Source organism: Rousettus aegyptiacus, unplaced genomic scaffold (genome assembly GCF_014176215.1).
Source record: "Rousettus aegyptiacus isolate mRouAeg1 unplaced genomic scaffold, mRouAeg1.p scaffold_m13_p_3, whole genome shotgun sequence".
Lineage (NCBI taxonomy): Eukaryota > Metazoa > Chordata > Mammalia > Chiroptera > Pteropodidae > Rousettus > Rousettus aegyptiacus.
This window is the reverse complement of record NW_023416306.1, coordinates 162,339,858-162,461,753: the sequence shown is the minus strand read 5'-3', so window position 1 is coordinate 162,461,753 and position 121,896 is coordinate 162,339,858. Positions and strand designations below refer to the sequence as shown.

At 39.7% G+C, this 121,896-nt stretch overlaps 2 protein-coding genes across 3 annotated transcripts; one reads left to right on the top strand and one right to left on the bottom strand.

The window, feature by feature from the left end:
* Positions 1–11,331: 11,331 nt before the first annotated feature.
* Positions 11,332–20,253, bottom strand: GPR65 (G protein-coupled receptor 65). Its single transcript, XM_016123822.2, has 2 exons — positions 20,179–20,253; positions 11,332–17,267 (listed from the first exon to the last, which is right to left on the bottom strand). The coding sequence occupies exon 2, from the start codon at positions 16,815–16,817 to the stop codon at positions 15,807–15,809; it is 1,011 nt and encodes a 336-aa protein (XP_015979308.2). The 5' UTR covers positions 16,818–17,267; positions 20,179–20,253; the 3' UTR covers positions 11,332–15,806.
* A 2,025-nt stretch (positions 20,254–22,278) lies between these two features.
* Positions 22,279–72,439, top strand: GALC (galactosylceramidase). 2 transcript variants are annotated; one of them, XM_016123819.2, is made up of 17 exons: positions 22,279–22,527; positions 36,257–36,325; positions 36,578–36,641; positions 38,161–38,274; positions 40,150–40,289; positions 42,178–42,216; positions 44,909–45,039; positions 48,215–48,370; positions 51,045–51,169; positions 52,252–52,379; positions 55,709–55,798; positions 56,519–56,605; positions 57,391–57,541; positions 59,520–59,700; positions 63,569–63,732; positions 65,140–65,216; positions 70,497–72,439. In XM_016123819.2, the coding sequence occupies exons 4-17, from the start codon at positions 38,181–38,183 to the stop codon at positions 70,641–70,643; spliced, it is 1,710 nt and encodes a 569-aa protein (XP_015979305.2). In that variant the 5' UTR covers positions 22,279–22,527; positions 36,257–36,325; positions 36,578–36,641; positions 38,161–38,180; the 3' UTR covers positions 70,644–72,439. The 2 variants fall into 2 exon arrangements, with proteins under 2 accessions (XP_015979305.2, XP_015979304.2); XM_016123818.2 differs by lacking the exon at positions 22,279–22,527 and adding an exon at positions 26,653–26,859.
* The last annotated feature ends 49,457 nt before the right edge of the window (positions 72,440–121,896 follow it).

Here is a 121,896-nt window from a genome sequence, read left to right as displayed (position 1 = left end):
ATGACACCCACTTTTAGGTACCGATTTCCATTTTGATTAGGGAAGCTTATAAATGAATATACCCCTAAAATTCAGCAGCTTAGATAACAATGTATTCCTCTCTCATGGAGGAAATTTAGATCAGTGACGTGGTTTCTTAGGGAGTCGGGTGTGATGATGAGTCTGCCATTTTCCACACATGGCTGCCATGGTTTCCTTATGGTCACCTGCTCGGTTGGTTAGAAAGAGGAAAACGCATGGAGGGGCGTCAGTGGGAGGCTGTAATGCGCTAGGCCTGGAGAGGAACATACTCTTTCTGTTCATATTCCATTGATGAGAGCTTGGTCACAAGAAATAGGGAAATCCCTTCCAGCCATAGGTTCTGGAAGGAGGAAAGAAAAGATTTGGGTGGTCAGCTTGTGGTCTCTATTACATACAATAATAAAGGATGAGAATTAATAAAGGGCACTAACTCTTCCCATAGGATGGCTTGATATCTTTGAAGTGTTATTACACCGGAAGAATGAGAGGTCACAAGATTCACAGAAGGAGCCGAGGACTAAATGAAGGCATTTGGGGGGATCAGTGACCAGAATTAGTTATAACAAGGGCCTAATAAAGATACGACAATCCAATTTATCCAGTTTGCATGATGGAGACAGATGTGGAGAACTTTTTCTTTAGCAGTTTGTAAGATTTTCCAGTTCTGGAAGTTGGGATTTCCTTTATTTTGAGAAAACCCCAAGATAGAATTTGAGAAAAATCACAATAGCACAGCTATTTTAAAGGAGAAAACAGTGCACCATGCGTCTCAATTTATATTTCAGAATAAAATATCAACACTTCGCTTATGACATGAATTTAGGTTAGCTTTCACATGACTGTGTTCTTAAAGAGCTCCCCGTATGGTGTGATTTATGTTGAATACCCCAGACTTTGGGAAATATACTAACAGTTATTACGATTCCTTCACTGCCCTGAGGTCAAATTACACCCTGTGATTGGAGATGAGAGCTTTTCTGAAAGAAACTGTGTGTTTCCATGGCCAGTTATTCTAGGGCAGGGACATTTTTCTAGAATAATGTAACCTCCAATGGAGTGAGGGAAAGAGCCTGAATGGCTGAAGCTTTCTCACACTAAGCATCCTGCTAGCTGCATCCCTAGCCCACTGAGAATCATGGCTGTAAAAATTCTGAAGCCTTTTTCTAAAGAAGGTATTTTCCTAATGGCCCTTTTTGCAGGTTTTCTCTGGTAAGTTTGGAATAGCTTCCATTTATTATCATGCAGTTATCTAGGCACACCTAGATTCAATCTGAAAGAGACCTACAGGATCATCTAAACCTAACTTTACAGAAGTGACAGCTGAGCATCTGATCAAGGTCACATAGCAAGAGTATGCTGTCGCTGGGACTAGAATTCAGATCTCCTGACTCGTACTCCCTAACTATGTCCATCACACACTTTCCACTTCAATAAAGGTAACTTGATCTGGAAGCACAGTCTATTTCTAACCTCTCGCTATGAAATGTTAACTGTTTCTCAGTTTGCATTCAACTTATGGAGTCACATCATGAATACACAACAGGAGAAATTCATCAGGATGAATTCTTTATTTTTGAGCTTCCTACTGTTCTCATATCTATTACCCTAACTCTCAAAAGGGAATTTGAGTTTCAAGGAATCAGTGAAATAAATCCTGTAGAGCTATTACGTCGCGAACAACCGCCGGGGGACGACGTCTACAGGATCTGCGACGTCTCTGACAAGCTATCAGCTTCTTTTGAAAGGGGCTTGTTTCTAGAAAAAGATATTGAGAGGGAAAACAATTTGCTTTTATTTGTTTTCGATTGAAAAAAAAAGCAAATTTAAAATGTATTAGTGTGTGTCCTTATATATTTGTGTCTCTGGTCATTTCTTGGTCATGTGTCACCCGTCATTTATACATACGTCTATAGTATAGCAGTTGCTTCTTATCCTAGGGGGATAAATTCCAAGACCCCCAGTGAATGCCTGGAACTTCCTAAAACACAAATTTGATAAAATCATTAACTTGCTTAAATCTTTCAAATGGCTACTTATTGACCTTAGTATAAAGATCCAAATTATTTATCTTAATTAAGAGACTCCGAGATTTAACTTTTGCTGCTTTCTATCTTTTATCTTTTGCCACTTCCTCTCTTACTCATCACCTTCAATGACACTGAACTACTTTCAGTTCCTTAGAACATAGCTGGGCCTTTGCACGTGCTGACTCTCAACTCGAAACACCCTCCCTGCTTGATTAATGCCTGCTCAGCCTTTGGATCACAGAGGAGACAGCAATTGTTCCTGGATATTTTCCTGGACCTTCCAAGACTGAGCAAGTAGTGACCACGCCTCCACCCTTCCTGACGCTTAGTGCAGCACTTCACTATATTACATCACTTGTCCTTGGATCCCCTGGTAGACTATCAGCTTCCCCACACTCCTAGCACCTAGCAAAATTAGGCGCTTAACAAAACTTCATTGAATTAATAAGCAAATCAAGTATTTGTCTTGTCTTTCTATCAAATTGCTTAGTATCCTTTATAATATCATTTGAAAAGATGAGTATACATTTTCTTTTTTCTCATATACTTCTCCAATGTAGTTAAGAAGTAAACTTAAATGGAATATGAATGGCATGAAATTGATTGGGAACTTTACCGGGGTAAAGTTTTTTTGTTTTGTTTTTGTTTTTATCATTGAGCTTTATCTCTTGTAGTCATCGTTTGGGAAAAACTGATTAAATCCTACATATAGAGTCTCAATTATTTAGCATTATCCTACATTTCTGTATTTTAAAAATCCTGTGCTATATTTTTATCACAACAACACATTGCAAAGCTGAACACACTACCTCTTGACCATTTATCTCACCAAAGGCCATGAGTTGACAACTTATTAATTAGAATTTAGACTTCACAGTTACTGACAGACAACAGCAATTCGAGACTGCTGTTACCATCTCAGCTGTTGATACTGTCCTCAGGGGACAGTGGCAGTTCCTTTCCCAGGAAAGCATGTACAATATATCTGTAGTGTGTACACAGGTATCCCCCGAAATAGGAGGGGCAAAACTCCCTCTGCATCTCAATCCAAGTAAGACCCATTCCCCAGTGGCGATCAATCAGACGTTGCTGTAAGAGAGAAAGAAAGAGAAAAAGCCTGCTAGAACAACATGGAAACAGATAACCTCTCTAGTATGGTGGTTGGGGGTCACAGGCTTTTAACTCAGACATTTGCGTTCAAGTTCTTGCTCTGATTTTAGCCTCTCTAAGCTTCAGTCCTTCTATGTACCCTGGAGATAACCACATCTACTTCACAAGATCGTTAGGGAAATTAAGTAAAACATCGGATGTAGGGTTCTCAACACATAGCACACTCTCAACATGTGGCAGCTACCACTGATGAGTTCCTAAGAAAACTGGGACAGTAAGGGAATCTGATCAAAAGAGTGTTAATTAAGAACCAGAATATTCAGAGAAGGCTGGGGGTGAGGAGAAAGGGAGAGGTACGATAGTGCGAGGGGAGTGTCCTCGTTTTCTGGAAAGTAGTTTTTATCAAATCGCAGCTTCTAATCTGGGGTTTGGAAATCTAGGCACTCATTGTAGGAGGCAGCAGCGCAGAAATAAGTTGTGACAAGCCTAGTTATATTATGGAAAACCTTCTCAGCAAACTACAAGGGAGAGAGAGCAGGGCGATTCACGGCTAATGCACTGCGTTTAAAGGATTTTCATAACTCGCTGGGACACACGGGGATGTTTTGTACTTTTGTCTACTCATAAACAGATAATAAGCACAGTGACTCACTTGCCAGGAAGAAAACTTGATTATTTTTTTCAGCAATAAGCGGAATCACAGAAAATCATTTCCTTAAAAAACAAATAAACTTAATAAACTGGAGTAAACTAGAGGTTAATTTATTATTAATTAATTTCAACTTTGACGTAGCAAAAAATACTACCACATATCGAACGAGTCTAATAGCCTTTAGAACTTTTTCTGATGTAAGAATGACAAAAATTAATACCCGTAAATCAAACATATCAATATATTTCTTATGCTCACATATTACAGTTGAAATGATCAATATAAAATTAGTACTTTATCATTCCCCAAACACTTTTATGTCCAGTATTTCATTTGTACTGAATAAGAAATAGCATTGAAAGGACAGGGGAAATATCTTCATATTAAAGATGAAGAAACTCAGTCTCTGAGAGGTTATCTGATTTGTTCAAGGTCACATAGCCAGTAAACAAAGTAACAAAGACTGGAACTAATCCTATGACCCCATGCCAAGGAGCCCCAGTAAAACCCACGGACGATGCTGTCATGTACCCTCACAATCCCATGTGTTTCAAGGGATTTCTATTGCAAATACTTAGCAGGCAATGTTACAGTGCAGGTATTTAGACAAGGGCATATGTTCAGACATCTCATGGATATTTCCCTGATTTGTTCCGTGAATAGAGTGTAAATATAACTTAGAAATTGTGTACGTGTCTGCTCCTCCTCCGGACACACTCTTCATCCTGCTCCATCCAGCACTGTGCCCCGAGAGGCTGACCTTATGAACTACGACAACGAGATTCTTCGCCTCTGGCTTCCTGGTGTTTCATCCAATAGGGAGTCCCTGCAGAAAACAGGTGGGAGGGAGGGGAGCAAGTTTTGAGAATTTATTTCTTTCCCCAGCTCCTATTTTGAGGCTATATCTCTAGGTCACCGGTTCGGGCCAGCTGCCCCCTCCAGACAATCCTCTGTGCCTCCAGGTTTGGGAACCACTCCCTCCTCTTGCCCCTTTAGGCCAAGGGGTGTCAGGACACCCAGATGTTCCTATCCTCAGGTACTGCACCATCCCTGGGGTGCCCCTACATGCTGCCCTTACCTTTGAAAATATTTCTTTATTAAGCATTCCTCAGAGTGAGCCTTCTGCTGCTTGCCACGATTCTTCTTCACCTCACTTTCCCAAATGAGCATTGTGAAAGGTGTCTCTTCTCTATGCAAAGAAGTCTAATTTCTCCACTTTTACGAAATTAAATAACTAACATCCCTTTCAATGAAGAATAATACAAGGTATGTGCCCGGTGTCACAGGTGTGGCTGGAAGGAAGTAGCCATTGAAACACACTCTTTTCCCTCCTTCCTCAGTAGCAGCATTCTGGTTTTTCTTTGAAAAGCCACCCTCTTATCTCAGTCTCCATGGTTTAGGGTGTGACTATCTCACACACCAAGAGCAGGAGTAGTCTCTGAGAGACCTGAGAAACACACACCTCTAATGATAGCAACTGATTTAAAGTGGGGAACAAGGGCAGGGGAACCCGAATTATGACGTTTGCCAAAAGCATCAAAAAAGAGAGTCTCACTTCCCATTGTATCTTCTAAGCTGTGGAACCCAAGCCTGGAGATGTCGGTGGCCATCTTTGACATGATAGCAAAGCCAAAACAGCAAAAGGTGGACATGGAAGATGGTAAAAATACCTTCCTGGTAACATGAGTTGAGTATTTAAATTCAACCATACCTGAAATTGCCCCTGGGCTTTTCCTCTCAGGGCCAATAATCATTTTTTCCCTTTTGACAGTTTGATTAATCACTTGCATTCAGAAGTGTCTGCAGCAAAGGAAAAAATCCTGATCTGGGAGACTTGAAACTTGTTTTTGTCATTGACATTTAGAATTTGTGCATCCTTTGGCAAATTATTTTACCTTTCTCACTCACATTCTTTATCTATAACAGAAGGATTTTGTACTAGATGTTCTTCAAATGCCTTTCTAGAGCTAAATAAGAAGGAGAAACAGCGGCCAATATTCCAACTCAGCTAGAATCAAGAGGAAAATAAGCTTATTCTTTGTTCCCAGATCACTTAGAATGGCAGACAGATGCCCTGCCTTCCATATGATAAAGCTTCTACTGCCAGGAAAGACCATACTCAGCCCTTGTTCACCTCGCTGATATTCCTAGATCTCATCTTGTCTTCTCCATTTCAATTCGAACAACCAACCATATAATGATCTCTCTCCTCTGGTCCTTATCAACACATCAAATGACTAAATAAACATTCAATGCCTACTATAAGTAAGATGTGGGTGGTGCTAGGGATTATGACTATTAGCATTCTGTATCTTCCTTGGAAGGGACTGAATTCATTTTTATCAAATGAATGTAAGAGAAGCAAATGAGTTTTGAAGTAAAGAAAGAGGACAATTTTGAAGAGTACTTAATCCTCCTTATTATCTGCCCACCTGTTAGTTTAGCATCCAGTGACCAAGATGCTGTTTCTGGGCTGTTCACAGTAGCTTCATTTTCTATGATTGTTTTCCAGTAGATAAAACTTTCAATAAGCTAGGCTTATGTAAAATACACGTAATGACATAATCCTGCACAATTTACCAAACATTTGTTGAATTGTTAGGTCACATTTTTACATACCGTATTTGGATGTAGAAAAGAAACTGTTATTACCTTGCCCTAAAAACCCCACTCCCACTGATAGTGGGTAAAAAAAACCCCTTAAATTTGCACAGGGAGGGTATTTCAGCCTCTGCTGACTTAAACAGTCTTTTAAAGACTTGTTTAGTATCTATTGGATACTCAGTCAAATTCAAGATTCATATTTTCTCTTAGGACTCTTCTTGGATATCCACAAGATGGCTCCTGGGTGGAAAGCAAACTAACCTATTCTCTTTGTGAGGAAAGGGATGATGTCTACATGTCACTTCTGGTGCTGTCCTCTGATAGGACGTCTTCCTGCTGGAGCTTGTTTCTCTGTGGAGTTGGGGGGCAAATGTGTTTGCCAACCCAGGAGCTCTCCAAACCCTACACTTTTGGAATTTTATGAAGGCTTCCTCATGTAGGCATGATCACTTCTTAACTCCATTTCCTACCCCTCTCCTCTCTTTGGAGAAAGGTGGGTGGGACTGAAAATTCTAAGCTTCAAATCATGGCTTTCCAGCCCTCATTCAGAAGCCATCCAGGAACCCGCCCAGTCACCTGATTGAAACAAAAGACACTTCGATCGCCCAGAAAATGACAATGATTTCAGGAGTCCTGTGTTAGCGATGGGGTCAATGACCAAATATAAGAACTAAAGATGCTCCTATTAGGCAGTTATAAGAGTTTTAGGAGGTCTGTGTCAGAAATGGAGATGAAGACTAAATATACAGTTATGATGATAAGTCACAATTTCACAGGGACCCAGCACTCCATTTTAATGATTCTGCTGCATGCGAAAGTCTGAGAATCACTGCTCTAGATTCTAAAGCTGTGCAGTTCAACCCCTGGACCCTGGGCCTGGCAGTATTGGCATTGCCTAAGCATTTGTTAGAAATTCAGTATCTTGGTGTCTGCCTCAGATTTGTTGAATAAGAATCTCTTAAACTACGATTCCCAGGTGATTCTTATAAACATTAAAGTTTGAGAACCATTGTACTAGTGATTGGACCTATAGTCAACCTAGCTTATAGGTTGCCTGTAGACAGGATTATTTTAAAGCAAGGACTCTTTCCTTCTCTCTGTGTTCCAGCCAGCCACCTCCAGTCAAAGCTTGGACATCTGAGAGACACTGATCACAGTATGACTTAATTGTGCACACAAAAGTGTAGCTTCATTTTCTGTTACTGGTCTATTCTTCCTCCTGAGTCACCAATCTGCTGGGTAACAGGGTGCAAAAAAATTATTTCACTCATGAATTAAAGATTATCTTCCTTTCTTCCTGCCTAAACTGTTTAATTGACTTAACTCAGCTGCTTTGGGGTAAATGCTCAGCCTTTCAGATATACTCCGCCTATCCCTGTTCCTCTCGTGATGGCTCTGGGGTGGGAGACGCTTACGTGACCTTGTGGTGCCAGGAGTAAGGATGAGTTAAGCTGCTCACATAAACTTCTGTGCGAATTAGAAAATGATGTATCTTCCTTAAGACACTTTCCTTTCAGTGTTGGAAAACTGCTGATTTTGTGAAAACACTTTGCTGCCATGTGCTCTAAAACTGTCCTAATCAATGTACAAATCTACGCTATCTGTGAAAAGAATGATGCCCTGTAGACATGGATTTCTTGTGCAGGGCTCAACCTGCACAACTGAATGCTAATCTCTATTTTTGTACCATATTGCTGTCCATCAGGATTACTATAGAGCTTACCCCAGAAACTTGCAGCTGCCTGAAGGAAAAGAAAATTACTAGCATTGACTGTTCTCTCCGCTTACTCTGGAGGTTTCTGCTTCTCTGCAGGTCATGAGGTTCGACATGGTCTTGACATTTTTGTCCTAAATTTTCCTGCCTCCTCCCCACCATCGCTAGGGTCAGGAGGTCAGACTTTTCCATTTTTTTTTTTTTTTTTTTTTGCATAACAGGAACTTCATTTATATCATAACTGCATCCTCATTTCCCTTGATTTAATAAAAACTCAAAATGTAAGTCATCCAGGCCTGGTTCTTGATATGAATTGGGAACCTATGGGATTAAAAAAAAATTCTTTTCTTTCTCCATAATGTCTGGATTTTGAGACTCAGCTCACTAGTGATTCACAAATAATGTCGACTTCCTTTTTCTAGCTAAAACACATTCTTTTTCTAAAGCATGAAAACATTGCTTCTGTGATGAGCCTCTTGGGGCAGCATTAGTTTCTAGATTTGAAGATATATCACAAAAACTCTCACAAAAGAATTGTATTAATTTATCTTATCTTACATTTTTTCTAACAATTTGCTGATACAAGAGATATTTTATGAATCCCGGGATGAAGTCAGAAACAGTTCAAGCAATAATTTTGCTACTATTTACTAACGAGTCCTACTAATGCTCAATCTTTCAAACTAGAGAAGTCTTCATTGCCTCTCCGTCATATCGCTTCAGTCTATTCAACAATCTAGAGTCTGCAACTTATATCGCTCTCACTTCCATGTTCTACCTTCTATTAGGACGCTTTGGGGTTCAAGAAAGGAAAAAACCTGACTCCAATTGATTCAAAGAACACAGAGGTTTATTTGGTTCATGTATCTGCCATGTGTGGAGACTGATCACATCATAGGATCCAGCTCCAGTGCTCTTTAATTCCCTGAGTTCTCCTTTCTTCTACGTGTTGGCTATTTCATAGTCACAAAATGGCCACAGAGATTCCAGGTATCTCATCTGCGTAGAACATCAGTCTGAGCAAAAGAAAGAGCCTTTGCTCCAGCATTCTAAGCAGGTTAGTGCACATGCCCACCATTGAACCAATCAGGGGATTGGACTGCTTTGGTTGGCTTAACTGAGATACCTGCTCCACTCTTGAAACCAAGAACTATGTGGATTTCAAAGGGAATGTCTACCTGATGCACAGGAGTCTGAGTCATTAGCTGGCTTCTATTCAGTTTTATCAATGAGCCTTGTGTCTCCAAGATAGTCAAGGAGGCAGTCAAGAAACAGTGAAGTTCAAAGGACCACTGAAAGCTTAAATAATGTTACTGGTGATCATTAGAGACTGGCTATCGAAGGCCCCTCCTCCATTTTCTTAGCATTGTGTAAACCTCCCTGATTCTGGTGTGAACCTGAAAGAGGAGAACAGCCCAGTAATGACTGGGATGTAATTTCCTATAGTGTGGTGGAACGTGGGCTGCTAGTTACAATTAAATCGACTTAAAGAAAAAAAAGCAAGAAACACACACACACACACACACACATTTGGATATTCAATCAAATATCCAAGAATGATCGATCTATCTATCTATCTATCTATCTATCTATCTATCTATCTATCTATCATCTATCTATCTATCATCTATCATCCATCCATCCATCCATCCATCCATCTGTTTTTTTTTTTTTTTTGTAGCACTGAATCAGTGAACAGAGATTCATGCCATTGTGTGGTATGCAACAAAATTAAGTCAATTTGTGAACATCTTACTAAAAATTTAGGGAAAGATCATCCATAAAAATATTCCCATGAGTAAAGAATGAATGGTAGATAAAAATCAGTGTGACTCTGTTTTTACCAATTTAAGATGAGTAAAATGCCATTGGTAATATATGTTTATGTTTTAGTTTGACAAATGTAAATTTTATTAACAAAGCTTTCTTAAAAGAGTGCTCTTTCTTGTTAACCTTATTTTCCCAGATAATCTTAAAGTTTTCAACTGAAAAGACAAAGAGTTTCAGTTTTCAGTCATTAGCTGAAACTGAACCCTGGGGTTAGGACAAAGTATAAAATTGTATCATTCTTAGTTCATTCCATTAATTAACTTATTATTTATTTACTCAGCAAACAATTCTGATTACTGGTGAGAACAAACATAACAAGAATTCTTTTTAGGGGTCAGTCAGCACAAGATTTCTAAAGCGAGAAGGAGAGAATCTCTGCGTATTCCAGATCCTGCTTTGCCTTGGCAATCCTTTCATCCAAGGAGGACTAGACAAGTGCTGAAATGCTTTGGGTCTGTCCCATAGTTCTCCTGAACATAGGGCGTCACACTCTCCCTTCTTGGGTGAACTGCCAGAGAAACGCTGCATGCATTTCCCTGAAGAGTCAAGACAGCTTTCCTTAGCACCAGCAAGTATCATTTTCAGAAGTGGGTGAATAGCATGAGAGAGAATATTTATTTTTAAAAAACCAATAAAGCCTACTAGAGTCAGCAGTCATTATGTGCATACTTCCAGAGATTCACGGAACATCTCTCTGTGGCATTTCATGGAAGCATTTTATGGTCTACAACTGCAATCCTTCTGTTTGATCCGTTTAACTTTCAAAAGAATCAAGGTCTCCCGGTGACCCCATTTGTTAGTAAATGTCAATAGTCTTGGAGCCAAGACGAGAAATTAAACCGTGAATTTGAATAGGATTCTTTTAGAAGGATGTTTACAAGTTCAACCAATTATCCAAGAATGATCCATGAATGCTGAGAACTGGAGTTAGTCTATTTTTCAAGAATTGTCAAGTCAAGTTATTGTAGGGCAAGATTTCTTGATTGTATTTGATTTGAAATTAATTGAACATACATTTACTAGGTAACAAAATTTATATTTTTATTCTAGAGCTCGCACTGAGCAATGATGTAGAGACTTTCATAGCTCATTCCTTTGTATGGCTTGCTTTTTGAACACCTAATTGTGACATTATTTGAGGGATCATAATCCACTTTCTAAATGTGTAAAAAATTCACTGGTGCTTAGTAAAGAGCTTAAGAAAATTACAGGCAGAAGAAAAGTAGATTATGGGCCATTATATGTTTAATAATATGCAAATGATATTAAATTAGAACATGATTGTATTGCTGTTCTTTGGAGAAGAACAGATTTAAACAATTCAAAATACCAGATGTAATTTTTTAGTGCTAAGAACTAACAAAAATAAATTAGAAAGTAAAAATACATAGAATGAGTTATATCTTGACTTTTATAGATAGTAATTTCATCATAGTAGACAAAAAAGTTACACATGGTTTATAGCTCAAAAGTTTTATGTTTCTATTTGTGTAAAAGATGGCCAGCATTTTCTTATATGTGTAAGATAACTAAATAAAGGGGAATTCACCAGTCTTACAACCATAATCTTTCAGAAATTACACAGCTAAAATAAACAGCTTTAAAAAAAAAAAAAGAAATACTGGGATGACATATAGAGTTTAAACAAGTGAAATTATCTGATGATTGCTGAGGTTTCCAGAGATAGAGAAGCAAATGACGCAAACTGAATTTCACCATTTCCTCCATTCGTTTCCAACTCATAGGGGCTATTTCTTGCTTCTTGGAAAGGAAAATGTCACCGCAAGCTACTCCTTGCTCTTGGGGAGCGGCAGTGGGCCATGAACCTCAAAATTCCAAGAAGAACGTGATCGACATCTAGTGGCCACAGACAAGTTTCTGTGTGATTTTTCTTGGCCAGCAACAAATGATGTAGTGAGATAAAGACCTTTGGAGGAATCTTAACTCCTACATTACTTCCCTCTCACCCAACTTTGACCTGATTTTGGCATTGTCAGCTTATTCCTGTAAACAAAAGGCATTCGACTAATGCAACTAATAACACAAACTTAAATGTGTTGTGCTCCATCTTTAAGTTGTATGAAATACCAAAGAATAAACAAATATAGTGGTCGAAAAAATATTTTTTTAATTAGAATCAAATCAGATGTTTATACTATGAACAAAGAATAAAACAAGACATTCCTGCTTCCTTTTAAATTAGCCTGCTATTATTTTCCCCCAAAGGTATCTGCCTAGGAGTTGTAAATAAAATACCTCAGTTAGAACTGGATTTTTCCAGAATAGCAGGGAAATGAAAAAAAAAAATGCAGAGAGATGTTTTGTCACCATAGCTCTCTTGGCAATCACTTCTGGCTGTGGGGGAAAGAAATGAGGAGGGATGGGGGGGAGAATCTTAACAATGTCCCTCTGGCTGCTGATTTAGTAAACAAGAAAATGAAAACACCCACATGGCACATTATTTCTGAAGTTAAGGAGGTAGTTGGTATCAGACAGCTTACAAAACAGTACAGGCATGTGCTAAAACAGTGCAGGAATTTTTTGTTTGTTTTTGTGAGATAGGGCAGGTCGTTCGTGTGTGTCTATGAATATGTATGTGTGTGTGGTTGTGTCTGTTGGAGGAACAGCTTCCTAATTCATGGCAGAGTCACCTGATGGACCTAAACAAAGAAGTCTATTATCACAAAGGTCTTCCTGGGTCAGGGTGTTATAGTAGCTGTTGTGTTTCCATAGCAACCTGTGGATGAGCTTAGCCAGAAAAGAACAGGAGCCCTATGCATAAATGACAGAATGATGAAAGTGATGACTGGCAAAAAAAGAAAAAGAAAAAATCCCAAGGCAAGATAAAACTATTGTAAAAAGAAATGCCTATATGCTATGAATCACGAATTCTATTTTAAAATTGGTATGTCTGTTTAAAAATAAATAAATCACGTTTACAAAGCCAAGAGAGGTGATTGGTGAGTAATTGTTTATTTGATCATGACATTAAGCAATAGAAATATCATGTCTTGGGGAGAGCTTTTGGCTTAAATCAAAGAGAAAAAGGGCTCAGGATACTCCTGTGGAGGTGACAGTATATAACTTGAACAAAATGAGGTGGCTGTTTTGGATTTCTTTCAAGTTCTTCCTCACCCATGAAGCTTCCCCAGACCAGGTGGGGAAAAACGGAGGCTTTAAAACCCTGTATTCCGTCCCTTCACTGGTCTATTCAAGATGCCTAATTGAGTTCGTTAAGTTAAAAAATAACATTCTGAAAATGCTAATAAATAAATAAATAAAAGTCAATAAAAAGTCAAACATTCAAACAAATTAAAAATGGCTATCTACCTGCATGTTTATGACGTCTCCTCAGAACTGTAAACTCCTAGGAGCAGACATACTGAGAGTGTCTCACAGAACCAGGAAGTGATGAAGGCCCTCAGGTTACCTTAGTAGATGTATTTAACCACCTGGAGGAAGGAACCACAGCAGCCGTGCTACAGCCAGCGCCTTCCAGCTCTCATTGCTACATTCTCGGCCCTAGTGTCCCTCCGATGACTTTTCTATCTCCTGGGCAGCTGCCCATTAATACTGATAGAGATGAGACTAAATGATAATAATGAATGTTTAGAAATTTCTTCACAGTTTACAAGTGTTTTCATGTTTACTTGTTAAAAGCAAGAGTTACTACTGTCCCTACAGTTTATAGAAACCGAGCTTCAAGCTGAGACCAAATTTTTTGAGGTCAAACAACTCACAGTGGATCCGTGGTGTTCCATTCTAGGTCTTCCGACAACAAAGTCCCAGGTGATAATACTTATTCCTTCCAAAAGTACTTGTAGTTTAATGGGGGCACTTTAATCAAGAGCCTACAAAGCCTTTCAAAACTAAAGGATTAACTTTCCAATGTTGGGGCTGCAGATAGTTTCGGATCATATCTACAGTGCTTTGTGCATACTCATCTGAGCTTCCTCCCAACATGGATTCTCCATGCTCTAACAGAAAGGAAAGGCTACTTGAAGGTTTTGGCAGCATGGTTCATTCTGAAACTTCTCTCACAACATCCTAAATCGATGGTTTTTCTGTTAATCAGTAGGTACGACCTTCTTGTTAAAGATGCCACATATGTGTATTTTCTACATCTCTTCACATAGCCAACTGAGGTAGTCTCAGTTGGTTCTGCTACGGATAGGTTTAGTAACTGTTAACATGATTTCTATCTCCAGAGGTATTAGTTCATGAAACAACTCTCCTTTTTCCCCCCCTTTTCCTGACTGACATTCAATGACTATCCTGAACAACTCATCATGCATGTCTTTAGCATGCCTAAACAATGAAATGGTAGAAATGTTGAAAAAACTAATAAACAAACAAAAGGAGAAAAGCAACTCTGGAGGGAAGTTTAAATTCTTGGGAGGTCTCGTGATCTTGGCTAAGATACTTCATTTACATCTTATTTTCGGATGTGGGAAAAATTGTTTCTGGAACTTTAACTTTTCAAGTATTCAACTGACAGGTCGTCAATAATTTATCAATAATTAATCACATAGCCCGAACTATTTTACTCTTCATTTTGATGTATATTTTTAGTCTTTCTGCATATGTTTCTTAAGAGTGCCCAGACACAATCGACTGATTCTCTAAAAGCTATGATCAGAAAAATGCAAAGAACAGAGAATGCACATATGACCTAAAAGCAAGGTGGTTTTCTCTTATGCACACACCATCAGGGAAAACCTTCCTGGAAAATGTAGTTAATTTGTATACTCATTTTTCAGTGTGTGTCCAAAAATTCATTATTAAAAAGATATTAATCTTTCTTGTCAGGATTTTTGTTTTCCAATGGGAAGGCATCAAATGTCATAAAAATCTTTACTATCTGATCTTTATTTTTTTTTTGGAGGGGGGCTGTAGAAGAAATAGATAGGAAAGAAGGAAGAAAAAAGGAAGAGTAAGATAAAAATTCTTTAAAAATAACTTGGTTAGGAAAAATGTTGACCTAATGCCCACTTAAAAGTAGGCAAAGAAATTTCCATAACTTGAATTCAAAAGAACATATTATATCAAGATTCTCTAAATAATCTAAGCCCTAAAAGTAGTCTCCAAATGCAGATTTAATGTGTTTTGTATAATAAGTGTCTTTTTAAAATCTATAATGTTTTCTTGTCTTGACATCAAGCTTCTGATAATTTTGACTATGTTGTACTTAACTATAAGTTCAAAAAAATAAAAATAAAATAAAATTATAATTTTAAAGAAAGGAAAGAAGGTCTTTATGGAAAAAGCTTTCAGATAGTCACTCTGAGCCCATTTATTTTACTTTATATGGAAGGACTAGGTTTCTCAACTGATATGAGCTTTACAAGGCTTTATGAGACCATTTGTTTGCAACACCCGTACTAAATATGAAATTTAGTACATAGAATAGGCTCAATAAATATTTAGTAATGAGTGATGAGAAGCAGTATTTAGTAGTTGGGGTTGCCAACATAGGTACATACTGGGAGAAGTTACAGCTGACAGCCTGAAATCTATAGAAAAAGGGAGAAAAATCATAAACACTAGACACAAAGTTCCCTGAATTAAAGACACACAGTCCCGTGAGGGATTATAGCAAAGACACAAAAACAACTGTTATCAACAATAATAATTTTGAGTCATTAAGAAAATACTAAATTCTGTTTAACACTCATTTAATAATAGTCAGGGAGCAATATTGTACACTTTAAAAATATTTCCATTGGAGAGGATAATAAAATATTTACTCATTTGGAACACTTAGTTTCTGTATGAGCTAAATTTCCTGTTCAAAATGTAATCTTGATGGTATAATGTTGTATACCTTAAACAATATAGTTCCTTGGTTCTATTCCAGGATATCTAACTCCATAGTATCTTTTGTAGACACAGAAAGTATGTGTTTTCTTTGTCTTTGAGATTTATCGAGCTTCCCAGTACAGAATTTTAATATATTCCACATATCAGACCTTCCTGTTTCAGTTACAAAACAGTACAGAATTGGATCAGCAACACAATTTAAACTTGTTAATGCAACTGTGATTCTATATATTTTATAACTCTGCTTCCCAGACTTGGAGTCAAATACATGCCCATCACGCTCTAAAATGCTGCGAATCAGCAACATCACATGAAAGGGAGTAAAGCACAAGACAAAAGTCAATGTGATACTAACAAGTAGTTTTATGATTCTTTTCTTTTCATTTCTTTCTGTGGCTTGATTATACTGCACAGCTTGGTAGACTTTCTTGTTGCAAATCATCATGATGACCAAAGGTAATGCATAACATACGCACGTCCTAAACAAGTTGAACCTAATTTGCCACTTCTCCAAAGGGTACTTGTCATAGCATAGAGTAAAATTAGACTTTTTGGCTTTACAATATTCTGTAACTGTCTCATCTTCCCACAAAATGATGCCATTGATTATGGTTTCCAAGAACCAGATGAAGAGGCTGACCATGAATGCAAATCTTCTTGTCTTTAGGAAGAAAAACTTCAAAGGGTAGACAACTGCCAAGTACCTATCAATAGCAATGCAGGCGAGGAATGCTGTGCTGCTGTAAAAGTTCATGTACATGAAGAAAGCACTCCCTTTGCACAAGGCGGGAGAGAAAGCCCAGTGGTCGTTATTCCAGGTATAATTGATCCACAAAGGGAGAGTGAGTGTATACAGCAGATCTGACAGTGATAAACTGAACAGGTAAATTCCTAATTCATTTTCCTTCTTTGCTTGCAGGAAAGACACACAGAGAGATCCAATATTGGCTGGAACACCGACTATTATCACAAAGATGTAAATAACTGGAAACAAATAGTGTTCCAGGTCATGCTGTTCATCAATACATGTGCTATTCATTTTTTTTTTCCTTTCTAAAGTGGCAATTACATTAGTTCTTAGAAGGTAAATAGCAAGGTAAGTCTTGCCTCGTATTTTCTTTTCAACATCTAATTCGCCTTTTCTTCAATTTTTCTTTCCTTCCCAAAGTTCTGATTAAGTCATCAATGCTTTTAAAGAATGGATGATCACTTTTGACACGTGTCAATGGTGCAAAGTCAGAATCTGGACTCCTGGTAGTTAGCTGAAGTGGCCAGTTGATTTTAACGAATAGACGTGTGATATAATATGCTTATTATCACAAAAGGCTGATGAAGAACTCTTGAGGATCACTGGGTTATCGCTCAGTTTTCAAACAGTCTTGTCCCCAATTTGTCTTCCTTCATGAAACTCAGGAGATTGGTACAAACATGAATACATAAAGCTTTGTTTTTATAAGGATAGACATCTCTTTTTAAAATGCCTTTGCTTCTGTAATAAAAGATGAACCAGAATAGTTTAAATGTTTAAAAGATACATCATGATTTTGAAACAATCTTTTATTTCATTTACTGAAGATACCAAAAATTCATTAAATTATAACGAAGGTGGGTATAAAGCAAAATGATCCGACTTCAGTAAATGATATCAAGCTGAGATATCTTACTTACTTCAGATAAGAATTATCCAAAGGATGCTAGATTGGAGGGAATTATATTTCTCATGGACATGATAAAGAAACATAAAACTAAAGTTGAAAGGTCATTTTAAGAGCTAATAAAAAAGATGGCAAATTCTTGATTTGTTTATAATCAGTAAATGCTGTTGAGTGTATGATAAACCATATGGTTATACGATTTAAAAATTTTAATTTCACATGAAATCTAGGTATAAGGCACTTTCAAAATCTGCTTATTAGCTGAGAAAATAGTCACAAGAAATTTGATAAAGTTTTTGAAATATTGCTGCTTGCTGAATCTTCATAAAGAAGTAGACAACACTACCTTTTCTGTTTTCTTTTGCTTCCTTTGTGGGCTGACTCATTTTAACTTTCTCATACTCTTGTGAAAAAGGGGGCAGAATGTTCTCAGTTCTGGGTAAAATCTTGTGATCATCAGTTTCTACCTTTATACTTGATTATTTATTAGGGTTGTTTCTTTTTAGAGGTTCATATAGGAATCAAAAATCCATCCTTCTCTCTCCAACATCCAGATGAGTAGAGGCAACCCACACTGTAGTAAAGAAATATTTCTGTTTATATATATTTTTGCTTTAGATGATTTATCTGATGGAGATGTTCATTGAAAACTTTGTAGACTCACTATGGGGGGGGCGGGGAGGAAATTTTACCTACTTCCTGTGTGCTGTAGAGCCTGGATGATGTCAAAACCACCCCCTTATAAGCGTCGATGAACCCTATGCACAAAAGAGACTTGCCACCACAAGGCACAAAGATTCTGATAGTGGAGTAACCTATATCCAGAGAACATATTATAAACATATCACTCTTGAAATAAAATAGAGAACTGAAATCCTCTAGTTTTACCACACCTAAAAATAGGAACAGAATGTGAGAAACAGCCCTTTAAATCAAATAGTGAATCTTCCAGAGAGAAAAAAAAAGGAAGTGGGAGCTGAGATCAGGGAGGTAAGTGAGCAGTGAAGCTCTGGATATCCCGGAGGTGTATGAGGATCTGGAGGAAGTAGGGCCTCCGAACGCAGGAAAACTAGGGATGGAACGTGAGCCCACACAAGTGGGAAGTGGTCCTGGGCCATCCCACATGTGTTAGAATCCAGCAGCTTCTGCCCTCAAGTAAAGAGTGAACCAGATCAAATCACAAACTTTACAGATACTTGCAGACAGTTGGGCAAGTTGGCACATTTCCTGCCTCAGCTTTGTTTCTGCAATGAGCTATGATAAAAAATCCTTGAGTATTCATCGCCTCTGGCTGGTAATCCTTGAGCACGGGGTCTGAGTCTACACTATTATTTTGGTCCCATAAACATCAGGCCAACAATGAATGAATACTGGATCTTTATTAGTCATCAGGGAAATACAAGCTAAAATCACAATGAAATACAACTTACACACTAACCAGAATTAAAAAATGAAAAAGACAGAAAGTGCCACATGTCAGTGAAGATGGAAGCACCTGGAACTATTATGTACCGTTGGTTGGTAAACCGCCTGGCACTTGTGCATACTGTGTGGTTCTGAAGCCTTGTGGGTTATATGTGGGGACTGTCGTAAAGGCTCTCAACAGCCTGTGGGGACTTCAGATCCTGTGTGTTCCTTCACCTCTCTAAGTTTCAGTTTTCACAGGTATAAGAAGGCACCCACTTCATAGAGTTGTTCTGAGAATTAAATGACATGACGCACGAAGCAAAGTACCTAGCATGTGGTAAGCTTTCACTATAAATTAGCTAATAGTATTGTTTTAATGGCATTAGCAGTAGTCTATAGATGTCCTTTATGCTGAACCCTACGTTTCCTAAAAGGAGGTCATCTTTGGCTGTCTACTCAGAGTGCAGCAGAGAAGCCAGAAGCACTCAGAATGTAATTTGTACAGTGATACTTCACATGATACCAGCTCTGAAGATAATGTTGTTAAATTAATTTTTGTGAAACTGAGATTTAAATCAAATATATAATTCTTATTATTCTTTTTCCCATATATTTTGACTACTTTAATCAAACCTTGAGAAAAATTGTCTTTAGAACCAGTTCTGAGAATTCGGATGTTTTTGATTTTTATCTTCATTTTTACTTAATGCCAAAAGAAAATAATCTACAGGATATTAAAACATATTTATTCTTAACCAGCTCTTAAAATAGTACAAATCATTGACAACAATAATCAAAAGATTGAAAGATAAAAAGATAGGAAACATTTGCTTTCACTTATCATTTTAATAGCTACTCATTAAGACTCTACTATGTCAGACACTGTGATAGTTACTTATTAAGAATTATTAACTGATACTTATTAATAATGGGAATATTATTTCTAAATTTCACACTATTTCTGATGGTATAAAAATACCATTAGACCATTGTGCCGATGAGGAAACGGTGCCAGATAGCTCTCTGGCCAGGAGCTTTCTTGGCTGTAGAGCTATCTTCCTAACCACTTAATTCGGTTTGCCAATGGACTGCTTCCTGAAGAGGAAAGAGATTATAAACATCTCTCTTTTGTATATGAATAGTTTACCTATTTCTAAATGCAAATTTTGACATCATTTTACCACTGCTTAAAGTAGAGGAAACTTGGTTCTCTCTCTCTTGTAGTGCTGTCTGCATTACCATATCTATACAACCTAAACTAGATAAAATGTTGCAAACATTACTGACAAATATTACTGTTATTTACTTAAAAATCTTATTCAATTTTTTTATACTTACCCATGTTCCTCGGGAAAATGATTTTGTCAACTGAGGAGCCAGATAAGTCCACTTGCATCAAGAAGAGAAACCAATACTGCTGAGGGGACAGGAAATTGCACTCATATTTCGTCACAAACCAATGAGGAAGCAGCATCTTAACAAGAAGGATGTACATTATCCAAGCTTGAAAAATATTTCCTAAGTACTTTAAAATATGTTTTCATTTATTATTTACTATAGTATAATTTTTAGAACTCACTCTTCTCTTTGCAGCTTAATTACAATTGTATACTAATATTATCTGTGCTTTAATAAAATATGTACTAGAATTTATTTATTCATTGATTCACTCACTCATTCATTTATTCTGTCAACACATATATCTGTCATACTCTTAGGGCAATGTGATGGGAGATATTTAGGACCTGGCTAGAGGCCATAAGGAGTTTATCATCTAGTGAAGGAGAAAGACACATTCAATATAATCACGATACAATGGCAAAAATAAGTAAGCCCTCCAAGAGAGGTACAATAAAGAAGGATAAGTCATTGAATGTGTGAGATAGGAGAGAATGTTATAGATGAATTCAGGGTGATCAACTTACCTGGGAGAAAAATAGCAGAGAAAGATGGGGGCTTGATGGTAGTGACAGTGGGGCTAAGGTAGCCCATTGTGTGAACTCTTTTTTGTAAAGGGACCAGTAGAATTATTTTATTGTAGAACCATTTTCTCCTTTGATTCTCCTCTTCAAACAGAAAGCAGAGATTTCTCAAATTATGCTAATACTAGTTTAAACCTTGCCACCATAAACTTTTATTACAAATGATGAGAATTACTTTATAAGGACAAAATTAATTTGAGATGAAAAAATTTAACTTAAAAAGCTGTAATCAAAACTATTTGAATATATTTTGGTAAAAAGAACTTTTTGTTAGCAGGTTTTTTTTTTTCCCTCCCCAGACGTAGAAAAGATGTTTGGTGATATAGCGACGACTTTTAATCTTGAGGTTATTCAGGATATACCTGAAATGTAAAAGTTTTCTGTATTTCCTTTGTAGGTCTTTCATTTTTAGAACAATGAAAGCTAATAACTTACAGTTATAAAGTACATGAGAGTTTCCAAAGTAATTTAGCATACAATAATGTGAAAATTCAGCATACTTAATGAAAATTTTAAGTATAATTTGGAAAATAATAAAACCCTTATGCCTTTATAAAAATGAAAGTAATGATTTCAGTTTACTTGTGACTCAAATTCAGAATTCCCATTTTTGCTTGGTTTTACACATCCGCTTATCTGTGGTATCTACGCATGAGTATTTCATGACTCTAAATACCTCCTATTTTACCTAAATAGACTACACTTCTGCTTTTAGGAAATAGGAATTTTTCATATAAATATTTATGCATTTTGTTTTTCAAAGAAAAGGATGTAGTTAAAATACAAGAAACAAACTTTCACTTTTGATTACATAGGAGAAAAACTGTGGCTGACCTATGCTAAAACATCGCCAATTCTATACAGTAAGACGTTTACTAACTTTTAATAAATTTACTTTTTATTTATTCCAGAATATTTGGCAATATTGTATTTTCAACCTCAAGGCTATTTAATGAAGAGTTGGAAATTTGAGAGCTGTTGAGTCTCTGGGATAATTTTAAACTCCAAGGTGAGCAAAAGCCAATTAGCAGTTATTCAAAATACTTCCTTTAGGGGGTTTAGATTCCTGATGTGCCAGTTATCTGGTCTTTTGAGTGCATAAAATGGACACCCAGCATTTGCCAGAGGCCGGGGACTTGGGCCAGCCATGTGGGAAAGGGGAAGAGAACACGGTTCTGCCCAGTTGTAACTTCTCCGATGGAGCTGACAGTGCAAGAGTCTAATCTGCTGATGAAGGGTCTTTTGCGAGACCACATTGTCTGGTTGGTGCAATTTCACTAGTTAGAGTAGCAACTAACCATGGGAGGGTATGTTCTGAAATACTGGTATAGTTCCCCAGCCGTTTCCTTTTACTCCATCCTTACCTCTATATACTCAGTCAGTCATTTTGTATTTATTGCCTCTTTGAAGGAATGCTTGGTAGTAAAGTAGGAAGTTGTAGGAAGAAGATATTCCTAGGTTTTGAGTTTCAGAAGATTCGGACAACTCAGGAGAAATAGGACAGTATGCTTGTGAGAATACCTGTTGAGATAAAGCAAAAACTTCCTGACCCCAAGAACAGAAAAAAGTTTTTTCTGCCTGGTGGAGATGGGGCTTCAGATTGTGAGAGAGGCAGCCATGAGCTCACGTGTGATGGTCTGAGGCGAGGACCCTGCATTCTGACTGCTTGCACCCCCTCCCCAGCAAGCCCTGAGGTGGAAGTGAGGTGAGTCACCCCAGATGAGCTGCATGGTTTGGGGAGGAGAGTGGACCCATGTCTCACATCCAGGGTGAAGTCCAGATAGGTGGTGAGACTCAAGAGTATGTGTGAGAGGCCTGAGATGGCCTCACCAAGTTCACTGTGCCCAGCACAGCACAGGTGGAACAGAATGAGTTCTAGAAGGCCGTGACGGGCACATGGATGTGATGAAAAGCCTCAGCCCATCTCATGGGGCTTCCAGTGGCCCAATGTGTCATAGAAGCAGCCTTGAAGCCATCGATGAGGGACAAGTCGGGTGAGTCCTGCATGGACTAACTAATGAAGACCGAGGCAAGGCACCTCGGAGGCCAGCACTGATCGAGGGCAGCCTTGGGAAACAAGGGCTGAGCTACTGCCCTCTAGCCTTGGCAACATGTGAACTCCCTGGATCTTAGGTGGCATTATGGGCTGAATTTTGTACCCCATACCCTCTGCCAAAATCCATATGTTGAAGTATTAACCTTCAGTATATCATAATATATTTGGAGACAGGGCATTTAAAGTGGTGGTTAAAATAAAGCTATTAGCATGGGCCCTAATCCCATCCGACTGAAGACTAGGAAATTTGGACAAAGAGACACAGGGATTCACATAGCACATAAGGACACAGCAAGGAGGCAGCCACCCGCCACCCAAGGAGAGAGGTTGAATCTGCTGACACCTTGATCTTGAGCTTCCCAGCCTCCAGACTGTGAGAAAGTTGATTTCTGTTGTTTAAACCACCTAGTTTGTGGTATTTTATTCTGACAGTCCTAGCACACTCATAATACAAGTGAAACGCAGAGGAAGGAGAGGTTGGGTCCTGAATTAACTTTGATTAAGTTTCTACTACCTTGGCAGAATGGGGGATTGGAACAGAATTTTAGTTGGTTATGGCCTGAGATTAGAACCCAGTGTTAAGATCACACATCTGATCCCAGGTATACAATTCAACAAACATTTGTTAAGCTTTTGTATAAGACTACCTACTGAACAAAAACATTTTCCTTATTCCTTGTCAAGGGCCTAAAATGTAACTATTAGAAAACCTTTTTTGGGAGGTGTTGAAAATTTTGCCTTCAGGCTTTTATAAAGATGCAAATATTCCTGGGAGGGGTAAAATACTAAGTTGTTAAATAAAATCTTAGTTGGCTGCTACATTATGGCAAAACTTCCAGGATCCACTTACATGAGTTCTCCAGGTGTGGTTCTTGGAGTCACAGCACTGTCACCTGGGAACGTGTGAGATCAATTCAGCCTCACCCCAGACCCAGGGAGTCAGGAGCTCTGGGGTTGGAGCCCAGCCGATATGTGTTACAACAAGCCCTCCAAGTGATTCTGATGCGCCAGAGTTTGAGAACGACTTGTGTACAGGATGGGAGCCTGGGTGAGAGACTGTGAGGGGTGGGGAGAAGGGAACCTTCGGAAAGGAGGAGCGTGGAAACACTTGGTTCAAATTCTTATGTGTTTGGGAACTTTAACCCTATCCTGCCTTCACCGATAATTAAATTCCCACATGCATCATCAAACCATTAGTTCATTTGGCTCCGCCCTTTTTTTTTTTTTAATGAGCTAATACAGTCTCTCATTTCAGACTTGTAAATGTTTTTGACTTCAAGGTTAAATCAGGCATGCTTAAGTACAGTAAAGGTTAAAATGGAGATGTTATCAAACTAAAGACTAGTCTTTAATATCCTACTTTTCTGCAGATATATATTTCTTGATGTCTGTAAATTATATGAGTAACTTGATACCTTTCTTATGCTCACTTATTGAAATAACTTAACCAGATGTTAAGAAACTATTAACACCAAATAGTTTCCTCTGACGTATTGTGGGTGTGCAGATTGCTAACTAGCTTAATTTTCGAAGTCAGGATGATAAGTTCTGTCATTTCTGCTTCTGGTGGGGATAGCCAGCTGACGGTTTAAGATTTAAGATCCCAAAAGTGTTTCACGAATTCAGGTTTTACAAAGGCATGCATTAATATTTAAGAAGGTTCAATCCAAGGTTAGGGTCGAGAAGAAGTACAGAAGCTTGGCAAAAAAACCGAAGTCAGCTGGGGCAGAGGGACTAGGGACAGACAGGAGAGAAGATCTGAAGCCAGCTTGATGGGTGCGGGTTCTGTGGCATCAGGACTGTGGAGGGTTCTGTTATCCAAAGCTGTAAATAACACCCAGATCCATGGAATGGGCGGAGCAGAGATTATCGTGAAAATCCAAGTGATAGGAATACCTGCAATTTTGTAAAAAAATAATGGTAGTCTTTATTCTCTTTAGTGCTTTTTTTAGAGGATGCTTAATATCTTTGCAAATGTGCAGTTAATTGAGGAAATTTCCTTATAGCATTTTATAATACCCATTTCTATCAATAAGTTAACCAAATACCAGTTACTGCTATATTTAATACTACATCATATGAGTGGTTTGCTAAAATTCATCGTGGGTATGTGCGATTTTAAAAAACGTTCACAAATTCTTTTGAAAGATGAAGCCTTCATTTTCCTCACGTTGAATGTGGGCTAGACTTAATGCCTCACTCCTAGTGAACAGAATAAAGCAGAAGTGATGATGTGCTATGCTGAAGACAGGTCAGAAAAATCCCAGTGACTTCCTCTTCTCTCTCTTTGATCACTTGGTCCCAGGGAAGCCAGCTGCCTGCCATCTCGTGAGAAAAGGCTTACATGCGATGTGAGAAAGGATTTACATGTATGATTAACTGCCAATGCCGTTTACCTCAAATCTTGAGCAAATTTGAATACTGTGCTCAACAGTCCAAGGATTTCTCTGTTTATATTTCTTGCTTTTTACTAGAAACTTTCTTGTTTGATGGTTTCCTGAACATAGAATAGAAATCTGAAACTAGGTATTTTCTCTGGTAATTGTCTTGGTATACCAACTAAGAGAAACTAAGTGGTATGTCTTGGAGGTGAGGCTACTTTTTCTGTTAAATAGTTTCCTCTTCTGATTTCACACATAACACGTAAGAAAGGCGCCATGATGTGCTACAGGATGACTAAAGCTCAGTATGGTTTCCATTTCCTAATTTCATGTGTATGGTATTTTCTTCTATCACCACCTGAAATTTCCCTTTTAGTTACATTATTACGCATACTTATATCCATTTCAGACATTAAATTCCAGAGTTGGAAGGAAGCTTAGCATTACTTATCATCCTAGGCTTGCATCTACTGGTGCTCTAGCTCATATTGTCTTAGAACAAATGGATCAGAGTGGGTTCTGGGAAGGTAAAACTATGGGACTATATAACTTATCATGCAAACCAAAACGCTTCAGGGTGAAAGGGGCATTATTTATAATTATGTTGGACATAGTGGGACTGTCTTTGGGAAAGCAGTAATTAAAGAGTAAGTATAACTGCTATCTCTGCAGCCTCTCAGAGTCTCTTCGGTTTGCTCTAATATGAAGGAAATCAGAAATCTCAGACCAATGCTAGATGTGGCAGAAATTCCAGGACAATTCACAACTTTCTTACCAGTTTTGGGTTATCTGCTCGGAACGAAACATTTCGGCTGGCAGCAGAAAGTAATTTATGAAGCTAAAAGCTAAATATAGTTACCAGAAAGAACCTATTTTACCCAGTGCCTATTACCTTTCTTGTATTTCATTTAATCATGTTTCCATGCCGTTGCTCTTCCTGTTTCATCTTACATGCGAGGTAACTCAAGCCCAGAAAGTCAAGTGCCTCGACCAAGGTGACAGCTGAACTAGGGCTTGGTTATGGGCTGCAAGCCCGGCCTCTTTCTTGTCCTGCCGCCGAAGGGCACGTGGTAGAAGTGCCCTAAGAGGCTGGGGGAGGTGCATGGTAGGCCGCTCACTACCCAGTTCCCTTGGCGGGCCTTGGACATACATCTCCCTGTCACTAAGGTGCTCCAGTAGGTGAGGATGGAGATGCAGCGAAGTGAGCACACGTGAAAGCCTGAGCCCCAGCCTGACGAGGGAGCGACCTGAACAGACTCGCTCTGCCTTCACTACGGCAGGTGCATCGACTACCTGTGGCCCGCACTCAAGATGGCGGCGGCGACTTCAGTCACCTCCTGCCCTTCTCCATCATGGCGGCGACCCGACCCGCCTCCCTGGGCGCCAGAGTCACGTGACTCACACAATGGCTGTGAGCCTACTCCAGGCTTCCCGGCAACGCCGAGTAAAAGCCATGACGGCCGCCGCGGGCTCGGCAGGCCGAGCCGCAGTGCCTCTGCTGCTGTGCGCACTGCTGGCGCCCGGCGGCGCGTATGTGCTCGACGACTCCGACGGGCTGGGCCGGGAGTTCGACGGCATCGGGGCGGTCAGCGGTGGCGGAGTGAGTGGCGGACTGTGGGGCGCGCGAGGGCGCCGAGGGTCCCGCCCCACAAGCCCCCGCGGCGCGGCCCCGCTCCCGGCGGGCGCTCGTCGGAGGGCGCTCGCTTCGGGTCCGCTCCAGGCCTGGGACCGGCGCTTGTTAGTTTAGGATGAACCAGTAAGGCTGGTGGATTTATTAGATGAGGATTCCGCGGTCTACCGACTAAGTGACAGGTCAAGATAGTGGCGAAGCTGGGGCCCAAACCCTCACCCTTGGCGACGGGGCCTGGGCTCTGTCCGCTGCAGAGGGCGCTCCGGAGGGTCCCTCCAGGAGGGCCAGGGAACTGGGGAGCCTTTGTTTGGCGAAGAGGGTGTCCCAGTGGGATGCTTTGGCTGTGCTTCCCTTTTTTAGGGAGGTGTTTAAGGGAGTCAGAAGCCCTGGGCCGGGAGTGCAGGTGCGGTTGGTCTCATTCAGCGAATGCCGAATAGGTTTTTGTTTGGAGGCATGACAGATGCTTCAAGACCTCTTTGGGAAGATAAGAGACCTGAAACTACCTGGAACTTTCTTTTTCTTTCTTTCTTTTTTTAAATAGCAGGCTGCGTTAATATCAACTGATAGTCTAGGGTTATTTACTGTTTGCCTGCGGATGGGCAGGGCCCAAGGGAGTGGGTTGCCCACTGGGTCAGTGCCTCCGTGCCTCACTGGTGGCACTTTGCGTGTGAGGAGGGGGAAAACATTGGGTCAACAGCCAAGACAATGGCTAGCCACTGTTAGAATGCACAAGAATCACCTGGTGTGCTTGTTAAAATACAATTTTGGCCTCTCACTTCCTTCTGACTCATTCTGGAGAGGTACCTGAGAATTTGCATTTTAACAAACACATCAGTTGATTCTCATGCTGAGTATTGAGAGACGTTTTTCCTCATTCAAGGATCTCTGGAGCGAGGGATGAATTTTTTTAAAAATAAAGTTTTAATGTTAGAATAGTTTTAAATATGCAGAAGAGTTTTGCCTAGACAAAGTTCTCATATACGCAGAAGTAGTTTCTCCTGTTATTAGGATCCCATATTAGTATGGTACATTTGTCACATCCAGTATTAATAATATTAATGAAGGTCCAAATTTCCCTTCTGCTGTTTTTCTGTTCCAGGATACCATCCAGGATACCAATTATATTTAGTTGGCCTGTCTCTTTTGTCCTCTTTTGGCTGTGACCATTGGGATGAGTTGTCATCTGGGTGTTCCTTAAGGTTTTTGTGAAGAGAGAGATGAAGGCCACTCCAGTTTTGTGCAGAATTGTGTGGGCACAGTTGATAATTTCCTTAGGTCCCTGGCCATGCTGTTAGGTAGCCTTCAGACGTGGGAGCTTGCTTCAGTAGAATGATTGTTCTTGGCTCCAAACCAAATTTATTTGCTCCTATTCCACATTCTTCATAACCTTTGCCTTGTTTTGTTTCATTCCCTTCTCTTTGAAAACTTTGAGTCCATAGGATTTATGGTGGATGACCTTTGGGTGAGAGGGATTTTCTTTTTTGTACCACAGACCACAGCTAAAGCTAATTTTATTTCAAAATGTTAAGGCTGAACTCTTGAATGGCTTGTTTGTTGAGTTGAGTCAGATGGAACTTGTATCCTCAAATGCAATTCAAAAGTAGCTCTGAATGCTTGCTTGGTGGGTGGATATTATGTGCTGGTCTCAGCCTATCGATAACCAGTGTTGTGGCTGCATTGGTTCTTATGATTGTAATGCCCTCAACAATAACCATCAGGAAACTTGGAAAAAAGGTTTATTTCAAGTCCTGGAAAGATCATAGTAGATTGCTTCATATCTCATTGAACACCTGGGAACACACAGCAAGTTTGTAGGTAGAGGAAGCGGGTGTGTGGGCCTAGGGGTCTAATTTTATTTGGGTCCAGGGTGAGATCCTAGTGTTGTGCAGACTCAATCTGTTGGTGAATTTAAAATTTAAAAGCGGGAACTTAAAATGCAGGAAGAGAAAAAAATAAGTGGCTCAAATGGTTAGTTATTGGAATTAACCCATTAACCTAAGCTATCACCGCCCCTACAACCCACAAACCTGGCTCTATATCAGTTGTGTGGCTGTCAGCGTGTTTATTTGAGATAGCCATCCCATCTATGAAGTGGATGCCTCGGCAGTCAAAGCTTAAATCAAACACTTGCTTTACCAAGAAACAAAACAAAACAAAAACAGCTCCAACTCTCAGGGCTTACTATATGATTCACCCCTGAAACTGAGTCTTCAGAGTCAGTGATGAGGACATTAACTGCCTGGGTGGCTGATATGCTAAAAGTTAGGGGTAGGGCATCTTGTAACCTAGAAAGTACACACCTAAAGAGCATCATAGTAGCACTCCTATAATGTACAATTTATACACTGAGTTCCAGTCCATAGCCATTGTCCCAAGCTTGAAAGTTCCTACCATGAAACTAGGTAAGTGATCTAGGGTCCCTAGGAATCTATTCAATGATTTTGGTAGTATCAAAAAATATTTTAACATCTGGGTCCTTCTGGTGTAAGTAGGTTTGAACCTTTCCTGATTTTGGAGATTGTACCATATCTTATCAAACCAGTCTCTTAGTCCTGGGAATAGATCCGTTCAGTTTAAGGGTTGTATCTCATTTCAGGAGGTGGGCTTCCAAAGTTAGGAGTACATGGTTCAAGGATTAGCATCAGGTTATGTAACGAGGCGTTTAAATGGGAAAAACAACAAAATACAATGGTTAATGGTTGGCGTAAACTGTAAACCCAGTCTGAGTCCTGAGTGGCCAGTTGAGAAGATTTCTAGACATCAGGCTCGAAGCATCTTCAAATGGAGTGAGGGCAGTCAGTGGCAGTCGGACAGATTTCCTAGTTTGTAGTTTGAATGTCTCTGATGATTGCGTTTAATGGCCTGCCCAATAACAGGCACAGAGATCATCCATATGTAGAGCTGTTGTGATTTCTCTGAAGTTTATTTTAAGTTGTCCCATTTTCGCTTGCATGACTTCAGGAAAAGTTCAGTTTTCATCCTCAGTCATTCCAAGTCAGATGGGTGGGAGAAAAATTGGAAACTAATTTGAAGAGTTGTAGGCAGATGTTGGAGGAAGTGGGAAGAATTCAGTAACCAGTCTAGTTTACGAGTAGAAAACCTCAGACTAGAATCTGATCTTCACACGAGTGTCCTACAGTTTCCCTTTGAAACATAATTTTTCTGTCTATAGCGACCCCTCACTTCTATCAGAGATAATCAAAGTAGAACGAATTTGTTAGTGAAATAAGCCTATTTTTGTTAAACTTGGCCTGATTATTTACGTAAGTGCAGCAACAATAGTGATTTACCAAAAAGGCTCTTTTGAATATGCTTTGCTAGACCTTTACACAAAGAGTCTTAGATTTGACTCAAAATCTTTCAAGGCTAGGAAGCCAAGTCAAGGACTTGTCATCAGACTTTTCCTGCAATAGCTATAGATTTGGGTGAATTCCTCCCTCTTTGAGGTCTGCAAAATATCATGAGGTTCTTGGCCTGTAGAAAGTGACCTTCTTTACTCACCTGGTAAGGCTTCTGGGAATGTAGTAAGCAAGGTACCAGGCTATTTTTTCAAAGGGGCCTTTTTGACTCCTTAAGATCAGCCTTAGTTTCTTAAATTTGTCTGGTTATATCTGACTCTTTGTACATCTCTCTCAAATATGACATTCCACAGCCTTGGTGATAAAACCAATGTTTCTAATCGTGTTCTGTTATAAGGAGGACAGAGTTTTATGATGTACACAAATAACTATATTGCCAAGAAAATAAGATTCTGTTTCCGACTTCTGGAGTGATCTGATGAGGGGAAATTGTTTTCATCATTGTTCATAAGGGTATATTTTACTAAATTGCTCTAAGTTGCACATAAAGAAAAAAGGTTCCCTTAAATCTAGAGAACACCAAAATTAAAGAATCAATAATGTTTCAAATAAAAATTATTATCATTCTCATTAGTTCATTTGGTCCTATGTAATTCCTGCTGATTTTTTGTTAGCAGTTCTGCGAATCCGTTTTACCTTAAAGTTGTGTAAATTCGTACCCAGTTCAGTGGTGGCATCTGGATGTTAGCCAGAACTCTATCTGTTAGAGCCCTTTCCAGCAGTCTCTGTGAAGAAGCACTTCTGCAGAAACACATTTATTTGCAGAAGTATCAAAGTAAAACAATAAATATCTATAAATGCCAAAAAGACTTAAAAATGACCATGTTAAAGATCTGATGAGAGTTCATTATAATGAAGTTGACAAGGAAACTTGATTATTCCTGTGCCATAAACCATTTTAGGATAACTAGACTCACAAGTGATAAATTTATACCAGACATAGATGTCTAGGAATTTCATATCTGGAACATGTATTAATTAGATATTTTGTACAAATGCAATTTAAAGAAGATTTTGCATTACTTATTTGATAAATCTTCCTATGTAGTTTTACATATCACATAATCCTAATTAATTTAATGGCTTTATTTATAAGGAGAGAACAATCCTTTAAGATGTTCCAGGGCTCCTCTGGGAAATCCTGGTTAATTTGGGGTCAAAAAGACTTCATTTAGAATTTTATTTTTGGAAGTTTTGCAAAAATATCAAATGATTTTAAAACATTTGATTAAATCAAATCATAGGTTACTGTGAAACAATACTTATCCATGAGACCAAACTGACACTTTGCAGCCAAATATTGAAAGTTACAGTTGTAAAAAAGAAAAAAAAACTAGCTCTTTTAATAGATTCAGTTTTCTTAAGTAATCAAAGATTTGGTAAAGACAGCATGAAGCACATTAAATTATTTTGATAAAACACTTTGTTTCCTATGTAGATTACTTGAAAGGTAAAGGAAAAACCTTTTACAGACTTATCCAGAGTAGACCAGTAGTCCAAGAAAACTGTCCTTTTAGCATCTGAAAGAAAATTAAGTTTAATTTTATTAAAGTACACTATTTATTAAAGCTTCTTAAAAAATCCTTATAAATTAATTTTTTTAGCGAGCTTGACTACACAAGGTGAAATTCTCATCCTCCCTCTCTTTCCCCAACTTTTAATTTCTATTTAGTTTTTCTACTCTAGGACAATATAACTTTTGTTTTCCTCAACAAAAATGCATCTCCATACTTTTTCTTATCTAAAATACATCATACTTTCCTTGCATAGAGATGTGTTCCTTATTATTTCTAGTAGTTTTAATTATATTTGGCAATTGGAATTCTTAACTTTAAAACCTTAATTTCTAGTGAAAATGAGGAAGTAAGCAATTGCAAAGTGTCTGTTATACCAGCATCTGTAGATTGGCAAATTTATGAATCTATTTCGTAATTCCTAGAAGCATATGACTTTTTTTATAGTACAGGTTATCAGTGTAACACAGAAGATATTTCCTATCAGACCTAAATATCTTCAGTTCTTCTGTAATAAGAAACTAAAAGTAGATAAACTTATTTTCTATAATTAATGTTTTAGTATTTTATATTATTTAACAGTGATGTAAATTCAATCAATTTTTATAGTTTAACTGAGCAAAACTCTAAGATTTCAAGTTACCTACAAGATTTGGCTTACTAATTTTTAAGCAGACATACCATAAAACGTAATATTGTTGAAAAGTGGGTGCCTTGGCAATCAAAGCTTAAGCCAGGCACTTGCATGACAAAAGGACAAAGCCAGGTGTCAGGGACAACAGAAGTAGATGACCTGGTCTGTAGGCCGATCATAGCTCCAACCCTCTGCTGTGGAAAAAGTGTTTTTCCCTAACCCAATTGATTCTTCTTGATTTTTACATTTTATTTACTAATGTTGTGACCTCACTCATAGCAACTGTCGGGTATTTCAGGGTAACCTGTGGACCAATGGGCTAATGTATTTACTCTTTACTATTATTCTCCTTTTTATTGTTGTGGTTTAAACCTGGAATAGCTAATATTTCGTACAACGAGGACCCCTCTGTCCTAATATCTTTGCTTGTGAGATTAAATCCATTCTTTAAACTTGCCGAAAAATGGAAGTCTTTGGTTATATTTATTAATTCAGTGTAAAATTATTGAAATGAGAATTGTTTCCTAAATCTGAGTAGGTGGATCTTATATATTATGATAGTGTCTCTGTGTGTAGTGCATTACTCATCTTAGATGCTCAAATACTGATTAAATGAAAATGGTTGTAACACTATATTTGCATACCATTTGAAACTTCTTTGTGTTGTCCCTGGTACCTAGTACAGTTTGTGGCAGTGTTTGGAATGTTTTCATTTAATCTTCATATCCAAAAAGGAAGGCATTATGGCACATTAGTTAAGAATATGGACTTAAGAGCATCTTGCCAGGGGTCCATTCTGAGTCTTGCTACTCACTGAACAGGCTTGGGAGGGTTACCTAACCTCTCTGTGTCTCAGTTTCTTTTCTGGGGACACAGTGATACCTGCCTGGTAGTGGTTTTGCATGAATAGATGTACCTAGAATGGCATCTGATACATGACTAATTTTGGTTAATATTATCCTATTTCATAGATTAGGGAGGAAAAAGTTATCCCAAGGGCTTTAAATGAAAAACTGTGTTTCAATTTGCGTATATAATGCGTGCCATTTATTGAGAGCTTACTGTGTAGCAGCAACTATACTGAGACTTCTTCCTGAGATGGTTGTAAATAGTCCCAGGCATTATTCAGGGAGTGTGATTAGTAATTTGGTAATTTGTTATTGCTCGATGGTACATTTCAGCATTTGATTATACTACTCCTGACTATGGCCACTGACTAATGCTTTTGCATTGGGTGTGACTATGGGCTTGTGATAGCATCGTGATGTGGTATTTACTTAAAGTTGGCACTTTTGGTGTTAATGCATGCAAAAAGGGCAAAATGACTCTCCCAAATAGTAAAACATGATTCTAATGGCATAATGCAGGGCAGGAAGCATTGTTTACATTGAGTTGAGGATAGATTAGTATGCATATATAGTGTTCATTATAAATACTTTAAAAATTATAATTATCCAAGCAAGGACAATTCAGGGTTGAAAGAGAAAACCCACTGTCTTCAGCAAAAATTTGAATATAAAAAACATAGACCAAGGAAACAGTTTATGGCCTAATGCACTAGTTCCATGATAAACACACATATATTTATTGTATGTTGTCATTAAGTGAAACTTTATCACCTTTTCACAATTTAGAGAGGAAAGGCAGCTTTTACTATGGTTAAGCCATGTGTCATCAGTACCATGAAGTTAGCCTGTCCCTTGTAATAGGTTCTATAAAATATCACAGTGAGATTGCAATAAGCCTAAAAAATTGAGCTGCTTTAATATTTGGGTCTCGGCTAGTCTGTGAGTTCTTTGAAAACAGTGATTATATTATTAAAAACAATTCGTGTATACAATGCCCGTCATTTATTGAGAGCTTTGTGCGAGCTACGGTGCTTAGTCCTTTACAAACATTTTATTTTAGTTTTAGAACAGCTGAATGAATCAGATAACCCACTTTACACTAATTAGCCCCTGGTCACACAGCTTGTAAATGATGGAATCAGGATGTGAGATCCATCTGACTCAAAACTTCTGTATTATGTTGCCTGTACCAGTGCAACAACTGGTAACATGAAAGGTATTAAATAAATGTTTATCAAATAAGAGAATAAATGGGGATAGACTAGATCCCTGGCCTCAGGGAACTTAGAAGTGAGACAGAAGAGTCAAGCAGTAATTAGGGCTTAGGGTTAAAAGACTTATGGTCCAGATGTGGGCCTGGTGCCAGGGGAGTCCACAGGAGAGGTACCTACATCGAACCAATGGGAGGAGCAGGAGGTATCCTCCTGTGATAGGTGGAGTTTGAGCCAAAAGCCAAAGGGTGAATTGGAATTGGCCAAAGGAGTATGTGGAATGTGTTCCAGATAGAAGAAAGAGAAAATAGTAGATATATTTAGATAGAAGGTGTGAGAGTGATAAAGGGTGAAGTGTCAGAGTTAGGACCCAAATAATTTGGGTATAAAACTGAGCAATTTGAACATCCCGAAAGCTCTTGGCAGACAGGAGGTCTTGGCGGGTTTAGGTTCATGATTAGTTTTATATTTTGATGGTTACTTTGGCAAGTAGTGTAGGGGATGGCATATAGGGAGGCAGATGAGAGACTCTGAGACCATTAGGCTATTCTGTAATTGGGGAGGGCCTAGATGAAGGCAGTGGGGTTGAAGAGGACTTTTTACATATTAAAGAGGCCTTGATGACTGAAGATGAATGGCAAGTTTGGTGAAAGGATAACTCTAAGTGTATGGTTTAGATGGATTGTTATTCCTTACTAAGAGAGCAAATGCAGGAGAAGGAAAAGATTTAGGAAAAAATGTTATGTTTGGCTGGGGATGTGTCGAGCTTGAAGTGCTAAGGAGTAGCTCCATGAGTCCGAGGCTCAGTGGCAAAGTGGCAAAGACTAGGGAGGTTCTGGGTGTGAGGGAGATAGATATGGGCATAAACAGAATGTCAGAGGTAGCATATGTGAGAGTATGAAACAGAACATTGAACCCCATGAAAGTAAAGTATCGTGCCCTTGTCATTCACACCTGGTAAGGTGCCAATGGCTTGAACTTAGGGCCTGTCTGGCTTCGAAGCCTAGCGATATGCCAGTTTCATGATAAAACTTGTCTCCTTCCTTCCCTTTGTTTATATTGCTCCCCAAAGGATATGTTGTTGCTCAATTACTGGTTTTGTCATTTCTCTGTTCAAGCGGTCATCAGCCATGTTTTAGGTGTATCAGATGTTGGTCCCTGCACCTTCCAGTTCTTTCTTTCTATGCATTCTGATGCTGGTCTTGTATGAGGTTTCCTTAGTACAGCTTGGCCTCGTGATCATTATGTGGCATCCTTAATAGTAACAGATAGCACTTATAAATCTCTAATAAGGAAGAGGAGGGTGGTGGTTCCTTTCAGCATTGTTGCATATAATAAATATTTTCCTATAAGATGTTGAGGGGAAAATTACCTGAGATTCATCCTTCCCATCCTGGCCCCCCAGATGTTGTAGTTGACAAGTGGTCTTAAGACAGAGAACTAGTTTCATTTCTTCTAATAAACACCCTGTGAGTCAAGGTCCTCAGGATAAATTTGTAATCAAAAGATTCATCCATACTTATCAAGCTTACCTCCCAGCCAGCCCTCATCTCAGTAAGAGAGAAACTTGTTTGTGGCTTGGAATCTGTATTTTAGCTATTGGGCAAACAATATCCCTGTTTGCCCAATGGTGGGCAAAACAGATGTAGGCAAAAAAATAATCTGGGATATGACTTTCTATAGCTCAGCTTTGCCCAAGAGCTGGCTAAATATGGATGTCCTAGGGGGAGCGCATAAAGCACCAAGAAAAAGTATTCATGATTTTTTTTTTTATTCATACTTTCGAACACTTTTTTTTTAGGCAACCTCCCGACTTCTAGTGAATTACCCAGAGCCCTATCGTTCTCAAATATTGGATTATCTCTTTAAGGTAATGGAAAAATAATTATTTAATGGGACCTACGATAGTATGGGGAATATCACCTGTAGAATTTGTCACCTTCAAAATTCTAGTTTTTTTTTTTTTAATGACAAGTTACTTTGGGGATAAGTTGCTATTTATTTCAAGTTTTGTTTTGGTTTTCTCATCTATAAGATCAAAAGCAGCAATTAGTAATTGTCTTGAAGAGTTTTGTCTTTCATAACAGTGACTTGGTATTAATACTGTTACTTCTTTCTCCAGCCAAACTTCGGTGCCTCTTTGCATATTCTAAAAGTCGAAATAGGTGGTGACGGGCAGACAACAGGTAGGAGTATTTGGGAAATGGGTTCCCCCACAACATTTGAAACTATACCTAAACTTGTGGACTATGACTTTGGAATATAAATGATACCAACATTTTCTTGATATTGATTATTGCTTAGTAGATTGTTCCTTATTCCTTTTTTATTATAATTTTAAAAATTGTATCAAAATATGCATTTCTTTCCCATCAAAAATAATATTTGGACTTTATAGTGTATGTTTAGTTGAAGTAATCAGTAGTAAATAAATCCACTGTTTTCTATAAACTATATTCATTAGACAGAGCACAGGGACAGTTTAAAATGCATTGAAAAGTTAGAAAAAGAAAGCTTTTAATAGTGTATAAAACAAGTAAGGTGTTATTGGTTTGAAATAAAATAGGTGGAAAAAATATAAGCAATCATTTCAGATACATAGCTCTTTTCTAAAAAAATTATTTTTAACTCTAAACCTTCAGTCTTCATTGTCGCCATTTTGATTGGCTTTGTGTAGTACATATAGTTAATTAAAAGTTTATAGGCCTCTGGTTTCCAGGAAGAAGAACAAGGAATTTAATATAGCTTGTCATTTATAGGTCAGATTCCATTATAGTGAACTCTAGAGTATTGTCTGTATATTCGTGTTCCTGCTAGCGATTTGGGAATAATTTTTGTTAAACAGATATATCTGTGGGAGTGGTATTAGTCTTTAACTTATGTTGAAAGAGAAACACAAAATTAAAACAAAAGAAAACCCTTCATAAGAGGACCTGTATTTTATTGTCAGATCCTTTTATGCAGAATTAATAATTTGACATTTGCTGTAGCTAAATTAGAGATAGAAATACAGAAGCAGGCAGTTCTTGTGAATTCTGATGTTTACCTTTAAGAAGGAATAAGCAAGGGTTTCTCTCCTTGTGAGACCCTTAACAAGGGCAGGTGTTTGTGAGGCATGGTTACACCTGGAGATTCATTTCATTACCTACCTTGACACGCCATAGAGGTTAGTATAGAAATTTTTTATAATGGCAACGTGTACTTATTCCTTTTTTCACTCAAAACTCTGTTGTCTTGGTACAGCAAGGCCTGGTATAGGGTGAAAGAATGCAGTATGAGAATTGGGGCTTAGGTGCCCAGGATTCACATCCGGGTGTGCGAAGCTGCAGGTAGAGGTGACGTGAACTTAAAGTTGACATGGGAATTTAAAAAGCGCAGAGAGACCAAATGCCCAGCAGAATGTAGCCCTAGGAATTTTCAATTATTTGAGGCGAAAACACTTCTCTTATCACTGCATATACTATGAGGTTGTGCTTTTATTATTGAAGATATTTACAGTGCTTAGGATAATGGCATAAGATGAAATAATATGCTTTGATCTTCCATCTTCAAGTTATATGAGATTATTCTTATTTGCCCCATTTCAGGATGGGAACCGGCATACTACTTCTGTGAAATTTGTGTATGTGCATCAGTCAGGGAGAGTGGCCCTCTCAAGCGCCATTAATGGATAGTTTCCTTTCTCTTTTGCTTTCTCTCATTCAGATGGCACTGAGCCCTCCCACATGCACTATGCATTAGAAGAGAATTATTTTCGAGGATATGAGTGGTGGTTAATGAAGGAAGCTAAGAAGCGGAACCCTAATATTATACTCATGGGTAAGATGTGAAGTTTGCCATGCCTTTGGCAATCTGTTTTAACTTTAAAATTCTGAATCATGTATGTGGAGTCTTTACGAACACTAAAGTACTATTAGTGTTGTGAATACTACCATATGCTACCAGCAGCAAGACATGTGCCAGGCACAATTCTTCTTTACTCTTATATACTATGTGTGATCTTTATAATACTTCTGGAGGAAGGCATTACTCTTCGCATTGTACAGAAGGAGCAGTACGGGCTTAGAGAGTTTATGCCACTAACTGAAGGTCAGATAATTAATAAATGGCAAAATCAGATTTAGAACCTATTCCATTCTAGTAGGTTTTTTTTTTTTTTTTGATGCTAAACTTAAAATTTCTCATCAAAATTTGTGAGATGGCAATGCTTTTTATAAAATTGTACATTATACACAGTAGTATATTCCAACTATTTGCAAAATCGTGTATCATATGTAGTAGTAAGCTTCATTTCTAGAAGCAGTATGTACAAAAGTTTCTTTATTTGTTTTGAACCTCAGGGATGCGGCAGTCCCTGTTCTAGGCACTGGGGAGACCGAACTATCCAGCCCCCTATTCCTGCCCTTGTGAAGCTTAGGTTCTAGTGGCTGGATAATTAGATGATTTCTCAGATGGAACTATATTTATTTCAGAGTTCTTCTGTAGCAATGTACACATACTTGTAAAATAAACATGTACAGTGATGGCATATTTCATCATTTGAAATGAGATTGAATTTTTGAAACTGGCTTGTACATTCAGACTAAGTTCAGTGAGATTAATGAGATCTATTTTGTAGACTTGCTTTCAAGTGACTGTAAAAGTCATTTTCAACAATCCAAGGACGAGCATATAATTTTCTAAATTAAAAAAATGAGGAATCAGTGTGTTCTTAGTAAATGGGCTTTTATAAGAGATTCCAGAAATGTTTTGAGCAGTAAAAAGCATTATTGACTTCACATACTGGCCCATTGGGCTGCTTTCAAGGTCAGTTCTCATTTAAATATAGACAGTCTGGCATGCTGAACCTAATCCTAACAAAGACTTACACATGGTTAGCCTTCAGAATGTATTTGCTATTTCATTGTTTTAAAATGCTCCATTATTTTAATGTTATATTTCTTAGGCATTCCTCATGATTTTAGAAAAATAAGCATTTGGTCATTTTGATTTTGATTTTTTTCAGTAGTGAACTAGACTGGTAATATATGAACAGTTAAGGAGCTTAACCATTGAGCTTATTTTAATATATTAGTAACAGAATTAGGATTTATAATTGTAATTAGTGCTTCTCTACTCCTTATTTTTTTACTTAAAAATAATAATTAAGGCATTAGAAAAATGCGGAATATTAAATCTATATCATTTAACAAAGGTATCTTTCCCTATTGAGTCATTGGTATTTGTGTTGATAAATTCGATTGCCTAATTTATATTTTAAGTAGCCTTAGTAATGAATGAGGAATTCATATTATACTTACCTCAGAGAGTAGTTACGCATAAGCCTTTCTGAACTTTTTGATTTGACCTCAGAGAATAGAAATTGGACATTGAAATGTCTCCTATAGCAGATTTCGGAGATGTTAAGTTAAACTGTATATTTCTTTGAGAGAGGCATTTGATATTTGTTTTTATTTCTTTTTCGTGAACGAGCATTTGGAATTGTTGAATCTGACTCTGAGGATCAATAAGGAATTACAGTGTCATAAACTGGAAGAGATTTTAAAAATGTGTGCATGGTACATAATCTTTCCTTTAGTCCTATCTGTATTGGCTTTTTGCTTTGCCTGTGTTCTTTTCGGTATCTTTTGCTTTGTTTTTAATAGTGCCAGCACTGTTATACCCACTCTACCTTTGCCTCTTCCTTTCCTGCAGGGTTGCCATGGTCATTCCCTGGATGGCTGGGGAAAGGTTTCAACTGGCCTTATGTAAATCTTCAGTTGACTGCCTACTACGTTGTGACCTGGATTGCGGGTGCCAAGTATTATCATGATTTGGACATTGATTACATTGGGGTTAGTAATATATTTAAAACATGCTTAATTTTTGGACATTTATTTGTAATTTTTTTTAAAGTAATTTAATTCTGAGGCACTTTGTTGACTAACCATTTTGTGTTGTGAGACTAATTTGTTCTCTCGGTGTGTGATAATAACATAAATTAACTACATATAGCCTTTTATTCTTGCTCTTTGCTTATCCAAATTCTTCCCACTTTTGAAAATCATACTGTTTACCTTCTTTGAATCTTTTTTAAAATGTCTGTTTTTGGTACCACCCTAGCTCAAATCTTTGAAGCTTACTCGAGTTTTTCTAGTTCTTCCAATAATACTATGTTTATAATTACAGTTTAAAGATTAATCTTATTTTGCTCTATGAGTCTTCCATTGCTCTAAACCAGGGGAGGCAGACTTTTCCTTAAAGGACCAGAAAGGAAATTTTTTAGGTTTTGTGGTTCAAGAGGTGTTCTTATGGATATTATGTAGCTAATTATATAACCATTTGAACTGTAACCGTTTAAAACTGTAAAACCATTCTTAGCTCTCAGGCAATAAAAATAGGAGTGGCATGCCAGATTTGTCAGGCTGGTGGAAATCTGCGCACCCTTATCCTAAACCGTTATTTAATGATTTAAAAAATGTCAAACATGATATTTTGTCTTTGTAGCTGGTAGCTGGTCTGTTGTCAGGCCAGAGGCATGCCTCAGATTTCATTGTACCCTACAGAGCCCTAAGCACACATATAGTGGTGCTTCATACTTTTGTTTATTAATATGCCATCTGTCAAAACTGATTTATAAAGCTTTCATGCAATTGGCAAGCAATTATTGAGCTCCTGCAATGCGGCAGGAACAATGACTGTTATGTTCTAGGAACACCAGGATTAATAAGCTCTTGAGGAGTTCAGTGAGAGAACCAGACACTGGAACAGATAAACTGTGGTGCCATGGATGATATAGGACATGAGGATGAGCCACGGGCTGCAACCCAGAAGCAAGAGTACACTTGGTGTTATTATTCCTCTCCAAATTATAACTGCAAATTAGTTTGTATTTGAGAAATTTCTTACGCGTTAGGATATTTTAACCCATAGTGAGACTAACTATAGGTTTGGGTCTAATAGCATTTTATTTTGGTAAAGTCACACTTAGAAACTGTTTCTTGTAAATAATGGGTGAGTCACATCTTTTTTAGACTCTTGATGACTTGGTAATCACATGCTGTGGCGAGGAGCTTCTTTGATAAGAGCCCTTTCCTGTATCACTGGCGTAAAAAGAGTTCCAGCGCCGGGACTCTGGGCTCATCTCTGTTGTTAACAGTTTTCTCAGCCGCAAGATGAACATCACGGAAATTCTCTGTCAACTCTAAATCCCCATGCTTCGTGATTCTGAACCTAAGAGATCTGCGAATGTTCCCTTTGTGACATAGCATGCCATTGTGATTCTCTTTGTGTGTGAAAAAGAGTCACTCCTACACGATGTGTGTGTGTGTTCCTGCTTTCAGGTGTGGTGAAGTATTACAGCCATCCCCGGCCAGGTCTGTCGGTCTCTAGAGCCTCGTGTCATTCCCGGCACACGTTGCATTGTTGGTATTTGTCGAACGAATGAATGAATATTCCATTTTTAGCGTCTCTGAAATAAATGATTTTAAAATAATACCCATCCAGTATTTTAAGCGTTTTAAAAATAGTATTTTTAATTTTAAAAAGTTAATTTTAAAATAAAGATTTATTGCTTTATAAATATCTTTAAATTCTATAACCAGGACATTCCATAAAGTAAGAAAAATACCTTTCCAGGTGATAGGAAAGATGATGAAAGGAGCGGCAGCTTAATGATAATGTTTACTTTATGACACTTTAACATTTTTAATTCAGACTTTTTGACTTTTTTTTTTTTTGCAGATTTGGAATGAGAGGTCATTCGACATCAATTATATCAAGGTCTGTACAACTTTAAAATGTTTTAATCTTTAAGTTACTAGTGAATAATTCCTTTATGTTTCCATGGAAATTAGTAGTACTGTTACTTGTTTTGTGAGTTGTGACATAAAATTCAAACAAAATCTTAATGTTAACATTCCTGATAAAGCATATGTAATTCCCTTCAAACCCCAAATTACCTTCGCCTGAAGAGTTGTGTTGAATTTTCCGATTTTAAAATTCATTATTAGTGGAATTATAATAATCACTATAAAAACAGTTGTGTTATTTTAGACTTTTAGGCCTTAAAGAAGTGTAGTTTTTTTTTATTGTCTCATATCAAAATTTCTAGTACATGGGCTCCTTGTCTTCTTTGGAATGCCAATATATTGGAGTGTATTATATTTTTCTATTTGGAATTAGAACATAGGTAGTAACAAACATTTATAAAGTGTGTGATTTTTGAGCCATTTTCCTAAATATTTATCTTCATTTAATTCTCACTACTTCCCTTATGAGATAAATACTATTATTGCTATTTTTCAGGAAGGGGAATCTGAGAATAACCCCTTCTGTCCTTGGAAAACAAAAGTAGTTTAACTTCTAGGTGGAGATATTCTCTAGTTTACCTTTCAGTTCCATTTGTTTTATTTTATGTGTCTTTTCTCTAAAAAATATAATTTTGTGGTTATATTTTGTTTCAGTTTTTAAAACATTTTCTTCCAACTGAGTGACTTATGTTTCAAGCACTAAATTTCTTTTGTTTACTCATTCAGTTGATCAGCTAGCATTTACTCAACACCTAGTTTGTCAGGCATTGTGCACATGCTTGGAATACAAGGATAAAAATGACTGTTTCTTCCCTAAGGAGTTCATGTTTGGGTGATCTGGAGTTCCATGTGGACAATTAAAATACCAGTCATTATTTCCCTAACAGAATAATATGTATACAGGGCTCTCGGGAGGTACAGAGAGGAGATGACATTTCTGCCCGGGTGGACAAGGGAGGTCTGTTAGAGGAGGTGACACACACTTGCAGTCTTCAAGATGGGATGCAGAGGAGCTCCCCAAGTGGCTACAGTAGGGGTATGCCACTGCAAATAAACTCTTCTCTGAGAATGCTGCTATTTATACTGATTTTGATATGGAAACTTATTTAAAAGTGCAGCTTATAGGCTTGTATATTTTGGCGTGTTATTTGAATGTACTGTATAACATGTAAGCAACTTTGGAGGTGATGGTCTAGGAATAGCACTAGACAAACTAGATAGATTCATAGTGAAAAATGCAAGTTTGAGTCACTTGCTCTCTCTTTTCTCTGTAAGAATAAGAAAGAATTTCCTGGTGATGAAGCTCAAGATTGGTCTCCCAATAGAGGGATAGGGATTCTCAATTCTGAATCTTGAGAATTGGTTTCCATTTACTATTAAGGATCTGTTCACATTGCTTCCAGAGTGCCCTAGAAACCTCATGTGAAAGATGAACTTAGATTGCTACTCTAATTTGGACCTTGTTTTAAAATTCTATAGTACATCAGTTTTGAGAAATCATCCATTTAAAGTAACAACGTGGAATCGACTAGAGCTTTAATTATTTGCTTCCTAAAAGAGCACATTAAATGGAAAATTCCTGATGTAGAAAAGTTATAATGTGAAAAGAGAGGTTGTGAAAATCTTTGTTCTTTCTTATCTTAATTAATTAGATCAATATTTACTGAGCACCTACTACTATGAGCTGGACTGTTCCAAGTTGTTGGTATTACAGCAGTGGGCTTATTCATATCCATTCATCAAGAACCATTTCTGTTTTGAAATCTAATTTTTCTATTCCCGGGTTAAATGATATCTCCTCTTCTCTGCTCTTTAGCAAGTTGGCAATCCATACATTTTGGTATATACGTCTTTGCCGATTTTCTAGTACACCTGTTAGTTTTAGTGTCCTGGTGAGGGTGTTTGTTGCCTAAGGACGAGGACCCCATCTTGTGTTTCTTTTAGAGTCCCCATGGGGCCCAAGTACAGTACTAAATACTGGAGTAGGCACTCTGTGCTTTGTCAATTTATTTCCTATGAGAATTTAGCTTGTTACTTTCAATTTTCAAGAGTAAATTGTCCTGAGGGTAGATTTTATTGCCTATCCTGTCAAAGCCTGTGAAAGATTTAAGGGGAACAATGGAATGTTTCTTATTTCTATTTATACTATGGTACAAAATATTAAGAACTGAAATGTTTTTGGTAATGGCACAATATTTGAAGACATTGGAAAAAGTGAAAAAAATTATAGATTAAAGCATTTCATTAAATGGTATGGTTAGTATGATCTCAATTTTATTATTGTATCTTCATAGGAAAATTACTGAAAGAATGTATACCAAAATAATAGTGGTTATTTCTGGTAGTAGTATTATGAGTTTGTTTTTTTTTTAATTAACTTTCTATCCTCCCACCCAAATTTTCTATGGTTAAACATTTTCGAGTCAGAGGTAAACATTTTTACCTCTTGAGTTTGTTCATTTTCTTTTCACATTCCCATGAAGTAGGTGATCTTAATGATAATGCCTTTATTTTATACAGGAGGCATGCTTCTACGGGCAAATAATATTGACACTATCATCCAGAATGCTGATTTTTGAAGATACTTTAGTTATCCTGGTTGTGATTCAACAGGTGAGAGCTCATTTGTAACCTATCCTATACTCTGTTTCTCTCTCTGAAAGGTTTTAAGAAGAATGCTGAACTATCAAGGTCTCCAGCATGTGAAAATCATAGCGAGTGATAATCTCTGGGAGCCCATTTCTGCTTCTATGCTGCTTGACCCCGAGCTCATGAAAGCGATTGATGTTATAGGGTAAGTGTTTTACTTTGAAATCTGAATTTCTCGTTGACCGTGCCTTTGTCATTGCCCTTTCCTCCCCATTTGATTACACGTTCAGAAAGTAGCTCTCTTGTATTTATTTAACCAGAGCCTGTACAACTGATATTTCATTTCTTTGTCTTTGAAACATATATATTTTGGGGTCTTTCTATGACAATGAAACGTTTTGGTAACTTTTAAAAATCGTGTCAACATTTTCAGTAATAAAACATGGCTTTGTTTAGATTAAGAGGCAGTGAAGTATTTAAATTTTAGAAATTATAAAAGACAATGTCATGAAATCAGTTTGTAACCCTCAGACTTCCTGTGGTTGGGAATTCTGTCATGAATGCGTGTTGGCCTGGTGTGGTGCTCTGATTATGACTTCTGTATGTCTCCTTAGCGGTATGACTTTGACCCTGCTCCCGTAGTCCAATCTGCCTTTCAGCCCTCTGCATCTTGACCTCACTGGGCCCCAGCAATATTTTTTATTCTGTGTCTTATTTATCCATCTATCCATCCAACCGTCTATCTACAAACTATCTACTTTCAGTTTTATTGAGAAATAATTTGCTATACCTCACTGTACAGGTTTAAGGTATACAGCATGATGGTTTGATTTACATATATTGTAAGATAATTACCACAATAGGTTCAGTTGACATCTATGACCTCATATAGATAGAATAAGAAGAAAAAGAAATTCTTCTTGTGATGAGAGTTCTTAGGATCTACTCTCTAGCAGCCTGCCTGTACACCGTACAGCGGTGTTTGCTGCAGCCGTCACGTGCTCGTTTCAGCCCCGGTGTTTGTTTTTCTTATACCTGGCATATTGTAGCGTTCGACCACCTTCCTCCAATTCCCCTTTTCCTACCCTGCCCAGCAGTACTTTTTCGAAGCAAGTTTTAATTGTATCTGTTATGACAATGTATATAAACATTTGAAATAGAATACATGTATATGTGGAATTTGTTCTTTATTCAGTGCAAAGACTCTTCTTGATCTAATGTACTTTTTATGAAGAATTTCGAACATGCACAAAAGTTGGCAGAATAACATAATAAATATCCATGTTCCCATCACTCAGCCTCCATAAGCATGAGCTCATGGCTGCACATACTGTGAAATGATGAAGATGTTTTGCCTAATTATATACATTTAAAAAATTATATTCTTAACCTTTACATTTTGTTGAAGTAGCAATGGATGTTGGAAGAGACCCAGATTTTGGTATTTGTTCTATCCTTCTTTGTTGAGATCATCTAATAAATTATTTAGGTTTTAAACATAATATAACAGTTCCATTGTTTTCTGAATGAGAGATGTAACATCTATTTCTATAATTTTTAGGAGTTTCTTTTAAATTTTAAAAATAATGTATGCTCATTATAGAAAATTTGGAAATTGTAGAAAACTATAGGGTTAGAATTTAGTCATAATCCTAACATCTTGAAATCATTGGTAACATATTAGCATATTACTTTCCAGGCCTTATTTTTTTATATGAGTATTTTTTTAATGAGAGATACACTAAACATGCATTTGGCTGAGTGACGACAAGAGGAATCTTAAAACTATTTGGCTAAAGCATCAAAGATGAATATTATGATGTTAGGATGAAGTTCTGTGATATAAGAATAATTCTAAAATGTAAGAAATTATTAAAATTATGTTTACAAAGATTACTAGCTATATTTTCCAAGTCGGGCATTATGATGCCAGAACAATAATTTCTTAACCCTGTTAGGTGCTACCTTGATTTTGGGTCTCTGTAATATATAGTTACAACACTGAGTAGATGCCTGTTTTCAGCTGGATTCAATGACTCAATAGACTCTTGGTGGAACCTCATTTTTATCAAATACTTCTCTTTGTATTTTTATTACTTTTTATATATTCTTTTCTTCCTCATGAAATCCTGAAACGCCAAATTGATGTACCCTAATTGATCTTTACTAGGTATACTGAATTCCCAGAAAGGACTTTCTCGTAGAAGATTCATGAACTAAATGAAATTAACTAACTAAAAACTAAAACAGGTCTTCAAAATCATTCTTTTAATGTTATGAGCCCTACTACACCAAACTATAAAGATTAGAATTATGATATAATCTATTCTCCATTGTCTGCTTATATTATTATAAATTTTTTGGAAATAATCGTTGGCCTAAAAAGTATATACTCATGTTCCTAAAGTTTTTTAGTTAACATGCTCTCTTATGTTTATATTAACTGTCAGTCTGCTTTCTGTTGTACATTTGAAATTTCTTAACTGTTTTTATTCAATGATGAATAGTTATGGCAATGTTCTACTTTTGGAAGAATAAATATATATTTATACTTCACCTGACTGACTCCTCTCAAATGTTAGAATGAGGGAGGGATTTATCACTTTGGGGCAGGGTTTCTCAACCTCTGCACTTTTGATATTTTCGCTGGACAATTCTTTGTTGTGGGGACCTATTCTGTGCATTTTAGGATGTTTAGCAGTGTTTCTGGCCTTTACTCGATGCCAGTAGCAAATCCTGCCCTGCCTTCTCCAGGCAGAATCACTCAGAGCAGCCACCACTGCTCTGGGATAATAACTGGAAGCTTTCTAAAAGTAGTTAATTCTTTTTATTCAAGAAGGAACTCTGTGTGAGTTTTTATTGTTTTTGTCTGGGAATAAATGCCAAGCTGCTTTTCTTTCTGTCTGCAAGGGTTAAGACAGGGGAGGAGGTACTACTTTATATGATAGATTCGTTAGTCTTATTTTTAGCTTCCTTCTTACTCCTTCATTCCTAGTGTCCCAAATTCTGTACTTCCCCTGGGAAGTCTGAATCCTATCTCCACCTCATTTGTCTCTTGGAGTGTTTACGTCTGTGGCTTCCTCTGCTACCTCCATCTATCAACATCCTTTCATACATTTTATGGTTTCTCGAAACAGATAGACATTTTCCATTCATTGATGGTCATTCATCCCATTTTGTGTGTCGTTATCTCATTTTAATGATGTCCTGAGACACAAGAACGGGAAGCAGATGTTTAGTCAGTCTGACATCTACCTAGAAGCTGTCCCTTGTTCTCAAATAAAATGTTGGAAAAGTCATGTATTTTTATTTATTCAGCTAATAGATATAAGTGCCACATTTTGACCTCTTCCCATTCCCTCCCACCCTTTCTTTTCTAGAGCTCATTATCCTGGAACCCATACAGTAAAGGACGCAAAGTTGACTAAGAAGAAGCTTTGGTCTTCTGAAGATTTTAGCACTTTAAATAATGATGTTGGTGCAGGCTGCTGGGGTCGCATATTGAATCAGAATTATATCAACGGCTTCATGACTTCGTAAGTTATTAAAAACTTTTGAAGATTTTTAGTTTGAAAAATTTCAGAAACACAAGTAGAAAAAATTATAATAGACTTTCATATTCTCACAATCTAGGTTCAATGATTGTAAACGTTTTACCTTATTAGCTTCATCTATACTTATATCTATAGCTAAGCTGTATCTATTTTTCTGTATTTGAATATAGTCTGTATTGAATAAAGTCAAGCTTATTGAGATATAATTTATTTACAGTAAAATTTGTACACTTCTATGATTTGTAACAAGCTATATACACACATGTATATAAATTATGCAATAAATGACATTTACTCCTAAATATTTTAGTATGTTACTTCGAATATTAAGGATATTCTCCTACATGATCACAATATCATTTTGATATATAAGAGTGTAAGAGCATTTTTAAAAGTATTTCTAATGCCTAGTCTATATTCAAATTTTCCTAATTGCGTCCAAAAATGTCATTATAGCTTCTTTTTTAAAAGTTAGGAGCCAGGTACCATGCATTGCATTTTGATGTCATGATCCTAAAATCTCTTAATTTAGAGTAGTTTCCTTCCTTCCTCTTTTTTTTTTTTTAATGTGACCTTTTGAAAGACTAGGCAAGTTATCTTGTGGACTAGCCCCTTCCCAATCTGACATATAGCGTACTTAATTTGTGTAACTATTTCCAGGAACAGAGAGAGAATACAACTCTAAATTTCTCAGGGAAGTATCTCTTCAATGCTTTGAGAAACTTTAATTGAAATTAGATCCAAAGTAGCTATTTAAAACAGTAATAAACATAACAAAAGCAAGTCAATACATACTTTCATGCTGTTAATGTGAGCAGATATATTATTCTGACAGGCTTCGTGCTTTTTTTTCTCTTTTTGAAAGGAAAGATAATGGAGAGTGGCTCTAATAACTTAATTTGACATTAAGAGTCATGCTTGTGGCAGAGAATTTAGTAACCGCATAAGTGCAAAGAAGGAAACAAAATCATTCATATTTTTACCATCCAAAAGTAACTAACAAAGATTTCGGTGTACGTCCTCCCATTTATGTTATATATATATATATATATATATAAGTGTAATACAAAATTGAGACCAAACTATATAATGTTTAGTAAAGAAGCTTCTTTTAACAAGGCATTATGAACTTTTTCTCATATTCGAGTGTACTAATACTTCATCATTTTCAATGTTTACATATGTTCGGTTACATAAAGCAGAATTTCCCAAACTTGCCTTGTCTCAAGTAGCACTTGAAACACTTGTTTATATGGATTCCTTGGCACCTGCCCAGACCACTGAACCCCAATCTCCAGGGAAGACACCTGGGATTCGGTTGGTCTAGTGAGTGCTCCAGGTGATTCTGATGCCACACAAGTTTGGGAAACGGTGATACAGAACATATATTATACCTTGTTGATTTTTCTCTTCCTAGAAGTAGAAGTTGTTTCTATTTCAGTTAACAGCTTTGTATGCACTGCAGTGTTCAATTGTATATAGTTATCTTTATAGATATCTATGATTTCCTTAGGGTGTTTCTTAGAAATGGAGTCAAAATCTGGGTCAGAGGTATAAAGATTTCCAAAGCTTTTGTGTAAATTACAAAATACTCTCTAGATAGTTTGTTTTCATTTCTGTTTTAGCTCTATCCAGAAAAGATACTGTGATCATGAGTAAAATCATGAGAGCTCTTAAAATTTTCACTGGTAGTAAAGATTTTTGAAAATTGGAACTATTATTTCTACTTTATATTGACAGAATTAGAAGGCTTTGATTTTCTAAAAATGCCAGTCTCTCATTTTATTATGGCCGAGGACTTGATAAGGAAAATAAAATTCTGTGGGTAAGCTCTGTGGTTTTCTTTTTTTATTTTTAGGCTGTGAGGAACCCAGCCAGTACCAGGTCCAGAGCTTCCCTTTAGCCCTAGGATTTTCCTCAGAACTAGAGTCTCAGTCTTAGTATTCAGCACCAGCTGTGGACATCTGAAAGAATGGACCAAAGTATAGACCAACAAGCTGACCCACTTAGTGCTTATAGATGAAGAAAAATCATAGCGGTGCTGTAGCTCAGACCTTGCTCTACACTCTTCATATGCATTTATTTAATCCTCACAACAATCACATGAGATAGGTACAATATTATCCTCATTTTACAGATGAGGAAAGAGAGGTTAAGTGGTGGAACCATGATTTGAACCCAGGTGGTCAGACTCTAAGAGTTTTCAGTTGCAAAACTTTGCAGCATCTCAGAGTCGAGTTCATAAAATTATGTCAATAAAACTGAGGCACTAAGAAGGCAGGCTGACAAAGGAAAGCAGGTATGGATAAAGCCTTTTTGTGTGTTTGACTCAGATATGTGACATGTGTACTAGTAGGGCATCATCCATCCTCTGGTTACACCATTGCTCAGTAAGAATTGTACAACTCATATACATTTATATTTTTTATTATGTGATTCACCATTAAAATATTTAGATGCATCCAACATTAGTTATTTCAAAATGAGAATGAATGTAGGAAACTTATATTTTCTTGTTTCAGGTGGTCTTTTTTTTGGTTATTTACATGTATTTATATAAACTACATTAAGGTCTTTTTATTATGTAGGCTTCTGGACTATTGCATTTTTATCACAGCTGTTTTGGTGTTTCTCTTTTATCAAACGAATCTTTTAGAACCATTGCTTGGAATTTGGTGGCTAGCTACTATGAACAGCTGCCGTATGGGCGTTCTGGGCTGATGACAGCTCAGGAGCCGTGGAGTGGGCATTATGTAGTAGAGGCTCCTATTTGGATAACAGGTATGATTCAGATACCATTTCTCACTCTCTAAATTCATTTCTAAGAGACAAAGCAGAAAACACAGAGAGGGGGCTGTCAGAGAGGGGGACAGTATCTCCCTAACCCTTTTGATGTTTTTGGCTGTCTAATAATTAAATAGATGCAAGATAGAGTAACAGGACCAAAAAAAAAAAAAAAAAGAACAAATAACAAATTTAATTTTGTATGTATGGAGGTCTCATAGATTATGGGACCAAAGAAGTAACCAAAACACGCGGTTAGCATAATTTTTAGACAAAGAAACAAAACATTTGTGAAGAACTGACAAGGCATCAAAATGGGCTTGGGGTGCTAACTAGTGAAGACACCAAGTAGTTTGCCTACACAGCTTCTTGGCTCTGAGTTGCCTCTCTCTGGCAGTAAGGATGTCTCTCTACCTCCTGGTGCAGGGAGGATACCTTTAATGTGAGAGATTTGTTTCCTGTTTTCAGGGGGACACAGAGGAGAGTCAGAGTGTCCTTGCAGAGTTTGTTCTCAAGTAACTTTAAAAATAAAAATAATATGCTACTTCGACATATTTCCTGGTTGGTTAACTCCTTTGATATTGAAATTGTTTTTTTTTCGGGGGTCAGAGGCGGCGGTGGTGGTCAGGGCCAGCTTTGGAAGTGCCCAATAAATATGCATAGTGGAAATTAACTCATTTGAAACCATAAAACTTAAGTTTTTGAAATGCACTAACTTTTTTAACCTTATTATTATTTTTTTGTAGTTATAGTAGGATGGGTTAAATAGAGATGAACAAAGATTGGGAAGGGATAACTTTATTTTGCTCTTGGAGGAGAAGACAATATTCTTGAATTGACAGAATGTGGTTCATTTATTTTTTCCAGTCATTCTAAGAATCTCCCTACAGTTATACCATTTAACTGGACTGATTATTCCAGTGTTGGAACATGGGGTTGGCAAGTGTTTTCTGCCAAAATAAATAGCTTGCTAGACTTAATCAGACTCAAATCAGTAGATGGGCTTTTTTGTTGTTTAAAAGAAAAATTTGTTATCACCATTTTTATCTCATTTAAAGTCTTTCTCTTCTTTTCTGTAGCTCACACCACTCAGTTTACTCAACCAGGTTGGTATTACCTGAAGACAGTTGGCCATTTAGAGAAGGGAGGAAGCTACGTAGCTCTGACTGACGGCTTAGGTAACCTTACCATCATCATTGAGACTATGGTAATTCTTTTGTTGTTGTCGTTTTTTTGGAATAATTTACTTTGTTGGTGTTGGAAAAACAGCATATAACACACTGAACATTTTTTTTTTTTAACTAGCTTTGGAAGTATGATTGACAGACATATAATAAACAGTATTTAGGAGAGGAGGAAACTTTTTCCTCTGTCCTTTCAGGTTCAGTACCTGGGGCCTTACAAATTAAACATACAGAAGGTAGATAAACAGGAAGATGGAAAACAGAATTTATTTGTGCATGCAATGCACGTACGTGTGGGAGAAACTCAGTGATGAGTGACTCCGAGGGTGGTTACAATCTGAGTTTGTATACTTAGCTCAGTAGATAATGGGGAGGGAGAGAAGGGGGGCACTTATGGAAAATAAATGACTGAAAAGAAAAATGGGTTTTTGGGAAAACAAACAGGAAGTTCATGATAGTGTTTGACTATACTGGTCTGAGTGGTTTTTCTCTCTTGTTCAGGGCCATTAAACTTCCCTGGAGATTTGGGGTAGTTTTAGTTCCATCTCTTCTTTCTGGGAGTTCATGCATTCTGAAGAGGAATTCATTGCAGCTTTATTTCTCAGAAGTTGCTACTTTTAGTCAGATAAGGGAAGCTCATGGAAGACTTTTGTCCATCTGTAGAGTCTATATTTATAATAATTCCTAGAAACAGTGTTAGTGCCCTCACTTTCTTTTTTCAGTTATTTTGACTTTCTAGGTCATTTGCATTTCTATGTGCATTTTAGAATCAGCTTGTCAGTTTCTTCAAAAAAAATAAAAAAAGCCTGCTCAGATTTCGATTGGGATTACCTTGAATCTATAGATCAATTTGGGGAGAACTGATATCTGACCAACATCACGTCTTCCAACCTATTAACTAGGCATGTCCTTGAATTTATTTAGATTTTATTTAATTTCTCAACAGTATTTTGTAGTTTTCAGAGTATAGGTCCCTCACATCTTTTGTTAAAATTTTAGCTATTTCACATTTTCAGCTCTACTGTAAATAGTATTTTTAAAAAGTTTAATTTTATTAGTAGCTAGTATATAGTAATACAGGTATAATGATCTTTGTATAATGATCTTGTTTTCTGCAACCTTGCTAAACTCACCTATAATTCTAGTAGCTTTTTTTTGTTGATTCCATTGATTTTTTTTTTTTTGGTAGATGATCTATATATAAAAATAATTTTACATCCTCCTTTCCAAAATGGATTTCTTATTCTTGACTGATTGGACTGCCTAGAATCTCTAACGCAGTGTTGAATGAAAGTAGTGAAAACAGATATCCCTGTTTTGTCCTTGATCTTTGGAGAAAAGTATTAAGTCTTTTACCATTAAGTATGATATTTTCCATGTATACCCTTTATCAGGGAGAAACGACTTTCTATTTCCAGATATTTTTTAAAATAAGGAATGGATGTTGGATTGTGTCACAGTTTTTCTGTGCTTACTGGAAGCATCATATGGTTTTTCTTTTTTCTTCACTAAAATAATGATTTATATTAATTTAATTTTAAATTGAAATTTAATTCACATACTATAAAATTCACCCTTTACAGTGTACAATTCAGTTGTTTTTAGTATATTCACAGAATTGTGGAACTATGTAATTCCAGAACATTTTAATCACCCCAAAAGGGAACTCCATACTCATTGGCAGTCACTTCTCATTCCATTCTCCATCATCCCCCGGCAACCATTACTCTACTTTTTATCTCTGTAGATTTGCCTCTTCTTGACATTTCTTATAAGTTGAATCATATACTCTGTGGCCTTTTGTGCTCGGCTTCCTCCAATTAATGTTTTTATAATTCTTTATCACTAATACTTAATTATTTTTATGTCTGTATAATATTTCATTGTATAGATATACCACATTATTTATTCATTATCAGTTGATGGATTTTGAGGTTGTTTCCAATTTGTGGATATAATGAATAATGCTGAGGTTAACATTTGTGTATAATCTTTTCTTGGACATGTGTTTTAATTTCTCTTGGCAATATCTAGGAGTGGAATTACTGGATCATGTGGTAACTCTGTATTTAACATTTTGAAGTTTATCTACTTTATTGATTTTCTCAAATAATCAGCTTTTGATTTCTTGATTATTCTTTCTTGTTTTACTAAGTTTTGTTTAATTGATTTCTCCTTTGATTTTTATTATTTTCTTTCTTCTGCTTACTTTGGTTTTAATTTGTGCTCTTTTTCTAGTGCCTTGAGTTGGAAGCTGAAGTCTCATATCCTTCTTTCTAATCTAGGTGTTTAGTGCTATAAATTTTCTCCTAACTACTGATTTTGTGGCATCCCACAAATCTTAATGTGTTGTTTTCATTTTCATACAACTCAAAATGCTTTCTGATTTCCTTTTTTTATTTTTTCTTTAAGCCATGGATTATTTAGAAATTTAATTTTTAAATATTTTGAAGTTTTTTGAGAGGTTTTTCTGTTACTTATTTCTGATTTAATTTACTATAGTTAAAGGATATACTTTGTATGACTTGAATCTTTCCAAATTTATTGAGAATTCTGTTATGGGCATGTGGTATACCTCAATACATGTTCCTTATGCACCAGACAAGAATGTGCATTCTGCGGTTGCTGGATGAAGTAACCTATAGTTATCAGTCCAGACAGGTTACTTGGTAGTGTTGTTCAGATTGCCTATTTTCTTGTTGATTTTCTGTTGAGCTGTATATTAATTACTGAGGATCAGATATTGAAATCTTTGATAATAATTGTAATTTTTTTTATTGTCCATAAAGCCTGGCTGAGACTTATACTCCAAGTGCTATGTGCTTGTGGAATCGCTTCGAGTAGGGATTATGTTGGATATGTCTTTTGATCCCAGCCCATAGCAGTGACCATTTAGTAAAACATGATGTTGGCAGAATTATTTGTTATATGTATTTGGCTGACCTTAGTTGTCTATTTGAAGGTTGTATTTAGATGAGATGAGATTAGATGAGATGCTTTTTCAGTAAAAACATCCTGAGCATTTGCTTTTCACTTGATCTATTTTACTTGGAAAATAGTTACAACATAAAATTAATCTGTGTGTTGTAAAATGACTAGAATTTAGCTATGAATTCCAAGTTCGATTCCGTCAGAATGCCAGTGAGCTTTTGCTTTGGCTAGGCATATGCAATAGATATTCAATAAAGGTTATATTAGGAAAAAGTCTTTAAAAATTTTAAATAAACTCATATTGTGACCTAACGTGTGCCATTTCTATTAATCTTGGGGGCATTAACTGTTTTATTTTTTTTTCTAAGATGGTTTGTACATCATTTGGATAATTTATGTGATTTTTTTTTTTTCTCCTCAGAGCCATAGACATTCTATGTGTATACGGCCACTTCTTCCTTATTTCAATGTGTCACACCAGTATGCTACCTTCGATCTTAAGGGTTCTTTCGTAAGTAAATATGTGGGATTTTGTTTTAGTTTTGATTTTGAGAACTTATGTACTTTATCACAGGCCAGCAGTTCTTAAATGAAGTCTTATATTACAGTCATTAAGAGTTTGCATGTGAATGAATGGCCCTGTTGTCTTCTCTCTGCAGACTGGTTTTAAACACCACGGAAGCCACTAGGGGGTAAAACTCTCTGTGGCTTTGATGAACATTTAAAAAAAATCACCTACAAGAAAGTCGCTCTTATTAGTAGAAGCATCAATTATGTAATCTAGGGAACTTTAAAGCATCGATCTTTTTAGTACTCTGTACCAAAAAAGAGACGCTAGATCCTAGCTATTCCTATTTACTGTTAGATTTAAATACAGAAAATACAGTATACTTTCTGACTACTAATTGCATTAAGATTGTTTTTTCAATGCCAGAACATTCTTAAAAAGCTTTTATATAGGCGTGGTAATGAGTACCTTTGAAGCAAAGACACTAAAATCTTTTTAAATGTTTGCTAAAAGTCTGTAGAGTTACAGGAAATAAAATATGTGCTTGAATAATACCTTTCTATTTTCAAAATGTTAACTATTTAAAATTTCAGGTGGGTCTTTGGTAAATAGAAATAGAGTGCACATTGTCCTTAATCATTCTTGCTGGTGCTGATTTTGGAAATTCTCAAAAAGGGTATGATGAACCACTCAGCTGTGCTTTTGTGTGTGTTTTCTCCTTAGAGTGAAATACCAGAGATGCAGGTGTGGTATACCAAGCTTGGAAAATCACCCGAGAGAGTTATTTTCAAACAACTGGATGCTCTATGGGTAGTTTTAAAATAAATTCTTATATTTTGAACATTGCAACAGTTAAGGGGAATGGAATTTGATTAATGAATTAAGAATTTTTAATTTTGTAATTTATTTTGTGGCCGAAGCATAATAGGGATTAAGTGGTCCGCAACTATTTTTTTTTTTTAATAGAAATCCTCTACAAGGCAGTGTAGAAGAAGTTTGTATTTTATAGGTGTGTTTGTTTGTTTCAGGTGTTTAGTTCGTCTTGGTGAATGGGACCACCGTCACTTGGCTCCCCAGCTCAGATGTTTGAGTCTCATTTGAAACTCTGTCTTTCCCACTCACTTTTTATATACTACCAGTGACCAAGTATAGTCAATTCTATCATGGTGAAAGGTTTTCTGTGATTAAAACGAGTCAACAGTGAGATCTTATGGATTTTTCTACCATAGTAAAAGCTTAATAAAGTCCTAAAAAATAAATCAGCAGATCTCCTAGTTATGTGTATTGAATATGTACAAGTTTTAAAGAGCTTACAGACTAATGGAAATAGATTTGGGGTTCATTTATTCCTCCTTCCCTCTATGTAGTGAAATTCTTTCAAAATCCTTTCCATAAAGTATAATTTTATAAAGTCTTCAAAATAACTTTTTAAAAATTCTGAAGGCCTTAAACTCGGCTGTGTCCTTTACAAGTGGTTAGGCAGTTCAAACAGAAATGAGTTTGGCTTATCGTTAAGATTATTTTTTAAGAAGCTGTTTTGCCCAAATGAGATGAGCCGGAGCACCTGTCCTTGAACGCAGCGTTTGCTTTTTCAGCTGCCCGACAGCGGTGGCCGTTTCACACTGGAACTGCGGGAAGACGAGCTGTTCACAATCACCACTCTCATCACTGGAAGCAAAGGCAGTTACCCGCTGCCTCCAAAATCTAAGCCCTTCCCACGTGTCTATAAGGATGATTTCAATGTCGGTAAGTTGTTGTTTTGTTTTTGTTTTTGTTTTTTTTTAACTAAAACTTACCTTGGTTTTCTTTCTTAGCAGTAGCAGAGAGATTTCTACCTGTCATGCCAGTGCATGATGGAGCAGCTGTGAAAATTACATTCATTTAGCTCTAAATCTCTATGTAGTAAATGAGGCCTAATCGTTGTGTTATTTCAAGGCAAACCTCAACTTGAGGACCCTGTATTTTTCAGTGCCAGAAGAAACATAGAGGTCGCTGTCAGAATGAAAGTTAAAATTCTAACTCGCGTTTGGGTGAAACTTAAGATCTGTGACCCTGCTACTGCCCAGTTGTCCATATCTCATGAAAGCCAGTATCGACTCCGTCCCTTTGTGTGCAGGTTAAGGCATGTTAATGCCTATCTTTCAGCAGTGCCAGCTGATTGAGCGCCCGTGGGCAGCTGTGCTGTCCTTGGGTAATCCAACTACCCACCCTCTAGCTGTGTCTTGGAGTTTTATATTTGCATTCTCCTGGTTTTCTGGGAAGATCTGCCTTAAAGCTGTTAGAAAAGCTTTTGATTCTAGGTAATTTAGGAAAATGGTTTGAAGTTAGATGGCATGGGCACTGTTGTTATTTTCCTAGATCACTCAGCAAGCAACAAAAGTTGGTGACTAGTAAGTGTTAGTAGCATCATAGACCTCACAGACAGGATCAGGTGGCTCTTTACTCTGCTCCTAACACCTACAGCTGTAGCAGAGAAGTGGGGAGGGAGACTGGCATTCCCAGAGAGACTGGAACCCCCTGTTGCTGCAGGGCTGTTTGTCCCACCACGGATGGAGACTCTGACCATCTGCGAGGAGTCTTAGCTCCTTTCCCAGGAAGCGATCTCGTGGTCGATTGGGGTATAAGGCCCTTTGCACTGTGTACTGGAGTCCTCACAATTATTTGGGTAACACAGACAACGGTGGCCCTCAGGGGAGCTTGGTGCTTTGTTTTCTTACGGCTCTTTGAAATAGGTGAATCCATTAATTTCGTCAACCGCGAGTGTCTTAGCGATTTGTTGCTCAATTCTCTGTTGGCGAGGTAACTCTTCTTACCCTCAGTATGTGAGTCTGTGTGGGAGATAGCCTACTTAATGGAATTGAAGAACTTGTGTCAACACCCAAACTATTTGTTCTGTGACCTGAAGACTGAAAGGCAACTCTTAACCTTCAAATCTAAAATGTAATGCATTATTGGCTATAAAACAAACTAAAAACTAAAGTTAAAAACTATAAGCCAGGCTTTAGGACTACTTTATAGAGTTTTTAATATCTTAGATGATATAATCAATGGGAAAATACTTAGAAATCATGAGATGCAAAACAGCTATACCATATTATGACTAAAATTGCTCTTCTATAGTCTTCATCATTACGACTATAATTTAATAAAACTAAGACAAGATTGACATATAGTTTAGACTAAAAACTTATTTTTGTTCCATTTTAGAAATAGAAGAAAACTTGTAACTTCTAAATTTCATTTTTGGCATAATAAGCCTTTTCTTAGGTTCTCTCAGCTGCTGACTGTGACCAGTGATTTAGAACCTTGTTTGAGCCTTTGCCAGGTGCTGGCTTGTGTACACATTGTATATGTTCATTTATTTCTCTTTGCCCCACTTAGAAATGAGGAAATTTGAGAAATTGGGCAGTTAAGCAACTTGCCTAGGGGGACAGACTGAGCTGGCATTTGAACCCAGGTCTGTCTTGCTCCAGAATTCATGTTCTTCCCTCTTAAGCAATTGCATGGATTAAACATGTAAAGTCTATGTGCCAAACTGATCATACCAATATTTAATAATGATGATATAAAAATCAATATCTCTATCAACCTAAACCCTAATCTTTAACTAGTTATAAGTATCATTTATTATTTTAAAACTTTTAAAAGTGTTTCATAAAATATCAGCGAGGAAGGATTCGCTTAAAGATTTGGTACTAAACAGAACTTATTTCGTCCTGAACAGACTACCCGTTTTTCAGTGAAGCTCCGAATTTCGCTGACCAGACTGGCGTGTTTGAATACTTTATGAATGCCGAGGACCCTGGAGAGCATCGCTTCACACTCCGCCAGGTTCTCAATCAACGACCCATAACTTGGGCGGCCGATGCCTTCAACACGATCAGTATTATAGGAGATTACGAGTGGTATGTAATGTTGGTGTTCTAACGGAGATCCGACTGAAATAACCTCGTAATGTCATTGGGTGCCTCCTGAAGCAAAGACTCTTCAGTAGCCCTCCTCGGCTGAAAACCCAGTGGCCGTGTGACGATTGTCAAATGTCATGGCAGCCACAAACTAGCACATCGTTCCACTGCTTCAGTTTCTTTCTCTCAGATTTGCCCAGTTTGATAGTGATTATTGCAGGAGCAGATGGATTTTAATATAAAAACTCAGGACTTTTGGACTCAATAATAATTTAGTATTTATTTATAAACATACTTTGTGATCTATGTGTTGTTTTTTGGTTTGTTTTGCTGCTGTGTTGATTTGTTGATCTGCTGTTGCCACCTGCTGGATCCATACTAGAATTTCACCACTTAGCTTTTGTAGAAAATGTATTTATTTACCAGGTGACAGTAGATGGCAATAGTAAAAAGCAAATTAGCTTTTAGTTGAAAGTGAATGCAACTCTATTCTTTAGGCCTCTAATAAAGAGACAAATCATATTTATTCTTCACTTAAAATACAGCGACCTTCTCCAAACTTTACCTTCTCCTTTAAGTCAGTCATGGAATTCCAGGGCATGGCTCATTATGCCTGTCGTAGGTGTTTCTTTCCTACTTGTTCTTTTAGCTAACATAATTCCACTGTGAAGCATAAAACACAAGCATTCCAGCTTTGGTGATGTATCCGTCTGTTAATGCCAAACCACCGAACAGCCATATCTGTAGCTTAGCAATCGGACAGGGAAGGAAGATAATTCTGAAAAGAACCTTGGTGGTTTATCTGTGGAATATCGCAGAAAGTCTTTATCCCTCCTATATTGCCGTACTTCCTGTTACAAATCCCAATTCTAGTTCCGAGCTCTGATATAAGTTTTGAGAAGCTTGCAGCTAGCTACAGTTTCTGGAAGCCTTGCAGTACCATGGAGAGTTAGTTATTGGGGTATAGTGAAGAATTCTTAGGGTAACTTCGGCAGCTTCTCTTTTAAAACAACAGAAATGCTGTTTATCATCTGTAGAGATACTTTGCCTGGATTTTCTGATCATGTCAGTGGGGTTTGCGATTCCCTCATTGCTTACTGATGGTCTTATTGTAAGACAGATGGCTGGGTTTAAGTGTCTAAGCCATGGGCCCCATTATTTTGATCACCAGTTTGGGAGCCAGTCACCATATAAAACCTTAAACTTTCTGTGACAACCGTTATCCCCTACCCCGGTGAATGCTATAAAGGGCTCTCTCTGAACCCAAACTCTCTTATTTCAGGCTGGAACTCTAGAAAAATTGAGAGACTCTAATTGTAGTCGGGAGATAAGATAGAGCAAAATCAGAAAGATTAACCAAAACTCTTCATAACTTTGAAGATTTTGCAGTATTTAAATAGCAGTACTTAATCTTTGCTATTGCAGTGGGTAAGGACGAGGGGAAGAGGCAGATGGGGCATGTGAAGGGAGAGGGAAAGAAACAGACCAGGAAGTAGCAATTGTGCATGTTAAGGAAAGACTGTTTTCAGCTTTCATAATCCCTGCTTTCATCAAGAATGTGCAGTGGCTCTCTCCGGTTACCAAATCAGACCTGTGCCTCCACGCCTGACTTCTAAGACCCCTTAAAACTTGGCACCATCCTGTTATGTGTTATTTCTAGGTATTTCATTCTGTATTTGAGATAGCCAGATCTGTTCAAAGCTCCACACACACGCCATGTTCATGTCTGTTATCTGACTGTGATGCCCCCTTATTGTAGGGAAAGGAAGGAATGAACACTAGATAATGCTAAACATTGGGGTGAGCCTCCCACAACCACCTGTGGACGAGGCATCGTTCTCTCTACTTTAGAGACTGAGAAGCTGAGGCTTCAAGGTAAGGTTTGGCTGCAATCCCACGTGTGTAAGTTCCAGAACCCGGGCGAGAGGCCAGGTCTGTCTGGTACTGTAGCCCATGGTCTTTGGGCCACACTTTGTTTTAATCATCATCTTCTTTTTCACAGTAGGAAAGGGAAAATTCGTGTGTTTTCTCTACAGTGCAGTTTAATAAATCAGCTCTCACCGTGGCCAGTGTCATCAGTTCTTAGAATTGTGTTTGCGGTGCAACTTCCTGTCTCATACTTAGATGTGGTTATTTAAGTGGACTTTACCAAAGCTACTTAACACTTTCCATCTTGTTAGAAGCTTTGGTTGGGATCAGAAGACCATCACAAAATTACCTTTCGTTGCACATGTCTGAACTCTGATCCCTTTGATCAAATTTGCTTAACATGTTAGCTGGTTTTGTTCTCTCGGCACCACTGAGAGATTATGGCTACGGAAGACTAAACCACATGTTCATTCCATGTTATTCATTATCTGTAAAATTGCCTGCAAGTTTTGATGCAGGAATCCATTATTCTGGAATATGATGTAAAAGGAAGGGAAAAATTTGACCTTTTTAATCACTATAACTCTAAATAGAATAATTTTATGGTGCTAACAGTATCTGTAGCACTTTCAAACTTCTGGTAAACCAGAAAAGAGGTAGGGATGTAAAGGACAATGTCGATCCTTGGTGGTTCCATGCTGGTGGCATCTACAGAGAGAAACACTCCCTCTCCTGTAGGAGGACGCACCAGAGAGACTTGGTTTTCGTTACTTAGCATTTGATTTTCCTGTAAAGCAGCCCAGCTCTGATTAGAGGACTAAACGTGGATTTCCCAGATCGTGTCTACCTGTCCTAGGTGCTTCCTCTTTACATTTTCATCTATGTAGTAAAATTTCACTGTGCAAAATGCACTGATGAGAAGAAATTCTGAGAAAGGTAAAAGCTGCTAGATCCATTTTTTTCCCCCATTTCCAATATATTTTTTGGTGTTCTTAGTTTCATTTTAGATAATTTGCTTGCTTTATTACTTGGCTGTGTTCAGGCTTTCCTTCTCATTTGTATTTAGCTTTTGAGTAGGAGGTGAATTATTGTCAGAGCTCTCGTTGGTTTATGGTGGCCCTACCATTGTTTATGGTGTCTGTGTCATTGCGGATATCCAGTAGCTTTTATGGAAGGAAGCCTGGAGGAGAGCTTCGGTTAGAGCCCTGCTGGGCCCTGGCGGGCTGAATCTTTCTCCTCTTTCTACTCTGCCTATCAGTGTCCTGGATCCAGGGTCTTACTGCTCTGTGGACAGAGATGCTTTGCCGGGGAGAATGGTTCTCAAGGTGGTGTGCCCTGACCAGCGGCATCAGCATGACCTGGGTGGGAATCATTAGACAGCTGATCCACAGGGCCCACCCCAGACTTGTTGATCCAGAGCCTGTCGGGCGGGACCAGCCTCTGAATGTAACAAGGCCTCCAGGTGGCCTCAGAGCTGCTCAGGTTTGAAAACCCCTGCTGTAGAGTTGACTCTTTGTGCAGACAGATAGTTTTAGACCTTTCTTCTGTAGTTTTTAAGTCTTATTAGGGTTACATGTAAAAATTAGCCTAAAGTCCTTCATGTGCTCCTAGGGACTCCTCTCTTTGCCTTCACTGCTCCTCTTTGCTGATGGAAATGTAATAAAGGTCTTTGTTCAGAATTGTGTGGCAACTTAACTTTTATATATTTCTAGAAGAAATGGTTTCTTTTAATATTATATATTCTTAGGACAAGAAGGTGTTTTATTTCAGAGATAAGAAGCGTATTCTTAAGAAACTTAAAAACGGTAAATATTATTTTCCAGTAGCTCATTAAAAGAGGCAGTGAAATGACTTGACTTTAGTCATGTAAAACTTACAGTCATCATTGGTGAAAGCTTAGCAAGTCACACACTTACCTCAGTCACAGGTTTGGAAACGTGTGGCTGTGAAACGGCAACTGTGTGCCACACGTGCACTAACCAGCAGTTTCATTCCACAGGTCCAATGTGACTATCAAGTGTGACGTTTACATAGAGACCCTTGAGAAGGGAGGTGTGTTCATTGCCGGACGAGTAAATAAAGGTGGGATATTGATTAGAAGTGCCAGAGGAGTTTTCTTCTGGATTTTTGCAAATGGAACCTACAGAGTTACAGGCGACCTAGGTAAGTGACTTCTTCAATGGCACATGGCTTAGTACATAATGCGGTACCATGAGTATCTGCGTGTTACTTATAGGAGTAATGAAAGAGCTTTACCTCAAGGTGCTTAAACACCTGACTGGGAAAAGATTCAACACATGTAAGCAATACCAAATGGTTCAAAATGATAATTAATTAGTGCAGAGATAGGCAACTCAGTAAAAGAGAGAATGATACAAAGCTTTTCTGGATGTTGCAGAGTCGAGCCAGGATTTCTGGATGTTGGGGTAGGATTTGCAGAGACTGGGGTAAGGTGGTGGTTGCAAGGCAGGGTGAGGATGCTCAGGAAACATTGTAAATAACAGCAAGACTCTAAGAATGTTGCCACGGTGCTTGTGGAACTAAGGAGAGGGATTGATTTGCTTAAAATGAAGTAATCCTAGTTCCTAGTTTCATTAATAATTTGAAAGCAGCGTGACTTTTCTCTTTCATCTTAACAGCCCTTGTCTCGTGTAGAATAGTATTTTATCCAGGTTAGTTGCTGGATGATATTTAGTCGAATTCAATCCATGTCCCTTTGGTTTGGTATGCACACCACTCCGTTGAAACTACACCTTATTAGTGGTGACAGGTCTTGATTTTCATTCTCCTGACTTTCCTCCTGCATTAATAAAACATCTTCTGTCTGATAGTTTGCTGCTCATTGCCTCTTCCTAGGGTGAAAAGGACTCTATAAATAAAATAAAAATCAAAGAGGGAGTGGGTAGTAATAAGTATATTAGAGTAGAAATTTCATAATCAAAGTGTGACAGGTCTAGAAGGTACTTCATATTTTCCAATCTAAAACAGAGCTAGAGGTTCATTGATTTGCCCAAGGTCTCAAAACGAGTTAGTGGCAGAATCAGAAGTAGGAATTTAAATGTGTGTCCTCAGTCCCCACTGCTCTGTTTTAAACTGCCCACTCAACATCTCTGGGTTTTTCTCAGGCACTCGAGTATAATACATCCAGAAATTAACTCATTATTTTTTCTCTCTAATTCTCAGTGAACGCTATTCACATGTAACCAATTATACCAGCTAGAAATTTTATGGTAGTCTTTAATACTCTTTGTTCTCCATATTCAATTCAATCAGGTATAGGTATATACTGGGGCTGTAGATGCTAATGCATTATATTACAGTTGGTTTGTAAATTTATTTCACTGGCTCTCTTGTGAGCTCACAGGTAGTATATAGCTCAGAGTAGGATCTCAATACATGTTTGTTGAATGCTTGCTTGACTTAAGGATGTTTTGTTTTAAATTAGTTTCTAGATCTTCATTAGGGCTGACTTTATGTATGAATGCCACCTGAGAACCCTCGCTGAGTTTTGTGATTCTGTGATTTAGATTTTTAAAATATATCAGTTAAGATAATCCTTTTGTGTTGCAGCTGGATGGGTCATATATGCTGCAGGACCAGTTGAAGTTATGGCACAAGAATGGTACACACTCACTTTAACTATTAAGGTCAGTATTGCTGGTCAGAATGCCTGGAGGTAAAATGTTCTTTTCTTTTACCTTTCTAGCATTTCCTGTTAACACATGAGAGGGGAGAAAGTGTGATAAATAATTAAAATTGGCAGAGAATCTGCCATGATACCAGCAAAGCACCATTCCCTAGGATGACAGCATGTGTCAGGGTAAACCCACCTGAGAACCATCAGCAGTTGATTTTATCACCCCAGTATTGTTTAAAGTGTTGTTTCTGGAATAATTGGTAGATAAAGTCAGTAACTTAACTTTTTTTCAAATTTGCTTGAACCAAGATTATAATTGAAGCTAATAGGTATAAGCAAAGTCACATAAATTTATTTTTGACGGACGAAAACAATTTGGTTTTTGACTATAAGCACAATATTTTAGAAGTTGGTTTCCATGAATATGTTTGTCAGAGAAGGTACCAGATTAATTTTAGTGTCACGGGTATCTAAAAATATTTGTCAAAATCACTGGTTAATCATGAGTTACTACTGATTGATATGCTTCTGAGGGATGCAATGTGGAGAAATTCTGCTGTGTAATACTCTGCTTTCTGCCAAGATAATCCTGTCATAATTTAGATAATCCTGTCATAATTTAGTTCAGGTCACAATGGAGATTAAAAATGAAATTCAAATAAGGTTTTGAACTTGTTCTCTTCTTATCCAACCACCAAAAATGACAATACTGATTTTTCAGCCAGTGTCAGTGTGTACCGACACTCTGGTTTGGGTGTAGCATAGTTTATTTAATGGGCATAACACATGATGGGCATAACTCTGTACACAGCCCTTTCCTTTTGCAGTGAACTGAGGCAGTAAGGGCTGCCTTTTGCAGGTAGAGGGGAGGGGTCTTTTATGTGCCCCTGGGGGTGCACATATTCTGTTATTTGTTTAGGCAGATAGTGAGAAGTGCAATTTCATTTTAAATTTTGCTAGTTAAACTGTTATTTTTTACAGCTGTTATAATAATATTTGATATTATCAAGTTTTAGAAATTTTTTCCAAACTCATGGACATGATTTGTATTTCTTTGATAATTAGGGAGTTTGCAAATCTCATGTTTTTTGGCTATTTGTATTTTCTCTTCTCTGAAGTTACCCGTTGGCATTCGTTCCGCATTTTCCTATTGGGTTGCCTTTTTCTGATGGATCTGTATGAATTTAGTATATGTTCTGGGTAGTAACCCATTGTCTGTTATATGGGTCACAAATATTTTCTTCTCTCACGATGTATATTTTAATTTTGCTTATGGTATGGTCCATGAATAGAAATTAAAAATTGCTGTACTGTGAAATAGTTCACTCTTTTTTTCATTGCTTTTACGTTTTATTTAAGAAGATCTTCTCCATTAGGCTAGGAATGTATTTTCCCCCCAAACTAAACAAAGTTTAAGATGTTCATTTTATGTTTGTCTTCAAGCTATCTGTAATTTATTTGTGAATTGTAAAGGGAAGAGCCCAATATAATTAAAAAACAAAACAAAACAAATCAATAGCTATCATCATTTATTAAGGCTGTCCTTTTGCCTATGATTTAAAAGCCACTTTTTTTCGCTCTAACAAAACATCACATGTGCATAGGCTGGTTTCTGAACATTTTTCTGTTCTTTATATTGTTTTGTTTGTTATTATCTAGTTATCACATATTAAATTGTGTTGTTAACTTTCTAAAGTCTGTGATTTCATGGCTCACTCCCTAACTTTCTTGAGACCCCTTTCCTAACCACCGTATATAAAATAGCACCCGTCTCACTCTTCGTTCCTCTTCCCTGGCTTTCTTTCTCTTTAAAGCTCTATGACCTCCCAACATCATACATATTCTGTTGATCGTTCGCGTATTAGTGCTACTCCCTTCCCTAGAACGTAGCTCCTTTAATTACAGGCCTCTGTTTTATTCACTGGTGGCTCTCAGCTGTCAGGGTGAGGGTCCAGTGAATGGTTGGGGAGCGAATTGAGTGGATACCAGGGTGGCAATTTTTTAAAAAAAATTTAATTAGAGTTGACATTCATAATACAAAAACTAATATTTTATATTAGTTTCGGGTATACAGAACAGTGCTTAGACATATATATAATTTTTGAAGTGATTCTCCCAATTAGTCCAGTGCCCACCTGGCACTAAACCTAGCTACTGCAGTATTACTGGCTATATTTCCTGCGCTGTACCTCTTTATTTCTTTTTCAAAATTATTTTTGCTATTCTAGTATATATGTTCCTCTACCTGAATTTTAAAACATATTTTCTATTTGATGAGAAATGCTGCCAGTATTTCACTGAATTTATACACCAATTTGGGCAAAAATAACATTTTTTTTGGAATAATGTGTTTCCCCATGTAAGAACATGGGAATAGGAACATTCTGCATCTCACCTTTTATTAAGATCTCCCACGAAATCCTTCAGGTTTATTTTTGAGTTCTCATTAGGTTCATTTTTAGTAATTTTATGAATTTTTTGAATTCATGAAAAGATTTCAAAAATAGATTTACTTAATTATTTTCAGATACTTCGTATAAATGGTTAAAAAAATCAAAAGGGCACATGAAAATACACGCGTTTGCCTCACCTCTTGCTCCCTCTTCCTCACCCCATTCTGTGTTCTGGTCCTCTGAAACAGCCACTCTGAACGGTTTTAGCGATTTCTTCTGATATCTGTTCAGTACAGAGCAATTTATTACTTTTAGAAATTAGCTCTGGTCTGGCTATGGGATAGATTGAGATTTTGCTGATTTACACTCACTCCACGCCCCCGGCCCCATAATTTTTTGTTCCATCGGCTGTGGGCATTCTGCTTCTCCCCTGCATCTCAACTCTCTGTGCATTCTCAGAGACCGTCTCCAACTCTCCTGCCTAGAGTACTCTCTCAGGCACCCCGCGCCACATCATCCTGTTTTAATTCTTCACACGCCACTCGTCGCTTAGCATTTATTGATCGTGTGCGTGTTCGTGTCCTTCTACTAGAATGCAAGCTCCCTAAGAGCAGGGACTCTGTCTTGAATTCATAGTGCATTTAACATTTGGCATATGAATATTTGCTGTGTAAATTAAAACAACAAAACATCTTCTATGATGTCCATTTTCCAAATTATAGCTAATGTGAGAATTTTATCATTTTAACGTGTTCCAGTTTTGAATTCTCCTCAGCATATGTCATGTGCTACATACCCTCATCACTGTTGTGTAGTGGTTAGACTAATAGTCTTTAAAGTCTGTTTTGTTCATTTGCAAGTATTTTATGTTGCTCAGATTCTGTTTTCCCATCCATGATGTGAAGACACACCTTTCTTATGAAGATTGCATGTGGTCCCATATATGAAAGTTTGATACAGTACCTGGTATGTGGTAAGCACTTACTGAATCAAGTTAATGTTCTTAGGAGTAGTTATGTTCGGAACCAGACAGACCAGCATTCCTATTTCCTTGCTGACTTCCAGCAAGTTATTTCACCTTTTTGAGCTTCTGTTTTTGTTTTTATTTTTGTTTTTTAACTGTAAAGTGGAGATAACATCTGTAAGATTGCTTTAGGGACAAAAGTTTTTCTTTCCTCGACACGTTTTTACTAAGCATTTACTATATGCACTTAGTTCTAAGTCTCAGGGATACAGCAATGAACAAAACAGATGCGATTCCTCCTTTCTTAGAGCCTCTATCCTACTAGGACAAGGTTTGTTGGCAAACTTCCTTGCAAAGGGCCAGATAGTAAATCTTTTACACTTTGTTAGCCTCGTGGTCTGTGTTGCAGCTACTCAACTCTTGCTTTTGCAGTGAGCCATAGACAGTAGGTAAATGGGTGAGTGCAGCTGTGTTTCAATACAATTTTATTTGTGAAGAAAGGTGGCTGGCCTTTGGGCCACAGTGGGCTGACTCCTGTTCTAAGACACTAAACTCATAGATAAATAAATACAACTTTGAAAAAAAAAAAAAAAGAATGGAATAATGAGATAAAATAGCTCCCCTGCCCATATTTTCCAGATGGAGAGGTCAGGGCAGACCTGTTAGAATTGGTGATGTTTGAGCTGATACCTGAATGATGGGATGAGCAATCTGAGCAGGTGTCCCTGCTCTGACTGGCCCTGTGTGAGGAGCAGCCAGCAGGCCAGGGTGGCTGGTGCCTGGGGCTGAGGGGAGAGTTGGGGGTGTGTGGAAATGGAGATAAGCTACTGTCAGACAGGTTTGTGCTTCATCTGATTTGTGTATGTGAGTCCCTTAGCTCAGTGTTAACATTCACTGTTTCCTACGTGGCAGAATATGTTCGGTAAGCACTTTTAGAGCTGAAGATAGCTGGGCATGCGCATAGCAATAGGAATGTTTGTGGCTGTGAACGTGGAGTGGGAAAATTCCACTAGCTCTGTTGGTAAATCTGTGACTTTGATTTTCAATCTTAAGTCTCATATCTTTATCTGTAAAATGAAAGAACTAAAGTAAGGCCCACTGTGTTATACGGTTTGAAAACAGATTTTATTTTGCTTGTTGGCCTGGTTCTTTGGGTATTTAGCTCTTTGTCCTTTGAAATTGGTTAGTTTTAAACGTTTAGCTGTAATTGATATGCTGTGAACATGTGCTCGTAAATGTGCTATAATAATGATAATAAGAAGCTGGCATTTATTGTTCACTGTGTGTCAGGCACTTAGCTAACCAATGCAGCCTTCTGAAGAGGACATTATTTTATCTTTCTCTGTCGGAGACCAGTAACTCATTTCTGTGGATACTTCCCTTTTTACATCCCCTTTCCCTCAGTCGTCACTGATGGTTACTATTTTTCTAATGTAAGTGTGGCCTCTTCGTATGACTTCGAAGTGATGTTCTGTACTTGGGAACACAAAAGACTTAAATAAATGGACGTTTTGGCTCCGGTAGTCATGTCTGAAGAGCTGGTGGCTGTTAGTCACGACATACACACATGCAATGACTTATAAATAACAACCGTTTTTTATTTTAGTGGACTCTCGTCTAACATTTTATAATAATGTTATGAAAAGTTTTATGTTTCTGTCAGTTTTACAACACTTTGGTGGAGTACGAGGAAATACTGAGTTATTCCTTGTGCCTTGGAAACTCCTTACATAGGTAGATAAGAATTTCCTCTAAGAAAATTTTCCCAGCATTTCAAGCTTTTGCTCCAACTCGTGGAATTATGTATTGCTGTGATAAATCTTAAGTGAGAAGGATATTCGCTCCACCGAGTGCGTGGGCCATACGTTATTAAGAAACAGACTTCAGAGAGTTGTTTTCATGTCTCCAAGGGCTGCCTTTCTGTCTGCCCCAGGGTCACCTCGTCTCCGGCAAGCTGAATGGCAAGTCCCTCTGGACAGACCTCCACGTGAGCTTCCCGGAGAATGGCTGGGCCGCGATCGGAACGCGTTCCTTTCAGTTTGTGCAGTTCGACAACTTCCACGTGGAAGCCACGCCCTAATCTTCGCAGGGCACCGTGGAACACGCCGGACTTCCTTTCTTTCTTTTTGGTTTTGCTTTAGAGCCATTTCTTGTTTTGATGGATCAATCTGCGAGCCTCTGGGAGGCTAAAAATAATGAAGAGCAAATGGGGAGAAACGTTTATTTCTGCTTTATCCTGTGGAAGATTTTTTTTTTTTTTTTTTTTTACAACTAATTCCAAGGGAAGCATGACTCTTTAACATTGCCTGACATGCCCCCTACAAGTCAAATTGTACTGGCCCCTCCCTTAGGAGCAGTTTGGGTGGCCCAGACCTCGAAGCTTTGGTGCTAACGCTGAGGTAGCACTCCTCATCTTATTTGCAAATGATCATGCTGATGGCATTAACTCGATCATCACAGAGACGCGTTTATTGTGCTGATGTGTGTCTAAGTGCGCCACGTCCTTGTCGTGAGATAATGCCATTCTAGGAAAACGAAGAACCCTGGAATCACTGCTTCCTGAAAGCCACTTAAGCATGTTATTCTAAAAAGGCACTCTACGAAGTTTTTTTTTTCTTTTTTAAGATGATGCTTTTGAATTTATAGATATGATAAGTGGGATGATTTGAAAAATGCCTCATTAATAAACTACCTCTAAAGCTATTTCTGCAATAATAAATACTAGCAGATTAATTGGGCTATCTGCATTTTTTAATTCTTTCGGATCCAACTTTTAGCATTATAACCCTTCTAACTCTCTGCGAACGTTTTCCCAGGTGGCTGGAAGGAGGAAGAAAATCCTGTAGAGCCAATGGTAAGTGGGTCTAAAGATGAAATTGTAGCAATTTTGTCTCATTTCATTGTGTCTTTCATTGTCTGTCTTCTCATATGTCACCAGTAACAGACTAAAATAGCTAATGAATTCCTTTATCTCTTTGTACATGGAAGACGGAGAACACTTAGCCATTTGCTAGTTCATAGAATTAGATCATCGTCTAATATTTTGTGTGGTTAGATGCATTTGTTGAGCTGCAAATGTATTTATATTTAAGTATGGGTGAGCATACTTTTCACCCACTATAATTTATGTTTAATAATTAGTATACCTCCTAGAAACAACTCAGTTATTAATGTAGATAAAGTAAATTCTAGAATTCTTTATAATGAAAGTTTAAAACATCAATGAACTGATTCTTCAATTTTTGAATTTGTAATGGTTTAACATACGCTAAACTGACATGAAGTTTTGTGTTACTATTAAACAAGAAGCTAAATATCAGAATAAATTAGATCACAGAGAAAAAGTTTATATTAAAACCCAGTCTAAGTGATTTTCAGTTCAGGTATATGTATATATATAAATTAACTTTACTGAGCCATAATTTACATACAATAAAATGTTCTCAAAAATTTTAAGTCCGCAGTTCAGTGAATCTTGGTAAATGAATTCATCCATGTAACCAATACCCCAACCAAGATATCAAAGAAATTTTTTTTCTCCCATCACCCTGGAAAGCTCTCTTGTACACACCTGGCACGGTCATTTCCTCTCACCCTCCCCCCTACCTGGTCTCAGGCAACCATCGATCTGATTTCTCCATCACCACTGACAAGTTTTCTTTATTCCAAAACACTTTAAAAGTGGCATCAGACATCATGTACTCTTTTGTGATTGGTTTCTTTCATTCAGCATAATGCTTTTGAGATTTGTTCATATTTCTGCTTTTATCAGTGGTTTGCTCCTTATTTCAGAATTTTCCATTGTATAGGTATACTACAATTGGTCCCCCAGTTTCAGTATTGCAAATAAAGCTGTTATGAACATTCGTGTACAAATCTTTGTGTAGACACATGTTTTAATTTCTTCTGGGTAAATACCAAGGAACGAAATTGCTGAATCTTTTGGGAAGTAAGTATATGCTTAACTTTATGAGAAACTGCCAAACAGTTTTCCAAAATGATTGTATATTCCCATCGGCAATGTTTGGAATGTTTGAGATGTTTGGTTGCTCCGCATTCTTATCAGTGCTTCACATTTGTTGTTTCAAATTTTACCCCTTCCTCGTGGGTGTGTAGTAGGTACATTAGATGTTGAGCATCTTTTCATGGGCTTATTCATCATTCATATATCTTCTTTTGTGAAATGTCTATTCGCATCTTTTGCTCATTCAAAAAATTGTGTCGTCTGTCTTATTAATGAGTTGTAAGAACTCTTTATATATTCTAGATTCTAGATTCAAGTTTTTTTCTTTTTTTTTTTTAATCAGGTATGTTTTGTAGTTGTTTTGTCCAAGTCTGCATCTTTTGAAGTGTGCAAAATTTTAATTTGGAAGTCCAATTTTTTTCATTTTTTCCTTTTATGGTAGGTGTTTTTTGGTGTCTTAAATCTTCATCTATCCCAAGTTTAAAATCAATTGACCATATATGTGTACATCTAGAAATAAACTCCATTCTGTTCTAATAATCTAAGTATCTGTCCTTAGTCAAATGCCATACTGTCTTCTTTATTGTAGCTTTATAGTAAATTTTGACTCAGTTTAAATCCTCCAACTTGTTCTTCGAAATTGTTTTAGCTAACCTAGGTCCTTTTACCTTTCCAACTAAATTTTAGATTTATGTATCTACAAAGAGCTTTCTGAAATTTCAACTGGATTACATTGACATTACAGACCAATTTGGGGAGAATGGATATCTTAATATTTACCCTTCAGTCCTTGAGTATGGTATCTCCACATTTTCAGGTCTTCTATGATTTCAGCAATTTCTGTACTTTTCAGTGTACAGGTTTTGCACATTTTGGTAAGTTTATCCTTGTATATCTTATGTTTTTGTGATGCTATTATAAATGCTATTTTTTTCTTATTTCATTTATCATTTATTTGTTACACATATATCAAGACACAGTTGTTTTATTTTAATATTGAGGTGCAATCCTACTGCATTGCTAAATTCACTTGTTAGTTCTATTAGCCCTTTTTTGGGGTAAATTCTTTAATGTTTTCTATATACAAAATAACGTTATCTGTGAATATAGATAATTTTATTCTTTCTCTCTGACATGTCCGCTTTATTTCTGGTGTCGTTGCTTTCCTGCACTGGTTGGGACTTACAGTACAATGTAGAGGAGTGCTGAAAGAGACTTTCTCACCTCGTTCCTGCTCTTAGGGAGAAAGCGTTTTTCACCATTAAGTGTGACTTATCTATTGAGGTGGGGTTTTTTTTTGTTTTTTTGTTTTTGTTTTTGTTTTTTATTTTTTGGATTCCCTTTATATAGGGAAAGTTACCTTCTATTTCTAGTTTGCTGAGAATTTTTATTATGAATAAAGATTGAACTTGTTAACTGATTTTCTGTACCTAATGAAGTAGTTCTATGATTTTTCTCCTTTGTCTTATTAAAGTGGTAATATCACATTGTTTGATTTTTCACATAGTAAAACAACTTTGCATTCCCGACATCTGTCATGACCAAGTGGGGTTTATTACCATTTCTAGATTGGTGGATGCGATTTGCCAATATTCGGTAAAGGGTTTTGTGTCTGCTTGTGTGAAATGTGGGTCTAGTTTTTATCTCGTACTGCCTTTTCTCTGGTTTCGGTGATGGGGTGATGCCTCATGAAACCAGTTGGGAAATGTTCCCTCCTCTCCTCCTTTTCTGAGTTTGTGAGGTTCTTAAATCTTAGAGTTCATCAGTTGCATCTGTCAGCGTCCAGTCAGGAGATAGATGCCACACCAGGAAAAACTTAGAGTTTAACTAGCAGGATTATCTGCTAAATGGCAATGAGAACGCTAAGAAATCCAGAAAGAGCAGGTACAGAGACCAGGCCCTGAGTCGGCTGGGGCAGAGTGCTCAAGGAAGGGAGCATTGGGAGGAGGCTTCCTTGCTAAGTGGAGATTCCGACCTCATTGGAGGTGACATGGCCGTGGCGCTGTGGCTTTCGTAGATGTTTGCTGGGATGGTGTGCGCTGGGGCTGGCAAGCAGGAAACTACTCGACAGGACAAACTGGGAAGCTGCCTTCTGGGTTCTGCTAATACTCCCTGGCAAGTTACCCCTTGTGGCGCTGGTGGAACTTCCTAGGGAACCACCTGGGGTTCGGTGAAAATCAGCAGCAGGTAAGTACCACTGGCCCTCCCAGCCCTCACTGGCAGGGGTACATCACTGGAGGTGGCCAGCAGCCACTTACCACTGGAGCAAGAAGTCCCTGCAGGATCCTCTGTGCTGTCTGGAAAAAGAGAAAGGTTTACAGGACCCAGCTCCAGTGTCACGAAGCTGGTCAAGCAAGAGGCTCTGGGGGTTGATATGGCCGATTGCTGCTTTCTGTCTCTTAATCTTTATTACTATAGAGTTTTGCCAATTTTATTTCTCTTCCAAAGACCAGCTTTGGTTGCTTATAATGTTTTTCTTCCTTCCTTCCTTCCTTCCTTCCTTCCTTCCTTCCTTTCTCTCTCTCTCTCTCTCTCTCTCTCTCTCTCTCTCTCTCTCTCTCTCTCTCTCTTTCTTTCTTTTATTCTATTTCATTAATCATTGCTTGCACATTTATTTTCTTCTTCAGGTTTGATTTACTTTTTCTTGCCTCTTAGGATGTAAGCTTAGATCTCCAATTTCGAATCTGAAAATAGACGTTTAACACTATAAAGTTTTCTCTAAACACTGACTTAGCTTCCTCTCACATATTTTGATATTTCATATTTTTATTTTCATTCAGTTCAAAATGTTTTCTAATTTCCCATTTATTTATTTTTTTTTACCTAAGTAGAAGCATGGTGTTTAATTTCTAAATACTTGAGGATTTTCCAGACTTTTTTTTTTGTTATTAGTATTTAACCTAGTTCTGTTGTGTTCAGAGAATATGCTGTGTTTGATTTCAATTGTTTCAATCTATCTAGACTTGTTTTATGAACTAATTTATCTTAGTATACCATTTGGAAAAAATACACATTCTATAGTGACCGGCTATAATGTTTACAAATATTTATGAAGTCATGCTGGCCGATTATGTTGTTTAAGAATTCTATATCTTTACTGATTTCCTGTCTACTTGTTCTAGCGATTTCTGAGAGAGGTGTGTTAAAGTCTCCTAATACAGTTGTGTGTTTTCTATTTTCCCTTTCAGTTCCGACACTTTGATTTTGTGGGGAGGTGTTTGGAACGAAGGGCTGGTGGAAAGTAGCCCTTACTCTGGATCAAGTGCGGCCCCAGTCCTAGGGCGTGGCCTTCTCTGGACGCCGAATGAGCCCCCCCCCCCTTTGGCTGTTCAGTGCTTGAACCTCCCTCAGCCCTGTGAAAATTTTGATAGTTGTTCAGCTACCAGGTCCTTGGTAACTGTTCTTTCCCAGGTAATTCTTTGCCTGGCCCACGGAGTTTCACACTGAGGACATTGCTTAGTCTAGAGCTGGGATGCACATAATCCCCTCTGCAGATTTCTGGGCCTCTTTCTCCATCACTGTCTTGTCTCAGGTGCTCTGCACTGCGTAATTTGGGTGCCTCGGTCTCCTTGAACTCAACTTTATCTCCACAGCTCTGGGTTTCCCATACTCTGGGTTTCCCTTTCCTGTGCTGGAATCTCATAAATGCCTCCAGATAGAAATCAGAGGTCATAGAGTTTGCTTTGATTATTTCCCTGCTTTCAGGGATCAGAGTCTTGGGAGGCCCGTTGTCTGATTCTCTGAGACAGTTGCTTAGAACAACCCTCGTGCCCGGAGGTGAGACTCTCCACCTGTGTAATTTAACATTTGGGCTTCATGGACATTTTCTGAAATCTTTTAACACTAATAATTGGAACCACATACCATTGTGACTTCGATGCTGTTTCAGGCGGTAGGTTTAACTCTTCAGGTGTAAAGAGTGTGTCTGCATTGGCGCATCCTTCGTAGGTGCTCAGCAAGGACTCAATTTCTGATCAGTTTTGACTTGATACGCTTTATGCATCTGTGGCTGCTGGTAACCATGACTTGTATTTATTGAAGCTGACCAACCCGGACCTCGGCCAACAACACTCTAAATTGCCAAAGTCGCTTCACACAGTGTCCTGGTTTGTTTAGGCTGCTATAACAAAATACTCAGCCTGGCTAGCTAGTAAACAACAGAACATTCTCACTGTGTCCTCATAAGGTGGAATGGGGGCTAGGGAGCTCTCTGAATCTGTTTTATAAAAAGCACTAATCCCATTTATGAGGGCCCCACCCTCACGATCTAATCACATTCCAGAGGCCCCACCTTCTCCATCACATTGGTGGTTAGGATTTCAACATATGAATTCAGGGGGACACAGACATTCAGACCACAGCACACACTTGGAAGTAACACCAGATCAGTGCCATGGAAAGAACATTGGACTTGAGTCCTGAGATCTGCCGCTTATTTATTTGACTTTGGTTTAAACATTTAAGCCATCTGGGCTGAAGCTGGTGCTTCCGTAAATCTAAAAAGCCAGGCTGTCACTGAGATACTTTCCAGTTCTTACTCTGAAGTTTTGTGACTTGTAAATCTGTGTTTCTTTATTTAATTCAAGTCTTGCTTACCTGAAGAGGGAATTTTTTCCTAAATCAATATAATACTACCCCTGCCCCGCGCCCCCCGCATTGTTTCTCACACTGAAGACGATCATACAATGTCTTGTACATTTTTACTCTGGAAAAAATGGCTTCATCAAGTGAAATCATTTTACAAATGGTATTTTACTTAATTTTAAAGTAACATAATAAGCCTCATGGTAGACGGCATTCTTCTAGATAAGTGACCCACTTAAAAAGGACTGTCTTTATCCCTCACACAGAACTGTTAGTCATACTTTAAACTATCATGGCGCCTAAACATTGTGAAAAGTTAGACCAGAATCAAGAGGTAATTGAAAGGCATGATGTAGAAACTAGTGTTCTATAGTTTTTGCCTGTGGGTGGATTCTTCCTAACACTTGATTTTTCTTTTGTTAATATTTTACTTTCACTTGAAAGAAAGGCTCGTTTTCTTTGTATGTCAGAAATACTACAATTTGATTGTATTGTTCTGAAAATAGTTTTTTTTTCATAATTAAAGCCCATGGATAAGTTAAAACTGCTCTAAAATGCATTACCTGCCTCCCCTTCTTCTTTTCTTCCCCTTTTCCTTCCTTCTCCAATAAAATTGAACTTGATGCTCCATAGAACTGATAATTGTTACTCAACTAAAAAAAATGCAAACACTGAGGGATTGTGGGAGGCTATTGAGCAAGAAATATGTTCCAACAGGATATTTGTAGTTTTTGCATTCACTGGGGAGGGAAACATAGAATCGAGTGATTTGAAGATTACACTGAAAGGACAGTTTACTACTTTCTGCATCTGTTTAACAGATTGCACTGATTAATGTTTTTGGATTGTGTGGTATGTATTTAGCAAAATGTGGGGAGTGTCTTTAAGCCCATGTTAAAGACTTTATATGCAAGGTGGCGCCATGTGCTTTGGGAATCAGCGTGGACTTTGGCATATCTGATTTTGCTGCAGTGTATTTACTGCTGTATTTGGTAACAGGCCATCATTTGCTCAGCTGGGAGGCCCTCATAGACATAGGCAGAGGTTACAGTTTTCTTTAAGTGAATGATAGTATAAACTTGTGTATTGATGGCTCTTTAGTATGGGGGACACTTCCCCCCCACCCCCCGGTGGGGCGTTAACAGTTTCTGGCACTGCAGGCTCACAGGGTTTCTCGGCTGCTTGTGATACTCTCTGATGCAGGGGGGAATATAGTCAGGTTGTTTACAAATGGGAAGATTCGGGGTGTCTCTACCCTCTTGCTTCTTTCCAATCTCTTCGGAGACCCTAGATATACACTTGGCTACTCCCTAGGTGTACCTGGTAACAATCCCAGACCAATTTGAAAATGTACTGCAAGATCGGGTGAATGGAAGTTTGGTTTTTCGGGTATAGGCTCCCCCAGTAGTTCTAAGCTCAGAGCCTTCAGAGGTCTCTTCCCAACACACCCTCTATGACAGATTTACACAGACCGTGATTAATTTTGCAAGTAATTAAGGTTTGTAAATAAAATTAAGACACTGTGCTGATTAATTTTATGTGTCAACTTGAGTAGGCCATGGTACCCAGCTATTTGGAACGTTATTCTAGATGTTTCTGTGAAGGTATTTTTTTAAAGTTGAAACTAACATTTAAGTCATGAAACTATAATGTAGATTACCCACCATGATGTGGGTGCACCTCAGCCAATCAGTTGAAGTCCTTAAACTAAAAAAAAAAAAAAAAAAAAAAAAAACCCTAACTTTCCTGGAAAAAGAGAATTCTGCCAGTAGACTGCCTTTGAACTCAGATGGCAACTCTTCCCTGGGTCTCCAACCTGCCAGCATGCCCTGCAGATCTTGAAATTGCCAACACTCCATAGTCTATGAGCCAATTTCTTGAAATAAATCTCTCTATATATTTGTGTACATCCTGGTGATCCTGTTCCTCTGAAGATCCCAGACTAATACAGATATGCCTTTCTCTTAAAGGTGTATCTTGGAATTCCTAAATGAAAGTAGACAAAAACCTTCTATTTAGAGTACTGCATTACATTTTCTGATAAAATCGTAACTTAGAACATTAGGATTTTGGGCCGCTTCTCACAGAGGATAGAAAATATATGGGAAATCTTCAATGATCACGAACATTTGTGAGTGAATGTTGAATGAAAAACTTACAATTAGTCTAACTGTGATGACCTTTCCCCCAGTAGTGTAAAGAGTATAAGGGCCATTAATTCAATCCTTCAAAGATAGTGCATATAGCGTGCCGTGTTTCGGTGATGTTTAAGTGAAAAGTTTGTTTAAAATAATGACTTTTGAAAATCTCTCTTTGGCATGGTTCAGTAGCATTTTGCCTCCAACATATTCTTTTTTTAAACTGCTGTTCACAAGGGTTTGAAAAGGGACCTGACCCTTCCCATTTAAGAAAATGTACTAGAAAGACCAATTTACATGTCATTGACTGGAATTTAGTAAAATTCTAGTTAGAGTCACAGGAGAGGCTGGGAAATCAGGTCTTTTAGCTGGGCTGTTGACACTAAATAAAGTTGGGGTTTGGTTACTAAGGAGGAAGGGGACAGTGAACGTTGGAACAGGCAACTAACCAGCCTCTGTCACAGGTGCCCATTTTTCAATGTTATTTAAAACCTCAGTCTGTGGAAAGGCATTTTGCTTAGTTAATTTCAGTACTCTAATAAAGCTGGCAGAACTGAGTCATGGGTTTTAGAGGGGAAAAACAACCACACACTTAAAATTACTGGAAACTGTTGGAGTTGGCAGGGTTCTTAGACGTAATCTGGCAGAACTTCTTCATTCTGCAGAGGAGGAAACTGAAACCCACCGAGGTGAAGTGACTTTAGATGTCACAGTGCACTGGGAAGACTTCCTGGGAGCAGGACGTTGGTCATCTCAGCCTGTGTCTACACACCCCCTCATCTCATGGGTCGTTTCACGTTTAATCAAAGTCGGAAAGTTACCCAGCCCTTCAGTGCTGAGTTGTTTCTTTCCATGAAACTTTAACTGTACAAATACTTGCCATTTGGGAATCAGCAAACCCGAGTAAAAGGTTGCAGATTCTTGCTGTACCGCTCACACTATTTATTTTTAGCATCGGAAAGATCATTCCCATTCTCAGCATCTTGAAATAATAACAGCCGGCATCTAGTGAGAGTTCGTTTGTAAGCCCCAGGGAAGCAGGGGATCTGGTCCGATTTTACACCCCACTGTGTCTGTAGTGCCCAGCACAGTCCTTGATGCGTAATATATAATATAACAAGTAAATAGGCGTTAGATTAGTGGATATAGTGTTTACGAGGTGGCAGACACTGTATTAAGCACTTCTCATGCGTTATCTCATTCCATCCTCATAACAATCCCATGAGGTAGGTAATATTTAAAACTAAAACTTGAAAACGTGCCCAAGGATACAAACACAGTGAGTGCTGGGACCTGGACCAGTCTGTCTGACTCCATCCTGAATTACTCTGGAAGCTGGAGGTTTGGGGGTCGCCATTGATCGTCACATGAAATGTAGAAAGCTTCTCTTAGATTAAAGATGGGGGATTTTAAAAGCCTGACTAGCTGACATATTATCCTACATTTAAAGATAAGTTACTTAGCCTTACAACAAATGGATGAATAAAATAGGAAAAAACTGACTTGTTGGGTTGGCCAAAGACAGTTGGGTATTTTGGGGGAGTGGGGTGAAGTCGAGCAGAGAATAATTATTCAATGAAATGTCTACCCTATCTTGTTTGAGATGTCGAGAGACTTTCTTCTAAGCCACACATTCAATTTGAAAAGGCCGCTCTGGGGTGTTATTATATTTAGATCATGACTGAAAGACATAGAAATCTTACTCTCAGGATTTATTTCCATGATGCTAAATCTTTTTCAAAGGAAATGGTGAGTTCGTGGAGGAGCAGAGGAGGGCACAGGGCTGCAGGAGGGGACGCTGTGGTTTCAGTGCCTCAGGCACTGCTCTTCCACCTCACTGGGGGAGAACTTCTGTATTTTTGTGTGTGTGGGTTTTTTGTTTTTTTTGTTTTTTGCCTAAAGCATTTCTAATGCCCGAGGCCTGTGTTAGTCGGTGAGAATGTGATCCTGTTTCTCATAGCCTTACATAGATCTAAGCTATTGTGTCTGGAACAGAATCTCTAAAGCTCACCTGTTGGGACTGACCTGGTCTAAGGCTTAAATCTTTGAGTGCCGAGTGTGGGTTAGAGGCCATGTAGCCACATTTCTTTAAAAGTTTTTTTTTTTTTTCTATCTCTGTATTTCTAGAGCCTAGTGGTTCTCAACGGTGAATGCACATTAAAATCATCTGAGGAGACCTGAAATGCTGAAGCCCAGGTTCCACCCTAAAGGATCTGATTTAATGGGTTTGGGGAGGCTTCAGGCATTGGCATTTGATTCAGAAGCGCCTCAGGTGATGTGATGTGTAGTCAGGGTTGAGAGTCATTCTTTCAGCCTCGCAAAGCTCCTGCCCCAGCAACCACAGATTTTCTTTGCCTTTGTCCCTCTCCTGTGTCCTGACTCGTGTAGCATGGGGGCTGCTGCTTACACTGAATGGCATTTCTAGGACTGTCAAAGGCCACACCTTTGATTGGGGCATGGGAGGGCCGAGAGGGGAAGGCTTCTGTGAGAAGCACAGAGTGAGATATATATGACAATGGACTATTTTTATTATGAATTAAGAATTAACAAATAAACCTAGCAAAAGAAATAATAAAAACTAATCAAGTATGAACAGAAAAGTTTTATGGTTTCTCTGTAACCAATAAATCTGAGTGCAGATTATCTTCTAAGAAATGGAAACATTAGGCTAAATGAATACTTTTCTAAGAAAAGGCTTTAATAAAATTGACTCAAGGGGAACTAAAAAAAAGAAAATGACCAATTATCATGAAAGAAATTGAGCCATTTGTCACAAAACATCAGGCGTAAATAGTTTCCGGTTGGGTGATTTTAAATTATTGAGGCTCAGATGGTTTTAGTTTGTTTAAAAGAGTTCTAGAGCAGAGAAAAAGAAGGAAACCTTCTGCATTCTCTTTAGGAAGCAAGTACAACATTGGTATTAAATGTTAGTAACACTTAACAATAATTAGCTAAGCAATCTAATCTTTCCTAAGAACATCGATGTGAAAATCCCACATAAAGTATAAGCAAGTAGAGTCTAGCAATGCATGAAAGAGCATTGTGGCCAAGAGACGTTCATTTTAGCAAATCAAAGAGAGATCGATAGTGGGTACCTGCTAATGTAGTTCTCTATTTTGATAGGTAAAGGAGGGGGAAAAGTATGTTGATTTCAATGGATGAGGCATAGCCATTTGATAAAAGTCAGTATATGTTCTGGATAAACAAAGCAGTAAAATAGTAATAGATCATATTAAGGAAGTTTCCATGAGTTATTTTCTTTATGCTTAATGGTGCAATGCTGGAACTAGGTTTTTAAATTTAAAAATAGACAAGATGCCCATAGCATTAACCACTCCGGTTTGACAGATGTAACAAGAAGTTTAGAGCACAAAATGAGCTGTGCTTCCTACGTCCCAGGCAAATCATATAATCCCCCCCCAAATCTGGCAAAAGAGACACTATTATTCCTTTTCACTGATGAGAAAATAAAAGTACAGGGAAGTAACTTGCCCAAAGTCACACTGCCGGAAAGCGACAGAGCTTCCATAGTAAGCCAATGGAGCTGAGCAGCTGCAGCAGATGTCGTATGGCAGTTAGAGCCAAAAATATTTACTGCCTGTTCCTTGACAGAAAAAGTTTACCAACCTCTGGCCTAGAATAACGTCCACATTCAAGTGTCTGTAGATGGCATTTAAAAGTCAGTGTGACTATTGGATTATGGCAGTTGTCTTATCTACTCCCTGCATATACATACAAATTACAAATAGTAAGTCATGATTGCACTGAAAGAAAATATGGCTTTTATCAACTTCTGATGGAAGAAGTTTTTCCAGTGATGCTATAAACAAGGAAAAGGAGTTTTAAAATATATCTTTGAGCAAAAAAATATTTAAATTGCAGGGTAACAGTGGAAACAATAAAATCAAATGGCTAACTTGGAAAACTATTTCTAAGATATGTTTAGCATAGTTAATATTTAGTGATCAAGGTTTGGTTCAGATTATAGAACCTGCTCTGGCTTATTAAGCAGAAGGGAGATTTAATACAAGGAATTAAGTGATTACTGAATCCTTGGGCGGGGGGCGGGGGGTGGCAAAGGAGGAAATTCCGAAGCTAGCCTGCCTAGTTTACAGAGGAAACTGCTGAGGAAACCACTGTCTCCTCTGTTGGTCACTGGGTCCCAGGGTCACAGCTGTCAGCCAAGAACAGGAAGCTGCAGCCAGAACTATTGGCTCACAAGTTTTTCTGAGCCCGGTGACCCCACAGCAGCAAACGTGAATGCCATATGTGCCTTGCGTGCTGACTCATTTTCTCACTCAGATTCCTACCAATGTATCCCAGCAGAATGACATAACATCTGAAATCTTAGCTGCAAGGGAGTCTGGCAAGTGTGGCTTTTAGACCTGCTAGAACAGAAGGAGGTTAGGGCAAGTGTCGAAAGAACCAGTCGACCGCCTACAATACTATGTCCTGACTCATACGTGGGGAGCTGTGAGAAACGACCCAGGAAAAGGTAAGCAAGCACCCTAATTTAAGAAACAGGCAGAGGAGAAGACAGGTAACTCAAGAGAAGAAAATCAAGAGGTCATTAAAAATGAAAGGCTGTTCAACCTTATAATCAAGAACTGCAACTTAAATCATCAATGATAAACTTGGTATTGTCAAGGATGTGGGGTAAAGGCACGCTCACACCCCCAAAGAATCAGAAAACCTTTGTAAAGGGCAGAGCTAACTCCTTAGGTTAGCAACCCTGCTGACCAGAGTACCTGGCAAGGAAGGAGCGTATCTCGTGACGTTAGCAAGAGACGTACGTCCCAGCATCAGTGCACTGGAATTCGAGTATTGCTTTTAGTGGTAAAGTGCTGCAGACCATCTAAATGCCCATGAACAAGGGACCGTGGAAATAAATGACAGTACATTTTCACTAGAAGATGCCACATGGCCCTTGAAAGAGAGGTGTTGCTTAAGGATGACGTCATGTGGCCATTAAGTGCCCGGCCTTTGGAAGTAGAAGGCCTGAATTTGAACCCTGATTCTACCACTTACCGGCTGTGCAATCTTGGAACATGATTCATTTTGCCATTTGTGAAATGGAGACGATAACAGCAAAGTAGGCATGTTGATGGATAATAGCTTTCTCGGCTGGGGTTTTATGAGGATTACGTGGGTTGATATGATGCCTCCTTTTTAGATCTCAATGAATATTAGACATTATTATGTTTGTTGCTCAAGATCAGTGACCATAGCATGACATTTTAAGTGACAAGGTTTAAAAAAGATCAAGTGCATTATCCATTTTATATAAAAAGCAGCGTACATGTGAACGTACACACATAAGTGATAAAGGCAACAATAGAATTTTCCAGAGTGTGTTCAAGATAGTAGAAGAGGTCTCCTTTGAATGGGATTTCGGTTGATTTTATTTTATTTGCACCGTCTTGTATTTGTGTGTGTATGTATGTGTGTTTATATTGCGCCATGTACCATTTCGAAAGTTATTTAAAAAATAAAAACAGAAGGAGTGTTTAAATTCCCTTTTATTATTTTGTCTAAAATAAGATGCAGCCCACATCTTACAGACAGGGCCCCAAGGTTCCTGAAGAGGAGCCGGGAGTGTCAGCCAAGCTTGGAAGCGCACTGGACTGCAGCAGTGAGCTGGGGGTCTCTGAGCGGGAGTCAGGCACCAGCTCAGATCACCATGGCAACCACAATGGAAAGTTAAAAAAAAAAAGTGCATTTTTTGAAGGAAGAAAGTGCCTTTCTTTATCATTAGGAGCATAAAAATAAAAAAGTTATAATTTTTGTGTTTTTGACAGCAACCCACCCTCTTTCCTCCGTCCTCAGAGACACAGAGCAAGAATTCCAGTCCCTTGACCATAGGTTCAAACAACTAATGAGTGCTTTGACACATCAGCTCCCTTTGTAAACAGCGGATGTTTCCTGTCCAGATGACCTGCGGACTCTGGAGATTATTGTTTAATAAACATGTGGGAAATAAGGCATCTGAAAAAGTGGTGCCCTTTTCAAAATAAAATTAGCAAGTCCGTGTTCTTTGGAAAGTGGTCCATAGGCCGGATGATTGGAGAGCCCCATCTTCTGCGGCCCTGACCTGTGATGGCTTAGCCTCTCCCGGACTCTTCTAGCTACCCCTCTCATCCAGAGAGATTCTTCATCACAGGGGAGTTGTGATCATTAGAACTTAGACATTTTCTGCCCCAAACCTGCCTTTCTGGAAGGTCCACAAATTGATTCTATGTCTAGATCAACTTCTAGAAAGTCTTGACTCTTACCCTAATTTGAAGCCCTTTAAATAAACAAAGGTCATGGTCATGGGCTGCTTTGGAAAGCGATATTTACTTATTGTCAATATGACAGAGGTGGGAGGTGGGTGTTCAGAAGTTCCCAGGTACTGCGAGTGTAAAGATAGAACAGGCACAACGGCCCCTTCCTGTCTCCTTTGAATAGCTGATGATGTTTCTCCTCTTCTCCCCCAGACATTTCCTTCCAATCTAGTTATGCTTCAGAAATCAGGACCCATGTTATGCCTCTGAGAAGTTTTCCTGGCTCTCTCCGGGGTCGCTTGCCTCTGTTGCTGCTCCTTTTCCCTATGGTGAGGAGCTTTGTGCTCAGATGTGTCTCCTCCCTGAAGCTGACGGTCACTCAAGGGTTGGGCAGTGGAGGAGGGCAGGGGGATGCTGTCTGTGTCTGATTCCCAAATGCCCGTCGTTCTCTGAGACTTGATAAATGTCAAATGTACAGTGTGGCTGACAGCGAGGACAGGGATGGGCCCCCTCCCCATATCTGGTGTCCCGGTTAGTGTGGCCTAAGATAACAGTCATTTCTGCTCCGTTGTTTGTGAGTGTGTGGTCCCGCTGCTGACAGACGAGCTGTCCTCTTCACTGACCGAGATGTCACAGAGCTTTGAGAGCTCCAACCAGAGAGCCAGAGAGTCCTCCCTTGGGCTCCATCCATCCTTCACCCAGTTTGGTTTTGAGCTATGAAAATAGGGTAACAGGCTGGTATCCTGTGTGAGGTGACATAATCTCTCCCTAGAATCATCTGCAAAGCCCCACAGTTACCCAATGAATCTAAGGACCCCCATGTCCTGAATTCAGAGAACTGTGAGCTTTTGGGGCCCAACTCCTCCTGGTAGGGCTTTTTGAGAGACACCAGCCAGAGAACTGGCCCCATCCCCATGGCCCCAATTCTCCCCTGAGGGAAGAGTGCTGGGGACAAGGGAGAGAAGCCTTTGGGGGTGTGTTCAAGTGTGCGCATTGTTGGTGAAGAGAGACTTCCTTTAACTCTCCTCTCCAAATAAGTGATGATAGGCTCCCAACTCTACTGAGGGAGCTTAACCATTCCTCTTTCCACTACTATGCAAACAAGAGGTCACAATGTCTCCTCTGCCTGAGCTCCCATGCTCTTGGAGAGTGGTGACAGAGATGGGTGGTGGAGGCAGGGCCCAGATGCGGCTCCAGCGAAGCCACCTGTACCACCTCCATGGGCATGGCAGGGACATATGAGCGTCCTGTGGTTTCTGGCACGTCTTTGCATGGGTGCCTGGCTGCCTTACAGGTCTTCCCTCAAGAGAGTTGCCTACTGGGACAGGGGCCCTTTCAGTCTCCTCTGGGGGTGCTGATGGAAGTAGGTACAGGATAGACCCAGTAGGACTTCCTGTGGGAGGGGCTCTGATGACCATTTCCCCTTATAAGAAGACATATCTGTGCTGCTGAGGGTCTATTTTGAACCCTACCCAGGTTGAGATGTTGCTGAAATCCCCTTCTCTCTCGCTGAGAGGTGTTTGCAGAACAGATTCTTTTGGGCAGGGCAGTTCCGTGTTTATAGCACCAGTGAGTGAGACCATCAGTGAAACAGCTTCTTTGGGTATGTTTATAAACAATCGATGAGCACGTAGAACTGCACCACTAAGGAAACTGCGGGGAATCTAGGTTATCTACCCATTTTTAGAAAGTCACCTGGTCTGGCAAATGAGGTTGTGAAGAGAAAGCTCTCCCTTTACTGTAGTGAGTGTGTGGGACAGGCCTTTGGGCTTTTAATGACTGGGGTCCTTTTTCCGACTTTCATAAGAAGTGGAAGATTAAATTACCCAGCCAACCAGCTATGAATGAGGCATGACCTTAGACCAGGAAATCATAATAGATTGGATGAAACCAAGAGTGCAGGGAAATCACAACATACATCCATCCATCCATCCATCCATCCATCCATCCATCCATTCATCCATCTATCCAACCATTGTGGTTCCTCCTTGAGCTTCTCCTTCGTAGAATTTATAACAAGTGCATAAATATTTGTTTAATTTCTATTTATTGTCTGCCTCCTCCACTGGATCTTAAGCTTCCAAGACCACAGCCGTCTGTTGGGCTCACCATTCTGTCTTCATTTCCAGCCCAGTGATGGGCACATGGCAGGCACTCAATATTTATTAAATGAGTGAATACATGACCACTAAATGGTGGTCACTAAAATGATATTTTTTAAATTGCTAATTTTATTGTATATGAAATATCCTGTTTTCACTAGGCCGTGATCAAAAATAAGGTCACGTTTCTTTTTTAAAAATTAACATTGTCATGTTCTGCTCTGCCTGACTGGTGGGGTTCTCCTCCCCAGGCAAATTCTGGGTGTTGTTGGAGGGGCTGTCTCTCAGCAGCACTCAGGAGAACTGTACCCCGTTCTCTCGGTTGCTCTCCAGCCCCCTGTGACGTGCCCACACTGATGGTGCTTGGAGGGTGGTTCTCCAGCAGGCATGGCTTCCCATGCCGGTGTCCCTCTCTAGAACCCCATTCTGGCTTCAAGGGAGTACGGACTGCCCTCTCCCCTTTGCTCTTCCATGTTAACCTGGGCCAAGCTCTTCCTCTAATTCCAGGAACATGGGAGAGACCCAGAAACCACAGAGAATAGCGTAAAACCCCCACTAGAGTCAGGACCCACAAACCTCTCAGCCCAGACCTGTCCCTGTCCTCAGGCAGTCCGCCTCAGAGTCACTTCCTTGCCCGCCTCCTGGCCAGCCACCAGGGCACAGTGGACAGCTCCTCAGCCAGCACTGGGAAGGCTCAGCCATCTCTCGCCCTCAGGGGCCAGGGCAAACTTCCCTGAGCATCTGAAAAGAAGAGTTTTTTGATTGTGTGTGTGTTTGCCTTCCCTTAATCTAAAGCTCATATCTCTGCTGAGAGATATACTCTGTTTGTATTAAATAAAACAGTCTGGAACATTAACATTCAGTTGATTCCACTGCACATAGGTCTTCTCCAGAAGAGACAGGTGGGAATCTGTTAATAAATATTTTTTTAAACCAAAATATAGTCTCCCCTGAAAATAAACTCAAGACTCCTCCCTCGGGAGGAGGAAACTCTTTGCAGCATCCAACAATTTTGGATCTATTCTCAGTGAGATCTGCCCTCCATTATCTTATTATCTCAATTTTTTTTTTTTTGGTCTTTTGTAAAAACAACACTTGTTTTGATGTCATATTCTGACAACTTTGTTAGAAACCCAGTCACTACTTTGCACTTATCCTTGTTTATCATTTATTTAACAAATATTTATTGAACATTACAATGTCCGTTTCCATGGAATTTACATTTTTAGAGCAGAAATCAGAAACATTTTTTTTTCTGTAAATGGTCAGACAGTAAATATTTTAGGCTTTGCAGGCCACAGGTCTCTGTCGTACAACTACTCAACTCGGCCCTTTTTAGCACTAAGTGGCCACAGACAAGATATAAATGAATGAACACGGCTGTCTCCGATAGAACTTTGTTTACAAAGCAGATGGCTGGCCTGGGTGTTGTAGTTTGCTGACTTCTGTTCTAGACAATCAAACACATATGAAATGGCAGGTATTACTGCCATTAATGACTAAATTAGCAGATATGACTGATTTAGCAGGTATGACGAAGTGCTAAGAATAAAGATAAGATATGATGAGCAGCAGGGGAACCAACCATGTTGAAACTTATGCTGAGTGAGGCTGGAAATCCTTGGAAGATCTGAAGAGGAAAATGGCCTGATCCAACTCCCAGTTCCGGTAGAGCACATTGCAGAAAGCATGGAAGCTTGGGAACCAGCTGGGAGGTTATTGCAATGGTCCAGATGCAACAGGGATGGTGGTTGGTATCAGGATGGGAGTGACGAGGTAGATGGTAAGAAGCGGTTGCATTCTAGATAGATGTAGATGGTCTAACCAATGTATTTTGCTGATGGTCTGTATAAACGGTGTATAAAGAAAGAGGGAAGTTCAAGATAACTCTAAGATTTTTGTCTGAGCAGTTGGAAGAATGGCTTCCCCCTCTACTGAGATGAATAAGAGAGAAGGAGGAGGTGGTCTGGGCAGAAGACCAAGAGTTCTGCTTGGGACATGTTAGGATGCTTGTCAGATACTCAAAGGAAAGATGTCGAGTGGCAGTTGTATATATGAGTCTGAGATTAGGGAGAGAGATGTGGTGTTACAAATTTGAGAGTCACCAGCATGTGGATGGGCCTTGCAGGATGCATGAGATCAGCGAGGACGTGAGAATCGATGCAGAAGAGAGGCCCGGGGATCGAGCCCTGGGATGTTCTGGTGTTTGGAGTTTAGGTGGTGGGGACCAGGGCGAGGAGAAACCAGCTGGAGAAACTGAAGGAGTGACCAGCATGTTAGGAAAGAGGGGAGAGTGGGTTCAGGGCGCAGAGTGAGCTAGGTGAGCTGGAGGCTGCTGGTGGGGCCACTCAGGTGTGAGCTGAGAATGTCTGCTTCTCAAAGCCTGGGCTTCCTGTGATTAGCGCTGGAGCTCAGCAGGAGTGTTCTGTGCGTTTCCTCTTGGACTGTGCATTTTATGCATTTCCTTTCCCTCCGTGGATCCCCGCTGCTGCTTTCAGTGAACTCCCAGGCCATCACTCCTTCCCAGTCCCTTTATCACCAGACAAGTTGCATTTTCTTTGTGACTTGGCAACTTGGCAGGGAAATCGTACCTCCCAAATTGCTCATAATCCTTGCCGAAACTGCTCCCTTTGTACTGAAGAAAAGAAGCCAGCAGAGTCAGAGAATGATTTCTGGAACAAAGAAGAAAATTTTCTGACAAAAATACAGGCACTTCATATACCACCCCCGCCCCTTTCCCCGGCCCCTGGGGCAGCGTGGACTCACCTCACTCAAACACAGTTCTCCTTGCACAAGCTGAGTGCAGCTGCCCCTGGGACGTGTGGGAATTACTCTGGCTTTCACACGGAGGCAAAAGCAACAGGATGGGCTCGCATGGGTGGGTGAGTGTGTGTGGATGAGAGTAAATTGGGATGGGAGAAGGGCGGGCAGAGAGGTGAGAGAGAACGGCCTGAGGGCTTGAGAATTCTGACAAAAGGAGAAAGACCAGTGCAGAAGAAATGGTGGTAATGGGGGGTGGCAGGCTGTGTGTGTGTATATGTGTGTGTGTGTGTGTGTGTACACGTGTGCGCATCATCTTAAGTGTCTTTGACCTAGAATCGCCCCATGTTTAAAGTTGTGGATCCAGGAAGTCAGCTCTCCCCTTCCTCTCTCCTTTCGTCATTGCAGCAAAGGCGACACCGGGCACTCTGAGCTCTCTCTGCTTGTGCCTTCGCTCCATTTTTTCCTACTCTGTTCAGTTTGGGCGTTTGGCACAACGGGCTGAGATTTGAAAGTGACACTCCAGCTGCCCACTCCGCGGTGCCCACTCTACTGAATTATGTTGAAATGCCTCCCGCTTGCGTAACTTTCTCCACTTCCTGCTAAGTCTTGGGCAGGCTTCTGTTTTGATATGGAACCATGAACTTGGCATCTCCTCCGAACAGTCTTCTTGGATGATCGAACATCTGTCTTCTAGGCTTCGAGTCTCATGGTTGATGGATGGCCAGCTGTCCCCGCATAAAGCTGGAGCCATGGAATTGATGGCTCCACTGTGGATGGTTTGGGTCCCAAGCCAAGGACTATACAGGTGTGCCCTGTGCTTAACACGGGTCAGGCCAGGTAAGTCCTTTCAATTAGTGAGATACCCATAAAGAAGGAATGGTTTTAAACTTATTCAATGATTCTTTTTATTAGCAGGCTTTATCAAATCTAGAATATAGCATTTTTTTTTTTTTTTGTCCTGGCTACAAGGTAGCAAGTCACGGAAAAAGTAGGCAGGGAAGAAAGAAGCCTGTGGGTGGTAGAAGAATGTATTATTTTAACATCTGCTACCAGAAGTATTCCCAGGGAGGGAGCTATTTTAGGAAAGTGTCTTGACAAATCATTTGGGGACAGAAGGTGGAAAACTGAGGGCTTTCAGATGTCAAGACGAACCGAAGATTTTCAAAAGTGCTGTGCACAGATATTAAGACTTGGAGAGAAGGAGAAGAGAGGAAGGAGCTGGAGAGGCGGGCAGAGGCCAACCAGGTGTGAAGTGATGCTATTCTACTGGGGTTCTCCAGAGGAACAGAGCCAACAACACCATGTGGAGGTATGTGCATGTGCGTGTGCATATGTGTGTGCATATGTGGAAAGAGGTTTCTTATAAGGAATTGGTTATGGGGGCTGGGAAATCGCACTCTCTGCAGTCAGCAAACTGGAGAGTCCAGTCCAGGTGTGAAGGACCAAGAAGCAGGAGCGCCAAAGGCAAAGACGAATGTCTCCACTCAAATTCACTCACTTGTCAGGTTGAGCGAATTTACCATTCCTCTACTTTTTCCATTCATGCCCTCCCCACAATGGGGAGAACCATCTGCTTTACTCAGCCCCCCAATTCTAATGCTAATCTTTTTGGGAAACGCCCTCACAGACACACTTCCAAATAATGTGTAACTGGATCTCTGGGCCTCTCCCAGTCAGGTTGACGCACAAAATTAACCCATTAACCGTCACAGTGCCCCTGCTGGCGAGGAGCTCAAAAGGATTTTATGCACAGAGAGCAACCGGTGTTCTCAGAAGGGGGGCTGCATGTTAGTGGGTAACTCCTGCCTCTCGCAGTTTGCCGAAACCTTCAGCCCAGTGTATTGTGAACACAGGTGGACGCCTCTTCTGAGTGGTGTGTGTATGTGAGCGTATGTGTGCATGTGTGCATGGATATGTATGTGTGCATGGATGTGTATGTGTGTGTATGTATTACATATGGGAGCATGTGTGTGTGTGTATATGTGAGAAAGAGAGGAAGAGAGAAATACAGTGAGACAGAGACAGACACAGTGGCTTGTGTACGTGGAGGGGGCTGGGGTTCCCCCACGAGGCTTGCCACCGAGCAGGGCAGGGCTGGAAAGAGGGGGATAATCCAGACATTTGGCAAATTCAGTGGAAGCAGGACTCTGAGTCAGAGGTGGTGGAAAGGCACAAAACCCCAGAAATCTTGTGGATGATTGAAATGAAATGGGAGGTAGAGCCAACCTTCTTTGGACTATAAGGGAGGGGTCCGGTGACGCCAGCGACGTGTTCTCAACGTGTTACGGGGGCTCCATCAACTCTCAGTAAATTAACTCCTGAGGACAATCGCACCGTAACTGCCCTCCGCTCCCAACAAAGCAAATACGCTGGATTGTTTCTTTACCTTTATATTCTTCTCTAGTGATCACCTTATTACAACTTTCTGTCCCCTCTTTTATCAAAGGCACAATAACCTAATTTTAGCAGTCAAAATAGTTAGGAGTGAGAGTGTGATTTTCTGTAGGGGCTTGGGATGTAGGGCCCTGTCAATTTTTATTCAGGGCCTTAAAAGTATAATTCAATAAAAACAACTTGATTTACATAGAATTTTAGGACACAAATTGCATGAGATGAATTAGATTTTCATGCAAGCTGCCGAATGGCCAGGTGACAAAACGTGAGTTCAGCGTTTTTCCCAAAGTCTGGAATGGCTTTGCACACGTGAATTTATCTGTAACATCACAAGTCCACTTCGCACGGGTCGACACTACCCCTTCCTTATTCCACTGTAGAATAAAGCATCGTTTGTATGTGTCAGCCGCTGAGCTTGAGTCATCAAATACTAATCAGATAAGAAATGTATTAGCGAGGAATCATATAAATTGCATTTTTCAGAGTGAAAATAAACACAGTGCAAATTTAAAATTCACAGCGAAGCTATCACAGCTTTTTAGATGCAATAAAAGTCCATTTTAATAAATATTACATAGTTTACCTGTAGCCCATTAAGTGCATTTTCGAGATAGGCAAAGTGAAAAGTGTAATCTGCTTTTAAGCACTTTCCTCTAATATAAATTACCCAAATGAAGTATTTGGGCATGCTTGCACTGCTAAACGAAGCAGAAAACTTTACCGAATTTTTATGTGACTCCTTAGGTGCTTGGCTGTGTTAGGAGTGAATCAGGCAGTGTGAGTGAAAAGGCCTCCGTATTAGGTTTTGAAGGGCAAATAGACCCCCGCAGCTCTGCCTCTGACTTTGTTCTTTGACCTTGGACACACCACCCCCCCTTCTTTGGGCTGCAGGCTCCCTATGCGTCAAACTAGGTTAATTAATGCTGTAAGTATTGTTATTCAGGTTAAATGAGATAATGCCTGCAATGGACTTAGCTCAAGCCTGGTATATATACTACGTACTCCATAAATGATAGCTACTGTTATTATAAGCTTGTAGCGTTTACCTCAACAGTATTATTTTTAGAGTCAAATGTTCTATTTATTTTAACTATTTTAGATAAGTTCTGTTCTTCCTGCCTGTTAGGCTGAATTTTATTTGTTACAAGAACACATTATATCAATGAAAAGGAGATGTTGAAAAAGTAAACTAATGCACTCATAATCCTTATATCCTACAAAATAGTGATTTTCTTCTCTCTAAATTCCCTTGCCTATGAATAGGCACGTCCGACATCCTTGAAATAGTGTTCAGAGCATTACTCTATAGTCTGCATTGTCACAAATGTACCGTAAATATTTTTATGTGGTCTCTGTGATTGCATTTTCTAGAGGCTGTATAACATTCAGTTGAGGCTGTGCACCCCAATTTAACAGCCCCTGTTTTCAGTCATTTTATTGCTTCTGTTTTTTTACATACGTTGAAGGGATGGATATCTTTTGTAGACAGAGACAAAGGAGTCTAGATTTTGAGAACTGGAAGAGGTGGGTGCTTTTGCTTGGGGTTTTGAGGGGGGCTTTGTAGCTGAGGCGTTCCAGGTTGGGGGCCCCTGTGTGCTTATTAAAATGGACTTTTATGGCATCTTTGGGCATCCCAAAGGAGAGAATACCACTGGGCTGGCTACAAAGGCTGGCTCAGGCTGTATGGAGAAGGGCAGCGGGGACCTTGAGACTGTCTTCTGGATGGAGCTGCACAGTCTCACGGGGAAGGGAAGGACTTGGGGGGCAGGCGCAGAGCCCCCTTCTAGCAGGCAGAAGGCGGAGTCAGCATTGTGGAAGAAACCTCTGCTTCTGCGGCTTCTAACTATGAGCTTGTTTAATCCTATAAAGTCCGATTTACTATATAAAGTCAATAATATCTCAAATAAACAGATGGAGAGACTGAGGCACAGAGCGATGGCGTAAGTTGCCCAAATCCGCAGCTGGCACCTTGAGGGGTCGCGTCCAGCTTCTCAGGACTCACCTGAGCTGGGAGCTGTGGAACTGTCAGAGGCACCCATCTAGGTGCCTCTGGGCATCGTGGTCACAGCCTTAGGCCAGTAAAAGGCATGTGAAGTGTATGTAAAACAGTTGTTTCCTGGTGACCTCTGAAAAACCTCGAGGATCCACAGAGAAGGGACTTCTCGGTGATAAGAGAAGCCATCTTAGCCGCCATTCCCAAGCAATGAGGGAGTCAATCAAAGTGTTCTGGTGGTTGCTATTTCGGAATTGCATTGCTCTGATTCATATGTGATATTATGAAAATGCATAGGTTAATTAAAATAGTAAAGCATTTTTATCTTATCACATTAACAAATACATATATATGTAGTATATTGTTACTGTATGTATTTGTATATTTGTATATGCATACAAATATGTATATGTAAATATTTATATATTATATGTTAGTTGATATATAATATATAAAACATATTATGTATGGTATATATTTATTAATATTATATACATTTATATTTTTACATACATTTAAATATAGAGCTATAGGTACAAATATGTGTGTGTAAGGATGTTTATTACATGGCTCTTTATAATAGTGAAAAATTGGAAATTGCTTAAACATTCAATGATAGTAGAATGGATAAAGAAATTATGCACACCCCAACTGTGGAATTGAAGCCTGCCAAAAAAAGCATGCTTGCAAACACAGGAGAAAGTGCTTATGATGTAACATTAAGTTTTCAAAAGGCAGTATTTAAACTAATATTTACATTATGTTCCAGGTTTGCAAAGAAAATAAAAAATATTCATGAAAAACAATTGGAAAAAAATTAATGAAAATATCAAAATGAAAATGGTGGTTATTTCTGGGAGATCAGACAGAAGGTTTTATTCTCTTCTTTATACTTCCCGGCGAAGTTTCGCCGTTCCTTCAAGGGGCACCGCAGCTGCCCATCAGAACCGCTGTGCATGCAAAGCCACTAGAGAAAAGCTACGCCACTACATTTTCCCAGTTTCTTCCAGTTTCCAAAATCTGTCCTGTTGTCAGATTATGTCATTTCAGTTTGACTGGAGAAATTAGACACTGTGGGAATTTGGGGACAAGAAAAGTCAAGGTTTTTCTGAAGTGGTTCCTACGGAGAGCTGGCAGATGAATTGCTTTATAAAATAATAGTCCAGGTCACTCACGTGGACAGGAGAGGGTGGCCAAGGCATCGTGGAGAGAGGACTGCAAGGCTCCGGGTCTGGCTTGGCCATCCCTGAGCCTGGGGACTGGGACTTTGTGTGGTGTGGGATCTGCGTGGTCCAGGTCCATATATTGGCTTAATCTTGTGAAATCTCAACATAGTTGTAACGTGACCACCTGGTTGCGTTGTACGAAGGGTTATGGTACCGTGCACGTAGAAGGGGGAGCAAGTTGTCCAGCCGTATTACGGTGTGTGACCCATTTGTATCCAGCTCTGGATCTTCCCTGGTTTACATCTCTGCCTGTCAAATCAGGGAATTGCAATAGGTGATCTCTAAATTCCCGCCTCTCTTTAAACCATCTACGGTACTCAAAAAGCCTTGAGCAAAAAGACTCTAATATTCCCTTAGTTTTTATTTATCCTCCTTTGGCAAAAAAATGAGTTATCACAGCACATGCGTGTACATGAAGGAACCGAGTAGCAGGATTGGAGATTCACTATGAGCAGAGGGGCTCGTAGGAAGCCAGAGCGGGCCATGGTTCTTAAGGTGAGAGATGATAAGGAACCAGATGACCAGGTGCGGGAGCCTTGGTCTCCTGCCCTTTCCTGGAAAGATTTATTTCTTTACCCAAGTGCTAGGAGAGAAGCAAGCTCAGCTATGGAACGACTCATTCAGGCCCTGTAGCTGAGAAAGGAGCCCAGACTATCTGCTTTCTCACTTGCTTCCTTTATTCTTGTTGGTGTGACCTCAGTACTGCAGCCATGCACGTGAAGGGGCTAAAGTAAAACGTTCCCTTCCAAATGGGGCCATGTTTGTCACGCAGCAGCGCTCATAAATGTCTTAGGACAACAACAATAACAACAACAAAAATGACTGATCTGTCCGTGTTTCTGTTTGAAGTCTAATTTTGCAAAGACACACCATGGAGCTAAACAAAAGGCAGGCAATTGCCAGTCTGATGGCACTTCTTCACAGGAGGACACGTTCTCTCTTTTGAGAAGCTTCCCATTTTTAGACAAAAGAGAAATTCTATTTTGGTTCACCAAGTGACTGATACATTTGAAAATACTTTTCTACTAAGACAGGAGAAAGGTATCGTGTAAAAATACTCCAGTATACATGCAGAGAAATCTATAGAGGAATTCCAAAAATTAGTTTTCTAAAGAAAAATACATCTGACATGAACCTTAGGACTTTGAATCCATTGACAATTTCCAGGAGACAGGAGGACCTCAGTTCTAAGGAATGTCCACTAGATGGCAGCATGACTACAGTTAAAGTATATCAGCTTGCTTTGGCATAAAAAGGGATTTTTAAAAATACTGAACCGAGGTTAGAACTCAAAAGGTTTTATGGATATGAATATGCTGTTAAAGCATTCTAAATTAAGGAATATTTGTATATCTAATGTATAATTCTTACTATTATTATGTAAAGTATGATATGGGCATTTTAACTCTAATTCTTACTATCATTACTTAAATCATGTGTGATTTAAGCAGGTTTAGTGTTATGGCTAAAAGTCCTTTGATGGATATCACCACGTTTCTTGGCTAACTTCAGCTTTTTCCTGGCTAAAACTGCATTCTTCAAAGGGTAGAGATGTTTATTTATTAAATGGCTTTAGTTTACAGCATTAGCCACACAGCTGTGATCCTGATAATTATTGGTCTGTCATAATTTTCACTCAGTAGTATGATGTAGTCATTTGCTTCTTTTTCTACCGTGATTTAATTTGAGCTACAACTTGATTTTTGATGTTTCGTGGATGCAATAAGTTAAATTATTATGTTTTGACAGAGTGCCAGGCTGCGTGAGAGCTATTAGCAATGCAGAATAAAACTTTCATAGAGGTTTACACGCTAGTGGCATACATCGTGACACATGTAAGGTACACACTTTAGTACAAAGTTAATTATTTTGCTAAGTCCTTTTGAGATTTATATTCTTATTCTGTTTATTATGAAAGTTCTTTCTGAAATAGCTGGGTGATCAGAAAAAGGGTTTAGACCTGCGAGTCTCAGCGGTGATATTCCAAGTTCAAGGGTTATTAGGAGAAGACCAGTGCCAGACATGTTTGTTGGGGAGCTGGGCCATGGTGCAGCTGTCCGCCATTGTCACCATCTGCCATCTTTAGGATATATCCATATGGCCAGGACCGTCAGTCAGAGGTATGCATACAGTCTGGTTATTTAGTCAGCTAAATAAATGAGACTGGCAACGAATAGAACAATTCATCGTGCTAGACAGAATAATTCTTTCTTTTTTAAAGCACTCGATGGTTGATAAACTGTGTGCAAATATTTCACATGTGAATTTAACAATGCTGTGCAACTATCTCCCCCGGCTCCCACGGCTAGCCAGTAAAGAGAGAATTCAGAACTAGAAAGATGAAACATGTCACGTGCACGTTGGAGATACATGGTAAATTTTATTTTATTATGACTGATGTTTACTAGGAGCCTCACCATTTGTACCCACACTCTTTCTGGTTCAATAACTTATGACACGATGTCTTCAGATGATCCTCTAAGCAACGGCTTTGACTGTGCGTGTGCGTGTGTGTGTGCGCGCGCGCGCGTGCGTGGGCCTGATCCTCAATTTCTGTTCCTGGGGTCTTTGTACAAGGGCCCCTCTTGTGTCTCTGCTAAGGTGAGTAAGTGGCAGAAGGAGAGCCTATGCCTTGACAGTCTCTGGGTGGCAGGACCATAAACCAAAGCAGCATTGTTACTGGGCAGAGTGTAAAGTAAGCAACAGGCCTTTGCAAAGATGAAATGCGAGAAGACAATACCTCATGCGATTAGCCTGGAAAAGGCTTTCTTTGCTGCAGGGAGTGAAACTTGAGAGTGATTCTCATTTATAACCTGGGCAACCGGAGGGGTGGGGGTTGTGGGGGGTCTCACTAGTGCAATGTCTAGTAAAGAATATTGCAATGTTAAAGGCAAAAGCTGTTGCCCGAAACTTCATAAAATGACCTTTCTGTTTCCAACGACAACAAACACAAGCAGACAAATAGAGAAAGAAAACAGCAAAAAAAAAAAAAAAAAAAAAAAGAGAGAGAGAGAGAGAGAGAGAGAAAAGAAAAATAAATAAAATAAGAACAGCAAAATGATGGAAGAGTGTGAGTCAGGATGGAGGAAAGATGCCAGGGTTTCTAGGGCGTCGAATTTTCCATAAAGAAACAAATATATTTAGAAAGTGGCAGCACCTTTTGACATTTGCTAAGTGATTTTGATGATTGACTTTCCAACTGAGTTTCTGTAGTAAGCAAAGAAGTGGTGTGAGGAAAAAGCAATTTTCCCAATGGGACTATAAAATCCTTCAGCCTAATGAAATGTTTTCTCTGGTTTCGAGATAACAACCCACTTTTGGGTTTTATGCCTGCTATTGATTCTTTGTGTATTTTTATAGAAGGCTTGATGAAATTCAGTTAATTGTATTTTATAAGACTGAGAGATAGTATTTTTTTTAAAAATATCCTCCAATTCTCCTCATTCATGGCTCTTCATTCCTTTCCCCTTCTCCCTATCAATAATTTAACTTTGATGGATGGTTTGTGGCAGTAAGAAAAAAAAACAAACTCTTGCTCTACCTTTTTGATCTGCTTCCAGTTTGCACAATTGCAAAGGTGCTGAAAAAGCCAACTTTCTTTAAGCAGATGCTGTGTGTGCTGAAATACAGTCATTAAATCCTGATGGGTTTTTCATTCTGTATCCCATAATTTTAAGGGGAACCACTTTCTGAGATGGTTGGATAAATGCAGAAAATATAATAAAGTGGAAATGAGGTCCCAAGGCGGCTTTTCAATCTGTGGAGCCCTGAGTTTATTTACAAACACTGGAAGAACTTGTAAGTTACCAGAGTCCACTTCACCAAGCAAAATGACCCAGAAATTAAACATGGCAGCTGTGGGAAGTCAGCAGTTTGGTACTGGTGGTGGGGGCTGCTCTGTCTTCCATCTTTTTATGTCTATTTCTCAAGCTATTGTCTTGAGAAAACTCTTTGTTGCTGGGCAATAAGAAGACTTACTTCTTGAGATAAGGGTCTCATAAAAGAATCTGGACAATTTATAATCTTTTTTGACTGAGTGGATGTGGAAATGAGAAGAAGAATTAAATATAGAATTGTTTAAAGGATAAAAAGTTTCAGATTCATTTAAACCCAAAGAATAACAATAATGACAGGTAATAGAAAGGCAGGACATGATAGTGCAAGTTGTCCTGCCCTAGTATTTAGAAGACTTGGAGTTTGGTCCTGGTTTTGTGACTCAGGAGCCATATGTCTTTGAGTTAACCATTTAACCTCTCTGAGCGCCAGCTTCCCTATCTGTAAAATAGGGTTTCCTGGGGTTTATGATGGGCTGGGTGAAGAACTTCACATGTGTTATCTAATTTAACCATCTCAAGAACCTTGTGAGGCAGGAACCATTATCATTATTCCTGTTGTACATGGAGGTTGGTAACATTCTCGAGTCAGTGACGAGGGTGAGATTTGGCCACAGACAGTCTAAGGCTGGTGTCCGAAACAACCACACGCGTGCTGCTACTGTAAAGCCACCCTGAGACACGCTCCCTGAAAGCACGAGGATCTGCTCCGGACACCTCTCCTTGCTTCTGGTAGCCTCAGGCCTTCCTGGACTTGCCGACGGTTGTCTTCTCTCCATGTCCCTTCACATCATCCTCCCTCTGTGCCTGTCTATGTTCACATTTCTCCCTTTTCTAAGGACTCTTGTCATATTGGATTTGGGCCCGCCCTAGCGATTTCATCGTAAGCTGGTCACCTGCAAAGCCCTTGTTTCCAGTTAAGATCACAGTTACAGATACGAGGGGTTATGACTTCAGCATTATTTTAGGGAGGTTAGGGGAACACATATTTCCTTCCATAACAGTGAGAAGGCACAGGGATGAACTTTGGGGGGCAGGCACACAAGAGTTCAAATCTGGCCTCTACCATTTACTGCGAGACGACTGTCTTAGTTCCCTATTGCGGCTGTAACAAAACACACACTTTTAGTGGCATAAAACAATACAAATATACTATTTTCTAGCCAGTTCTAGAGGTCTGAAATCCAAAATGGGTCGCACGAGCTGCAGTCGAGGTTTCAGCAGGGCTGTGTTCCTGGCGGAAGGTCTAGGGGGAGAATCAGCTTCTCGCCTTTTCCAGTTTTGGGGGGCTGCCTGCATTCCTTGGCTGGTGGGTGGCCTCTTCCTCCATCTTCAGATCCAGCAGCATAATATCGTTCAATCACTCTTAATTTGACTTTGACCTTCTGGGTGGGGGGAGGATTATTCTGACTACCACAGTGACTTTCCTGAGTCCCCTCTGAACTTGGGCATCCTCGTGGTTTAACTTTAGAGCATTGATCAGAAGGATGGAGGCAGTCATTGTCATGAAGCCCTCCGGCCACGGAGCTGCCTGGCACAGAGCAGCAGACGTTAATATTATTATCCTTTTCATCCACGTAATGTTCTAATGGAAAGTTGTTTTTTTTTTTTTTTTAGATCCTACCAAGTGGTAGGGAAACCTGTGCAGATATTTCTGATGTTTGTGTAAATCCAGAGTAAAGCCTAAGTGTTCTATGTTCTGAGCAATGGGGAAAGAGACACGTTATCCCTTGGGAGCGGGAGGGGGGTGACCGTCACTTGTATTGCCTACATTTCGGTCCCTTTGGTTCACTATTCAATCAAGTGGCAATTACCAGAGATCATGCTTGGGAACGCAGCCAATTTAATTTGGCGATCTTAACACAGTTAAACATTCCATTTTTAGGCACCTCAATGTTTAAGACATTTTAATGGCCGCTGTAACACTCTGTCACCTCCCAATCCCCAGCCTCAGTTTAAATTATTTTGGAATGTTTAATGTATCTCATAGAAGCAGCTTAAAGGCATACCAACAGAACGGAATAATAAAAATTGTTGTTTTTTTTTTATAACTACAATAACAATATAAATAATTGAAGAATACTTTATAGTTTTGCAGGAGGCTTTCTCATAGACTATCAAATAAACAACTGGTTCGATGGTCACACAAGCATCCTAGAGTAGGGACAGGGGTTGGAGCACTGGCCTCCGAATCAGACCGAGCTGCTCTCCAATCTCACCGCTGCCACTTATGAACTCTGTGATCCCAGCCAAGTCACAGATCCTCTCCAAGCCTCAGTTTCTTCATTCGTCAAATGAGGCAAACATCACAGGCTCCTCATAGGGCTGAAGTGAGGATTTGATAAGAGAACACCCACAAGCGATCAGTACAGCGCCCGGCTCGTCTCAGCGACCGATCGCTGTTGGCTGCTGGTGTTACCATCGTTAGGGTTATTGTAAACAGGGATTAAAAGGAAGATCTACTGGCTCCAGCTTCAGTTGTGCAGGAAGCGAACAGAGTCTACAGTCTAAAGCGGGGTGCAAAATCACGGGCAAGACTTGGGTTCTGACCAGCTCCCAACCTCTCACCTCCAGCCTCAAAGAGGTTGGAAAGATGGACAGAGGCGTGGGAGATGAAAAGAGGAATTGTGGGTGGAGTTGTTGGTGGGTGAGTTGTTCTCATGGGGGAGAAGGATGCAATGCTTCAGGTGCAGAGACAGAGGCTGTAAGGAATGGACCCGGAGATACGGGTCTCTGGTGGTTCAGTGGGCAGCATGGACTCATCACAATCCACCTGCAGAATCCTGGGTGCGAGAGACTGGCTGGCTGTTGCAGAGGGGATAGAGGAGTGACAGAGAGATTGCTGCAGCCTTGAAGTCAGCCACACTGCCAGCGTGCCTCTAGTCAAAGGACGTGTGTCCTGTGGGAACAGGGAGGCCGCGCTTGTGAGTGAGTGTGGCCTGGATGGTCTTGATCCCAGCCCAGGGGGCTGCCAGCAGGGCGGGGGTGTCTCCCACTGGGGACAGGCAGCGTGCTGGGTTTTCAGGGACTGAAGAAGGATCTGTAAGTGTCAGCTGGAAGAGAGGCATTTTCCTTAGACCATAGGAGAGAAACCCTCGGCTACAGGGAGAGGAACGGCATGTTTCAGAGACTCAGGGAAGAGGCCCAGGAGAGAAGCTGAGGGCCTCATCTAGATGACCTCGAGATGATACCCCTTTTCTTCTCTCCCTTCCTCACACTCTGATCCAGAAGTTGGAGGAGAAGGGGTGAATGTGTGAGGCGGTGGAAAAGAAGTCAAACACCACCTTCTTCCAGGCAGGCAGCCAGACTGCTTGGCTGGTCATGACTAGGGAGAGGCTGTGGGCGAGAACAAAGAAGCTAAAATTTTATGATGCCTTTGGACCAGAGATATGCATTACCCGATCAAGACTTCTTTGCTTATTTCAAAGTGTCTAGAAGCACCATGAAGCCTGTCCTAAATCTGATACAGGAGCAAGAAAAAAAAAAAAAAAAAAAAACAGTCCAAGGAATGAACGGAAAGAGCCAGCAAGAGAGAGAGAAAGAATTGCAAGTGTTCCTTGATGATGTCCCACAAGATCAAGCATGTGTAATGCAGCGGCTTCCTCTTTATTTCTCACAATAACTCTGGGAGATAAGTGCTGTTGTGAAAGTAGTAATGATTCCACAGACGAGGTAACCAAAGCTCAGAAAGGTAGATGGTCTGTTTGTGCAGAACCCCGGACTGAAGACAAACAGAGGCAGGACCTGGATTGCTGCTTCTACCTGTTCCACCAGCCCACAGAGCACCCACGTCCTGGTCAGCAAGGGTACCAGAACCAAAATCCACGAGGACACGGAGCCCAAAGCCTACGGTCAAAAGCCAGACATCTCTTGTCAAGTAGCCTTGCATCTGGCTGGCAACGTGGCAGTCTTCGTCCTGGGTCAATATGCATTTAATTAGGTTGTTTTTTGGTAAAATCCACATCAAGCATGGGCTCTCTCTTTTTCACACAAGTGTGGAGTAGGGGTTTTTGGTTGTGGGGGTGGCCAGGTCTTTCTGAGGTGCCATCTCCCTTAGAGAAGAATGCCCCGGAAGTCATTTATTTTCTTAAACACGCCCGTTTTATTGCTTTGTGAATTTAGGCCATTTAAATAGAAGTATCCAGAGGAGAAACAAGGTGGTGAAAATGGAAACCGCTACAGAACTTCACGGGTCAATTTCCCTCCAGGGGAATCGTTCTCCTTTTCATGAGAACAAATTAGGTTAACTGAGTGTGGCTGGTGTCTGTGTGCTCAGGGCTCCTTTCCCGTGGGGTATTTATGGCATTTCTGTGACAAGAAGGTCCTTGCCCAGAAATAATGCTTGCTTGCTCGCTTGCTTCTCCCGAGACACGGGGGCCTCCCTTAACGATTTAGATGAGAGAGGAATACTTCTAGCAGGGGAGGAAATAGTAGGGGACCCTCCTCCACCCCATGGAAACAGTTTCCTGGTCATATCCCCGGGGTCGGCTTGGGATTTAGGTCCCCACTGTGTTTAAGTGAGCAGTGCCCGCTGAGGGGGCCACGCCTACCCTTCATTCAAATCCTCACTCCTTTGGCCAAGAGCTGGAAGTGGTGATGGGAAGAGCTAAACATTACATTACACTGTCTTGAGTAGTAACTAGAGGAAAAGGAAATCTCTGACCACTCTCTCCCTCTCCATGTCCTGAGGCGTCCATCCTGCTCAGATGACAGGACTAAGATCAAGGCCGCAGGCAGTTAGGGAGCAGATTCTAATGCAGGAATGTCGTCTCATCAAGTGTGACTGAGGAAGGGGCATACGTTTAGCTCAGAAACAACCAAAACCTTAGAGAGGCATGAAAGGGCCACTGGTTTGGGAGAGAGTAAGCCTGTTCTCTGTGACTCCAGAGGTGAGATGCGGAGAAGGGGGTTGAGACCACCCACAAACAGACTTGTTCCAGCTCAGGGCGGCTTATAACTAGAAGTCCCCTTGTTCTTTGCAGGAGCCCCCAAAACAGTGAGGAAGGTGCTTCTCCTACATTGCCTCCGGCCTTTCCTCCACATCTAGCCCACAGCCGGTCATTATGCTGCCCCCAAGGTGAGTCAGTATGGACTGAGAATGGGGTGGCATATTGTTCTGGTGACACTGCTTTGGGAAAGGGTCTATAGAGTTTGATGTGTCCTGCCCGCTCAGTAGAGTTACAGAAAAGAGTGGGGTTTGGGGATCAGATTACTTGGTTCCAAGTGTGGCTTTGTGGCTGGCTCATAAGTGAGGTGACTTTTGGCAAGTCGTTGAAACTCTCAAGCCATAGAGTTCCTAATTGTAAACAAAACAAAACAAAATAAAACAAAAACACACCAACATCACAGTGTAGTTGTGAGAATTCAATCCTTATGGCTTGGCACCTGATAATGACAACAGGAACTTACATACAAATGACAATCTCAAAAGTGACTTTATATTTGTTTTTCAGTGTATAGTGCTTAGAAATATTGAATATCACTAAACGGTACATTCTATAAAACAAGACTATGTTACAAATACAAATCCAAATACTCCATGTTTTCAAGTGAGTGATTTGATCTTAGGTATTGATGATTCTGTGTTTTTCTCCTGATATTATTTTTTTCTACTTTTTTTTTTTTTGTGCATGTGGCCCTCTGCTAGCACATGACAACAGACAAATTACAGTAGACCTCATATGTATAAGAAAACCCATTCATAGAAAACTTAAGTTTTACATATTTTTATATGTTAAATTCAGTATGCTTATTTTTGGACTTAAACTTGGTTCGAATTCCCATTTGGCTATTTAATTAGCTTTATGACTTTGGACAAATTGTTTAACTGTTTTAAACCTGTTTGCTCATCTATAAAAAGAGAATTGCTGTGAGGATTGAATTTATTGAAATTATAAGGAGAAACCTTAATGGTTACTATGATTCGAATGTGTCCCCTCAAAATTCATATGTTGAAGTCCTAACCGCCCCCAAAGCAAGAGTTTTAGCAGGTAAGGCCTTTGGGAGGTGCTTTGATCAAGAAGGTAGAGCCTTTATGAATGGGACTAGTGCCTGATAACAGAGGCTCCAGAGAGATGCCTGTCCTCTTGTACCATGTGAGGACACAGGGAGAAGGAGCCAGCTGTGAACCAGAAAGGGGGCCCTCACCTGAAGGTGACCATGCTGGACTTTCCAGACTCCAGAACTATGAGAAATAGATTTCTGTGTCTCATAAGTGACTCAGTCTGTGGTATTTCGTTATAGCAGGCTGATTACACTAAGACAATGGTATTATGTTTGTTTGTTTTTTTAATCTGATAACTATGATTAGTGCTTTTTTTGTTTTTGTTGAATAACTTTTTCATTATTCTGTTTTAGCTGTTGCGTTTCTGGGCTACGAGGCATCAGCACGTCACGGTGCAGTCACAGGACCACAGCGTCGGTAGCGATCACGGCGGCGATCTGGTCTGTATTCGTTTCCTGTTGCTCCTCTAACAAATTACTACAAGTGTGGTGGCAAAAAAAACCCCAAATGTATTCTCTTAAAGTTCTGGAATTCAGAACTCTATGATCAGTCTCACTGGGCTGCAGTCAAGATGTTGGCAGAGCTGGTTCCTCTGGAGAATCTAGAGGAGAACCATTTTCATGCCTTTTGTCGCTTTGGGAGGCCACCTGCATTCATTGGCTCGTGATCCCTTCCTTTCATGGCTCTAACTTCTTACTTCCTTCCATCATCAAATCTATTTCTGTAGTCAATTCTTCCTCTTATAAGGACACTCGTGATTACTCTGAGACCACCTTCATAATTCAGGATAATCTCCCCCTCTCAAAATCCTTAAACCTGCAAAATCCTTTTTGCCGCATGAAGTAATGTTCACAGGTTCTGGGGACTAGAATGTGGACATATTGGGGGGCATGGTGGAGCGCGATTCTTGTACTCGCTGGCAGCAACTACAAGAGGGACCTGTGGACACTCGGAATCTGCGATTGTAAATGAGAGACAATAAGGAAGATTGTCTCACCCCAAATTTTTCTTTCCTCTCTGCCCTGTGCTGTAATGTTTCACTTCAACTCAGCAAATCTTTGATCCGTAAATGAATTTTCTTGGGGTTATGTTTCATCCAATTTGGACTAATCCACAGGCCAGTCGAACCTCTCTCCTACTCTTTTTGGGGTTCCCCACTCTTCTGGTGCTTTCCTCTTCTGTACTCCCTGGCTCTGAACTGACAAGTTGATCACATTTATATAGCTCTTTTATACCAGCACTGCTCTAATCACTTTAAATGTATTAAGTCATTTAATATTTAAAATATTCGAGGACGGATGTAGTCCCATTTTGCAGATGAGAGAACTAAGGCATCGAGAGATGCCACTTGCTCAAAGCCTCAAGTGAGTGTTTAAAGAATATCTGGCCACAGAGCCCACTGTTCTCCATTGCTTCTCTACAAAAAGTCCTCCGTAAATGGTTACTATTACTGGTTTTTTTTTTTTAGAGAGCCCAGAAATGAGTGTTTTGGAGCCCAACTCCTGTAGTTCTGCTCTGTTTTCTCTCAGGAAAAAATAAAGAGAAAGAAAAGGAACGAAAAGAGAGCGAGAGAAGTTCTTATTGACCGGATCTAGAAGGCACATCTGTCCCATGGGTGAACAGCGTGCATGCGAGGATAATACAAGTAAGCAATGAACAGATTTTGTAGTCTGGCATTTAAGCTAGTGCCGAGCAGATGCTGATAGAAAGATTTCAGAGAAGCATCAGAAAGTGATGATAAAGCTAAAAAGAATTTGAACAGTAAAAACAGCCTTAAATCTATAAATTTATGACTACTCCTTGCATTTGTGTAAAAGGGAGGTCTTAAATCTGTAGCCGAGCTGAGAATCTGGCGAGGCAGAGAGTGTGTGGGTGGCTTGGTGAGCGAGCATCCCCATGTCCACTCTGCCAGAGCTCCGCCCTGCTCATGGGTAGCACATACAAGATGGCGAGCCACGTGGCGGACAGCAATCCAGGTTCTGGGGCCAGTTGGTTTGTGTTCAAATTTTGACACCATCATTCACTAGCTGTGTAACTCTGACTGTGTCTCCTTAACGTATCTATTCCTTAGTTTCCTCAAGAGAAAATGAGTATAAAAACGAGATCTACCATACGGTGTTTTGTTCACTGAGTTTATTCCCATAGGGCTCTTTGCCTTCCACTGAAGTGCTCAATACATGCTAATAGTTATTATTATCCCTTATCATATCTAATGGGCTTGGGAGATCACTACAGATTTGGCAAGAGGGAGATGTTTCTCTTTAGATGGAAATTATATGGGAGTCACTCATTGTTTGAGGGAGGAAAGGAGACAGATAATAAGCTGTCTTAGGTAGCTTCGGTTGCTATAATAAAATACCACACTAGGTATTTATTCCTCTCTCTTCTGGAGGCTGGACTGTGAGATCAGGATGTCAGCATTATTGGATTCCGGTGAGGGCCCTCCTCTTGGCTTGCAGGTGGCTGGGTTTTCACTGTGCCTGCAAGTGGCAGAGAGGGAAAGAGCTCCAGTCTTCTCTCCTCTCCTTATAGGGACACGAATCCCATTATAGGCGCCCCACCCTCATAGCTCATCTAAATCTAATCCCTTCCCAGAGGTCCCACCTACAAATACCACCGTGCTGGGGCGTGGGGATTCCACACATACATTTTGGGAGAGCAGTAACATTCAGTTTGTATTAGCAAACAGAAAAAGTTAAGAAGATAGTTTCAGATTGTAGTAAATGACATGAAGAAAGTGCTTCATAGGAAGGGGCTTGTTTATGTCTGGGATTAGGGTGTGATAGCGAAATCTACTCCAGTTAGGTGGTCGGGATGGGCCTTTAGGCTTGGGATCTGAGTGAGAGCAGAGATCTGCAAGATAGGCAGGAGGGCAAGGGCCCTGAGATGGGAGAGAGCTTGGAGTATTGGGGAAACTATGGCATAAAAGCCCAGTGTGGCTAGAGGAAGTGCGGGAAGAGGGGGTGGTAGGAGATGACATTTGGGAGATGGGCAGGGGCTGGAGGGTGAACGACAGGGATGAGGCTTTTTTCTAAGTACTGTGGGAAACCACTGGAGAATTTTAGCCAAGCGAAGACGTGACTTGATCGATATTTCCGACTTGACGTTATTGTGCTTTCTAAGTACTGTAATTTATGATCCGCGCTATTACTATGGATTGATGCATTTATTAGGTACTTACTGTGTGCCAGACGTGTGCTAAACACTGTGCACACATGTGATGAGAGTAAACTGGAAATTTTAAAAGAGGCACCAGGATACCATAGATATAAATTCCAGTGAGATGCCAGGCCAAATGCAGATTTTCAAAAGAGCAGGGGTTACATGGTGCGATAAGCCATTTGCAGGACATAAGGGGTAGAAAGAGCAGCTTTGCGAGGAGGGTTTCTTTGGAGACAGCTGATACCGAATTTCTCCCTCTTCTGCCCTGCAGCTAGGGGCTTCAGCAAGACCACTTGGAGAGGGGATTGTCTGTGCCGGCATTTGGGACGCATTCTGAGACTGACATGACAGCGTAGGGAGGAGGGAGGAGGGAGAGGCGGGGGAGGAGAAAGGAGGGACGTAGGTCAAAGCTTCACGAGTGGTGGATCAGAGGAGCAGGCAGGTTGGAATGTTGGGTCTAAGGTCATTTCGAAGGAGACTCCCGAGAGGACCACCTGGAGGGACCAAATTCTTTGTGAAATGGACATTGGGTTGGCGAGGGGAGAAGATTCGAAAACAAATCAAATGTGATTATTGTCTCAAACTGGACCTTCCAATTTCTAAATTGAGACTGTATTTGCAACTGGAGGATTTTCATTCTTAAGGCCCGTGTGTTGCGGGCCATGCTTCCACCAGGTTCAAAGAAGCTAGTCTCCTGAATACATTTTAAAGGGAAGCATGGGTTATAACCCCCAAACCACTCTGGTTCTCGCATTACTGGTTACATATGGTGTTTCATTTAACCCTTTCTGAGGTGGGTAACCTTATCCCCATTGTAAAGATGAAGAAGTTAAATTAAGGCCTGGAGAGTTTCCACTAACCGGCATGAGGTCATAAAACTAGTAGGGAATCAAACAGGGTTGAAACCCAGAGTCTCTCTTAGCTACTGTGTCGTATCCTGAGGAAACAATAAAGGACCCAACTACGGGACAGTTTGACAGCGAACTTTTGGAAATAGCTGATGGACAATGGTTTTTGATTTTTTTAAGAAAGAAGGATGTCAGCCGATGTACCAAGCCTAATTCTCCCTCCATCCAATGGGACAACTTGAAAAGTTCCCAGGGACGAAGTGAGACTTTGGCCCCATGACGCATGGCATTTCCTCTGACACATTCCAACAGGGCTGAGCATGGCCTTCAGGGATTTGGGGGAACATGGGGTGCTGCTTTCTCCCTTCCTACCTGTGACCCTCCTCCCCACTGGTGTGTGCTCTCCACTGCTAGCTTCAGGGAGGACCCGAACTCTAAGTTCAGGGCCAGGCCTGTGGGCTGTGGTTTTTCACCAGGGTCTTCACCTTGTGTCTAATTTGCTGAGCTTCACAGGGCTGGGGCCTTTCTTAAAGCTACAGAGCCATGCTGGACAGGAAGGAGTATTACATTTTTCAGACTGAAGGGGCTCTCAGGTACCCTTGAAAGACAACCTGCTCTGTTATCTTTCTCGAGAGCATCCTGAAACCAGCTTCATTTGTCTGTGCCACCATCTCCAGGATAAAGCCATTGTTAAACACCCATTGTTGAGATCACGACAATCAGATAAATAAAATACTGCTCTACATTCAAGCATAGCCTTTATGGCGTTATATTAAAACAATAAATCAAGCATCTCAGACTCAGCGTTCGAGCCAGCTTTTATTGCATTATTCCATTCTCCCCATTATCCAGCTTTAAAATCCCTCCCCCTGCATTTATGATTTTGAAACATTACATCAGTTGTGTCCCCATGGCACTCTAATCTAATCCCACACTGTAAGGGGTGGGTAAGTGTTTAGGACACTGGGCCAGGCTCTGATCATTTTATGAAACCGTTGTTTTATAGAAGAACATTACCTTTATGACCAGATTCCGTAGTGTGGTTGGGAGGACAATCTGGTTATAATTACAAATAGCTTTTCTTACGAGCTGCAGTAGAAAGGTACCTGAGCCACTCGAAGGTAAGATACAGCTTCCTTGATGGGTTGTAGCATATTTGTTCAACACGGCAGAAGGAAGCATGTCAGTGGCCAGCCTGGTGCGTCTCCTTTGGGATTTTGTGTAAACCATTGGAACAGGTGATTCCAATGGCAAAACTTGACTCTGTGCCCTGAAGTAGAGTTAGTCATTCACGTCACCATGGTTCCCTGGATCAGAGGAGAGCCTTTATGTACTGGCTAATGCAGTTTGTTAAATCCACCCCAATCGAACTAAACACCATCAAATCTTTAGTGCAATGGCTTCCTCCTTACAAGTTGGAGGTCAGACTCCTGGAGTAGGGGTCGCCTTTCTGCTTTTCCGTCTCTCACGGAAGGAATGGGTGTCTGTCTCTGTCAACCTTCCAGCAGCTGCCAGTGTCCATGTGCAAAGTTCCTCAATACTCATTTCTTTTATTTTACCTGTATTGGGGAGCTAGTGCATAGATAAAAGTATTTTTAAACAATAACCCAGACTATGTCAGTAGGATGCTGTTTAAAATTCAAGTGGCCTGTCTTTCATATACCATGAGCCTCTGGGAAGCAATAAATGTCAATGAAATGTCAAATCATGTATTTACTGGGTCTGCGGTACATTTCTGAGGAAGCCTTGTGACATTTGGTCATCATATTCTTTGAAGCTATCACACAGAGTAGGCGCCATCGATACATCAAACGTAGTCTACCTCTGCACAAGCAATACTCCAGCATCAGAGGGCGTTTACGGCACTTCCCTCCTGGGGGTTTTCTTTGCCAGATGATGCTTTTAGCTCTGATGTCGAAAGCAGTTGGGCAGATATGTCCCCTCAAATCAGAGAAGGCCCAGTTTTGGGTGATCTTGGATGTTCCCAGCCCTTTCGGTGGAAGCCTTTTAATGGGACATGGAAATAAGCTGCCCGGGGTTTTTAGCAGTCGCCGTGGTGTGAAGGGAGGTGAGCAGGGAGGTGGGTTCCAGGAGAGAAAAGGAAAAGAGCACTGGCATCGGCAGGTGGTATCAGCGAGGGCCTTCCAAGACCAGGCCGGCCCCTCCCTGAAGGGACTCCTGCGTCTTTTCTCCTGCTCCTTGTATGGAAAGACCCCTGAGGAGTGTAGGCCTTTCTGAGTCAGCATGGCCTCAGGGACCGAGCTGAACTGAGCTGAATTCACAGGCAGCCATTTGGGATATCTGTCTTCTCTTTATTAACAGCGAAAATAGATGTGTCAAACTTTTTTATTAAAAAGCTGCATCAACATGAGAAATAAATTATTTTCTTTTCACCATCTTTCCCCATAGCCACTCTCTCAAACTACCTGAATGCTACAGCCCCAATTTTTCCTGTTTTCATATCAAGAAGCCAACATTTACGGAGTGCCTACTATGTGACAGGCACCGTACCCAGACGTTTATGTTTACATTATCTCTAGCTATACCTGTAAGACATATAGAATTACCACCATTTTACTCGTGATGAAGATGAGGCTCTGATTGCTGAAGGAACTTAGCCCGCTCAGTGCCAAAGTTAGTATATGAACCCCCAGTTCCCTGCATGCTCATCAATTCAGGGGGATGCCCAGGAAATGCCTGTGTTTGAATTTTGGGAGGCTTTCTGAAAAAATATAAACATGTAACATATTCAGAGCTGTTTAGCTCTCAGGTCCATCTAGAAGAAGAATCATTCCAGAGGGCTGCAGGCCCTTATTTACCCAGCAATTTTTATAAGAAATAGAATCCTAGTCTGTTGGCCAACTCATTACAGGTTAATCATTAATCAACGTAGTGTTTGAGGCAAAAAGGATGAAGAATGGGACAAGCTGAAATTGAGAAGAGTGTGACTAACTATAGTGATTTTGTTACATGTTATTTATTTGACATGTTTTTAAAAGACAGTCTTGAATGGAAATGATTGGCTATCAAGGAAAAACATTAAATATCTTGATGCTCACAAGGAAGACTGACATGTCCTGTATGTAAAATGCACTAAAAGATTTCAAAAATTGTTTGTTTAACAATCTCCCCGGTAATAAAATGGGGCAGCCTCAAATGACATGTGTACAAAGTCATGTTTGTGCAAGAACTTTGGAATTTTAAAAAGAACTTTTTTGGAAAGACACTCCATCAATCTAGTTTTATTGTTGGCATAACTCTTCACTCCCCCTTTGATAAGCCATGTTAATTTATTGTTTCTCTTGAGCCTATCACAAAACACTTTTGCACTTGAATCAACCTACGAATCGTCCCTTAGCTTGGCCTTACGTGAGATGCAGGCTCAGATCCAACAGGCGTTTATTCGGGTCCCACACAAGACATTTGCTTATGTGTCCTTCTGAAATATTCCTCCCCTCAAGAGTTCTATTGACCACACTAAAAGGAGCATCCCTCACTGTGAAAGACAAAGGGACATTTTCTGGCCTCTTCTCTGGAATTGCGCTAATGGGAAGTATTGTGTCTTAGGAAAAAAAGTCCACATGCCCAGTAAAATTGTTAGATAAACCTACCTTTTCTTTTTTTAGAAGAACATTGATAATTTGTACCTCACTAATGTAGAATCTATTCTAAGTCAGACATAGGCTTGAAAAATTACATTTGTTAATAATGGAAATAAGGCTGTGTGACACTTGCTTGACCTCGCCTGAGGACACATTATTTGAAAGTCCATTTAGCATCTGTTTCCATATCAATAATCAATGTGCTGTTTACTGATCATTTAAATCTGATTATTAAAGCAGATCCAGAAGGAAATTGACTTGCTAATTCATAGTGATCCTGTTTTGGTTAAAATATATAGCCGTACTTAATAAGCTTGCAAATCTTTGAATATCCAATAATTCAGGATTTTTTTTCTTTGACTGATCTTGGGCAGAATCCATCTAATTAATGAAATTTTCTGTATTTCAGTGTTGACAGCTTTCTTTTCATATGATTAAATTTTACATTAAAATTTTTATTCATAGGAATGAAAACAGATTACACAAGGGGTTTGAAAATATTAGTAAATAGCAACTATGTAAGGGTTTAGTAAGGGAAGTTGGAGATGCTTTGAGGCTCATTTCTTAACCTTGGCTGGTATCACAGGTTGGTGATGGTTGATTTTATGAGTCAACTTGCCTGGGCCTTAGTACCTAGCTATTTGGTCAAATACTATATGTATCTATGAGATTAACATTTAAGTCAGTGGATTTTGAGTAAAACAGATTACCTCCCCTAATGTGTGTGGGCCTCATTTAATCAGTTGAAAACCTTAATAGAACAAAGACTAATCTTCCCTGAGCAAGAAGGAATTCTACCGGCAAATGGCCTTTAAACTGGACTGCAGCTCTTCCCTGGGTCTCCAGCCTGCTGGTCTACCCTGCAGATTTTGGACTTGAACCTCCACAACTGCATGAGCCAATTCCTTAAAATCATTCAATCTCCCTCAAGCTCCCTCCCACACTCCCTCCCTCCCTCTCTCTCTACACACACACACACGCACATACACACACAATCTATAATCTATTATTTCTATCATCTGTCTATCATCTATCATCTATCTATCTATCTATCTATCTCATCTATCATCATCATCATCGTCATCTATATCTATCTATCTATATCTATCTATCATCTATCTATCATCTATTATCTATCTCACCTACTTTTATCTACCCATCTGAACTCTTGTTGGTTCTGCTTCTCTGGATAACTCTAATGCAACCTGAGTACAAGGCTTCTCAGAATATGAACAGAGAAAGTTCCCAGCATCATCCCTGGCACATTTTAGAAAATGATTGTTTAAGGCTTTTTAAGTACAATGAATCGGCCAGCTTTTAGGTCTGATGCAGAATGACATTTAATAAAGTTTATTTGCCTCTATTTTCAGTTTGATGTTTGTATAGTATTTAGAACAATGGTCATGGTTGGTAAACATATGCAAGAATTTTGTAGAACACCTGGACAAGAGAGGGCAAGGCCGTCCAATGGCATAACACCAGAGGGAAAATAAACTTTCATTTTTGGGCAGGATTCCATTCACCGAAATGGTTTTAGGCAGTTTCTAAATGTCAGGCTTAAACTAGCACATGTGCAAAGTGGAAGAGAGTAGGATGTTGAATTTCAATAGGAAAAATGTTAACTTTTTATGTGTTTAAGGGAACTTTGAAGTATTTAAACAAGCACGATTGGCCTCCACTGTATAGTTCAGATAATAAGGACATGCTGGTTTCTGTGCAATCAACTGATAAAATGTATATAATAGTCATTTTATAAAATATGTTTTCCTTCATAAAAGTGATACATAAGAAAATATAGACAATTTGGAAAACATAAAAATGTAGGGTGGGAATCATTTTTAAAAGATGATTATTATCAACATTTTGGAGTATTTTCTTTCAGTCTCTTTTTCTCTGCCTTTTCTTAGTGTTTGGATTTTACATAGTTGTATTACACTGTCATACACAAACTCATTTGTATTATCCTTTTTCCTGTTTATGTAAAGCGAGAGTTTATTGAAAATATATGGAAGTGTGGCCAAATTGTCCAAGGAGATTCCCTAGAAATTTCCCTGGAAATCAGAACAAATGGCTGTACAAACAAAAAAGAAATAACCTGTGATTAGTGTTAGATTTTTTCTCCTTTTCCTTTGGTTGGTCGTGTCTTTGTGAGTCTCTCTGGATAGTGGCATTTCAAAGGTGAATAGTCCAGGCTTGAACTGGAGGTCAAGGGCCCCAGTTCCAGAGTTACATGGTCTAGTTCAGATCCCAACACTGCTGCTCACCCATGGAGTAAGCTTGGGCAAGTTTCCTCATCTGTACAGTGGAGATTATAAAACTTCCTTTCTTATAACTGTTGCAAGGATAATGTGACAACATGGAGAATACACTTAGAACAGTGCTCAGAACATCACAAGCTCGCCATAGATATTAGTACATATGCGAGTCTGCTTCTAATCACACCATTCACAGAATTTGCAAAGACAATAATAAGCCCCCAGTGAGTGAGTGCAATGTATTAAGCACTGAACACACATATCTGATCAGTACGTCTGTTCATTACAACAGGTCGTGATGCAGGCATGGCCGTGCCCATTTTTCAGGGGAGGGAGCGGGCTCAAGGAAGTTACATGGTTTTCCCAACATCTCCCAGCCACTGATTGCTCAGAATCTCCTTGTGGCTTTAAAACTAGTGAAACCCAGGTATCTCCGGTCTCACTCATGCAGACGTGGGAGCCGCTGCAAACAGAGAAGAAAGTAGAAGGGAGAAGAGAGAGGGGGCTTTTAAACAATTTGCTGTGATCTACAAGGGGGCTAGAAATTCACATAAAGAATGGGGTTATTTCGAAATGTCCATTAGTGCCTGCGCTCATTCTTTTAGCCCCGATATTCTGAGCCTACACCATCTGTGTTACGACTTTCGATCAGAGTGTTTAGTCTTTTTGTTGTTGTTGTCAAAAATTAGAAACAACAACAACAACAACAAAGGAGAATGTTTCTTCTCCATGAGGAATTGTGTAAAAGGAAGATACACATTTTCCTATCCAATTTTCCCTCGTAAATAAGCCATATTTGAGAATGGTAGCTGAGAATGAGAGTCTGTTCTTATGCACGATTACGTCATTGACAAACAGCTTTTGAAAGGAACACCCAGAGTAATTTATCAAGGAAACTGCTTTCGAATCTATTCTTTTCCCTGGGGTTTATGAAACTTCAGCAGGTGGCAGTTTGGTGTTTAGCATGACAAGCTTGTGAAATTGCAACAGCCAGCAAGGAGAGCGGCAAGCTTTGGCTTCTTTCACATACGAAATAGAAAGGGGAAAAGAAAGTAACGGGCATTGAGCCTTTTGAATGTACTGGGCCCTGGGCTGGGGGCTTGGATGGACATCTAATTTACATCTAATTTCACACACATGTAATTTAATTGTCACAGAATTCCTTTGTTCATTCAGCTCATAGTTATTAAGGGCCTATCACTGAGCAGATGACAGGTGAGTGCTGGGTTTATAAGGTGAGCAGGTAGAATTGGTGAGTAATATAGACACTCGTCTCTGAAGATGCCACGTGGAGGTGGAGGGTCGCGTGAGAATGAACGGTGGGGGTCCCTCCCCAAACAGGGTTTGCAGCTGAGAAAACTGGGTCGTTAAAGTGACTGCGCCGACTAGTAAGTGCAGTAATGAATTCAGGATTCCTTGACGTCTGCGTGATGCCTTCAGAGCCACCATTGCACATGGTTTCTCAGAGGGGCTACGGGAGCCCATTTTGTATGCTCTCCTTCCTAGTTCTCTTCCTTATGCTCGTGAGTGGTTTGCCTCATCTGCCCCCGTTGCTGAAGTGTGACCACATGTCCTCTTATTTGGTGGCTTTTCCTCATTTGCTCTCTGCTCCTCCTTTTCGCCTCTCCTAATCATCCCTGCAGGGCTGAAGATCAGATGATAACCATTAAGGTAGTATAAATTATCCTAACAATACTACAAAGAGCCTGCACAGGTCTTCAGTCACTCCCCCTTGCATGCCTGTAAACTCCAGCAGCAGGAAAGCATGACGTCTGGTTCTCTTCCCTCAGGCTTTACGTGGGAACCACAGTGGTTTGCTGGTGCAGATCTTCCATACTCACTCGCGTGGTGTAGGAAGAGGCTGTAGAGAGTGTGTCTGCACACTTTTTTCCCCCCTCAGACTTTGTGGACCTTACGGTCTCTGCCACAAATACTCTGCTCAGATTTTGTAGCACAAACGCAGCCACAGACTGACTGCTCAACTGAAAGATTAATGACGAACTGCTTTGGGTTGAGGACTCACTGTCAGTCTGGTTGAAGCTTGTAGCACTGCATCGTCATCTGAGACTTCCGTCCCTCTCTCCTTCACAGGTCCAGACCTGCACTGGGGTCGGATGGCTGTCCCCACCTTCCCTACTTCCCTCCCCATTTTCCTTGCAGGCATTTTCCCCAATCTATTACACATCTAATCCTATCTTGGCATCTACTTGTTGGAAAACCTGAATCCACACAGGTGGTGCCACGAGTGGTCCCAGGAAATAGGCGGTAAGATGGGATTCCGGGACTGGATCACTCACCACCTGGTGGCAAATGGAATCTTGACTGGATTATAGGGCACAGATCGTCCCTGGCACAAGGTGGTGGACTGTTATGGACTGAATTGTATTCCTCCCCAAATTCGAATGTTGAAGCCCTAACCCCCAATGAGACTATACTTGGAGACAGGGCTTTTAGGAGGTAATTAAGTTTAAATGAGGATAAGGGTGAGGTCTTAATCCAATAGGATTGATGATGGTATTATAAAAGGAGGAGAGAGAGATTTATTTTTTTCAGTAACAGACCTGGCAGCTTTCTTCAATCTGAAGCTCTTTAATCTTTTCTGTGAAAGGTGTTTTCTTCACCAACTGCGAGCAGGCTGTACACTGGGAAAGGGGACATTTTGAGGCTGTTTAGACATAGGGGCTGGTTGACATTGCTACTGAGAGACCAAAAGCACCATCATGGGCCTTGGTTACAGTGAGGGCCTAAGGGGGCAGGTGGGAAATGATGTCCCGGATAAAGTCTGGCACAGTGGGCCTGCAGGCTCTGTGGACTCACTCAGGTCATTTCCACGTGCTTTACCTGGGGCATTGCAGCCAATAGCTGAGCACGGTGGGGACACAGGTGCAGTTCATTTCTGCAGGTTGTAAGACTCCTCTGATGAGCAGCATTGGTCCAAGGACTCTCTGATCACTCGATAGAACCTTCCTTAGACTGTATGGCAGATGAGGACACTTCACCCAGACTTTCATTCCTCTCTCCTTCAAACAGTCAGACCTCCATCGTGTTCTGATGGCTCGCCCAGTCACACTCGCCTCCTTTGCATTTTCCATCACTGGCAGTTTCTCCAGTAAATCTCTTGCATGCCTAATCTCACTTTAGCACCTACTTCTTAGAGAACTCAAACGGACACAATAGGAGTTGTAGGCAGGGCTTTGTTTATGCACGTGGCTGAACATGCTGTTCAACTGGAGTCTTGTTTTAATAGCAGGCAGGTCAAATCACCAGTCCCTTCAAATAATATAAAGCATCAGAGTGAAATGTGTTCATTTGCTGGCAGGGCTGTGGTCACCTCAGAAGGTGCTAAACTGCTACATTGTCCTCTAAAACATTTTCTTGATGGCAGCTAGCCCAAGGATCTGAGCTTACTCTTTAGCTACGTGAGTTTTGCCAAAACAAGGCCTCTCAATATCTGGAAATATCAACTCTTCTGGGCATTTCTTTTCATGAAGAGGCAACAAATCAAACACCTTTCTGAGGGACTCAACATTGATCCGTTTCTTTCTGAAGCAATTTGTGATGTTTCTGTCTCCCTGACAGAACAACTCCAAGTGCAGAGTTCATAAACTTGTTTATAAAAGGACTGGCTCCACTTCTTGCCCAAAGTGATTTCTCTAACTTTAGAACACCGAGCCGTTATTACCTGTTATAGCACTTACCACCAACTATTCTGTTTAGTGACAGCTATTGTACTATTTTTTGTAATATATATATATAGAGAGAGTCACAAAGAGAAAGGTTAAGAGAGAGAGAGAGAGAGCCAACAGAGTTACAGAGTTAGAGTGGCATTCTAGTATTTTGGAAAGACACAATTTCCAATCCCAGCACAGATATCCGCTAACTGTAATCCTCCTAGTGAGTTTTGTGATGTCTATGACACTGTACTTTTCTCATTTGGAAAGGGGAATGATAGATAATGCCGCATGGCTCTGGGGAACACTATTGATATAGAAGCTCCATTTACGAGGGAACCGTGAAATAACAGAGGTCAAGGAACCGTGAAATAACAGAGGTCAAGGATCGGAATCCAGACGCCAAAATCACCATGATGGCTGGTGAGACCCAAGGGACAGCCACGTCGGCTTGACCTGCAGGGATCAGTAGCAGATGTGAAGTAAATGAGAACTACCATTTCAGCTATGTGTGAGTGCTGTGAGCCACACATATAGAATTGCTCTTGAAGAGCAGGGCAGTCGGGAATCACTGTGCCAAGGAGAGGCCTTGCCCAGTAAGTGCATCACACACACTGAAGGGATGAATAATAGCAAGGAGGCCAAAGCGAACTCTACCTAGCAACTCAGGATGAGTAGGAGACCACCAGTGAAAGCATGTATCTTAAGTCTTCTCTCCCCAAATCTGTGTTATTTCTCTCAAACTATGAACGAAAGGAGGAAAGTGGTGGCTTTGAGAGAACTGTTTGAAGGCTCAATTGGTCACTCATTTAGCATGTATTGGGCATCCTCTACATGCCAGCCTCTTGGTGGGCAGATATGAAAGTGGAAAAAGACTCAAGCCATGATTTCAAGGAGCCATCAGTCCAGCAATGGAAGGAAGTTATGACAAGTTGCTATGGAACCCTACCCAGAGTAAGGAAGGGCCGGCACAGAAGACTCCTGAGATGAAATGCCACTGGAGTTTAGTCCATGAGTCAGACAGGTGGAAACAGGTTGCAAAAGCACCTGGTCATTGAAGGGACCAGGGAAGTTTTTGTAAGCTATCTGTCAGCAAAAGTGTAGAAAGTCATGCGTCTCCCAAGCGAAGGAGATGACTGTTGCAGGGAATGTAGCTCGGGCGTGAATATTATTACTTCTACCAACAAAATCTGAGATAAAATGTTTAGTTTAGGAATATATCATGTGGGGTACGAGTCTGCACACCCATATGTCTAAAGCAATCAGCACTTGGCAGAGTGGAGCCAGTGTCTTGGATGTGATTTTAGATACAGACATGGTTTATCTGCAAAGAACCTCTTCCAGAATAGGAAGAGAGATATATGGGAAGACGCATAAGGAAGAGCATCCCTCAGCTCTCACAAAGCATTGACAGATGGTTGGGATCTATGGGGTTTATTTCTCTACTGAGTTGTGGGTTAAATTCCCAGTTGCATAGCAGGCAAGTATGTAAGAAGTTGCTAGAAGGAGCCATTTAGTTTCTCTGAGCAGTCAGCTTCACACCCTTTCCCAGCCCTCAAGTAGATTCTTTCTCCTAAAGGCATCCATCCCCTTGTGTGCTCCTTCTGGGCCCCGCCAGGACTCTGGTTTCCACACTTCCGATGTGTGTGCATGCGTGAGCTCCATGTTATTGCCCGCCATTGCATTAAGAAAACCGTGCATGAATTTTCACTCTGTGCTTAGAGCCAGCCTGTCCCCTCTGCTCCACCTTCTTTGGCTGAAATATCTTAATTTCTTCCTTAATACATCCTCATCTCCATTTTCCTGAGTCATTTTTCATGTAGCCTATAATCATTTTCTCCACCAGTTAATAAGTCTGCTTTACTTATTTTTTCCCCCTATTCAGTGGGTGATGTGGTTTCAACATGCTTTCCGTCGTTCGCTTAAAAACTGTTATTAAGCTGTGTAGTAACTGTCACCTCTCTGAGGGTGCATGCTCATCCTGCTGAGAAGGCTCCGGCTGGGTTCCAGACGGTCTCCCCACCATCTTCTTCTCATTTGTCCACACGAAGTAAGTGACACAATTCACGTGCTCTTAAAAACTAACAAACAAATCTTGCCGCCTTCTTGGATGGCTGGCCCCTGCTGCCCATGCCCATTCTCATCTTTGTCTGGTCCTTATGTAATAACTTGAAAATAGTCAGGCTGCCGGGTGGGCTCCAGTGGCCGTGACCTTCATTTTCCAGACTATCTTTGGGGGCAAAATGGCTACATCAACCCATTGAGAATAAAAATGCATTTCTTTTTCACTCTTGCACTTTTACCGAGAGCTGAATGACAGTCAGAAATCAACCTGCGGTCCCAGAGATGCTAAGTGGGCCCCTCACTGTGGCTCTTAGATTTGCTTCATCTATTAATTTCCCCTGACAGGTTGCTTTTTAATGTTAAAAAAAAATGAAAAGTAAACTTTTTTCTAATATTCAAAGGAGCACATGTATTATAGAAAAAAAAGTTTTTAATGCAGAAAATAAAAAAAAAAAATTCGTAATTTC

Bases quoted from the DNA above. Each gene is read 5' to 3' on its own strand.
- GPR65 (XM_016123822.2), bottom strand. From the start codon at position 16,817: ATGAATAGCACATGTATTGATGAACAGCATGACCTGGAACACTATTTG.
- GALC (XM_016123818.2), top strand. From the start codon at position 26,665: ATGGCTGTGAGCCTACTCCAGGCTTCCCGGCAACGCCGAGTAAAAGCC. The intron at 38,275-40,149 runs GTAAGATGTGAA...CCTTTCCTGCAG, and splicing joins CCCTAATATTATACTCATGG to GGTTGCCATGGTCATTCCCT. The intron at 63,733-65,139 runs GTAAGTGACTTC...TTTGTGTTGCAG, and splicing joins CAGAGTTACAGGCGACCTAG to CTGGATGGGTCATATATGCT.